Source organism: Vombatus ursinus, unplaced genomic scaffold (assembly GCF_900497805.2).
Source record: "Vombatus ursinus unplaced genomic scaffold, bare-nosed wombat genome assembly UNPS02009062.1, whole genome shotgun sequence".
NCBI classification, from domain to species: domain Eukaryota; kingdom Metazoa; phylum Chordata; class Mammalia; order Diprotodontia; family Vombatidae; genus Vombatus; species Vombatus ursinus.
In genome coordinates this window covers 6,433,059-6,577,237 of record NW_020948840.1, presented here as the reverse complement: position 1 = coordinate 6,577,237, position 144,179 = coordinate 6,433,059, and the positions used below count along the sequence as shown (strand labels likewise).

General features: G+C 37.1%; 2 protein-coding genes across 6 annotated transcripts in view; both read left to right on the top strand.

Moving 5' to 3' along the window:
• BCO1 (beta-carotene oxygenase 1) overlaps window positions 1-21,837 on the top strand; it is a 48,054-nt gene extending 26,217 nt beyond the window's left edge. For 2 of the 5 annotated variants that reach the window (XM_027850582.1, XM_027850585.1), the window contains 4 exons: window positions 3,715-3,820; window positions 8,324-8,418; window positions 14,575-14,686; window positions 17,874-19,825. In XM_027850582.1, the coding sequence (XP_027706383.1) occupies window positions 3,715-3,820; window positions 8,324-8,418; window positions 14,575-14,686; window positions 17,874-18,064 (504 nt within the window). In that variant the 3' untranslated portion in view covers window positions 18,065-19,825. Of the gene's footprint in view, window positions 1-3,714; window positions 3,821-8,323; window positions 8,419-12,577; window positions 12,911-14,574; window positions 14,687-17,873; window positions 19,826-20,554; window positions 21,727-21,777 lie in introns of those variants that run through there. The other 3 variants (XR_003568135.1, XR_003568136.1, XM_027850584.1) reach the window with 3 other exon arrangements.
• Window positions 21,838-47,538: 25,701 nt separating this feature from the next.
• GAN (gigaxonin) lies at window positions 47,539-116,658 on the top strand. The gene is made up of 11 exons (XM_027850468.1): window positions 47,539-47,705; window positions 89,618-89,732; window positions 92,248-92,598; window positions 98,576-98,793; window positions 99,011-99,132; window positions 105,109-105,221; window positions 107,905-108,054; window positions 108,773-108,909; window positions 110,569-110,697; window positions 115,452-115,561; window positions 115,646-116,658. The coding sequence occupies exons 1-11, from the start codon at window positions 47,539-47,541 to the stop codon at window positions 115,825-115,827; spliced, it is 1,794 nt and encodes a 597-aa protein (XP_027706269.1). The 3' UTR covers window positions 115,828-116,658.
• Window positions 116,659-144,179: the final 27,521 nt, after the last annotated feature.

Here is a 144,179-nt window from a genome sequence, read left to right as displayed (position 1 = left end):
GGGTAAATTATCTCACATAAAACAGACAAGAAAAGGGTTTTACAGTGGAGGGGAAACAGGGGAAGGTGAGAGGGAATGAGTGAATCTTACTCTCATCGGATTTGGCTTAAGGAGGGAATAACACACACACTCACTTGGGTATGGAAATCTATCTTCCCCATAGGAAAATAGGGGGAGAAGGGGACAAGGGAGCAGAGGGATGATAGAGGGGAAAGCAGATTGTGAGAGGGGTTAATCAGAAGCAAACTCTTCTAAGAAGGGACAGGGTCAAAAGAGAGAATAGAATAAATGGGGGGTGGGATAGGATTAAGGGAAATATACTTAGTTTTTCACAACATGACTACTATGGAAATGTTTTGCATGACCACACATCTATAACCTGAAAAAAAAGTAGCTTAAAAGTACACCAAGAATGAGGGACACAAACAAAGTAGATCAATCAACAAGCATTTATTAAGACATTATTATGTGGCAGCCTCTGTGCTAAGAATTGAGGATACAAAGAAACAATGAAAACATTCCCTATTTTCAAGGGAATTTACATTCTAATGGGGGAGACAACATGTACATGTATCAGTATATGCAACATATATACAAAGGAGATACAAGTGACTCTGGAGGAAAAGGCCTGCCTTGCTGAATGTTCCCTTGTGAAATGTAGGCTCCCTGAGGGCAGGGACTGTCTCACTTTTGTATTTGTATCTCCTAGCAGAGTGTCTGGTACCTAGTACGAACTTAATAAAGGTGACACTGGAGCTGAGTCTTGAAGGAAGCCAGAGATTATAAGAGGAAGAAATGAGGAAAGAGAATATTCCAGCATGGGGGACAACCAGTATAAAGGCATGGGGATGGGAGAACGGGTATTGTGTACAATGAATAGAAAGTCAGCCAGTGTGGCTAAATTGTAAAGTTCATGGAGGACAGTAATACATAAGAAGATTGAGAAGGTAGAAAGGGCAAAAAATAAAAATAAAAGAGAGAGAGAGTTTATATTTGACCCTAGAGATAACAGAGAGTACTTGAGTTTATTTGGGGGGGGGGGAGGCGCTGATGTAATCAGATCTGTGTTTTAGGAAAAAACATTTTGGCATATGGGTGGAGAGTAGTTTGAAATGGGGAGAGATTTGAAGCAAGGACAATACATGTAATTAGGAGTCTACTGAAATAGTTCAGGTAAGAAGTAATTAAGGGCTTGAACTAGAGTGGTGGCTGTGTGAGTGCAGAGAAGGGGATATGTGAAAGGGATGTTGTGAAGATAGAAATAATAAGATTAAATATATGGGGAAGTGGGGAGAGTGAGAAGTTGAAAATGGTACTAAGCTTGTGAATCTACATGACTAGTAGAACAGAGGTGCCTTTGACAATAGGGAAGTTTGAAAGAAGGGTGGGTTTTAGGGGAAAGATAATGAGTTCTCTTTGATCAGTTTGAAATGTCTGATTGGCAGTTGGTGATATGTTATTGGGACTTGAGAGAAAGACTAGGTCTGGACCTACTTATCTGGGAATCATCTGCAAAGAAATGATAGGATCTGATGAGATCACCAAGTGAGAGAGTATAGAAAGAAAAGAAAAGAGGGCCCTGGACAGAGCATTTGGGGTACACTCACAATTTAGAGAGTGATATGGATAATGATTCAGCAAAATAGGCTGAGAAGTGGTCAGACAGGTAGAAGGAAAACCAAGAGAGAGCAGTTAGGAAAATCCCAGAGAAGACAGAGTATCCAGGAGAAGATGACCAATAGTGTCAGATGCTCTGGAGAAGTCAAGAAAGAAGAGGGTTGAGTAAAGGCCATTAGATCGAGCAATTAAGAGATCAGTGGTAACTTTGGAGATAGTAGTTTCATCTTAGTAATGCAGATAGAAGACATTGCAGAGGACTAAGAAAAGAATACGAAGAAAGGAAATGGAGGTATTGAGTTCAGACTTTTTTTTCTTTAAAATTTTTTTTTTAATCCACAAGTTTAGGGGGTGGAGCCAAGATGGTGGAGTAAAAGCAGTGACTTGCTTGAGCTCTCCCCCAAACCTCTCCAAAAATCCAGAAGTTTAGCCAACATAATTTTTGAAATCTATTTTATTGATAATTTGTTTTTACATCCCCTATATTTCCCTTCGATATCTTACCTATCTTCTTCTATTTCATCCCCTTCCTCTTCCTAGACATACATCCCATATAACAAAAAAATTTGTAGACATTTTTTCGAGAATTTTAGCTAAGAAGGGAAGGAAGTAATTGAGATGTTAGCTAGTAGATGACAAATCCAAAAGCAAAATAGGCTTGTATATATACACAGAGAATGTTAGCACTAGGACCTTAGAGATCACCTAATTCTAATGGCAGAGACACCTGTCACATCAACTTCAGATCTCAATTCAACTGCCATAGTCCCTTCCCCTGCCTACCAAGTCCTCATCAACATTTTCTTGGTAACCCATGATTCCTGATGGGTGGCAGGATAACCTGCCCTAGCAGCCAAGAACTGCTGCAGAGCCAGCACCCAGAATGGATCCATAGAAGGCACCTACACAATATGCCTGCTTTGTCCCCTTTGCAAATGTTGGTCCTGCTCTGTTCTATTATCCTTTCCTACCTATGCTACTGTAATCATATATAAGTGGTCTGAAAGACTCCCTGAATATTTAGCCACCAGGGAGACATAAGTACGGTGAAAAATAAAAGAATTAGGCCAGTGATTTGCTTCTAGAAAAATAGCAACACCAGGTATAGCACTCTACAATTTATAAAACACTTTTGTACATAGTTATTTGCATCTTGTCTCCCTTATTAGACTGTGAGTTCCTTGACAGCAGGGACTGTTTTTTGCCTTTCTTTGCATCTCCAGAGCTTAGCCCAGTGCCTGACACATAGCAGGTTCTTAATAAATGTTTATTGACTGATTGGCTTTAAAACAGAAATTACTCCATTTGATCTCACAATATTCCTTCAGGGAGGTAAGACATGATTATCACCCCTATTTTATAAATAAGAAATTGAGGCTCACACAGATGGAGCACAGAGCCCTGGTATTCCTTCTCCTAAATGAGACCTTTCCTGTATGCCATGCTGCTTTAAAATGTGATGGAATTTCAAATGATTTAATGATAAATCTCTAAAAAGCTGGTGTTTATAACTAGGAGTGAAAGTATTTGGTAATACAGAGGGAAGATGGGGTCATGGAAAGGGCCAGAAACCCTGCTCCACTGCTAGTACCTGACTTCCCATTTACGTTGTATAGATTTTGTATGTACAGAGTAGTTTCTTTGTCATCTTCCCCATTAGAATATGAGCTCCCTGGGGGCAGGTACCATATTTTGGCCTTTCTTTGTATCCTCAGTGCTTAGATCAGTGCTTGGCACATAGTAGGCACTTAATAAATGCTTGTTAACTGACGACAAAATCAAGAAAGCTCGGTTTGAACTTAGGATCTGATCCCTACTAGCTGTATGACCACAGGCAAGTCAGGAAATCTGTCACTAACCAGTTTAAGACAGTTTTTTTTGTCTTCTCTGAACATCAGTGTTCCCATATGTAAAATGAAAGAGCTGGATTAAATGACCTAGCAATGAATTTCTATCATTCTAGATTTAACAACTACTAGACTTTAGCTGGATCACTTGTGATTTTTTTTAAAGGAAAACTGATTCTTATGCATGTAAATTTCATCTGAAAGAAACATTCTAATAGAAAAAATGGCTTGAAATATTAAACTCTTTTAGGATGCAGAAATGGGTGAGAATTTAGTCAAACTTGAATCAACAACAGCAACTGCTCTGAAGGAAAAAGATGACCAAGTCTACTGCCAATCAGAAGACCTATGTGAAGGTAAATGGATTTTCTCCACCCATATTTAGTGAGGGGGACAGATTTTTATAAAGTTTATGAAGCATCCTCACTTTGAACCTACATCCTATTTCAGCACAGTGTCATCACTCAGCTGGGCCACACTACCTTGAAGACATATATGGTTTGAAATGTGTGTTTCACAACACCTACAGTTCATTTAGCCCAAACCTGTCATTTTAGTGATGAGGAAACTGAGGCTCAGAGAGGGGAAGTGGCCTGCCCAAGGCTATAGAAGCAATAAGTGGCAGAGCCAGAATTTGAACACAAATCCTTGGACTACAAATCCAATTCCCTTGCCACTGTACCACACTGCCTCTCCCAGATAAGGACAAAGAGGAAAAAACTCAGGGCAGCTAGGTGGCACAGTAGATAGAGCACCGGCCCTGGAGTCAGGAGGACCTGAGTTCAAATCCAGCCTCAGACACTTGACACTAGCTATGTGACCCTGGGCAAGTCACTTAACTCTGATTGCCTTCCTCTCCCCCCTTCCCCCTTCCCCCAAAAAGGAAAAACTCCCATATATTAACTATAAAAGAATGAAAACAAAACATGCAGTTGGGAGACTAGGACTCATATCCTGCTTCAGACACCCACCTTACTAGCCATGGTTTCTTAAATATGTCACTTCCATTTCTCTCAACCTGTTTCCTCATCTGTAAAATATGGATAATAACACTTGCCCTATTCACCTCAAGGAATTGTTATGAGCAAAATTTTGTAAACTTTTAAACAATACAGAAATGGAAGTTGTTGTTACTCTGCTATTGAACAGTTTCAATAAGACTGGACTTTCCCATCACCTCAGAAAATCAGATTTACCTTTTTTTAATTTAGCAATTCTACATCTACTATATACTTTATATTAAAAAAAACCCTGAGGTTAGGATGGAGTCTATCCTCTGGCTAAATAAAGTACAGTCTTGTAAAGAGGGGTAGAAAATGATAGAGAAAAAGAGGATATGGATTGGTTCATCTCCTCTCCATGCTCAGCCGTTCCTTTCTGTACATACAGGGGAGAAAAGAGATAATGAAGTAATTAACCCTCAATTATCTGTGCTAATAAAAGGTAGCAATGGCATGAACAAACTACTCAAAAATTATTTCTAGTTTATTTGACTATGGAATATATGATGGGTTTGGGGGTCACAGTTTTCCCTTCATAATTATTCTTTGCTTAGACAAATATTAAAATTAATTTGTGATCCTTAAGAATATACTAATTAATAATGTCCCAGAACTATTCTGTAGAAGAAGGCTACCTATAATTAGAAATGTTGTAGATGATGAAAACTATGTAGCTAATAAAGAGTTTGTCTGAATAAAGTTTGAAGGGAGCCTAAGTTGGGAGGTTAAGATAGGTCTTTGAACCAGTCCCTGAACACCTCAACAACAACAACCAAAAAAAAAACCACTCAGTAATCAGAGATGTTTGTTTTCCCAGGTGTCAGATGGTTCCTGGCAAAAGGAAGTTTCAGTTCAGTTCTTAGGAATGAGCTGGGTCTGAGTTAGCTGCTGACATGACCTTCAATTCAATTGGACATTTATGCTATATGGAAAGCCCAGTGCTAGTCACTAGGGGACGCAAAAACAAAAATGAACAATCCCTGTCCTCATTACTTACATTCTACTGTACACAGAGAAATATTGTATAAGGTAGGGTGTGATGGTGGCAAAGAAGAGATCAGACAAAACGTCTGGGAAAATTATAGCAAGATCAATATGCTTCAAGCTGAAGGGATCAGGGCATATTAAATAAAGAAGGTAGCCCCTTAGCTAAGGCTGAGACAAGGATTCTAAAAGGTGGAAATAATAATAATAATTATAATAGAAGCTCATATTTATATAATACTTTAAGTACTTATTAAGTGTTTTACAAACATTGTCTTATTTGGTCTTCACAACAACCTTATGATGTAGGTGCCATGATTTTCTCCATTTTACAGATAAGGAAACTGAGGTTAAGAGAGTTAACTGCTCAGTATGTGAGACAGGATTTGAACCAAGGTCTTTCTGACACCAAAACTAGTGCTATGCCCCACTGACTCTCCTAATGGAGAAGGGAGTGCATTCCAGGCATGGTGGATTCTGCCTGCACAAATACACAGAGGCAAGAGATGGCATGCATTGAACAGCTGCTAGCCTAATTTGGTTGGAATGTAGACCAGAAATAATGTGAAATTATATTTGAGGCCTGGAGTTCTTAAGTCTTTAGCTGCATGATTAACGAAGCCACTATCAGTTTCTGTGACTAGGGAGCACCAGACACCCAGATCTGTGGGCAGGTGCAGGGCCACTCCCCAGGAAGACAGGAAGTCACTGAAAATAAGATGCTGTCACTAATGACCTCATACTTGGCAAAACATTTGAATTTGCCAATAAAAACAAACTCTCTTTGGGTAAAGTATAGCAATACCTGGGACAGTTTCTGTCAGACCCGGTTTTGGTATTCCTTAGAAAAATGAACTGATTTTACTCCATTTTTTTTTTTTTTGTGGTCTCAGGCCTACTTCATGATTAATGTCCTATCCTTCTCTCCTTGTGTTCCTGTCCCCTTAAATTCTTGTCCCCTGACATTTCATCTCTCTGAGTCTCAGTTCTTCTGTCCCATAAACCTCCTATTTCCTAGGTCCCTTCTCTGAGAGCCTTATTTCTGTTCTTGAAGGCATACGGACTATGAGTTCCATGGATTCTGATTACACTCTGAATCAGGAAATTATCTTTGACCTGTGCCGTAGCCAATGCTTATAAGAAGGTAGCAGCCTAGCAGGAGACTAGCCCAACAACATGTCAAGTTTCCTGGTTTGCTTCATGGAGATCATCTCAGTCTAAATACTCTCTATCAGAACCAAGATATTATCTCCTCACCCCAGGAGGCTTGAGAAACTCTTCCTAGGAGCTTCTCACCTTGGTATTTATCTAGCTATGTACATGAAAGAGTTCTTAATTACTAATTTATGGAGCAAGGCAACTCCTCCCCAGATCAATATCCCACTCCCACTGAAACCTTTCCTGCTACACCCAATAGTCTCGTGCACCCTTAAGTTCCTCTTTTGAAACGCAGGTGGAAAGATTATTCACCCTTTAAAGTTTCTTCTGAAAGATTTTCTGATTTTCTCTGACATCTTGCCTTCACTTGTATTTCTCCACATCTTATTAAAAATATTTCATAAAATGATTTATAGTTTAGTTCTAATGCCTAATGTTGATTTTATTTGTCAACTTATAAAAATATATTTAAACACAGGTACATAAAATGTGTATATGTGTGTGTAATCACAAGTATCTGAATTTCCTTTTTTTCTAAAGAGCTAAAAGAAGACAGTTGTGATTTCATAGTCATTGTGATTTCATAGTCATTAAACTATATTGGATTTGTCTTGTATAATTTTATACACTTAAAAGATATATATCTTTCTTAATTTATTAAATAGTTTTCAGTAGTCAAATCAATTAGCAGAGAGGGGTTTGTTTACCTTTGGATATCATATTTAAATGAATTACATTTTCCCTGGAGTTTATCCTGGCCAGCTATAAATCAGTCTTACAGGATGCTAGAGTCTAGGAGGAGTCTAGGATTGGGGTCAGAAGATCTGGTCTTGAATCTTAGCTCTGCCACTGACCTTTGGAAATTCAATTCCATCTTTCTGATCTTAATTTTCTCTTTTTTTAAGTTTTTAATTAATTTATTTTGAATTATTAACAATCACTTCCATGAGCTTTTGAGTTTTAAATTTTTCTCCCCCTCCCTCTCATCTCCTTTCCCAAGATGGCACGCAATCTGATACAGGCTATTCCTATTAAACATATTTTCACATTAGTGATATAGATAAGAATTAGAACAAATAGGAGGAACCACCAGAAAGAGGAAACAAAACACAACAGAAGAGAAAAAACAGCAAATAGTATGCTTCGATCTGCATTCAAACTCCATAGTTCTTTCTTCTTTGTGGATAGCATTTTCCATCATGAAGCCTTTGGAGACATCTTAGATTCTTATATTTGCTGAGAAGGGTTAAGTCTATCAATATTAGTCTGATCTTCATTTTCATCTTCAATGGGGATAATAATTTCTATTTCACAGGATTGTTGTGAAGCTCAAATTAACGTAGGTTTGCAGAGCTGGACACCACATTAGAGCTCTCTAACCCAATTCCATAATTTTATAAATGAGGAAATCAAGGCCCAGGAAGGAGAAATCACCTGCCCAAGGTTACAGTGCACATAAAGAGCAGAGCCAGGAATCAGAATGGTTCTTTGGACTCCAATGCCAGTGCCTTTCCACTTAATGTCCTGTTGCTTCTCTTGATATTAGGTATACAAAGTACCTTTTGCTTTAAAAAGACCCATTAAGACCCACATACATGTGAGCTATTATTATTATTAACAGAGACAAGGTTGGAGAATTTGACAATGAAAATGTGAACAGTCCTCTTCCTTTTGATGTCTCTTTGACGATATATTTGAATTCTTCACTTCTTTTAGGGATTGAGCTGCCCCGAATTAATTATGCTCACAATGGGAAAAAATACAGATACATTTATGCAGCAGAAGTGCAGTGGAATCCAATTCCAACAAAGGTAATATATTTAAAGGTCATTAAAATATCACACACTAGTTTCTGTGATGATGAATCAATTTGCTTTTAAGTGGGACACACCCAAATGGATGGAGACTGCTGGTGCCAGTAACAAAAATAGGCAAGCTGGAAAAGGGTGCCAGTTCAAAGGAGAAAGGGTGGTGATGTTTTGAATGTGCTGAATTTGAGGTGACAGGATATCCAAATATCAGGTAGAGTACTTGACTAAAGCTTAGGAGAGAGAGCAGGCCTAAAGGTAAAGATTTCCAAGTTATTAGCATACAGGCAATAGCTAAAATGAAAATGGTAGAACTCTCAATGGGAGATAGTGTTGAAAGGGAAGAGAAGCAGGTCAATATCAAGCCTTCAGAAATGTCCATACTGAAAGGATACTAAAGAAGAGAAGAAGCTAGTGAAGGATATAGAAGAGTAGTCAGAAAGGCAAGAGGAGAAATAGGATACTGTGTTACTGTTATTGTTCAGTGGTTTCAGTGCATGTCTGACTCTCTGTTACCCTATTTGGGGTTTTCTTGGCAAAGACACTAGAGTGGCTTACCATGTCCTTTTTAAGTTCATTTTACAGGTGAGGAAAATGAGGCAAACAGGGTTAAACGACTTGCCCAGGGTCACATAGCTAGTAAGTATCTGAGGCCACATTTGAACTCTGGTCTTCCTGACTCCAGGCCCAGCGCTCTATCCACTGAGCCTCCTAGCTGCCCCAAGAATACCGTAGTGTCAGGGGCAGCTAGGTGGCACAGTGTATAGAGCACCGGCCCTGAAGTCAGGAGGACCTGAGTTCAAATCCGGCCTCAGACCAAACACTTGACACTTACTGGCTGTGTGACCCTGGGCAAGTCACTTAACCCCAATCACCTCACCAAAAAAAAAAAAAAAAAAGAATATCGTAGTGTCACACATTAAGATAGAGTTGCAAGAAAGAGAAAGTGTCAAATGTGACAGAAATTTCAAAGAGCATGAGGACTGAGAAGAGGTTGTTAGACTTCCTTATTTCCTTTTTTGACAAAATTATTAAACTAATAGAATAGAGACATAATGTAGATATAATTTACAAGGTATTTGTAATAATAACAGTGATAGCTAGCATTTATAGAGTGGTATAAGGTTTACAAAGTGCTTTACATATGCAGTTTCATTTGGTCCTCACATCACTCCTGTGATATAGATAATATTATCATTCTCAATTTACAGATGAAGAAACTGAGCTTGAAAGAGGTTAAGTGGTTTGTCTAGGGTCATACAGGCATTAAGGATTTGAGATAGTATTTGAACTCAGGTTTTCCAAACTGCAGGTCCAAAACTATCTTGTAAAAGATGGAGAGATTTAGACAGGCTGATAAAACAATTGGATGGATTCATAACTGATTGAATGGCCTAACACAAAGAGTAGTCATTTAATGATTCAATGTCAACTTAAAAAAGTTTCTGGAGGACAGGCTCAAAAGAGAGAATAGAATAAACGGGGGGTGGGATGGGATTAAGGGAAATATACTTAGTTTTTCACAACATGACTACTATGGAAGTGTTTTGCATGGCACATGTATAACCTGTATCCAGTTGCTTGCCTTCTTAACAAGGATGGGTGGGGAGGGAGGAAGGGAGAAAATTTGGAACCCAGAGTTTTAAAAACAAATATTTTAAAAAAATTGTTTTCACATGCAACTGGGAAATAAGATATACAGGAAATGAGGTATAGAAATCTATCCTACCCTACAGGAAAATTAAAGGGGAAGGGGATAAGAGAAGGGGGGGAATAGAAGGAAAGGCAGATTAGGGGAAGGGGTATTCAGAATGCATGCCATCTTGGGGTGGGGGAGAGACAAAATGTGGAGAAAATTTGGAACTCAAAATCTTGTGGAAGTGAACATTGAAAACTAAAAATTAATTAATTAATTAAAAAAAAGAAGTCATGAGCAGGTGGATTTCAAAAAAATCTCAAACTACTTACATGAACTGATGCTAAGTGAAGTGAGCAGAAACAGGAGAACATTGTACACGGTAACAGCTACACTGTGAGATGATCAACCATGATAGACTTAGCTCTTCTCAGCAATACAATGATGTAAGACAATTTTAAAAGACTCGTGATGGAAAATGCTATCCACATCCAAAGAAAGAACTATGGAGTCTGAATGCAGATCAAAACATACTATTTTCACTTTTTTATTTCTTTACTGTGGTTTTTCCCTTTTGTTCAGATTTTTTTTCACAATATTACTAACATGGAAATATATTTAATATGATTGTACATGTATAGCTTATATCAGATTGTTTCCTATCTTGGGGAGGGAGGGAAGGAGGAAGAAAAATTTGATAATCAAAATCTTATAAAAGTGAATGTTGAAAACTATCTTTACATGTAATTGGAAAAAAATAAAATACTATTAAGTGCAGGGAAAAAAAAGGTTTCTGGGAGAGTGCCCCAAGGGATCTGTGCTTGACCCTGTTCTGTTTAAGATTTTTTTTTTATCACTATTTGAGTAAAGACAGAGATTGCCTGCTGTCAAATTTACAGATGACACAAGGCTGGGAAGGCTAACTAACAGGTTGGATGATAGAGCTGGGATTCAAAAGGATCTTGATGGGCTAAAACATTGGGCTGAATAAAAAAATAATTTCAATCAAGATACATATAAAGTATTACCATGGACTAAAAAAATAATTTCACAAGTGTAGGACTGAGGAAGAATAGTTAGCAGCTTATGTGAAGAAGATCTTCAGGTTGAGTGGACTATAAGCTCAAAAGGAGTCAGTAGTGTGATGTGGTAGCCATAAAAGGTAGGTATGGCTTCCAGGAACACAAAAGTGATATTCTCTGTATTCTGTCCTAGTCAGACTCTATCTGGAGACAGAGTATTCAGTTCTAGGCACCATAACTTTATTTTTTAAAAAATTTTAATATTTGATGTTTTCCAATTACACATAAAAAAATTTTAACCTTCTTTTTATATAATTTTGAGTTCCAAATTCTCTCCCTTCTCCCTCCCCTTTCCCCTCCTTCTAAAAGCAAGCAATTTGATAATGGTTATACATGTGCAGTCATGTAAAACATATTTCCATATTAGTCATGTTGTGAAAGAAAATACAGACAAATAAAAGAAAAAGAAAGAAAGTTTAAAAAACTCAAATGGTATGCTTCGATCTGCATTCATCAGTTCTTTCTCTGGAGGTAGATAATATTTTTCATCATAGGTTCTTCAGAATTGTCTTGGATCTTTGTGCTGCTGAGAATAACTAAGTCATTCACAGTTGATCATTGCACAATATTACTGTCATTGTATACAATGTTCTCCTGTTCTGCTCACTTCATTTTGCATCAGTTCATGTAACTCCTTCCAGGTTTTTCTGAAAGTTATCCTGTTCATCATTTCTTATAGCACAATGGTATTCCATCACAATCATAGAGTTCTTCTCAATTTTGAGTCTTTGCCACCACAAAATATTAATATTTTTGTTCATATAAGTAGGCACCATAACTTTTAAAGGACATCTATAAGCTGGAGAGTATCCAGAGGAGAGAAACCAAGATAATGAAGGACGTTGAGTCCTTTAAGGAAAAATTAACTGGGGAAGGGTTGGATTGGAGAGGGAGACAAATATAGAAAGAAACAAGATAAGTAAATGGAGCCAAGACTCCAAAACTTGATATCATATGAGGATTGGATAAAAGAAACTGGGTGTATTTAGTCTGAAAAAGAGAATACTCAGGAGGGAACATGAGAGTTTAAGTATTTGAAGGGGTGTTGTGGGAAAGGGATAAAACTTGTTCTGCTTCACTTCACAGGGCAAAATCAGGTACAATGAATACAAATTAGAAAGAAGCACATTCAGGCTTGATGTGATAATAAATTGAATTGGGCTGCCTTGGAAAGTGGCAGATTCCCTCTCATTGAAGGTCTTTGAGCAGTGGCTGGAAAACCACTATTGGTTATGTTGTATCTGTGATTTCTTTTGGGTGTAGTTTAGGCTAGATGGCCACTTCTAATACTAGATGCTATGATCCTTTGATTTGTCAATTATAAGGTTATTGGTGAACTTTAAGACAGTACTTTCAGTGCAGTGTTAGGGAAAGAAGCTAGATTGCAGGGTGTTTTCAATAAGGAATCATCTACTAAAGTCTTAACTCTAATTCTTCCTCACAGTGTGGAGTTGACTCTGGGCTTTTTGAAGGCTAAACCAGTAAAGTACAAGCTCTGGAAAGGTTTTGTGTGCTGGATTGGTTAGGGACAATATTGTCTGTCAACTGAAGACTCACCTAGCTACTACTTTGTGAAGAAACTCATCACCCAGTTGGTCACAGGGGATGAATGTCTTAGCCAATAGGACTCATAAAGACTCAGAAAAGTTTTGCTCTGCATCAATGGAGGAAAGACCCAAAATGACAAAATAATGGATCCCTGTTTGAAGAAATGAAAGCAGTACATAGAAACCACTCACAGGAGACAGCTTAGCAACAAAAGGAAAAAGAAAAATAGGTCAGTATCTAGAGTGGTCAGCAGAAAGTGAAAAAAGCTTAGAGTTGGAAGGAACCTCATCTAATCCAACCTGTATGTGATCAAAAATCTCTACATAATTTCCTTCAAGGGATTATTTAACTGACTGAATATCTCCACTGAAAGATATCCTACTAACTTGTGAACCAGCCCATTCTTTTGAATACTTCTAATTGTTAGGAAGGGTTTTATTCCATCACTCCCCCCTCAACCAATATCAAGCCTAAATCTGTCTCTCTGAAGCCTGTACCCATTGTCTTTAATTCTACCAGTGAAACCAAGAAGAACAAGTTTAATCTCTCTTCCACAACCACCCTTAAAACACTTTTAGAGAGCTATTAAGCTGTCCCTGAGTCTGTCTTATGTGCAAGCTAAAGAGTACAGAAAAATAATGAGTTTTTCAAAATCGAAGAGAACTAGGGATATTACAAAGCAGAGGGGAAGGAGTCAATGAAATATGGAAGATGAAAGAGGAAGCAAGGCCACTTGGAACTGGGACATGAAGTCTTCAAAACAGATCAGTATGTTGATGAGTGGATTCTTATTCAGGTATAAAACAGAGTAGATGACCTCTGAGGTTACTTTCAACTCTGAGATTCTGATTCTGAGTGATTCTGAGTCAAGAAGGTATAGGTTCTTGGCAGAGCCATAACCAGGGAGAGGCAAGAGAAGCATTTGCTTTAGCTACACAAAGTTGACAGGAGAAGAAAACATATGGAATATGCATCTACTCTCCCAAGTATGCCATACTTTTAGGATAGGTGACATAATTTCATATTCTTGCCTCAGCTGCAAAATTAACTGGTTCTTGGTACCATGGAGCAACTCAATTCAAAGAAAAGTAATACCTTTTTCTATGACACTCAGGAGAAGCTTGAGAAGATCATAATAAAGACAGATATGGTAAGGTGAAGAAGACATTAAATGAAGGAGAGAATACTCTTCTGAATTCATGCAAAGGAATTATAAACATATATAGAGAAAAACAATCTTCTAGAATTAATATGTCAGTGGAATAGGAAAATCTGCAACATAAGACAAAATGGCTTTTTCTTGGTGTCATGGAATGAGGGATGATGAAAAATGAATGAACAGCAACCTAATTATAAAGCCTGGTAGCTGAAATAAATACTGAGCCATAACTGAATGGAGGAACACCTGGGTCCATCAAAGCCAACAGTGTTCATGTGTCAGCTTGTCAATGATGATGGAGGACTGTGCATCAGCTCCCACCTGCCAGGTGTGGGGGCTAATCTAATTGGTTTCCTGGCCTACCTTCTCTATGGACATAACTGTAAATTAACATAGATTCTGAAAAAGCTAACCTCAAATTTTATTTGGAGAAGCAAGTAAAACCTTTTCAGGCTTTAGGATTTTATTTTCCTCATGAGACAGATTTCTACTGTAAAGCTCATAAGGAATAGAAGCTAGACCTGTGGCTCTCCTGTCAATATTATACAGATGCTCAAACCTTCCATAAACGTTTACTTTTAACGGTGAGAGTTGCTCGTATCCTATCATCCTCTCCACATACCTAGGTTTCAATGTGTTAGTTAGAAAGTTTGATTGCATGCATTGTACTCAGAAATAGAAAATACAATATCACAAAAATTTAGTCACTATTTGTCTTCCTTTTAAATACACAGATAACGAAATTTGATATTCTGACAAAGTCATCATTAAAATGGGGGGAGGAGCACTGTTGGCCTGCTGAACCTGTGTTTGTGCCTGCACCTAATGCACAACAAGAAGATGATGGTAAGAGCTTTTGGCCTAATGAATACTCTGCTCTGTTTTCATAGTAAGCAATGGAATCAGCTTCCAAAGCAACTGATTTGGCAGGGTCAGAAGATGTGATTGTTTCCCTGTCAAACCTATTCAACTCAATCCAGCATTGACTTACTAAGAGGCAGTGCATCCTAGTGGATAGAGAGCTGGTCTCTAAATCAGGAAGACCTGGTTTCAAGTTCCGCCTCTGACAGACTAGTCGTGTGACCCCAGGCAAATCACTTCAGCTCTCACTCTCTAGGCAATTCAGTAAGATTGTAAATGGCAGAGAAGGTGCCAACCTATATTGGTAGAGGGAGAATCCTCATCTAGGAGCTTCCTAAACCAATTTAATCACAGGTCCTGTCCCTATCTCTAAGCTTTTACTTAGCTATGTGTAAGGTTTTTGGCACTGGGGATAAATACAGAAATTAAAAATTAACACTGTCGCTGGCCTTGAGAAACTTACATTTTAGGAAGAGGAGGGAGAAAAAACACGTATACAGATATGTCAGGGGTATACACAGCATGCAGGCAGATGGAGGGAATCCATGAAAGGCAGCATGGTGAAATGCAGGGGTCATTAACTTTTTTTGCTTCATGAACCCCTATGACAGTCTAGAGGGGCCTATGGACCATTTCTTGGAATAGTTTCTAAATGAATAAAAGAAATATGTAGAATTGCAAAGGAGGTATATTATACTGAAATACAGTGATAGATAAGACAGACAGATAGATGATAGATGAATAAGTTCAAAGACCCCACCTCTGGACTTAAGAGTCCAGAAGCCTGAGTTTAAGGCCCAGTTGTGACATTTACTGTCTATGTAACCATAAGTGGATCCAGGTTGAAAAGATCATGACCATTCATAGGGATGAAGTCCCTTATGGATGTATATGTGTAGTGGTAGGGTGATGTTGGAGTGGGGGTAGGAAGCGGGGAGAGTAAGGTCTTCAACTTCTCATTATGTGAATATGGAATCATTTTTTCCATGATCTGTCTCTACCTTTCTACTGTGGCTCATTTGACCCTATGGTCCTACTTCATCACTTTCTTCCACACTCCTTAAAGATGTATAATATTAAGGGCTGGAGGCAGTTGTAGTTGGAGGCCAATTCTCATGGCTGCAGGAGCTGCCTCAGTCCCAAATTTCAGTGGAGATGCTACTCCTCCCACCCTACAAAAAAGATATAGGGGATTTATAGAAAGGAAGAAAGGAACTTTAAAATGTTTTCAAATATTTTGGTAATATTGAAACATCAGAGGGCTAGAAGTTAGGAGATCTGGGTTCTGGTCCAGTTCTGTGACTGTGTATCCTTTAGTAAGTCATTTAACTTCAGTGGGTCCTAGTTTCCTCATTCATGATTGGTCTCTAAGGGTTCTTTCAGCTTTACAAAAGAAAGCTCTGTTAACAATGGTCAGATTCATTGACATATGCATGCTACTAAAAAGACCTAAGAGAAGCAGATATTCCAGAAAATCGTATTCTGTACCCCAGATTTATAGCAGGAAGTATCTCACAGAACTTCTTCCACCTTTTGATGAAGTCATCCAGTTTCAGTCAAGATAAGAAGAAATGGTAGGGCACCCCATTAGATATCTACCCTAATCCTTTTGCTACCCAGAACCTTCTCATGCAGTTCATATAGCAACATAATAGTGGCAAAAGCATTGGTCTCAGGGTTACAGGATATAAAGCTGAGCCACAACTTACAGACTTACTGGCTATTTCACTTTGGCCAAGTAACTTCATTGCTCTGGGTCTCAATTTCCTCCATGCAAAATAGGGATAAGAATGCTCCTACTAGATAGCACACACAATGAGGAAAGCATTATAAAATCCTCATGGAGGTGCAGAAAGAAACTGAAGTTGTCATCACTGAAGATTCAGGCTTCGATTCTTGGCCTCTATGCTATTTCTCTAACATGCCAATATATTTATCTGAACAGTCTAGTCACTGACCTTCCTACCAGCTGGAGGTCAACCAGTCCAACCCCCTCATTTCACAAAAACAAATAAACCAAAAAAAAAAAAAAAACTGAGGACCAGAAATATTTGCTCCAAATCACAGTTAGGAAGATGCAGAGACAGGATTCAAATTCAGGTCCTCTAAATTGAAATCCAATGTTCTTTCCACCACATGACACTGGCAAGGAGAAAACATAAACAAGTGACATGAAGATTCAAAAAGTGAAATCTATTTCACTAAGAAGGGAATCAGCAAATTGTGACACACAACAGCTCCAGTGGCTCATCTTCCTAATCCATCAGGTTGGTCCATAGACCTACACAGCATACCACCCCTAATTCTTATTTCTTAGATTCAACTTTACTTCAGCATTAATATTAATAGTTGACATTTGTATATTAACATTCCTTATTTTAATCTCATTTGAGCCTTACAACAATCTTATGAGGTAGTCACTACAGATATTATCATTCCTATGTAACAGATGAGGAAACTGAGGCACACAGTAATTAAGGACTTTCCTATGATACACTAGTAAGGGTCAGAGGTAGGATTTGAACCTAGGTCTTCTTGACTCCAAGTCCAGTATACAATGCTAATACCTCCTCATTTACAAAAGTAAAACCACATCACAAACTTCCTTCTACCCAGTTAAACATACTTCCAAAACAGAAGCTAGGAAACATCCTCTAGGGAGCTCTGTCTTGGGCATTGGGCCTGAAGCATAGACCTCTATCCTTGGGCTTGCTTCTCCAACCATTTGTGTGGAACGCCTTAGATACTTTGTGTTTTTCTCCTAATGGGCAGACAATGAAGAAGCATATATGCTAGTAGCAATAGGAGTTTCAACACTGGCTCAAGGAAAATCACATTTGCAGCTATTCTGAGCCAATCACAATCAGACCTCCCAAAAGTATTCCAAAGTTACACTAGATAATATTGTTATGTCCCTGCCTCATATTAAAGAGGCAGCCTCCAAGATGGCTAAGCTAAAGGTTATTCTTCTGCTTTGAATGTTGAAAATCAGAATAGGAAAAACCCAAGTTTTGCCTACAAGCTTTCTTCTTTGGATTTAAGTCTTGGTTACCCAAACTACATTGTTTTTCTCAGGCTTAGATTTTCAGCATCAATGAAGATTCTTTTCATTTCAGAAATAGAAAAAAATACCCCTCCATTTTCCAAACTTGTTCATTTTTTTCTCTTAAAGGTATTATATTGTCAGTGATTGTCTCCACTGACCCCAAGAAACCACCTTTTCTACTCATACTGGATGCAAAACTATTTACAGAATTGGCTCGAGCATCAATTGATGCAGAGATACACCTGGATCTACATGGGCTATTCATTCCCTCTGTGGGTTCTCCTGAAGAGCCAGAGGACAATGTGCTTAGGAACTAATCTAATGGACTGGCCTAGAGTGATGCTACTTTGATATTTGGGAATAGACAAACTGAGTGGGATCTTATAGGACCATAAGCCTGGAAATTTTTTTCTTTATATGGTACAGTTTTATTTGATTTTTGTTCTTGGGATGGTACATTCAATGCCTTTCAATTCATTTCATTTAAATCATAATAACAATTAGAGGCGGCATGGTATAGTGTACAGAGGGTCAGCCTTGGAGTCAAAAAGGCTTGTAAAGTCTACTTCTGACACATAATGGTTAAGGAACAATGAGCAAGACACTTAAGTTTTAATGCCAGGGGAAACTCTTTAAGACTATAGTTCATGGGTGAATTGCTAACTGCACTGGTGCAGGGGGTTCCCAAATCAATAAGATTATAAGTCTAATTAAAAAATAGTAGTAATGCTAATAGCTGACATTTAGACAGTACTCTAAAATTTGTTAAGCACTTATGTACATTCTCTCATTTCATTACCATTATACTCCAAATGTGTGCCTACTCTTCTTAAAGATGTTGATGTATTTGTGGAACACTGGGCCCCAGGTTTCTGGAAGGAAATCTTCCTTCTGGAAGGAAGGAAATCTGGAAGGATCTTCATAACTACTCTGAGAAGTAGGTACTATTATTATCCCTATTTTACAGATGAGGAAACTAAGATTGCAGAGAGTAAGTTCAGTGACTTATCCATGGTCATGCAGGTAGTAGGTATCAGAGATAGGATTTGAACGCAGCTCTCTCCTGACACACAGTCCGATTCAATTCTCTTTCAAATATACCATACTGCCTATCTTTTGTCTTGATTTGATATTAATCAACAAATATTTATTGAGCAAATACTATGTACCTAGCACTGAAGAAAAAAGAAGACTTTTTATTCTGAGCAACCATTACACAAAAATTTTCACTAAAATAAATTATATACTCTATTAAAGCAATATTGCAATACTACTTATTATGGTAGGAGAGGGTTTACCCATTAGGAACATGCAAATATTTATCAGAAAGAAAATGTTTTAATTTGTTAAAGAAGTACTTGGCTAAATAGAGGTTCTCTCTTTCCTAAATCCTGGCCTGGTATTTTTAGTTAGGTTTATTTTTATAAAACTACATAATTAGGAAACTGATGCATGGTCACTTAAGAATTGCATTAGTAGAATTTCCAGGTACCTTCAGTCCTCAGTTTCAGTAAATGAGTCCCACAAACTCCATACACTGATAATGGTTTTTTGGTAGATATGCTCCTATTTGTTTAGTTATGATTGCATTTTAAAAGCCCTGTCTCAATTATATTTGTATCTCGCTTGTATTCACACCCAAACAATTTGTTAATTACTAAACCCCAGAACCTTCCACATTCACCTTGAGGCCTGGAGAAAGTGAAGAGAGATTCATAGTCGTTGGCTGTGGAATAGTGGGGTTGGACACTACTGAAAGTGTTTCTCTTCCTCCTCAGATTTTTCAAAAGTGGTTTGCTTAGATCTTCCCTTGTCCCTATTACTCTTTTCCCATGTATCACACTTATCTGCATACGCGTGCTTCCCTCATCTTTGAGGGCAGGAATTGTAATTTATCTCTATATCCCCAGTCCTGAAGCATTAGGCTTTGTACTTAGCAGGCATTTAATAAATGTTGGTTGGAATGAATTGAATTGACACAACAGAATTATTTGATATCTTCTGTTTAAAGTCAATTTGTTTTCCTTTAGATAAAGAAACATAAGATTTTGAAGTGGGACCTTAGAGATAAACTAGTTCAACACCCTCATTATAAGAGAGATTAAATGATTTGGTTACGGTCCAATAGCTATTAAATAACAGAACTAAAGTTTTTCTTATTTAAATATTAGTATTTTCATTGTAAGAGCAGAAATGGGTTCCTGACCAATGAATTTCCCCCATAGGATATAATCACAGATGATGAAGTATAAATTCATTAATAGTAATCCTTATAATGTCTTTATAAACTGTGAACATTTTCTCTAGTGAAATTAGTAAGCAAGTTTAGGATTGGCTGCATGAAAACTGGTCACAATCCTGGACACAATTCAGGCAGGAACCAGCAACTGAGAAAGAATTCAGACTCTAAGAGGATAATTGACCAGTAGGAAATACACATTCTCCAGACAGACACAGAAACAGAAAGGCAGTATTCAAACAGCTTTCAGGAGAGGGACCTCTGACAGCAAAGAGAACTGGTTATACATTTAAGAGAGAGTTAGCTTTAGCAATAAAGAATGAACTATGAAGAGGGGTAGATAATGGGAAGCCAGCTAAGTAACCCACCAGCAGAGACACTGTACCCAGAGGGAGCCTGCTGAAGAACTCCATGATGAGATAAAGGACATTAAGGTCTTTCAGTTCTTGAGATGTCAGTTGTTTTGGCCCCTATGTTCCCTACATTTGTATTTCATTACCATTATACTCCAAATGTGTGCCTACTCTTCTTAAAGATGTTGATGTATTTGTGGAACACTGGGCCCCAGGTTTCTGGAAGGAAATGTTTTACTTTTCTTACTATACCATTTTAGTCAATGGCTTGGCTTTGAGCTACTTGTGTCTACTGACTAACTATTAAAGCTAAGGATATAGGTGGAGGCTTGTGAACAAGGGTGTGCTGCAGTCAGTTCAAAATAGCTCAGAATTGTTAAAATTTCAGTATGAGTATTCACACCTCAAAAATCAGAAAACGGTACAAATCAGGACTTGATTTATTGTTTTGTTGATTGTCTAGTCTCAACACTGTGATGAGGAAAAAGTTCATATTGCAAATTAAATTTTAAAGGACTTCATGTGTACATTTTTTTGGAGTCAGTTATTAAACATTTACTAGCACACCCTACCTATGAACTAGTTTTAGTACTGCAGACATATAGGTTACCCCAGAACCTGAGGGTGTTAGCTGCCTTTTGGGCATCCAAATCATGCATATGACCACATATCGAAAGAGTGCTAAACCATAAACAAAATCGCCCCCTCCTGAAATGCATAATAATGCTTCTAAAACTGTGTCAAATTCTATTACTTCAATGGGTAATGATATCACTCAACTGAATTCAAATTTATATAGAAACAATAACCATATCAAGTTTATGTAGAAACCTCAGGTCATTCCTAATTTAGCTTATACTATAAGGTCAAATCTATTGGCTCAGAAGACAGAAAAAAATTGCTAGAACTGCTTCAGTCTTATAGTTTTTTAATAATACCTAATACCAGAAATAAAGTCTTTGGTCTATGGTTTTTTTATTGGAAGCATTAAACTTAAACATGAGCTTTAAGATTTTTTCTGTATTTTTTCAAATAATAAGAGTTTGTTTCCTTTCCTTTCCACCTCCTCCACCCCCCCACTTTGAAAACATTTAAAAAAAAAAACTCTTGTAACAAATATGCATAATTAAGTAAGACAAATCCTGCATAGGCCATATTAAAAAAGATACTTCAGTCTGCATCTGGAGTCCATTGCCTCTTTCTTAGAGTGTGTGTAGCATGCACCATTGGTCCTCTGGAGTTATGTTGGTCATTGCATTAATCAGAGTTCTTAAATCTTTAAAGGGTTGTCTTTTGGATGCTGCTTTTAGAATACACATTGTTCTCCTGGTTCTGCTTATTTCACTCTGCATTAGTTTCTACAAGTCTTCCTAGGTTACTCTGAATCTGGCTCTTTCATCATTTCTTATAACATAGTATACTCTTCTTCTTTTTGAAGAATTTTTGAATTATGTGACACGAGAGACACTGGCATAGGACTGCCCAGCATGACATGCCCTCATCAGAGAAGGTGCTGTGTTCTATGAGCAAAGCAGAACTGAAGTAGCTCAAAAGAAATGTGAGATGTGCAAATTTAGAGAATCCATCCCAAATGTTCACATGGACTATTTGTGCCCCGAGCTGTGGTAGAACATTCCAAGCTCATGTTGTTCTGATCAGCCACGTCAGACACACTGTAATTTGACTCTAACATTGCGATGTTATTTTGGTCCTCTTCGAGAACAAAGGACAACCACCACCAGTATTCCACTATGTAATATGCCATAATGTGTTCAGTCATTCCTCAATATGTACTATTTTTAAAAGTTAAAGGTTAGTTTAGAAGCTGGTTTGCAGTTTGAAAAATGTTCATTTTTCAGCTCTAAAATTTTAGTTCATAATAGACTCAAATAATTTTAAAGCTGGAAGGGACAACATTGATCTTCTAGTCCAACGCATGCCTGCAAGGTATCCACACTACAACACACTGGACAAATGGTCATTCAGCCTGGGCTTGAAGACCTCTAATAAGGAGGAGCCAACTCTCTCCCAAGATATTCCATTCCATTTTTGGACAGCTATAATTGTTAGAAAGTTGCTCTTTAACTCAAGTCTAAATTTGCCTCTTTACAACTTTCACCCACTGCTTCTGGTTCTGTCTAGGATGATCAAGCAGAATAAGTCTAATCTCTCTTCCATGTGACAGCCTTCAAATAACTGAAAACAATTACCATGTCCACTTCTCCCCTATTGCCTGTCTTGACCTTCTCTAAGATAAACATACCCGTATCATGTGATATGGTCTCAAGACTCTTCACTATGTTGTTTACCTTTCTCTAGAATGTCCAGTTTATCAATGTCGTTCTGTGGCACCCAGATTTGAACACAATTCCAGATGTGATTTGACCAGAGAAGGGTACAGAAAGACCTTTATCTCCTTATTCATTAATATAGCCCAAGATCAAATTATTTTTTAATGCTTCTTTATATTGCTGATTCATGTTGAAATTGGAATTTACTAAACTCAAGTATTTTTCAAACTGCTGTAGCATCTTATAATTCTAAAGTTAATTTTTTGAACTCAAATGTAAGACTTTACATTTATCTCTGCTGATTTTTACCTAGTTACATTTGACCCAATATTCTAGCTTCCAAAGATCTTTTTGGATCTTACCTTGGTCATCTGACACGTTAGCTATTCCTGCAGATTCAATATGCATGCTATCTATGTCTTTGTCCAGTCCAATACAATGAAATGTTTAAAAATGTTAAACAACACTGGGCAAAGAACAGATTCCTGCAGCACTCTACTACAGCCCTCCTGAGAAGGTGACAGGGAGCCATTAATGAAGTTTTTATGCCCTGTCAATCAACCAGTTTGGAATCCATCTAATTGTATTATCATCTAGTCTATATTTCTCCACCTTTTTTACATGAATAGTATGAAATATTTTATTAAATGTTTAGTTTTAAAACTCAGCAGACTATAACATTTCCCTCCACTACTAGTTTAGTAAACTTGTCAACAAAACAAATAAAATTAATTTGGCATGAACTTTTCTTGATGAAGTGATTTGGTTTCCTTATAATCACTATTTTCTTTTCTAGATGTTTATCAATCAATAAACATTTATTAAGTGCCTACTATGTGCCAGACAGTGTGCTAAGCTCTGAGGACACAAAAACAGACAAAAACAAGCCTCAGCCCTTAAGGAACTCACAATCTAATTGGGGAGGAGGATGATAAACTAACAAATACACACACACACACACACACACAGGTGTGTATACATATATATTTATACAAGCTACATACAGGATAAATAGGAAATAATAGAGGGAAGGCAGTAGAATTGAGAGACTGGAAACTGTTTCCTGTAGAAGCTGGGATTTTAGTAGGAATGCTCCATTCTAGAAATTATGCAGGAAATGCCACTATTAGGTCTGTACTCCTAAGAGATCAAAGAAAAAGAAAAGGAACCTACATGTACAAAAATATTTATAGCAGTACTTTTTGTAGTAGCAAAGAATAGGAAATTGAGGGGATGCTCATCAATTGGGGAATAGTTGAACAAATTGTGGCATATGATTGTAATGGTGTACTATTGTGCTCTAAGAAATGATGAGGAGGTAGTTTTAGAAAAACATGGCAAGACATATATGGACTGATACAAAGTGAAGCAAAAAGAACTGAGTGATCATTGTGCACAGTAAGAGCAATGTTGTAATGATGATCAATTGTGAAAGACTTGACTACTCTGATCAATACAATGATCCAAGACAGTTCTAAAGTATTCATGATGGAAAAATGCTATCCATTTCCAGAGAGAGAACTGATGAACTGAGTACAAAATAAAGTATAATTTTCTAACTTCTTTTATTTTTCTTGTTTTTCTTAAAAAAATATGGCTATTTCACATGCATAATTGGTATCACATTGCTTGCCTTCTCAGTGGGTATGGGAGCCAGTGGGATAGAGGCAGAGAATTTACAACTCAAAATTCAAAGAGAAAATAATGTTAAAAATAAATAAATAATATTTTTTAAAAAAAGGAATTTTGCAAGAAATTGAGGCCAAGCTTCCTCATCTATAATATGCCAATTGTATTATTTTTGCTTTCACGATGATTAGACAATATTTGCACTTTGCTTATCTGGGCCAGGTAACTTGAATTCATTAAGGTCAGTTAGGTGCTCTCTTATTATTATCTCTATATCTATCTTGGGTGTGAGTTCATTGTAAGTCATTTTTGTTTCATCATTTCCAGCGTGAGAGTCATTCTCCTTGTAAAGAAAACAAAAACAAAATAAAAACTAACAGCTCTGTCTTACCTGTGTTGTCAGTGATCATTATCTCATCCTCCCTGAGCTCAGTCCTGGCTTTTCTTTATCTTCCTCTTTTCCCCCACATAGCTAAAAAAATGTTAAAGAAGTGGTCGTCCTGTTCACTTCGACCAACCCTCGACTTGATCCTGTTTTCTCCCATATTCCCTCTCTCCAGTCGTCACTCTTTCCCTATATACTGACTCCTTCCCTGATGCCTACAAATACACCCAAATCTCCCTCATCCTAAAAATAAAAACAAAAAAACAAACAAACCCTTGCTAGATCCTACTATCTTCACTAGCTATTGTCCTATATTTCTCCTCCAGCCAAATTCCTTGAAAAAGCAGTCTCCTTCCAATGTCTCCATTTCCTCTCCTCTTCACTTCTTCTACACTAGCTCCCATCTGACTTCTGAACTCATTTGAAACTGCGCTCTCCAAAGCTGCCCTCAGTTGTCAAACTGCTCTCTCAAATGTTCTGAACTTCCAAATCTAAATTGGTCTTTTTTCAGTTATCATTCCTGTTGACTACCATCTACCCCTGAATACAGTTTCCTCTCTTAAGATTTCATGACAATTTTTTCTCCTGGTTTCTCCTCCTTCCTGTCTGACCACTCCAGTCTTCTTGGCTGGGTCATCAACTATGTCACTCACTCTAACTGTTATACTCCCACACTGTTCCGGAAACTTTTTCCTTTTTACTTCTCTATACTCACTTATTGATCTCAGTTCCCATGGATTCAATTATCATTGCTATTCAGATGACTCTCAGATCTATATATCCAGTCCTAACCAGTTTCCTGAGCTCTGGTATCATATCCTCAACTGCCATTTCAAACTGGATGTCCTGTAGGAATTTTAACTCAATAGGTCCAAAATAGAACTTTATTTCCCCAAAATGAAATTCTCTTCCAAATTACCCTATTATTATCACAGGCACCACTATCTTTCAAGTCACAGTTTCATAACCTATATTATCCTTGACTCTTCATTTTCACTCACCCCATAGCTCCAATCAGTTTACAGATTTTGTCATTTCTTTCTCTACAACATCCCTTTTATATATCCCCTTCTTTCTACCCCCCTGGAACCCTATTACCTCTCACATGGACTATTACAGTAACATTCCAATTGGTCTCTCTTCACACTGATCTAACCTCCACATTGCTGCCAAAATGATTTTCCTAAAGCACAGGTCTCCTAATTACCTCTAGGATCAAAAAGAAAGTCTGCATTTAATGTTCTTCAAAACCTGGTCCCAAGCTGCCTTTCCAGTCTTATTACATATTAATTCCTTCTTCTACAAACTGGTTCAGCCAAACTGGCTTTCTCACTGTTCCTCACACACAGTACTATTCCTCACACATCTGCTTTCTCTATGCTTTTGCACTGGCTATCCCCCCCCTGCCTGTAAAGTACTCTTGCCTTACCTCCATCTCTCAAAATCCCTGCTTTCTTTTAAAATTTAGGTAAAATCCCATCTTTTACATGAGGCCTTTCCTAGACTCTCCCCTACCTCCCCCTAGCTGCTGGCACCTCCTATCCCCCTTATAGTATATTTGCTTTGAAAGTGTTACATATATATGTATGTATATACATATATATACATACACATGCATGTATATACATATATATACATATATATGTATGTATACATACACATATACACACATATATGTATGTATACACACATATGTATATGTGTATGTATACATACATATATATGTGTATGTATACATACATATATATATACATATATATGTATATGCATTTTGTCTCCTTTGTACAATCCTTGAGGGACAACTTCACTTTTGTCTCTATTTCCATTGCTAACTTGGGCATAAGGTAGGTCTTAATAAACATATACTGACTGATTGGCTGATAGCTCTTCTTCTTAGTCTTAGGTCATTCTGATCTTTAGCACTTTTTGTTATTGTTTTTATAGGACTATGCTACACTCTTACATTCATCCTCTGCTGCCTGTCCTTGATTCTGTCTTCTGTATATAACAGTTAAAAATCTAAGTTGGTTTTGTGTACCCTATGTATCTTTATCAGTGCCTTCAGATAACTGCTGTTTTTGTTTCTTCACATTGAAATTGTTTCCATTAGTGTCTTCAGAATTTAATCCTTAAGATTTTCCCATCCCTCACAGGTTGCCTTCTCCTCTTTAATTTTCATCCATGGGATCCCACCTATCCTTTTCCTCAACTTTTTGAAATCTGCTTTCCCAAAATTTAGGCTACATATCAAACTAAGGCCATTATTTTCCCTTTAGACATAATTGCAATGAGTAGCATTTCATCACATCCTTGTTGATCTGGTAGACTTCTTGCAAAATTATTCATGATCACTTGCCCTATATTTGACTTAGTTATATAATTGCGCATTATCCTTATCCTATCATCAATCATACTTTGCCAAACCCCAATCTTGGATTACTCCCACCATCTGCCTTTGTTCCAATTCACATACTTCTGAACAGAGCTGGAGAAAATTTTTAAAAGTAATAACTAGATCTACCACAAATTTGTTATGTAATCTTAAATGGACCCTCACTACAGCAAGGAAATTCTTTTATATTTCCCTAATTGAGTCACTATTCCATTCACCATGGTAGCTATTCCAAGCCTTCTCATTCTTCCTTAGACTTCCCACAGCATCCTCTCTACTGCTCTCTCAGGGAAGAACCTTACCTCATACTTCGATGAAAAAACTGGGGCCATTCACCAAGAGCTTTCCCTTTTCCCTTCTTCCTCTTCTCACATAACTGAGACATTTTCCTTCACTATCTTTTCTTTTATCCGTCTTACATGAACAGGTGACCCTACTCCTTGCCAAGGCAAGCCCTTCTATATGCATCCTTCATTGCATCACCTCCCATCTTCTCCAGAAGATTGCTCCCACTATCATCCTAACCTCTCTTTAATGTTCCCTCTCTCCTTATCTATTGATTCCTTTTCTGCTGCCTACATATATGCCCATACCTCCTCCATCCTTAAAAAAAAAACTGTCATCTTATATTTCTCTCCCCTAACCCTGCCACCACCGCCCCCTTTCTTCACTAAACTCCTTAAAGAAATTTATTTACAGCAGGTGCTTCTACTTGGCCTTTTTCTCACTTTTCTCTAACCCCTCTGCAAACTGGTTTTTGATCTCATCACTCAACTGAAACTGCTGTCTCCAGAGTCACCAAAAACCTTTTAATTGCCAAATCTAATGGCCTTTTCTCAATCCTTATGCTTCTTGAACTTTCTGCAGTTTTTGATATTGATTCCCTTCACTGCTCCCTCCTGGTTCTTCCTCTGCCTCCCCGTCTGACTGCTCCTTCTCAGTATCCTTTACTGGATCTTCCTCCAGCTCATGCCCATTAACTGTGGATATCCCCCAAGTTTCCATCCCAGACCCTCTCCTGCCTTTATGCTATCTCATTTGGTGATCTTACCACTCCTAAGGGTTCAATTACCATCTCTATGAAGAGAGTTTCAGATCTATTTATCTTCTAGCCCTAATCTCTCCTAACCTTCATTCTCATATCACCCATTGCTTATTGGACATCTCAAACTCAACATGTGTAAAACAGAATTCATTTTCTTTCCTCCTAATCCCTTTTCCCTCTTCCTAGTTTCCCTATTACTGTTAGGTCCACCATTAGTTGAGACAGCTAGGTGGTGTAGTGATAGACTGCTGGGCCTGGAGTCAGGAATACTCATCTTCATGAGTTCAAATCTGGCCTCATGCACTTACTAATTACACAGCCCAGCTTTACCCTGGGCAAGTCATTTAAACTTATTTGCTTCAGTTCCTCATCTGTAAAATGACCTGGAGAAATGGCAAATGAACACAACTGAAATGACTGAACAACATACCATTAATACAGTTTAGGATTGCTGGGAACCCCAAAATGTCAGGGTACAGGGCAGCCTCCCCCTGGAATGAATCCACACACTCAAACCTTCCAGTCAAGGGGTAAATTTTATTGTAATGCCAATAGAAGCAGTCAGGGTTCCCAGTGAACCTTACTGGGGGTGAGACTGATGCTTATATACAAAAGGAACAGTGAAAGGATCTGGATGGGATTAAGGAGTGGTAAGTAGTCTGGAGTGGGAATTTCTTTTCTTTTCTTTTTTTTGGGGGGGTTAGGCAATAGGGTTAAGTGACTTGCCCAGGGTCACACAGCTAGTAAGTGTCAAGTGTTTGGTCTGAGACCAGATTTGAACTCAGGTCCTCCTGAATCTAGGGCTGGTGCTCTATCTACTGAGCCACCTAGCTGCCCCTGGAGTGGGAATTTCAAGTAAGCTAATTAGGTGATCAAGTAGTCAGGGGTGGGCCAGTGATCTAGGTTGTTGGAATGTATGGGAAAATTCAAGGCCTTTAGGGGTCCAGGTCTCATCATCCTATCACTTACTGGCCACCTAGGCTAGATACTTTCATGTCATCCTTGACTTTTCACTTGCACTTACTCTATATATCCAATCTGTTGCCAAATGCTGTCATTTTTTAATCAATTAGATTTATTAATTAATCTAATCAATTAGATTTAATCAATGCAGATAACAGCACTTTCATTCTAAATTTGCAGAACTCTCCAGCTAGTTGACAGGGGCTAGGCCAGCAGCTTTCTACTGAAACTAGACCTAGGGATGATTCTACAAGTGTGTTGCCAGGACTCAAATTAGGGTCTGAAACCTAGAAAGGCCAGAAGTGCAAATCACACTGTCCCCTTAATCAGACAACATAGGGGTATGGTGGGTGAAAGATGAAATGACTGAGGAAACAAAAGTTGGAACTTCCAAGCATATTGATTTATTAAGCAGTGTATGCCAATTGTATAACAAATTGGGACCAGTTGTCTTCCTCACCTTAGGGGGAGGAAAATACAGGGGGAGACAGATTTTTATATATTAAAAATAAAAACAAATTAATCAAATAAGACCAATTAATTAAAAGAAAATCACTAACCAGGATACATTAGGGAATCTAATTTCTTTTTTCTTTATTTTTCATATTAAACATTTATTAATTTATTTTTAGTTTTCAGCATTCACTTCCACAAGATTTTGAGTTCTAAATTTTCTTCCCAACTTGCCTCTCCCCCCACCCCAAGACAGCATGCATTCTGAATATCCCTTCCCCTAATCTGCCCTCCTTTCTATCATCTCACCCCCTTTTCTTATTCCCTTCCCCTTCTATTTTCCTGTAGGGCAGGATAGATTTCTATACCCCATTGCCTGTATATCTTATTTCCCAGGTGCATGTGAAAACAAGTTTTAACATTTGTTTTTAAAACTTTGGGTTCCAAGTTTTCTCCCTTCCTCCCTCCTCACCCACCCTCATTGACAAGGCAAGCAACTTGATACAGGTTATACATGTGTAGTCATGCAAAACACTTCCATAGTAGTCATGTTGTGAAAAACTAACTATATTTCCCTTCATCCTATCCTGCCCTCCGTTTATTCTCTTTTAACCCTGTCCCTCCTCAGAAATGTTTGCATCTAATTACCCCTTCCCCCAATATGCCCTCCCTTCTATCACTCTCCTCCCCTCCTTGTTCTCTTATCCCCTCCCCCCCTATTTTTCTGTAGGGTAAGATAAATTTCCATACCCAATAGAGTGTGTATGTTATTCCCTCCTTAAGCCAGTTTTCCTTGGTAATTTCTTGAAAGATGATATGTAGGCTCTTTTTTTTTGATCATGGCTTTCAGATAGTCCAATAATTTTAAAATTATCTCTCCTGGATCTATTGTCCAGGTCAGTTGCTTTTCCAATGAGATAGTTCACATTGTCTTCTATTTTTTTCATTCCTTTGATTTTGTTTTACAATGTCTTGATTTCTCACAAAGTCACTAGCTCCCCATTTGCTCCATTCTAATTTTTAAGGAAGTATTTTCTTCAGTGAGCTTTTGGACCTCCTTTTCCATTTGGTCAATTCTGCTTTTTAAGGCATTCTTCTCCTCATTGGCTTTTTGGACCTCTTTGTCATTTGGGTTATTTTTTAAGGTGTTATTTTCTTCAGTATTTTTTTGGGTCTCCTTTAGCAAACTGTTGACTTGTTTTTCATGATTCTCTTGCATCACTCTCATTTCTCTTCCCAGTTTTTCCTCTACTTCTCTTACTTGCTTTTCAAAATCCTTTTTGAGCTCTTCCATGGCCTGACACTGATTCATATTTTTCTTGGTGGCTTTGGATGTAGGAGCTTTGACTTTGTCTTCTTCTGGTTGTATGTTTTGATCTTCTTTGTCACCAAAGAAAGATTCTATGGCCTGACTTTTTTTTTGCACTGTTTGCTCATGATCCCAGCCAATTACTTGAGTTATAAACTCTTTGTTAAGGTAGGAGTCTGCTTCCAGTGTGAAGAATGTACTATCCCAAGCTTTGGGGGTTTTCTGCAGCTCTTTTCAGAGATACTTCTAGGGAACTGTAAGTTTTCAGTTATTCCAAGGTGGTACAATCAAGGGTGAGGTGTTTACTCCTTTCCTGGCCTGGGCTTTGGTCTATGAGTGACCACAAGACTCTCTTCTGCCCTGGAGCTGTGAGGAGGATTCAATTTCCAATGCCACTACAAGCTCCACCATGCCAGCACTCCTCCTCACCCCAGGACTGCTACCCAGAACTGTGACCTAGATCCAAGCACGGGCAAAGCAGGAGAATCCTGCCTCAGCACCAGCAAAGAGATCCCTGCAATCTCCCTCTGATCAGCCACTTGATTCCCCTCTCAGTTTGTGGGCCAAGAGCTCCAGAAGCAGCTGCCACCCTGGGGCTGTGCCAGGACTAGGGCCAGACTGAGCTCCTCTTTCACGAGGTCCAACAGACCTTTCTTATTGACCTTTTAACTTGTCTTTGGTGTTTTTGGGTTGAGAAGTCTGGAAACTGCCACAGTTGCCTGTGATTCAGTCCCCTGAGGCCTGTTTCAGGTTTATTGAGGCCCTGTCTTTTCCTACTCTGCCCATGCTGAACTGTGCTCCTCACCTAGCCTGGCACAACAGACCTTTCCAATCAACCATCCAGGTTGTCTTGGGCTGGAAATCTGTTTCACACTTTTTGTAGGTTCTGCTGCTCTAGAATTTGTTTAGGGCCATTTTTTACAGCTATTTGGAGGGGTTTGGGAGAGATCTCAAACAAGTTACTGCTTTTATTCCACCATCTTGGCTCCATCCCCGGTAATCTGATTTCTAATTGGAGGAAAGGGACTTTCTAAGTTGAGAGGGGAAGAGTGAACAGGTGTAACTCCTTAAAATCAGGAAAGAAGGCATCCCACTCCCCCTAAAGTGTCTGTATTCAATCAAAGGAACATGGAACAATAACTAACTGATCAGCATGGGGCCAGTTTTCAGACAAAACATAGAGGCTGCTTGAGATATTGTTGTTTGTCCTTTGTTTCCGAAGAGGACCAATGACATCATGGAATGATGTCTTGACTGAATTGGGTTTATGAGAGCCAGAGTTGCACAAAGTCATCAACCTCATTCTCTCTTTTAAAAAAAATATTTATTTTTAGTTTTCAACATTATTTTCCATAAGATTTTGAGTTCCAAATTTTCTCCCCATCTCTTCCCTCCCCCCACCCCAAGACAGCATGCAATCTGATATAGGCTCTACATATACATTTATATTGATCCTATTTTCACATTAGTCATGTTGTAAAGAAGAATTAGAACCAATGGGAGAAACCATGAGAAAGAAGAAACAAAAAAAAAGAAAGAAAGAAAAGAGAGATCAAATAATGTATTTTGATTTGCATTCAGACTCCATAGTTCTTTTTCTGGATGTGGACAGCATTTTCTATCATGAGTCCTTTAGAGCTGTCTTGGATCCTTGCATCGCTGAAAGGAGATGGGTCTGTCAAAGTCATCACACATTGTAGCTATTACTATATACAACATTTTCCTGGTTCTGCTCACTTCACTCAGCATCAGTTCATTTAAGTCTTTCCAAGTTTTTCTGAAGTCTGCCTGCTCATCATTTCTTATAGCATAATAGTATTCCATTACATTCATATACCCATTCTCTCTTCCAGAATCATCGAAGTCCAGTGGCAAGATAAAAGTCAAGATAACTGACAATGGCCCAGAATGCAGGAGATGAACTGGTGTCTTTGATATCTGACCAAGCACTAAGTATTCAACAGTGCCTACTTCAGCTGCCTTCATGGCCATTGCAACAAATTGTTATCACCTGCCCATTCTGCCAGAGAAGTCTTCACATACTTGGGGTAGACACCCCCTCCCCAACTCACCAATGTGTTTGAAGCCTGTCAGTTACCCTCAACCTGGTTTAGCCTGTCTGCCAAGATGGTTTACCAGAGTTTGGCCACTGCGCATGCTACATTTTCTTGGAGCCAAAGGTACACAACAAAGGTGGATAAGCAACTCTGAAAAGGGCTCAGCAAGCCTTTATACCAGAAGTGCCAATCTACCTTGAACATCCCATACACACTGTTTGCATTAAGATGTATAATTGTGAGAAAACTCCTTGAATCAATCTTTGGATCTGACCGAGTTTCTGGTCAGCATAACCCAGGTCTTTAGTTAAGAGTCTCTAAACAGCAGGTAAAAGTGGTCCAGCTTTCCAGTCATGCAGGACTAGGTTCAAACAATACATAAGGTTTTCTCCCAATTTCTACAACTGAATAAAGTTTTCTCACGAGACAGAAGTTGGACTATACCCATAATTAAATAGAAAGGGAACTGAGCTAGCTGCAGAACTGAGTCTTGAGATACAGTCAGTGTGGTTCACTCAATTTCCACAATTAACTACTTGCTGTCCTAATCCCCTCAATTCTCTCAATTTCTCCCTTTTGATTCATGGGGGAATGAGAAGCCCACTCCCTCCATGGATAGCTTATATATAAGCCAAATCTATGAGGTTTTTTCATATATTCATAATCAGAATGATGTAAGTCAGGTAACAGATTAAACCACTTAGAGGGCTCACAATGAAATAATTTTGAGAAGGGAGATTTACATGTCACAAAGGTAACCAAGAAAACAGCAGAAACATAAACACCACTTTTTAAAAAGCCAAAGCAATACAATAATGATCATCAATATTAACTAATATCAAGTCTCCTTGTATCCTAGTAACCCACTCCCAATGTCCATTTAATCAGCACATTTAGAATCCCAGATGTTTCATGTGAGTCATCTGGTCCCTGGATATCTTCTTTTGGACATTCTGGAATAGACTTCATTGTCAGGGCAACTCTGAAAGGGGTTTTGCTTTTTTGATTTTAAATCATTTGTAGAAGTTCCTAGATAATTCTGCTAAAATCTACCAGTAACAAGACTTAATACAATTTAGTACAATCTCTTAAATTTGGTTTTCCAAACCTGAAACTTCAGAGAATTTTACTTGTTATTTCTTTCTTTACCTAAACCCTGTACTTGATATAACAATCTTGAAAAAAAAATTTTTTTCACAAGGGTCTAACACTTGTAAAATGTAGTGTTCTGTCTTTTAAAATTATTAGATACTTTAAAAATGGGAAAATAATTTTGCTTTCTTTACAATTATCAATACAATTTTATATGTAAAATCCTTGATCTAATTTTGAGAACTTATTACTAAAACATAATCAAAGCCTGAATTTCCATGCTGGATTCCACCTTTGGAAGCCAGTCAAAACATAGGTATATGTTTCTTAGAGAAAATAATCTAATCCTGTTGCTTTCTCAAAATTTGCTATTCCACTTAATTAGAACTTTTATATTACATCTTTATCTTATTACTTTATCTAATTCCCCCTTTGGGAGGACATCATCCATATATTATAACTTGACAACAAATACAGATTAAAATTGTAGCATTTTTTATACTTGCATCCTATTATAGTAACTCAGAGATGTTCTAGTATCAATCAATTAATTAATAGATTTAGTATTATTCTTACAAAATTTCTATTTCTCACCTGCCCTAATTATAAACGTGCTATGAAAGAAAAAGGAGGAACAGAGTTATAACAATATCATATACCATAATGGGGGGAAAAAACCTTTTGCTCTGTTGGTTCCAGACATGAGTGACATCTGATAGCCAATCATGTAGTCACAAGGTATCAAAAGACAGGCTCAGGATTAATCAGGTGGGGAAATTTCCTGTTCAAAAAGGAAATATTATCATGGGGAAACTAAGACAAGAGGATCTTATCTTAGGCCATGCCAAGTTCATCCCCTCAACTTTTCCCAGGGACAGATATCCACTTATAGCAATTCTCAGACTGTAGCTCATGCCATTTTTCTTACTATTGGCTTCATAACAATTCAGACAACCATTCCTGTAATCAAAACTCAGAACAAAATTATACTCCCAAAAGTTCTTACCTTAAATAACACAATTTCACTAACCCTAGCTTAGGGCTTGAATATTATTAATTTCCTCATGCTTCCCTAACAGTTACATTTCATTTATCCTTTATTTATAAATTAAAACTAACCATATTCTGGGGCTTCAGATATATAGCAAATACCTGAGAGTTGACTCATATTAATGAAGTTACATCTTTAAACCACCCTTTATATTTTCACAATTTTATAAGTGATAGCCAAAAATTTTCAAATGAAAACTCACTCTATCATAGTAAAATTATCTGTTTTAAAATAAAATATACCCTATTAAATATTTTATATTTTAAAATATCTAAAAAATTTTATCACATTCTTTTAACAGATTGATTCATAATATAATTTCATCCAGATTTTTTAAAAAGTTGTTTTTTTCTAACATTTCTGATACAATTTACCAAATTTCATAATGTAAGAGAATTCAGAAATACAGTAATAACATGCACAATATCATGCATTTAAAACATGAAACAAAACTTATTAGCAATCAGATGACATCAATTCAGCTAAATGCTGGTCATTTCCAAATGACCTTATATAGAAATCATTACTTCTTATTACCTTTGGCATTTTATATTAATCACATCTAAAGCCCAGTATGCAATTACATTAAATTAAGTAAGTAATAATAACGTGGTCCACAGAAATTTTATAAATCCCTGGCCAAGGCACCCCATTTTGCTTGAAGAACATAGCATATGACACTTAGATGTATAGTGGCATAGTTAAGACAAGCTAAGTCCATACAAGGCCATGACAGTTCCATCAGAATTATGAATAACTTGACCCTAACACAAAGTCCTAATCTGGGAAGTAAGGCTAGAAGAATGAGTAAATTTAAAAAGGATAAAGAGCTATTATGATGTCAAGGATGATCAAGACTCAAACCCTAAAGAGGAAAATTATTCCAAAACACCTACAAGTAAATCCTCACAAGATAAATTAGAATTCCGAGAAGAAGTGAAGTCAGATTAAAAAAAGTTAAAAATAATATTTAAAATGAAATGAGAGTGCCAGAGGAAAGAATTGGAAAAGGAATGGCAACCATAAAGTAGACTTGAAAAGAGAATTAACAGTTTAGCACAAGAGGTACAAAACTTTATCCAAGAAATAGAATCCTTGAAAATTAAAATGAACCAAACAGAAATTAATGACTGTACAAGATAACCAAAAAACATTAAAACAAAATCAAGGATTGAAAAAAGAAAATAAATTATTTCTAAAGATTGTCACTAAGATGTAATCATATTAGGAACTTCTGATTCACTTTGGTCTAGCAAAACATTTCAACCAGCTGTGGACTTCTATGTAACTTATGCAGCCTTTTTGTTTATAATGTACTTCATAATCATCTTAATCTGGTTTCAAGGGCTGGGAAAGGTACAGAATGAAGGTCTGGTCTCCAAGTCTCTATAAGAAAACTGCCCAAAGGGAGGTAGTAAAATAAAGAGAAGTACACTACTCACAACATGTATTCATTCACCAGGCCTTAACGTGTACATGTATAAGGGTTGGTAGGGGGCACAAAGATGAATAAGTTTTTGTATCTGTCCTTAAGGAATTTATAATCCATAAGGTAATATATGTAATGATAAAAACGAACATTTATATAGTGCTTTTATAATATGAAATAATTTTATAATATGAAATGATATACATTATTTCACTTGACCTCCTAACAATCCTATGATGTAGATACTATAGTTATTATGTACAGATATAACTACAAAAATTATATGATGAGATAGAAATAAAATGTTATAGGAATTGAGAGGGAAAGATGAGTTCTATCTGGGTTGATCAGGGAAGACTTTGTTAGGACAGTACTATTTAATCTGAACCTTGAGAGAATTCCATAAATAGAATGAGGGAAGAAATGGCATTCCAAGTGGAGGGGACAGCATGAACAAAAAGACTGAAGCACAAAAGTACTAGTGTATTTGGGGAAGTATAAGGAAACCAGTATGGCTGGAAGATAGGATTTGTGTCAGGAAGTAATGGGAGATCAAGCTGGACAGGTAGGATGGAACCAAACTGTAGAAGGCTTTTAATGCCTGCCTGAGTTTGAACTTGGTAGATGGAGTGTGGTGCAGTGGGGAAAAAATACAGAGTATGTAACAGTCAAGTATCCAGGGATTTTTGAGTCTCAGTTTTGTTACTAATGAAGTGTATGACCATGTCACTTCCAAATCACTTCCCTTTTCTTGACTTCTACATTATCATCTGTAAAATTAAAGGACTGAAATCTCTAATTTTCCTTCTAATCTTAACAGAATATGAATGTATAACTTTATTCAGTAAGCAAGAGAGAATAACTGAAGGGTTTTGAGAAGGCAAGTAAAGTGACCAGATGTATGTAGCATCTGAACAAGGGTCTGAACTGAGGCTACAGTTAGGGGGCTCCCACAATAATCCAAGCAGGAAATAATGAGGGCCTAGACTAGGGTAATGACAATGGAAAAGGAAATGAGGACACTGAGCAATAAACATTTCTTTTCCTAATCCCCTGTCAGATTTAAGACTGAAGAAATTTCCTGAGGAAGGAAAGAAATGAAAACTTCCTCTCCAACCCCTAATTTTATTCAGGTGTGATAGCCCTTGCTTAGCAGATCTGAAAAGGAAGAGTTTTATTCAGAAAAACAAACATGTTTGGGGTTTATTTGCTGTGTTTAGGGTTACAAAGCAAATACTATACCTATGAGCCACCAGATTTGGTAGTTAAACATTATTCTTGACAGCCAAGGCTATTGAGGTCCACTCTACCTTAACTACTGATTACATTTCATATCATTCAATGTACAGATATAAGTGCTAAACTAAATATGAACCAAGAATAAGGAACACCACAATATATATGTGGCTTCTTCAAGAACAGTGTACTCCTTCTCCTTGGCTCATGTTCAGTTTTTTGTTCATTTCTCTACAGGATCTAAGATGAAATAAAGTCAGTAATTAAGGTAAATATACTGTTGTTCAAGGAGCCATAAACATTGTACAGCAGTGGAAGGGGGTTAGTACAAATAATTCTGAACTTGGAATCAAGAAAGATCTGAAATTGAATCCTTTTACAACATTTATAAGCTATGTGATCCTAGACAAATCACTTCATGTTTCTGAGCCTCCGTTCGCCCATCTGTAAAACAGCAGAAGTACTATTTTACATGGAGTGGTTGTGTGAAAGATACCTTGTAAATGTTAAAGCATTATGGAATCGGGAATTTTTATTATTACAGCAGTCTTATCTTCTCAAGAATGTAGGTGGCTTCCTTTAAACCTACTTTGTTATCGTACCACGTAGGTTCACTATGTGACAATGAAGTCATACAGGATAATAATTCAGTCTTTATGTTTACTTTAGTAATAAAGGCACTTAGACTTCACAAGCTCTAAGCTTTATGTCCAAGGTCTTTGCTAGTTTAATCTTTTGGAGGTTTTTCTTTGGATTCAAGAAATTCGGAAGAGTTCTTGTGTACAAAGTCATATATTCAAGCCATAAGCTAACTGCAAAATCATTCCATACTCAGTTGTCCAGGCAACTGACTATTCCATGTTACTGGAAAATACCTCCATTGTAGACTGTTGTCTACAACAGTGGACTGTAAGACTATTTAAAAGATGGTTTTTGGTAGTTTTAAAACTAGCACTAAACATCTTTTCTTTCCTTGACAAGTATGATATTCAAACTGGAAGTCATCACCAATGATATAACACATAAAACACATTTTGCAACCTTCAAGTGCTACGGAAATGTCAGTATAGTGTAGCAAAGACAGCCTCAGCCAGTAAGACCTGAGCTCAAGTCCTGCCTCTGACATACAATGGCTGTGTGACCCTGAACAAATCATTTAACCTCTCGGTGTTCTTCTCCAAGAGTCTAAGACTATAAGTTGCAGAGAAGGTACCAACCTACATTAGGAGAGGTAATTTCCTCATTTGGGAGTTCCCTATAATGAAATCACAGGTTCAGTACTCATCCCTATTATCATCATTACTCTCATTATCCTCCCCTCTACACACACATACAGCCATAAACTGTCTTTAGCACTATCAAAAATTAAATGGAAACCTCCATTGTCTTCCAGATTATATTCCAGGACAGGTGGCACTGACCAAGGCAAACACATGATGGTCATACTGCATATACTCCAATTTTAAAAGTACAGGGATATGACATTGAAATTATGTCCTAGAAAAAGAACAAAGTATGTTTAGCAGAATAGTGAATGAAAAGAGTTGTGGGAGTTGCATGCTTAGATTGGGTGGAGAAGGAAAGTAACTTTCTTCTGGTTAATCTGGAAAGGCAGAGTGGAAGAGGTAGTATTTCAGTGATGAAAGGAAATGAATTTGGCAAAGTAGGGGGAGGCTATGCCAAGGAGAGGGTGCATCTTAGAAGAACGTTTGGATTTGGGAATGAGTTGAATGAGCAAAAGAGTTGGATCAATTTGCTTGGAAGAAGTAATGGGGTTGGTCAGTGGTATGGAGGGAAAGAAAAGCAAATGAGGAAATTGAGGGGGAAAGATGAGTTGATTCCCTACTGAAATAGGACTGGAAGCCCAGGAGCAAGCCAAGTGGCAGAGATAAAGCTCAGCATAAATTCCAACAATCAAAAAAACCAGATGATACATTCATGAATAGTTGTATTAACTATATATTTGTGATAGTCGTTCATTGATTCATTGATCAAACTCTGTAGATTAGGCTTTCATCTTCCACGACTCCTTAGGAGTCTTCTGGCTGTCTTCTTTTATTTGGAAGAAGCCCACAGGGCACATCAATTTTCAGCACTTTTGTGGGGAGTCAAAAGCTTAATCTATAAACAAGGAAACCAAAATGGTTAAATTTCTAATTCAGTTGCCTTTTTCATCTACTTTCAGTCATGACATCAGCATTTTCTTTCTGCTTTCTTCTTTGGGCTCTTTGTTTGAATCAATGCTGTTTATTATCTTAGGCTGTCCCATTAATTTTATAGCGACCTTTTCTGAGTTTTATTAACAATTTACCTCTTAATAGGGACAATCCAGTGGTATAAATCCATGGGTGAGTTTTGGTTGCTTGTAAGCCTTCTTATAATTTGCTGGTTATCCTGATGTTTGTTCTGTCTTCAACACATCACTTGTTTTGAGTTATCTAGAGGTTCCTGGCCTGGTCACAGTTGTGGTATAACAGAATGAACACTGGCTTTGGAATCAGAAAACTTAGGTTTAAATCCCACTATCTCTATGGCATTCAGCACTTCCCCTGTCTGGACCTATTTCCTTTTCTGTAAATTTAAGGCATTGGACCAGAGTCTAAAATCTCTTCCAGCTCTTAATCCAATGAAGTGTCAACTAAGTAGCTCCAACTCTCTTCTGCTGTACTTGTTTTTTTAAACATTTCCCTGAGAGAAGAGGAGTTGGCTCACAGTTCCCATTTCCTCTCAATGTATTAAGGTCTTATTCCCCTACCTTTTTTTTCCTGTCCTATTCTAGTCATCTGATCTTCATGTATCAGTCTTGGTGTGTATTTGTCAGTCTATAGCTCTCTCACCCATTGGTCTATTCCTGGTTGCTCGGCCAGTTAACACCTGCCTTTGCCCATACTGTTCATATATTTTGATATCTTAACAATCTGAAGTTAAAAGACCTGAGTTTCCTCATGGGCAAGTACTTAACCTCTCTGAGCCTCAGTTTCTTCATCTGTAAAATCAGGTAATAATACTTGTACTTCTTACTTCACAAGGTTGCTGTGAAGGTTCTCTATAAAAATAAGCTATCTTTATTATTTGTATCCTTGTTCTCTTTTCTCCCTTCCTCTCTGCCTTTTCAAGACCAGACAGACAGGGAGATTATGACATTTGATCATAATATGATACCTGACCTTCAGGACCTCATAATCTGGTAAGGAGATAAGGCTAAACACATGTAATTCTAATGCAAAATTTTACCATTAAGTGCATTAAAAAAAAGTGCAAACATATTGCTATGTGAGGTCCACACAGAAAGTCATTACCAATCCCAAGGGACCAGGGTAGGGTTCATGGAAGAGAGTGCATAATATGATGTCATTAATCTTCTACTGTCACTTAACCAGCCCCCAACTTCCTTTTCAAAGGTACCACAGTCAATATCTTTGTGGCAATTTTGGTACTTACTATGTCATGATTTCAATGTAATGCATGTGGTTTTTAAAATCTTATTTGGTCATTCTCCTTACTCTGGTATATATTTCTCTCTTCATTAGAAAGAAAGGATTTCAGATGGCTAAGTTAATCATACATTGAGCCCCACCCCATTCTATCAACCTACATCCACATTGGTAATTTTGGTCTTTACAAAATATAGAGTATTACTATTCCCATTTTGATCAAGGCTCATGAAACACAGGTAGGTAAATAAATATTGTAAATAGCATCCCTACAGATTGTTTAGCAGGGGAAACATTAACAAGGTCACAAGCAGATATATTTTCCACATATAACCAGGCAGCCAATACTATCGTTAGGGAAAAGAAGATGCTGTATGAATAGTCCCAGTAGCCCCCTTCTTATAGTATAGCTGCTCTTACTTCTACTCCCTCCCCTGGGCAAATCAACTAAAAGTCGGGGATCAAAAATCAGAAAAAGATGTAGATCTTCACTGTTTACCTGTCAATTACTTTGGATCATTCCCCTTGGTCTGCAGTTGAGTTTGGGGTATTACTATAAGCAACTGCTAGGCATTTGGCAACTAAATGTTCACTCAGAGCTGTGAGCCATGGGAATTTGCATTAACGCTAGCTATCTTGGAATTTCTTTTATATCTATCCATTGTTGTGAATTCTCTGTTTCCCTGAGAGCATATGCCACTAGGTATAGACTCTTGGGCAGAATGTACTAAGTGTGTGTACTCTTAGACGGCAGAATCCCTTGGTGCAGTAGGGTTCACCTGTTCTGCACATCTGTGGATGAGGCTGAACTGTGGGGGGAGGGGAAGGGTAGGGGAGAGAGTCACCTCACTGAAGCTGACAATGGAATCTCACTATAAAATAAGTGTTAAGGCAATGCAAATGGTCAGAGAATCCACTAATAGACGGGCTGGGACTATTCCTGAGGCTTGTCTTGAGAGCTGAGCCGAGTAAGTGCACATTCCTTCACAATAAATTCCTTTGTCTCTAAAAATAACTTGAGGATTAATCTTTTAAAATTAAAAGTAGTATGATGGCAAATAACCTCTCATTGAAATTTTCTTTTATTGTAATGACTTATACTTTGTTTCCACTACTGTTTTTGCAGGAATCCATAATACCCCGTGCTAAATGTTTCAAGTGTTCAAAGATAAACAATAATGAATGTGTTGGCTTAAATCTGTGTTGGGCTCCAGTTTCCAAAATAAGCTAAGAGTGACTAGAAAAATTCACTCCTACTAGATAATCAGATTGTTGCTTAAAATAACCCTACCCCATATAATTTGATAACTCATCCAATTTCAGATTTTCTATATACAAGCTAATTAAATATAGGATTTGATGCAACCTTTGAAGAAATGATTCCCAAACTCAGATTCTGACCTAAGCTACACTAGGGTTAGATCAAGGAGGGAACTAAACACTACTGACCAATAGTCTTCGTGGTAAAAACAGATGTTCCCTGGACCATGTCAATGTCCTTAGTGATCCCTGTGTGGAGAGCACAGGTTGAGTCAGAGGACTCCCAGATGCTTCCCATACAGATCTAGGGTGACAAGAAAAGATTCTTGGTCATCTTTGGGTAAGACTAAATAGTATCAAAGTTCCTTTTAATTGAGATTATGTGAAATACTGCTAAAAATGTATAATCATCAAAGTATTTAACAAATGCTAAGGATCTACTATGTCAAAAGTTCTGTGCTAGATACCATGAGAGAACCCAGAACATACAAAATATAGGCCCTGCCTTCAAGGAACTCATTAAATGGGACAAATTTTTTAAAAAGTGACAACCTGTTCCTCTGGAAAGATTGCATTGTATCAATTACAGAGCACACCTTATATTCTCAACCTACAAATTACTGATGTTGAAACTGTCATTGTTTACTGTTCTGAGCAAGAGGGCAAGACAAAAACATAGCAATGTTATTATATGGGAGCTGGGTCTCAGTGCCTCCTGTAACCCTACCTAGGCAATTTCAAATTTAAAACTGGTTTATTGAAAAATTAAATTGGTCACTGGTTACCCACTCCTTTTTGACAAATTCCCCTGGTGGATCTAAGTACAATGTAGATATTGCCTGACAATGGCCCTGCCTCTCTAAATCCCCTAGAATCTCCCTCAATGTTAGATACCCATTTTTAATGTTCAGAACTTATATGGGAAATGACTGTTATAAAATATGCTTGCAGTTTAAACTCTAATATCCCAGAAGGAGATAGTACATTCCATATAAACCCTTAGAAGAGCTTAGTAGTTCTCATTTACATTGTACTTTGAGAATCTGAAGCAGTTTCATTTATATTTTATCATTTGATCTGTACAACAACCCCATGAGTTATGTAACAGTAGTATTATTGTCCCCATTTTACAGATGAGGTAATTAAGGTTTGCTTAAGCTCACAAAACTAGTAAGTAGTGGAAATGAAACTCAAACCTGGATCTTCCCACTCAAAATCCAACGTGCTACTGCTACATCATCAGTAAAATCGAAGGATAGTTTTTATATACACAAGTATACTGCAGAAAGGACTGCTGTCACACAAATCTGTCATACTTAGTGGTCTTTTCCATTCAGAAACGTTTAGTGCCTCCCCATTGTCAATATAAAACAAAAACTTCTTGGCTTGGTATTTGAGGCCCTTTATAATCAGGCTCCCAAAGAGATAAGTGGTATATGACAAACAGAAAAAAATATTGGATTGGGAATCAAAAGGCTGGAGGTTGAATCCTAATATCTCTGCCCCCTTACTACTTGTATAGCCTGCAGCAAATCTCTCAACCTCCCTAGAATTTAGTTTCCTCATCTGTCCTAGACTCTAGAGGAGGTTAAACTAAATGACCTTTGAGGTCTCTTCCAACATCATTTTTATAACTTCCTTTTCATTTTTACTTTGTTCTGCTCTTGTCTATGCACTCTGTTCTAGCCAAATTGTACTACTGAGTGTTTCTAGTTCTTTGTCTGCCCTCTTCAGCATTCAAGCAAAGTATTCTCAGTACCTGGGAACACACTCCTTCTATATCTCCATGCACTGAAATTCTCCTCTCATACAATCTTAACCTGATCTCTCAGCTGAAAACCACTTTCATCAACTTCAGATTTCATTTCCTCTAGACCTCTGTTCTGTTCCTTTCATCACATTCTTTCTAGTTGTTGTTGGTGTTATTTACCTACGTGTCTTATCCCCACTATTAGGCTATAACCTTCTTCAGGCCAATGACCAGGCTGTTTTTCATTTTTGTACATCCAGCACCTATAATAATGGACTACATATAGTATGTAATGTTTTTTTAGCTGAATTCCCTCACCAGCAACAACTTTCAATTCAGTTCAAGTACTTACAAGAATTGTGTCATTGTACTTATTGCTGCCTTCTCAAAAGCTTATGATAGTTCCCAAAAACTTTTAGAAATATATTTAAGTTTCTAATCACAGGCCTAAAGGCCCTGAACCACTGGATTCTGTTTTACCTAAATTGCCATCTTCAAATACTGCCTAATTGCTTTTGGGACCCAATTCATTCCTACCACACAAGGACAAAAAATAGAACAAAAAAAAGGACAAAAACTGATAGTATGTCACCACTATAAGGGACCTCTGACCTCTCATCCTACAGAGTATTAAACTAATGTGCAGGGATAAGAATGAAGCACTGTGATATAGGTGAGAGAGGATGGATTTGGAGTTAGATCTGAATTGAAACCCAGGCCTTTCACTTACTACTTGTGAGACTTTGGACTATTCACAACCTGTTAGGTTCCTTTCAGCCCAAAGTCTAAGATCTCATGCAATTATGATCCTAAGTGACTTGTCAAAATTTTGGGTCAAATAAAATGGCCATTTCACTCATGAATCATCCTCTATTACCCACTTCCCTAAATATTTTTTCTTTTCTATCAAAACACATTTCTTTCCCCAACTCCTTTAAAACAATACCCAAGATCCACCTTTACAAAGAAGCATACCTAATTCTCACATTTTACAGTCTTCCCAGTCACACTAGCAGCCCCTTTGTATGATTCATTATCACCTTCATCAAGTAACTAGATCTATGTTAGTGTTTCTGTTGTTTGAGCTTTAGTTTTCTGGGAGCTTTTGGTACAGAGTAATCATTCCTACCAAACAATAAGCATTTACGGACTGTTTACTACATGCTTAAGACTGACAGGAATACAAAGAAGTATAAGATATGGGTCTAACCTTCAAGAAGTCTATGGCTCATTTGGGAAGATTATAAAACCTTGTCAAAGGTTTCACTATAAAACAACACAAATACCCTCCTTTAAACAAGGAATTTACTACTGGAGTATAGTGGAGTGTGACTTGGTCTGGGATGAGGAAAACCTGCATACTAATTCTGGACTCTACCATTAACTCCTGTGTGACCTTAGACAAATCACTTCCCTTCTCTGGGCCTTAATTTCCTACTTGTAAAATAAGATGGTCTATGAAGACCTTTCTAGTTCTGACATAGGATTGCCCTTCCTCTTTATTAAGAGTGTGGAAAGCACTAGATTACATTTACAGAGCTGCAGCTAATACCTAGAAGGGACCAAAGGAGTGTTGCAAGTCATAGTGACCAGAGAGAGGTCTGCCTCGCTTCCATCATCCTTCTCCAATCTCTCTGCTCAGTATCACTTAGAAGAATACAAGTGGAGCCTGGCCCTTTACATGCTAGAGGATGTTGTGGAAAGGTTTCCTGCACCAATCCTGGAGGTGAAGGGACAACATATGACCTCTGAGTCCCATACTACCCTGAGATACTGTGCCTCATAACTCTTACCCCAGCATCACCTCCCTCTTCAGTAAGTAACAAGATCATGGATTTAAGGGAAGAAGCATTTATTAAGCACCTGCTATGTGCCAGGCACTGTGGTAAGTGCTTTAAAACTACTATCTCAGTCGATCCTAACAAGTCCTCTAGGTGCTATCCCATTTTACATCTGAGGAAAACTGAGACGGTCAGAGGTTGACTTGATTGTAAATATAGTAAATATATACAGCTTGTAAATGCCTGAGGCCATATTTACAGCTAGAATGGTCATCTCATCCACCTTTCACAGACAGAGAAACTGAGGCCCAGAGAGGTGAAGTGACTTGTCCAAACTCACATAGGCAATAAATAGCAGAGCTCACACTGGAATCCAGGTCCTCTGCTTCCAAACCTGGTGCTTTCTTTCCACTGCCCCTGTCTTCCACCCTCAGTGTTCAAGCTGTCCTCCCTCCGGCAGCCAGCCCAAGGCGGACCCAACCAGCCAATGGGGTGGTCATTGTCGCCTCGGTCAGTTGGTCAGACAGTGGGTAGGCTGGTCCACCATGCCTTCGTCACTAGGTCAGTCCTCAGCAAAGCCAGCGTGACCACCTCTAAGAGGTCGCCCTGCGCTCCCACGGCCCAGCAGGCCCGGGTTGCAGGCTCCCACGACAAGGAACAAGCCTCGGGAGGGGAGGAGGAAGCCAGTCCAACGGGGGTGGGGGGGGCAGGAGGGGTCGAGTCTCTCTGCAGGAGCAAACACCGACACCCCGCCCCGCCCCCACAGGTGAACGAGGCCCGAGCCCCGCCTCCTGCGAGGGAGGTGGGAGGGGCAAGCGTCTACCTCTAACGAGACAGGCCGGTCCTTCTAAAGAGGAGCGCCCCTCTAGCGAATTAGAGATAAGGTTCACTCCCGTTAATGAGGCCCACCGGCCCGCGTCCATCCTCAGCCCCGCTCAGTCCCGCTCACCCCCAGCGCAGAGCGCCCATCTTAAGTACGAAGGGAGACCTCCCGAACTCCCTTGAGGTTCAAGCCCAAGCTCCGCCCTCCGCAGTGCGAGTTGAGCAAGACTAAGACACCCCCTCCCGAGAATGAGGTGGGCAGGCCCAAGCTCCGCCCACTTCTCAAAGTGAGTTGGACAGCACCTCCCCTCTTCCGCGAAAGAGATGGACCTGCCCGAGCTCCGCCTTCTCCCAGGGGTGTGAAGGACTTGGGAGGACACCCCTTTCACCAACCCACCCAACCCGGGCCGCTTCGCTTCCTCCTGCTACTAGCTCGGGATACCCCGCTTAGTCTCAACTCCAGAGAGAAAAGGGCGGAGTTTTGGAGGAAGCCTGTGATACGCTGTCGGGCGCACGCGGAGGGCGGGGCAGTCGCGGAATGATGACACCCTGCTCTCGGATCCGTTAAAAGAGCCTGAGGGCGGGCTGGCCCCCACCTTACCTCCTCAACGCATTGCTAATGGCGCAGTCGGGCTATTACCTAGTTCGCCTCGCGCTCCTTCCGTTGTTTTCCTGCCCGTGAGCGAGAGAACGAAGGAGTGCGCGTGAAGAGTGACAGCCGGAGCGCCGCTGCAGGACGCGTTGGGGGGACACTGAGGCTGCGACGGCGGCGGCCCCCAGGAGACGGGGTAGAGAAGGGGCAGGCAACGCAGGCAGCAGGATGGCGGAGGGCAGCGCCGTGTCGGACCCTCAGCACGCCGCCCGGCTTCTCCGCGCCCTGAGCTCGTTCCGAGAGGAGGCCCGCTTCTGCGACGCGCACCTGGTGCTGGAGGGCGAGGAGATCCCAGTGCAGAAGAACATCCTGGCGGCCGCCTCTCCCTACATCCGGTGAGCCCGTCACCGTCCGTTCGAGCGTCTCCTCCATCGTCCTCGGGCAGTGCCGGGGCCTGGGTGGGGCGCAGCCCGAGGGGGGCCAAGACCTCCCCAGGGCAAGACGGTCCCAGACCTGGGCTTCCTTGGAAGCTGCCCTTGGACAGCACCCTCCTCCCCCCACGGGCCACCCCTTCTCGGCTTTAGGGGCCACTTGCTAGGGGTGCCCCCCCCTCCCCAGGGGTCGCAGTGCGGGGGAGAGGAGGGGAGGGCGGGGTCCCCTACTTAGAATCCACATACAAACTACTTCTTCGGGACTTAGAGGAAATGCACCTTTGAACTGTTCTCTCTAGTGTGTTACTGTGGGTGCAGACAAGCAGTTGGCCCCAACATTGCTTTTCTTCCCATCCCCTTTAGGAGATACTCAGATTTACTAGCGTTTGTGTTACGGAGACATACTAAAATAAGAGCTAATAAAGTAGAAAAGACTTGTTCTGTGTGCAGTTACAGTCCTCAGGAGCCATTACGCGCTGGTGACTAAGTGAACATTTTAAAACTCTTCCTTTAAATAAAGCTTAACCTGATTTACCAGCTCAACAAAACTGGCTAATTAAAGATAGATGTAACTGTTTACACAAGGTTTATACCGCCATCCCCCCCCCCTTATCTTTTCTTACATCAACTTTGCTGCCCTTACTCGGTTGTTTTGACAAACTAAAATGCTAGAAGCAGCATTTAGGAAAATAAATTGTCCAATAGGCCAATTAAATATTGGTTAATAGATGGAAATTTTCATTTTATAATGACAAAGCAGGAAAGCAAAATCATGTCCTGTCCTTATTGCACTGTCATACCACTATGTAATTTTTATAATCTTTAAACTAGAGAGTTTTTTGTTGACTAGCATCAAGCTATGTGACTAATGTTAACTTATTGGAACTTCGCTTAATTGTTTGCCTTGAGTAGAGTTTGTAAGCCAAGGATAGGTAAATAGCGTGACACAGGGTTGGAAAGGTAGGGCAACAATAGATTGTGTACGACCTTGAATGCCAGGAGACTTGATTTTACTGTTATGAAAGCTTCCTGAAGATGGATAGTTAAGCCTGAAATGCATATTTCAAATTTGAATGATTAAGGACTATTTAAATTCATATCTGTTGTTCCATGATAGTAAGGTATTAACCAACTGTATTTTTGTTTTATTATTGTTATCCTTCCCTAAGTGGTGAAAGATATATCTATCTTTTTGACACTAGAAAGAACTAAATATGATCTGGAACTACTTTAGCACAACTCTCGCGTGCTGGTATTACTTTGCTCGTAAGCTTAGAATGTAGCGAAGTAATCTATCCAGTTGATGTGGTTATATAACGATTATTTTCCAATTTGTTGGACAAACAACTTCTTAACTAAATCATCTATCTATAGTCATGACATCATTAATTTAGCGGCAGAAGGGACCTTGAATGCCATTCAGTACAGACCCTAATTTTACAGAGGTGAAATTCACCAAGAGCCAAAGGACAAGAAATAGAATCTGGATTCAAACTCATTTGCCGATTCCAAAACCAGGGTTCCTTCAACTCTCGTTTTGCTACCCTAATTAATTCTTAAAGCATTCACTTGAAAGTTTTTTGTTTGTTTGTTTTAAACCCCCTATATGGTTAGTACTTTTAGGTCTATAATAAAACATCTTTTCAGCATCAACTTTTTCTCCATGCTAGAATGTTCAAATATTTTTGGGTTGTTTCTTTTTTTAATCATCTTATAATTCAAAACTACTTTACCTAAAGCACTATTTTATCAGGTACCTTAAATAACAAAATATATGACTTCTTGAACATTCTTATGATTCTGAGTAACTAAATATCTTAATTTAAAAATTAAAGAACTTTTTCAGCTTTTTTTAAACAAATGTCAAATTCCATAAAGTTAGCATCATTCATGTCCTGGAAGTTGGTATAGCTGTATTATTTTTTTCTTTCTTGAATAAGGATTGTAGTGTGATATTTTTCTCAGTGATCTACAAATAGCTTAACTTCACATTTCAAGTTGAGCTAATTTTCATAACTGTCACAGGCTATCCAGACCTCTTCTGATAAAAGCAACATAGTGTGTATTATACTCAGCACTGCTATACAACATTTTTCGTACATGTCAATTTCTCATAGTGTCTGGTGGAACTGATTAACAGTGCTGTAGGCAAAGCTCCCATACAAGACAATTTAGGATTATAAATCTAAAGCTGGAAGGTAACTTAGAGATAGTCCAATTACACAAGATATCTAAAGATCACAGATCCAAAGCTCAAAAGGGACCTTGGGTCAACTAGGCTAGCCCCCTCATTTTGCAGGTGAGGAAACTGAAGCCAAAGAGATTAAGTGACTACCCAAGGTCAGAGAGTAAGTTACAGAATCCTGATTTAAACCTTGGACCTCTGACCCCACTCTGTGTGGTCTTGCCTTGACTCCCTATACCAGAGTGCTTTTTTTTTTTTTAAACCTTCATACAGGAAAGCTAGCAGGACTAGAGTGGTGAAAATGGGGCAGTTTGGTGACATCAGATAGACCACTGGCTTGGAGTCAGGAAGACCTGAGCTCAAATCTAGTCGCAGTGACCCTGGGCAAGTCACTTAACCTCTGTTTGCCTCAGTTTCTTCATTTGAAAAAAACAGGGATGAAAATAGCACCTACCTTCTAGGGTTGTGAGAATTAAATGAGATAATAATTGTAAAGCAATTAGTACAGTGCCTGACACATAACAGGCACTATATAAATGTTAACTATTATTAATTATTATTATATCAAAATTCTGTTATAGCGCTTTAACTTTCTTCATGATATTATCTTCAAATCTGTCATGAAAGAAAAATAAACAGAAAAAAAACCCAGAAAGACTAAATTTAACTTTAAAAAATGATTAGTATGCATTTGTGTGGCATTTCTACTTTTGTGGTTTAGACTAGTACATGTCATAAAGCCTTAAAATATAAAATGCAAGAAGGCAATAGACTATTTTGCAATCTAAATAGCATATTATGCATTCTCAGGAAATATGGCATACTAGTTTCAAAGTGATGTGTGTGTGTGTGTGTGTGTGTGTGTGTGTGTGTGTGTGTATAACTGGAGAAGGATGCTTTTTCTCCCAAGATGATGGATGGTAATAAAGATTTTCAGTTTTTATAGTGTTTGTCTTTGAACTCCAAGAGGGCTTTAACCTTACATTTTCATAATAAGTTTAAGCATAGCTGACATTTTAAGTTAATTATGAAATTACCTTCGATTGAATGGGCCACAGTGTTATTTCCCTAAATGATAAGACATTTTTCCTTTCCCATTAGGTCAGAAGAGTGCTTTACTGAGTCATTGTAGCCAGAGTGAGGCCTTGATTTCTGTTATATCTGTTTTTCTCTATCAAGGAGAATGATGCCAAGATTAAACCAGAGAGAACAGAATGGATCAAGAGAATTTAAAACCAATATAAGTATGACTACAAGTAAAAGAGTTCCTTGTTGTCCTAAATTCATTCATTTATCAGCGAATTTTAGCAACTTCTGTATGCTGAGCATTGTTCTGGGTGCTGGAGAAAATAAAAGAAAGTTAAGATAATATAGTGCACATGTACATTATATCTTCGAGTTTATACAGTATATTTGTGGCATAAAACACATGGATAAGTAATACCTAAGTATTTTAGAAGGGTGGGAAACAGTACTAGATGAGATTGAAGGGAAAGATGAGACCCAGGAGACCAGAAAAGGCTTATGGAATAGGTATAAGAAATGACATAAGCAAAGACAGAATAGCAAAAAATAGTCTGATTTGGATGAGTCATGTGGTGAACCAGAATAATTTGGGAAAAAGCTGGAAAGGTAGGTGGTGCTTGGAAAGGTAGAGTGCTTTGAATGATATGCAAAGGAATTTGAACTTCTATAACCAAAGGAGCCCCTAAAGATTTTTAATCAGAGGAGCAATAAAACCAGGTCTCTCCACGAAAAAGATCTTTCTGAAAGCATAAAAGACAGATTGGAGTAAGAAACAGAAGACCTATACTGGTTTGAATGCATGGGAATAACAAGAAGGCTATGGATATTTGAGATATTAGAAGTGAAATTAACAGGGTTTGGCCAACCCAGGCAAACTGGATTTGGGAACAGAGATCATGGGAGGACTGTGGTGCTACAAGAAAATATGGAAATTATAGTCAACTGAAGGGGAAAGTTTAGCTTGGTTTGGAGATTTTTTTTTTTTTTTTTTTTGCTAGGTGATGAGGTTAAGTAACTTGCCCAGAGTCACACTGTTAGTAAGTGTAATGTATCTGAGGCCTGATTTGAATTCAGGTCCTCCTGACTCCAGGGTCGGTGCTCTATCCACTGCGTCACCTAGCTGCCCCATGGTTTGGAGATTCTTAACCTTTTTGTGTGTCATCGACCCCTTTAGCAGTCTGTTGAAACCTGTGGACCTCTTCTTAGAATATCTTTAAGTGCATAAAATAAGCTATATTGGATTACAAAGGAAACCAATTATATTGAAATACAATTTTATACATATCTGTGTCTATATGTATATAGACACAGAGTTCATAGGCACTGGGTTAAAAACCCTATATGTAGGAGGATATGTGTGTGTGTGTGTGTGTGTGTGTGTGTATATATATACATACACATATATATACACACATATACATATACATTTGAAGCTCAAAAATGAGGACTAAAGATAAGGTTTGCGAGTCTTCATAGTGGTGTGGTGGCAGTTGAAATTGAATGAGCTTGTCTTTGCCCTCCCTTCTCCCATCTACAAGCTGGATAACCAACCACTTGTCTGTGATGTAAAGTGATTTATACTAAAAGTAAGGGTTGGACTATGTAGTATTTAGTATTTCTTCCAACTCAATTCTGTGACTAGATGATCAGAGAAAATGATAGCACAAAATTGACTAACAGAGTTGATATCCAAAATAAATAAGATATTAATGTACCCTTCCTACCTGCCCTTGATGAATTCCGGTCACCTAGCCTAGTTGAACTATACTCTCAGTTTCTGAAAAGCTGGCAGATATGATTAGTGAGCCATTGTGATAATTGAAAAATCATGGAAAATAGAGAATATTGGTGAAGAACAAATTTCTTGATTTTTTTTTTTAAATGAAGAGAAGAGAATCTACAAGTTCATCTAGACAGGTTGACTTAGATTCCTGGGAAAATTCTAGAATAAATCATTAAAGAGATAGTTCATGAACTCCTTAAAAAGGAAGTAGTGATTACAAAGTTCTACCTTGTGGTTGTCAAGGGCATGCCAGAGTAACCTCATTTCCTTTTTTGAAAGGGTTGCTAAACTAGTAAATGAGGGGAATGTGTGTACCTAACTTTCAGCAAAACTTTTGATAAAGAATCTGTTGTATTTCTTGTAGAGAAGATGGTGAGATATAGATTACACAACAATACAATCAGGTGGATCCAGAATTGGCTGAATGGCTTGACTGAAAGAGTAATTCTTTTTTTAAATTTTATTTATTTGTTTTTAGTTTTCAACATTCACTTCTATAAGATTCTGAGTTCTAAATTTTCCCTCTTCCTCTGTTCCCTTCTTCCCAAGACAGTGTGCAATCTGATACAGGCTACACATGTACAATCATATTAAACATTTCCACATTAGTCATGTTGTGAAAGAAGAATCATAACAAAAGGGAAAAACCACGAGAAAGAAGAAAAAAAAAGAGAGAGAGAGAGAGAAAATAGTATGCTTCAATCTGCATGCAGACTCCATAGTTCTTTCTCAGGATGTGGATAGCATTTTCCATCAGAAATCTTTTGGAATCGTCTTAGATCCTTGCATTACTTAGAAGAGTTAAGTCTGTCAAAGTTGGACATCGCACAATGTTGCTGTTACTGTGTACGATGTTCTCCTGGTTCTGCTCACTTCAGTCAACATTAGTTCATATAAGTCTTTCCAGGTTTTTCTGAAGTCTGCCAGCTCATCATTTCTTATAGAATAATAGTACTCCATTACATTCATAAACCACAACTTGTTCCGCCATTCCCCAGTTGATGGGCATCCCCTCAATTTCCAATTCTTGGCCACCACATAAAGAACTGCTATAAATATTTTTGTACATGTGGGTACTTTCCCCTTTTTTATGATCTCTTTGGGATACAGACCTAGAAGTGGTATTGCTGGGTCAAAGGGTACACAAAGTGTTATAGCCCTTTGGGCATAGTTCCAAATTGCTCTCCAGAATGGTTGGATCAGTTCACAACTCCACAAACAATGCATTAATGTTCCAATTTTCCCACATCTTCTCCAGCATGTTTGTCATGTTAGTCAATCTGATAGGTGTGATGTGGTACCTCAGAGTTGTCTTAATTTGCATTTCTCTATTCAGTAGTGATTTAGAGCATTTTTTCATATGACCGTAGATGTCTGAAGGAGTAGTTCCTAATGCTTCCTTGTCAACTTGGCAGGAGCCCACCAAAAAGAGTGCCACAGGGATCTGTGCTGTTTAACATTTTCATCAGTGGATCAATTGGATAAAGACATGATGTTATGCTCATCAAATTTGCAGGTGACAGAAAGCTGAGAGGAACAGAGTTGGGATCCAAAAGTATCTTGGCAAGCTGGAAGCAGCTGGGTATTCTAGAGTGCTGGACCTGAAGTGGGAAAGACCTAAATTCAAATGCTGGCTTAAGACACTAGCTGGTGACTCTGGACGAATAGCTACCTTGGGGTTTTTGTAAGAATCAAATACCACCTATAAAGTACTTTATAAAGAGTACTGTATAAATGTTAGCTGTTATTAATAGAAGAGAGGATCAGGAGCAGTTTGTGGAAGTTGCAAAGAGGCCAATTTAACCTTGATGCCAAGAGCAACTTCCTAACAATTAGAACTTTTCAAAAGTGCAAAGACTGAGTTCAACCTTCTTGAAGGTCTTACTGGGCAGATGATGGTGGGGATTCATTCTGTGATGTATGGATCAAGCTGACTGGATGTCTTGTAAGGTTCTTTCCAACTCTCAAATTCTGTGATTAAGGTCCATTTTATTTCTCACTGCTCCAGATCTGTTGCTGTTTCTCATACTTATATTGTAGTTTTAACATTTAAAGTATTCCTTTTGCCCAGCCTGTTTGTAGTTACCTGCAGTTAACTATCAAATAGCTGTTTTTTAAAAGTATCCTGATGTCCATACAAAGTATTTAATGCTGCTAAGCTGGTTTTATGTTCTAAGGCTTCGGTTGTGTTTTGCGAATCTTAAAGCACTATGTAAATGTTAGCTATCATTAATACTAACAAGCTTATTTTACCATTCAAATGATATTTGGCTCATAAGTGATTCTGGTGAAGTTACTTCTGGAAAGAGATTTCTGGAATGGGTTCAAATTCAGAAATATAGAGGAATTTGTCATTTGTCACTTGGTAGCTCTTACATTTGATCTTGTCACTGTAATTAATTAGTATTTGTTGAATACATTCTTTGTGCATAACATAGCTAGGTATGTATAAGTAAGATCAAACCAAATCAAGAAAGTCTTCTTGTCATTTTTTTTGTGTGTGTGACTTAATATGCTGGTACATAGGTAGGGATCACTGACTTTCAATTCTATGTTGCTATTAAAAGTTTTCCCTGGCTCAAACTGACTTCAGTTCATAGCATTTTACTGACTCTGAAGAGCCAATAATAATATTTTCATGTCTTTTGTATGTGCTTTGAGGATTCAGTCTTGGTTGTTCAGTCATGTCTGACTGCGACTCCTTGGACCACAGCATGCCAATAGTGTCCATGGGGTTTTCTTGGCAAAGATACTGGAGTTGTTTGCCATTTCCTTCTTCAGTGAATTTAGGCAAACAGGTTAAGTGACTCGCCCAGGGTCACACAACCAGTAAAGTGTCTTGAGTCTGGATTTGAGCTCAGGTCTTCCATACTAGCTACTCCTGAATAGTTGTCTTGAGGACTTTTAATAGTGCTGGTAGCCTATTGGGTTGAAAAGTTGCCAGAGAACCAATTAATAGTTCTACCCTCTGGTTCTAGGTCTATTGTTGAGACTACATAGTTACCTTCTTTTCTTTAAAAAGAAGTTTATAGTTACCTTCCTTCACTCTGTTGTGGACAAGGGAGTGGGTTGGTCCCAAAAGGGCTGTAACAGAACCTGGCCCAGTTTGGTTTTCTCCTAATATAGGCACTTATGGAAGTTCTTTTTTACTTCCTTCCTTTCTTCTTTCCTTCCCTCCTTTTTTTTAGTAGTATTTTGTTTTTTCTAATTATACATAAAGACAATTTAACATTCATTTTTACAAAATTTTTGAGTTTCCAATTTTTCCCTCTCCTTCCCTCTCTCCCCTCTTCCTAAAATGGTAAGCAATTTGATAGAGGTTATATATGTGCAGTCATGTAAAACATGTTTCCATATTAGTCATAGTTGTGAAAAAAGAAGCAGACCAAAAGGAAAAAACCACTAAAAAAATAAAGAAAGTGAAAACAGTGTGCTTCCATCTATGTTCAGAGTCCATCAGTTCTTTCTCTGGATATAGATGAAGCCATTTATTTCAATATGAAACTTATTTCAAATTTCCTGTTTTCAGATGCTTCAGAATGTATCATTGCTTTTTCAGTGGTTGAAATGATCTTCAATAGTTATAACTTTTTTTGTAGAGTTACATATTTTAACTTGAATTTGGAAACTACTCCTGTACTAAAGTGTATTTCAGAAATAAAAGACAGGGTGGAATCTGTGCTTCTAGGAAAACTACCATTAAAATGACTCGCACAAACCATTTCAAATTTAACACAAAGTATTTAATTGGCTTTTGCTTATTTCAGAGTAGAGATAGGGTTTTGATATTTGTGGATTTTTGGAAATTCACAGACTTTTGTCATGTTGAGATATTTATATTGCAATTGAAGGGAACTTATTCTGTATAAGATGTTGTTTTAGAACAAGGGTTAGCAACTATGACCCATAGGCCAAACCTGTGATCTAAGAATGGTTTGTAAAAACAATCAAATTGGGTATGATCCACGAGCTTAAGATTTACATTAACATTTTTGGTATAAAGGTAGTGCCCGTCAGTGGAAAGAGCACCATTATGGAATCTAGGTCTTTGGACTCCTAGACAACAAGTACTTATTGAGTGACTACTGTAGTATCTCTAACAAGTTGGTTTACTTTATAAAGGTCAGGAAGTTAGTGTACTGCAGGTTTTCCTAGTGTCTAAATAAATAGTGGAGAAGGCAAACCCCAAAGATAAGCCAATTTTGGCAATAACATATCATGGTAAATGCTGTATAAATGCAGAATTATATTTATACACTGGCATAAGAATTTATGGACATCTCCCCCAGACCAGTGAAATATACTTTTTTTTAAAGCTTAAGTTTAAATTAGATGCTTTAAATGGGACAGAAAGGTAGAGCCTAATTAAAACATCATCTTAAAGTTAGTAAAGCTTGTAAAAAAGATGTTTGGGAATTAAAGATTCTGCTAGACCCTGCATCCCCATCCTTTTTTCCAGATTTACCTCAGGTATAACCTGGGAAACCTTATTACATATTTATTTACTTATATCCCTCTGTAGATTTCAGTTCCCTGGACACTTAGGGACTGTGGCTTTTTGTCTTTGTAAGCCCAATACCTTGAATATAGAAGAAGCTTAATAAATGCTTGTGGAATTGAGAAAATGGTATCACAGAAATAATTCTTTTTTTTTTTTAGTCTGTTAGATATAGAAGGTAGTGGAGTGAAAAAAAAAAGTTTTATTTTTTAGGCAGTTGGGGTTAAGTGACTTGCCCAGGGTCACACAGCTAGTCAGTGGTCTGAGGCGGGATTTGAACTCAGGTCCTCCTGACTTCAGGAGCCGGTGCTTTTTCCACTGCACCACCTAGCTGCCCAAAAAAAGTCTTTTAAAAGTGGTTTTGAATATATTAAGCGAAAGTTTGCTTTAGGCATAAACTTTCATAACTAGATTTTCTCAACTCTGTAAAATAATACTGCCTTTTAATTACTTTGTAAACTATTTGTATTACATGTTGGTTGTAAACAGTTAAAACTAATCACATTTTATGTATATGATTCTGTGTGATTTACTAACATGATTGGATAATAGAAATACTTTAGAAATATTTAACAATTTTGTTATACAATTAACTTTTAAAAAGATATTTATACCTTTTGTTGTTTCATTGCCTTCATTTCCAAATAGAAGCCTCCCCATTCTTCTATACTCCCCAGTCATCTCTTGTAACAAAAAAAAAAAAAAAAGGAGGAGGAGTGATTCGGGAACTAACCAGCACATCAGTGGAGTCTGTCTTATATGCAACATTCCATAACCATAGTCCTTCTCCCTGTGCAAAAAAGAGAGTGATATATGCAATTAACTCTTGATTATCTTTGTATTGTACTCATTTCAGAACAACCAGATATTGTATGCCTCACTTCTAGGAAGAATCGGAGAGTCATGAGGCACTGATATTTTGGATCTAGAATTTCTTTATACCTGCTGTTGGCCCAGTTGGCCAGTGCCAAGATAGGAGTAGTAACTTTACTTCTTTTGGTCTGTTGGGAACCATTTTTTAGTGCCTTGGGGAATGAGTCCATGTCCTTGTCCCATTTAGCTTTTACCCTGGGATTCCTGTTGTCTACATTAGCAATTCTCAAAAGTGTGGTCTGAGCCATCCTGGAGGTCCCTGAGACCCTTTCAGGAAGTCTATAATGTTAAGACTATTTTAATAATAGTAAAAAACCATTATTTGCCTATTAAATTATCCCTCCCTTTTCCAACAATGTTAATGTGTGTGGCTGGATTTTCTTTTTATACTTCAGTAAAACAAATCACAACAAATTGAATACAGAAGCAGATATAAGAATCCAGGTGTCTTCTAAGCTAGACATTAAAGAGATTGCAAAAATATATATAAAACAATGCTACTCTTTTCACTTTTTTGGAAAATATAGTTACTTTTAATTTTAAAATGTTGCTAATGTTAATGTGTAATAGGCTTATTTTAAATGAATTAAATGCATATTTTTAAATTTTATGAATTTTAATTTTCAAAATGGTAAATATTATATTTAATTCACATAAGTCACTTAGAGTTCTTGCTTTGTTTACTTGAATTTGAGCCTTTTCTTTTGGGATAATAGCCAGTCTAATGTGAATTTCCTAGAAATCATAATGGTAATAGTTTCAGATATAAGACTTATTATACAGATAAGTGACTAGAAACAAATTAGTTTTGAGGAAAATGGGTGTTTGAATAAATAATTATGGCATTCATTCATTTTTAGACTTAAACATTTCCAAAGGAAAGTTGACTCTTTTTCTGCTCCTAGATAAAGTTATGGACTGAGATCATAGCATTCTACTTCATTTTAGGCTTGGTTGTGAACAGAATCCTTTGTAGACCTTGCAGTTCTCTGGTAGGAAATAAATAATGACTCTACTAGTTTTTTAGCCTCCCCCCCCCCAGACTCCAAAGCAGATACGAGGAATGTTCAACTTGAACATCAGAGATCTTTCTTATGTTGCCGTAGAATTTTGTCTTCTCACTCATCTTTGCTGCTCAAGGCCATGATCCCTAATGTCTGAAAGAAAAGTGAAATCATTTAGCATTGCTTCTACTGTTGGCTGCCTACCACCCATTACTGGCAGTTTTCTTTATAGTAAGGGTAGGTACTATGTGACAATAGTCTTGCAATACCACTCAGGTGATGGTGTCTGTATTAGAAATACAGCTGTGATGAAACAATGCCTTTGCTCTGTCTTCTTTTACTAACAGTGATTTGCATGAACTACAATGCAATATTTGATATATGGTCTAAAAGGTCTTAACTGTAACAGGTGCCTTTTTTCCCCCCATGGACTATTCATAATAGTGGGAACTTGCGCATCCAATTCTTTAGTAATTCTTTGGGTTGATTATTCAGGCCCTCTGGTCTAATTTACATAGTAGATATATTTTCTTTACCTCTATACCAGTTTGATGGAGAAAGCATAAACTAATGATTAAGAGTGTTTTTTGTTTTTTTTGTTTTTTAAGAGAGACATAACCAGGTAATAAAATACTGGTTCTTATGCCAGGCACTCAAAGCCCTTCATGGTTTAGCCCCAACCTACCTCTCATCTTATCTTACTACTACTTTGAGTTTCCCAATGCTCTGGTCAAGTGGAACTACTGCCTTTTTTTCCCCCCTAAAGGATCCTAAATTATCCCATCTTCGTATTTTTTCTTTCACTATTCCCACTACCTGGAATCTTTCCCTTCTTAATCATACCTCAGTCAAGCCTTCATGCTTTTTTTGCTTTGATTTTCTCTTTTCTCTATCCCCACTAAATAATCTGTAACAGTTTTGACTTCTGTTGTATGTTTTACCTTTATACTTGTATAGACTTCTGAACTTCAGAAAATCTGTTAGTATGTATATGAATACTCATGCAATATCTTAGTATTAATGACTTGATTGGGGAAAAAAAGTCATGTGGTGGCCTGCCTGATGATAGGCTTCTCTGGCCTCTAAACTCTAGGCTACGTTGCCCAATGGATAGAACACAGGTTCTAGAGTCAGGAAGATGAGTTCAGATATGACTTCAGACATTTAGTGGCTATGTGACCCTGGTCAAGTCACTTAACCTCTACCAACCTCAGTTCCCTCTACTGTAAAATGGGAATAATAGTAGCACCTACCTTTCAGGGTTGTTGTGAAGATGAAATGAGATAGCATTTGTGAAGTGCTATATAGATGCTAGTAGTTGTTGCCATATTTTGTGCTTCAGTGGCTTAGTCTTTGAGAAACCTTGGTTACCTCCACTTAGTGAAAAGAACTTTAATGGAAACACATTATGCTTTGTACTGTAGTTGTTCACATATATTTCTTAGCTTCTCTACTGTACTCTAATGGATAAGGGAGGCAATTTTATCAGCTTAAATTTTTGGTGCAAAAGAAGCCAGACACAAGGTACCACATCTTTTGTCTTAAGAATTGTAGTACAAGGTAGGAAGTTGCTGTTCCAACATGACTAGAACACTAATTGTGAAGTATTGACTCTCTTGGCAACATTGTGGAAGCCTTTTCAGCTTGCATTTGTTTGGAGAAGTCACAACAGATTTTAAATCTAGGCAGTGCCAAGAGCTTTTTAAAAGGCGGTATGGCATTGAGGTTGGTTGAAGCTGAAATGAAAGCTTATCATGGAGAAAACTCTTATTTGTTACAGGGGGTCAGAATTTTATTTATGAGGAGGAAGCTTCCCTTACCCCTTTAAAGTTTTTTTCTTTTAAAATAGTTTAGTAACTCAGACTGAAATATTTATGGTCTGAATCAAAAAGATAACATTTAAAACAAAATTCCTGAAAGGTTAAATACTATACTTTAAAATCTTCCTCCAGATATACTTCAATGGGCCTACTTTATCAGTCTTTGGAAAGCATAAAGTGTTCTTTATTTCTTTGGGTTAGAAAAGAGCAAGGGTGGGGAGTAATTTTCAGTTCTTTGAGGGCAAAAACTGTTAGAATAGTATGTCATACATAGTAGATACTTAAGCCATGGAGGCAGCACTATAGAGTACTTAGAGCCCTGAAGCCAGGAGCCAGGAGGCCTTAGGTAAAGTGTAATTCACAAGACTAATTGTGTGACCATGAGCAAGTCATTTAACTTGGTTGAACCTCAGCTTCCTCATCAGAAAAATTGAGATGATTCTTGAATTACTTACTCCAAAAAGTTGTAAGTAGGGCACTTGCTCCTTTTTAAACTGTAAAACTGTAAATTGGATATTCTCCTTTGTAAACACCACATGGCATAATTAGTAGAAAGAGTACTAGATTTTTAGTTTAAAAGACCTGGGTTTTAATCCTGTGTCTGCCTGTGTGTCTTTGGGCACTTGTCACTTTACCTATCTGGGCTCCAGTTCCCTAATCTGTAAAATGAGGAGGGTAGAGTAGATGATCTGTAAGGTTCTTGCCAACTCTAAAGTCTGTGATCTTATGAACTTTAAAGGTCTAAATATGTAAAAGGGGTTGTTGAATTAAATTTCCATAACCACAGCTGGAAAACATGGGAAATGTGATAATATTTGGTGCTGCTTGTCTACTGAAACAATTATTTTCTATAATAGTTAAGAACTTGATCAACCAGTTTTTAATTAAAGTAAGGAAAAACTTTTGACAGTGCCAAAAATAAAAATTGCTTGCTCTTATGATTTGTTAAAGCCTCTGCCCGAGGTTCCAAGGTTGTACAGGCAACCTCATTTAAAGAGCACCCAAGAAGCATCTCCATAGGCGGAGAAGCTGGAACTGTATGCAGGTTGTGGCATGAATGCTTAACTTTCATGTATATTTCCAAAAGGCCAGGGTGTGACCAGAAGGAATCAGACTTGTTTTTACTCTAGAATTCTTTGCTTCATAAACTGCTCCATCATGATTTTGTGGCTTTGATCCTGTCTTTTATGTCCTAAAATTTAGTTTACATTTTAAAATCCTGTCCATTATAGACTCAGAGACCCAGTTGTTTATATTGTATTTTATTGCATAATACTTTATATTGAATGTCAAAAGAGCAACTTATTAAAAAAAAAAAAGAACTAAGAGGCAGTGTGGCATAGTGGATGGAGGGGTGACCTTTGTAATAAGGAAGACTTGGGTTCTGACTGTGTGACCATGGGCAAGTCACTTAAACTATTTTCCAGGCATTTCTAAGACTGAAGAAGTGTTCACATTGGATAATTTCCCATCTTAATGAAATGACAGGTTCATGCATCCCACCACCAAACAAAAATAACTCCCCATGCCATCTAAAAGCCTAGAGTTGTTTTTTGGCTTTTTTTTTTGATGTTTCATATTAAAAACCTTCCATTAAAGCCCTTTTTAGTGCCTCGTCATGACATAAGAGTTGACCTGGGTCTTTGAAGGCTGTTGCAGCAGAGTGCAAGCTCTCTTGAGTCCTACTGATTTGGCAATTTCAGTATAAACTCCACAAAAAGACCAACCTAGCAGAGTTAGGAGAGACTTAACAAAATAAGTTTAGCCACCAGATGGCTTTTGTTTTGTTTTGTTTTGTTTTGTCTATGGATAACATATGAAACTATTTTATGGGCTTTGATCTGTATTGGTGATGAAAGCAGGAATCTTTTGAAGTGTTGATAAATCTCTTAACTACATATTCCTTATGTAAAATGAATGGTGTTGGACTATATGATTCCAAGACCTAGTTCTTTCCTATCTATTGTATGATTATTATTATTATTGTATGTTTTTTATCACATATATTTCTGCTTTAATTTAACTGGAGTCATTATGTCAGCACAATTTTAATTTAAGTTAATCTTTTTCTGTGTCATCTGTTAGAACTAGAAAAAACCTTCCCTCAACTTTGTCCTCAGACAATGCTTCTTTGACTTCTCTTTCACTGATAAACTGTTATAAAGAGTCATTTATATATCCCCCATCTGTACATGTTGCCTCCACTTTTTCTCAACTCATTCCCTTCTCAACCCATGAAATATAGCTTCTGACCCTACCACTCCAATTATTAAAAGATCACCTCCTTTGTTTTAAAAAACAAACTTTGTATTTGTTTAAAGAACAATAATTTTAATCCTTAAGCTCATGAAACATGAAAAGGCTGAGAATACATTGGCTCAAGTATTAGATCACACTCAATAAGGCTTTTTAACTAAGATTTCTTACAAATAAAAATAAAACCATCCTACAAATGTTACACACTTTAGGTATTAACTAATGTGTTTAGCCTTTAAAGAGGCAGAAAAATTAAGATGCCAAACTCAATAGACAGTTAAGTGACTTCTAGGGGAATAACAATCCTTCTTTTACTTTTCCCCTCGCTTCTTTCCCAGTATTGTGAGTATCTTCTCCAAGAATATTCTCAAGAGTTCATTCAAAACTGCTATTTGAACTTATTTCCCTGCCTTTTTAAATAGGTAAATAGAATGCTTGGTAATTTTTGATACCATAATGAATGAGAAAGCATGGAAGCAGCAGGTAAAATTATTTATAATACAGTGTGCCAAAGTGTATATCCTTAGAATGACATAAAAACAGAAATGCAAAAGGTGAATTTTGAACAGCAAAAGTCTTAAGCTTTTCAAAATAATTTGTTTAAAATTATCTAAAATAATATGTACCTATACATCCAATGTATAGCATTTCAGTTCTTAGCTTTTAGATTCCAGAATTATTAGGAGCTAGTTTCATTTAGGCTGATAGTCTGTGATAATAGATTTCTATCTGAAATCCTCAGAATTGTTACAGCTTTTTTCCAACACTGACCCCTATCTTTTTATTAGTTGTTTGACCAACTCACAAGTGATGAAAACATTAGTTAGAAAAATCAGTAATATTAATATCTTACATCCTACTTTTTGATAAGCTATTGAACTCAACTTGGTGACAGATGAGATGAGCTTCTGGACCTCAATGAAAACTTTAGCTACCATGTCTTGGTAAGCAGTGATTTTCCTTTTTAAGTATCAGCCTTTGATTTAAAAACAAAAACAAGCCTTGTGCTCTGGTAAACAACCATGTGCTTAGAAAGGATATAGCATCACTGAATCACTCCAGTTAAAGTCTACATTCCTTACTTAACAAACATCTTCATTTTAGGCTTGCTTTTACGTCTATACTTGTCTCTTTGTTTCAGAAATTCCATAATGAAAAAAAAATTTCTTTCTGTAAAAGTTCTTTTTTTGAGATTTTTGTACTTAGGTTTTTCTTTTCATTACATGTAAAAACAGTTTTTAACATTCCCTTTTTTAAAATTTTGAGTTCAAATTCTCTCCATTCCCCATCCTTGAAAAGGCAAGCAGTTTGATAAAGATTATACGTGTGTAGTCATGCAAAACATTTCCATGTTAGTTATGTTGCAAAAACAAAAAACACAGACCCCCAACCCCCCCCCCCCCCCCCAAAAAAAGTTTAAAAAGTGTATCTCAATCTGCATTCAGACTCTATCTGGAGAGAGAGCATTTTTTATCTTAAGCCCTTTGGAATTGTCTTGGATCATTGTATTGCTGAAAATAGCTAAGTCACTCACAGTTAATCGTTATACAGTGTTGCTGTTACTGTGTACAATGTTCTCCTGGTTCTGCTCACTTCACTTTGTATCAGTTCATTTAAGTCTTTCCAGGTTTTTCTGAAATCATACTGCTCATCATTTCTTATAGCACAATAGTATTCTATCACAATCATAACTACAACTTGTTCAGTCTTTTTCAAATTCTTAGCCACCACAAAAAGAACTGCTGTAAACATTTTTTGTAAATGTAGATTCTTTTCTTTTCTTTTTTTCTTTTTAAATCTCTTAGGGATACAGACCTAGTAGTGGAATTTAGGATCAAAAGGTATGTACACTTTTATAGGCCTTTGGGCATGGCTCTAAATTGCTCTCCAGAATGATTGGATCAGTTTACAACTCCACCAATAGTGCATTTGTGTCTCAATTTTTCTACATTCCCCTCCAACACGTGTCATTTCCCTTTTCTCTTACATTAGTAAATATGATAGGTGTGGGGTGGTACCTCAATGTTGTTTTAAATCTGCATTTCTCCGTAGTGAATTAGAGCATTTTTCATCACTGTAGATCGCTTTGATTTCTTCTTTTGAAAACTGCATATCGTTTGGCCACTTATCAGCTGGAGAATAACTTATGTTGTTATAAATTTGACTCAGTTCTCTATATATTTGAGAAATAAGACCTTTATCAGAGAAATTTGCTGTGAAAAATTTCCCCCAAATTTCTGCTTTCTTTCTGATCTTGACTGCATTGGATATGTTTGTGCAAAAACTTTAATGTAATCAAAATTATCCATTTTACATCTCATAATGCTCTGTTTCTTATTTGATCATAAATTCTTCCCTTCTCCATAGATCTGACAGGTGAACTATTGCTTGCTCCCCTAATTTGTTACCCTTTATGTGTACCCATTTTCACCTTATCTTGATATACAGTGATCTGTACCTAGTTTCCGACAAACTGCTTTCAAATTTTCCCAGCAAAGTTTGTCAGAATATCAAAGTCTTGCCCCAAAAGTTTGGATCTTTGCATTATCAAATGCTACATGAGTATGGTTATTTACTACTGTGTATTGTGTACCTAATCTATTCCATTGGTCCACCATTCTTATTTCTTAGTCTATACCAGATTGTTTTGATGATTACCACTTTTTAATACAGTTTGAGATCTGGTACTGCTACGTTACCTTTCTTCACATTTTTTTTCATTGATTCCTTTGGTGTTCTTGACCTTTTTGTTCTTTAAGGTGAATTTTATTTACTTATTTTTAGCTCTATAAAATACTTTTTTGGTAGTTTGGTATGTTCTCTTCCTCCCTCTCCTCTCACTCTGTCCATTCTCAAAAGTGTTTTGCTTCTGACTTATATTTCCCCCAGTCTATCTTCCCTTCTATCGGGCCTACCTCCTTGTCTTATCCCCTTCCCTTCCACTTTCCTGTATATTAAGATAGATTTTTACATCCTACTGAGTGTGTATGTTATTGCCTCTTTGATCCAATTCTTGTGAGATTAAGAGTCCCACACTCCCTTCCGCCTTTCCCCCATCTTCCCCTCCATTGTAAAATCTCTTTCACATCTCTTTTGTCAGATAATTTACCCCATTCTACCTCTCCTTTTCCCTTTTTCCCAGTACATTCTTCTTTCTCTTCCCTTATTTTTTAGATAATCATCCCATCATATTCAACTCACACCTATGCTTTTTGTCTATGTATAGTTCTTCTAACTGCCCTAATAATAAGAAAGTTTTTAGGAGTTACAAGTATCATTTTCCCATGTAGGAATGTAAACAGTTTGACCTTATTCAATCACTTAATACTTTCTCTTTCCTGTTTACCTTTTTATGCTTCTTTTGAATCTTGTATTTGAAAGTCATATTTTCTATTCAGCTCTGGTCTTTTCATCAAGCATGCTTGGAAGTCCTCTATTTCATTGAATATCCATTTTTCCCTCCAAAGGATTATACTTGGTTTTGCTGGGTAGGTGATTCTTGGTTGTAATTCTAGCTCTTTTGCCCTCTGGGTTATTACATTTCAAGCCCTCTGATCCTTTAATGTAGAAACTACTACATCTTGTGTTATTCTAATTCTGGCTCCATGATATTTGAATTGTTTCTTTTTGGCTGCTTAAAATATTTTCTCCTTGACTTGGGACCTCTGGAATTTGGCTATAATATTCCTGGAAGTTTTCATTTTGGCACCTTTTTCAGGAGGTAATTGGTATATTCTTTCCATTTCTATTTTACCCTCTGATTCTAGAATGTCAGGGCAGTTTTCCTTGATAATTTCTTGAAAGATGATGTCTAAGATTGGTTTTTGATCATGGCTTTCAGGTAGTCCAATAATTCTTAAATTATCTCTCCTCAATCTGTTTTCCACATCAGTTATTTTTCCAATGAAATATTTCCCATTTTCTTCTATTTTGTGTTCTTTTGGTTTTCTTTTATTGTTTCTTGATGTCTCATAAAGTCATTAGCTTCTAGTTGCCCAATTCTAATTTTTTAAAAAATCATTTTCTTCGGTGAGGTTTGTCTTCTTCTTTTTTATTTTCACTTTAATTCTGTTTTTCAGGGCATTCTTCTCTTCATTGTATTTTTGTTCCCCTTTCAACATTTGGCCTATTCTGTTGTTTTCTTTAGTATTGTGTGTGTGTGTGTGTGTGTGCCTCCTTTACCAAGATGTTGACTCTTTTTTCATGATTTTCTTTCATTACTCTCATTTCTCTTCCCAATTTTATTCTACTTCTCTTACTTGATTTTTAAAATCCTTTTTGAACTCTTCCATGGCCTGGGGCCAATTCATATTTTCTTTGAGACTTTGGCTGTAGGAGTTTTGACTTTGTTGTCTTCTTCTGAGTTTCTATTTTGATCTTCCCTGTCACCATAGTAACTTTCTATAGTCAGGATCTTTTTCTGGTTTGCTTATTTTCTAACCTATTTCTTGACTTTTAACTCTATGCTAAAGTGGGGTTCTCCTTCCAGAGTGGAGGGCATACTGTCCCAACCTTCAGGTATTTTGTACAACTGTTTTCAGAGGTAATTCTGGGGATCTGTAAGCTTTTGATTCTTCCAAGGTGGGTATGATTTAGGGAGAGGTGTGTTTGCTACTCTCCTGCACTGTGTATTGGTCTGTGAGCGACCACAAGCACTCTTTTCCACCCTGAAACTGTGACCAGGGTCCCTGCTTCCCAGCAGCAGCAAGCTCTGGTGTGCTAGTGCTCCCCCTTGTCCTGGGCCTGAGACCCAGGATTCTGACCCAGATCCAAGTATGGACAATACAACAGAGCCCTACTCCTGGTACTAGTAAAGGGCCCCCTATAATCTCCTTCTGACCAGTTGTCCAAGCCCCTTACTATTTGTGGGCTGAAATGTCTGGAAACCTCTACCGCTTCTACTGATTCAGTCATCCCCAAGGCTTGGTCCTAGTTTGCTGGGGCTGGGTCTGTATTGGTCTGACTCCACTCTCCCCCCAGTGTGACAGACCTTTCCTGCCAACTTCTGAATTGTCTTGGGCTAGAAAAATTATTTCACTCTGTCCTTTTGTGGATTCTGCCTCTCTAGAATTTGTTGTGAGGCATTATTTTAAGGTATTTGGAGGACTTGGGGGAGAGCTTAGGTGAGTCTTTTGTCTTTTGTCTGCCATCTTTGCTCCACTTCCCTTAATGGTTTCCTTACTTTCAATTATATTCATCTCTGTTTTAATTTTCAGGATTTCCAATTTGGTGTTTAATTGGGTATTTTTAATTTATCCTTTTTCTAATTTTGTTTTTTTTTTTAGTTGCATGCACGTACACTCATCATGCTTAGCTAGAAACCATTTAAAATAAACATGCAGTATGATATAGTGAAGACTGACACAATGTAAACAGGTTGAGCCACTTGTTACTGTTAAAACAACTACATGAAACTGTTAAGATAGATGAGCCTGAGCTTAAATGTTTCAAGCTTCCATAATAAAATAAGGTTGTATTAGAACATTTCTATCACTGGAAGGTTGACCTGCTATGTCAGAGTTCTCAAAATGCTCAGGTAAGCTTTGTGGCTATGGAAATTTGCAGTTTCAATGAAATCTTAATTCAGTCCTTTAAATCTAAATATTGCAGGTATCTAATTACTTTTATGTGTAGAAGATATGAGAATAAACAACCTAAAGTTTTGCTTAAATATATTCTACTTGGGACCCTTTGTTACTAGATAAAAGGCTAATTTTTTTTCCTTCAAAAATAAAATAAAATTTGACCAGAAGATTTTGAAATTCAGCTTTACATGCTAAATTGTAATGGCTCAAATCCCAGATTCCAATGTAGTCAACCTAATCTATTGAATTAACAGAGATAACGCATAGTGCTAAAGGAGTCATTACAAAACATGAATTACTCTCTATTTCCACCACATACTGGCAGTTAAACTTCTATGAAAACATCCAAAATCACTAGTCCAACTTTATGGGTTAATGACTTACAATTATGCTTATGTCTGAAAATTAATCTAGTCATTTTTAATTAGAGCTTAAAAACAAACCCACAAACTTTATTTACTCAATGAATTTTTTAAATAGCAAAATCAAACTTGGTAATAAACTTCCAATGCGAGAGATTTTATTCAGGGTTCAGGCCTGAGCACACCAACTTTTTATGGCTGTCTGCCTCCTGAGAATAGGAGTTTTTATTAGGGGAAAAAATGTTGCAAGAGCTTTTGCTACAAAGGCTATTATTAATGTTACTATAAAAATATTTGTAATTGCATCAACACTTAAGTATAAGAGAATGCTTAACTGTATTAGGCATGTAGTAGACACTTCCAGAAATAATACAAAACTGATGTCTTTAAAAAAATCTAAAACTGAGTATAACAAATTGGTAATAGACTCTTTCCTAGATTTGCTGTAATACCAGAAAAAGAAGAATGCTACACAATGCTTGGAGAACATTTTGACATTACAATACAGTAATCAATCAACCACCAGTCATTTATTAAGCATATTTCTCTTTTTTATTGATGTAAGCATTTAAAGATAGAAATTTTCCCCTAAGAAAATTGGGACACTAATGCATTGTTGGTGGAGTTGTGAACCGATCCAACCATTCTGGAGAGCAATTTGGAACTATGCCCAAAGGGCAATCAAACTATGCATACTCTTTGATTCAGCAATACCACTGCTAGATCTGTATCCCAAAGAGATCGTAAAAAAGAGGAAAGGATCTGCATGTACAAAAATATTTATAGGAGGTCTTTTTGTGGTGGCAAAGCATTGAAAATTGAGGGAATGCCCATCTAACAAGTTGTGGTATATTAATATAATGGAATACTACTGTGCTGTAAGAAATGATGAACAGGCAGATTTCAGAAAAACCTGGAAAAACTTACATGAACTGATGCTGAGTGAAGTAAACAGAACCAGGAGAACATTGTACATAGTAACAGCAGTGTTGTATGATCAACTACAATTGGCATAGCTCTTCTCAGCAATACAATGATCCAAGATAATTCCAAAAGACTCAGGATGGAAAATGCTATCTACATCTAGAGAAAGAACTCTGAAGTGTGAATGCAGATGTAAGCATACTATCTTCACTGTTTTTTGTTTTTTGTGGTTTTTCCCTTTTATTCTGTTTTTTCTTTCACAACATGACTAATATGAAAATAAGTTTAACATAATTGCACATGTATAACCTATATCAGATTGCTTTGCTGGCTTGGGGTAGGAGGGGAAAAAATTTGGAACTCAAAATCTCATTTTTAAAAAATGAATGTTACAGGAGCAGTGAGGTGGCGCAGTGGATAGAGCTCTGTCCTTGGAGTCAGGAGGACCTGAGTTCAAATCCAGCCTCAGACATTTGACACTCACTCACTAGCTTTGTGACCCTAGGCAAGTCACTTAACCCCGATTGCCTCACCAAAAAAAAAAAAAAAAAAAAGAATGTTGCAAACTATCTTTACGTGTAATTGGAAAAAATAAAATACTATTTACAAATAAATAAATGAAAATTTCCTCTAAGTACTGCTTTGGCTGCGTCCCATAAATTTTGGTATGTTGTCTCATTGTTGTCTTTCTCTTTAATAAAATTATTGTTTCTATGATTTGTTCTTTGATCCACTCATTCTTTAGGATTAGATTATTTATTTTCTAATTCATTTTAATTTATCTTTCTGTGGCCCTTTATTGAATGTGATTTTTATTGCATTATGATCTGAAAAGGATGCATTTAATATATCTGTTTTTGATTGAGGTTTTTATGCTGTAATTTTTGTGTTGGTGCCATGTACTGCTGTGAAAAAGGTACATTCCTTTCTAAATCTATTTTCTCCAGAGGTCTATCATATCTAATTTTTCTAAAATTCTATTTAACTCCTTAACTTTTTTCTTGTTCATTTTTTGGTTAGATTTATCTAGTTCTGAGAGAGAAAAGTTGAGGTCCCCCACCAGCATAGTTTTACTATTTTCTCCTGTGGCTCATCTAACTTTTCATTTAAAAATTTGGATGCTTTGCCATATGCATATATATGTTTAGTATTGATATTATTTCATTGTCTATGGTACTTTTTAGCAAGATATAGTTTCCTTCCTTATCCCTTTTAATGAGCTCTATTTTTGCTTTTACTTTATTTGAGATCATTACCACTCCTGTTATGTTTTTTTTTTACTTCAGCTGAAGCAAAGTCGATTCTTCTCTAGTCTTATAGCTTTACTCTGTGTGTCTTTTTGTGTCAAATGTGTTTCTTGTAAACAACATATTGTAGGATTTTGGTTTTTAATCCATTCTGCTATCCTCTTCTGTTTTATGAGTAAGTTCATCCCATTTACATTCACAGTTATGATTACCACCTGTGTATTTTCTCTCTTTCTTCCCTTCCTTCCTTTCCTCTCTCCCTCCCTCCATTCATCCTGTCCTTCTTCATAAATGTTTTACTTCCAATCACCACCTCCCCCAATCTGCCCTCCCTTCTGCCAGACCCCTCTTTCTCTTACCTCTCTCCCCTTCTACTTTTTCTGTAGGGTAAAATAGATTTCTTTCAATTCTAATGAAAGGTTCCCATCTTTCCCTCTACTGTAGTAGATCTTTCATGATTCTTCCTGTGGGATTATTTACCCCATGTACTTCTCCCTTCACCCTTCTCCTAGTGTATCCCTTTCTCACCCCTTAATTTATTTTTTCAAATTATCCCATCATAGTCAGCTCACACCCTTGCCTTCTATCTCTATACTCCTTCTAACTGTCCTAATAATGATAAAGTTCTTAGGAGTTATAAGTGTCATCTTGCCTTGTAGGAATGTAAACATTTTAACCTATTGAGACCCTTATAATTTTTCTTTCCTATTATCCTGCTACTCTTGAGTTTTATATTTGAAAGTCAGATTTTTTTATTCAGCTCTGGTCTTTTCATTAGGAATGCTTGAAAGTCCTCTATTTCATTGAATATTCATTTTTTTCTCCTCTGAAGGATTATACTCACTTTTGCTGAGAAGGTTATTCTTGGTTGTAATCCTAGCTCCTTTGACTTCCAGAATATCACATTTCGAGCTCTCTGATCCTTTAATGTGAAAGCTGCTAAATCTTGTGTTATCCTGACTGTGGGCTCCACAATATTTGAATTGTTTCTTTCTGGCTGCTTGTGATATTTTCTCCTTGACCTGGAAGGTCTGGGATTTGTCCATAATATTCCTAGGAATTTTCATTTTGGGACCTCTTTCAGGAGGTGATTGGTGGATTCTTTCCATTTCTATTTTATCCTTTGTTTCTAGGATATTAGGGCAGGTGGGTTTTTGTTGTTGTTGTTATTGTTTTTGTTTTTTTGGTAATTTATTGAGAAATAATGTCTAGGATTGTTTTGGGATCATAGCTTTCAGATAATCTATTGATTCTTAAATTTTCTCTCCTCAATCTATTTTCCACATCAGTTATTTTTCAAATGAGATATTTCACATTTTCTTCTACTTTTTTTTTCATTCTTTTGTTTTATTGTTTCTTGATATTTCATGCAGTCATTAGCTTCTAGTTACCCAATTCTAATTTTTAAGGAATTATTTTCATCAGTAAGCTTTTGTACCTCCTTTTCCATTTGGTTAATTCTACTTTTTAAAGGTTTCTTTTCTTCAGTGGATTTTTGTGCGTCTTTACAATTTGACCAATTCTGTTAAGGTGTTATTTTCTTCAATATTTTTTTTTTGACTCCTTTCCCAAACTGTTGACTCTTGGCAGCTAGGTGGTGCAGTGGATAGAGCAGTGCCCTAATGTTAGGAGGACCTGAGTTCAAATCCGGCCTCAGACCAAACACTTGACACTCACTAGCTGTGTGACCTTGGGCAAGTCACTTAACCCCAATTGCCTCATCAAAAAAAAACCAAAAAAACTGTTGACTCTTTTAATGATTTTCTTGCATCACTCTCATTTCTTTTCCCAATGTTTCTTCCATTTCTCTTATTTTATTTTTAAATCCTTTTTGAGCTCTTCCAGGAGTTCTTTTAGGACCTGTGACCAATTCACATTTTTCTTTGAATGTAGTTCTTTCAACTTCATTGACTTTTGAGTTTATGTCTTGATCTTCCCTGTCACCATGTTAACTTTGTATAGTCAGGTTCCTTCTTGTTTGCTTATTTTTCCAGTTTATTTGTTGACATAACTTTTATGTTTTAGTTGGGCTCTGCTCTCAGGGTAGAGGAGCCACTGTCCCAAGCTTCAGGCCTTTCTTCCTGCTGTCTTCAGAGCTAGCTTTGAGGGGTCAGTAGGTTTTTGGTTCTTTCAAGGTGGTATGATCTAAGGAGAGGTGTCGTCACTGCTTTCCTGGCCTGTACTCTGGTCTGTGAGTGACCACAAGCACAGTTCTCCACCCTGGAACTGGGACCAGAGCCCCTGCATCCCTGCATCCACAAGCACTAGTGAGCTAGTGCTCCTCTTAGCTTTGGGACTGCAACCCAGAACTGCTTGTAGGCAGTGCAGCAGAGACCTCCACCCAGTGCCAGCAAATGGTACGCTATAATTTTCTTCTGACCAGTTGTCTGATTCCCTTAGCATCTGTGGGTTGAGAGCTCCTAAAGTTGCTGCAGCCACTAGTGACCTGCCTCCAGGCCACCCTGACATGGCCTGCACTGTGAGGTCTGTGCTGGGCTCTAGGCCCAACTACCACTCTGCTGAGACAGACCTTTCCTGCTGACTTCCTAATTTTTGGGGGAACTGGGAAATTTCATCTTTTCTTGGTCCTGCCACTCCAAAATTCAATTTGAGGTGTTATGTTGTTTTGAGGGGAATTTGGGAGAGCTTAGGTGAGCCCCACCTTTATTCCACTATCTGGGTTACACTTTCTTCTGTAAATGTTCTTTAGAGACAGAGTGAAACATTGTAAGAAAACTGGTCTCAGAAATAGGAAAACTTCTAGTTCCACCTCTAACATGGTTATGTGACCCAAGGCAAGCCATTTAACTTCTCAATACTCTAAACAAGTCTCTAAGACTGAGTTACAGATAAGGTGCTGATCTGCATTGAGAGACAGTGCTTCCTTATTTGAGGGTTCCCTATATCAATGAAATCATAGGTCTATTCACTATCCTAAATATCCTTAACTTTTTTTTAAAGTAATAGTCTTTTATTGTTCTTTTTATTAATCATTTTAAAAATCATGACTAGACACATTTAAATCATCTTCAGAAATATCTTCATTTTCATTTCTACAAAATTATTTCTGAAATGAAGAGCTTTAAAAGGAAAAATTATAGGTACATTACACTTGGTCAGAGTCCACCAAAAAAACACTAAAAGCAGTTTGAATTGTAATCTACAGAGGTGGGCTTAATCCTAGTATGCTTTTCCTCATGGATACTTTTGTTTCCTTTCACTTTTGTGACACTGCTATCTCAAAGACTCTTTGACAAATGGCCTGTAATTCTTTGCTTTTCCAGATGTGTTTTCTATTAGGATGAAAAAGTTTCCCTTTCCTTGGCTTTTTGTTACCTTCTTTTCTTTGGTTATCTTTATCTCCTCCTATGGTTTGAATTAACATCTCTGTGTAGATTGCTCCCACATCAGTGCTACCATCTGAGTCCTCTCCAGACAAGGAAGTAACCATCAAGAATATCATTCTCCCCCTAACCTAAAACCTGCCCCCACACACCATGCCACTCAGAGCACTTATGAAGAGCAAAGTCCTGGTTTACTTGATCTTGTCTCAGTTCCGTACTTTGTTGCTCCCTGTTTTCATTGTCTCCACTGATCCTTGACTTTGGTTCTCTGTCATGATAATCTTTTTGTCACTCTGTTGATCTACAATAGCTGTTTCCAGGTCAATGCAGCATCATTTTCTTGGTTTAGCAACATCTTAGTGTTTGTACATTACTCTCTGTTTCTTTGACTCTCTTCTCCCTCTAACAGTATTACCACATAAATGGCAGAACACAAAAAGGATTGTATTAGCAACTCTGAATCTCCATTTACACTCTGTGTGTGTGTGTGTGTGTGTGTGTGTGTGTGTAGCTCTATAATAAAAAAAATTGTCCTGTTTGAGCTTTCTTTTGAACTTCCTTTTGTTCTTGGTACATTTCTTAAAGGTTTCAATTTTTGTGACACCATTTGCTAATCCCCTATTTCACCACCACCTCCAAAGTAAAAATAGAACAGAAAAGAAAAAAAAAATACAAACCCTGTAACAAATAAGCATGTGAAGCCAAACAAATCCCCACAGTGGCCAGGTCCACGAATGTATGTCTCTGCATCTTGAATCCATCACCTCAGTTTCAGGAAGTAGGTAACATGCTTCATCATAGGATCTCTAGGGTCCTGGTTGGTCATTGCTTTGATCAGATTACTTAATTCTTACAAAGTTGTTTTTCTTAATGACGTTTTCCTTGTGTAAATTTTCTAGGTTCTAATCACTTAACTCTGCATTAGTTCACACTGCACGGTATTCTTTTGTGACATTGTCTTTCATCCTTTCTTATGACTCAGTATTACACATTCACATGCCAGTTTGTTAAGCCACTTCCCAATTGATGAACACTCAGATTCCAGTTGTTTTTCTTTATTTTCCCCCCTTTTAATCCTCCCTTCAGGGTCAGAAAGATTTATTTTGCCCGTAATGGTTCTTTCCCTGGCATTATCCTTCTCATTAACCCTTCTCCCTGAATCCTCACCTGCTTTCCTATTGAGTTGGATGTATTTCTATACCCTACTTGGGGAGAGGGGGAAAAGTGTCTATATTCAGACCTGTATCTGGTTCAGGCAAGGATGAGGGTCATCTGATGCTTGCTTCTGCCATTCTCCATTGATGTTTGTGTATTCTTCCCAGGAGCTCCAGTAATGAAAGCCTGCAAGTTCTACCCTCATCTTCATTTCTAAACTAGTGTGTGTCTTTTATTCTTCCTTCTCCTTCCCCTCTTGAAATGCTCACAGTATAACCAGTCCATCTCTACATCCAGTTTTTATTGTTTAACTCCCACAGAACCCTTTGAAGACATTAGGATTCTGATGGGATAGTTGTTCTCCTGTTAGAAAGTTCATTATACAACCTCCTCCAGTTACTCAAATAAATTTACCTTTCTAGGTTTCATTGGACTCTTCTGTTTGCATTTCAAAGTTCTTCATCTTCTCTGATTTTTTTCAACAGGAATGCTTTAAAATCCTCTGTTCTATTACAAGTTCCTATAGAATTATACTCAATTTCACATCCATAATTTATTTTTTATTGTAAGCCCATATCTTTTTGCCTTTGGGAAAAATGGATTCTGAGATCTTTTCTCACTTACAACAAAAGCTGCTAGGTCTTGTGTGATCCTGACTATGAGTCCTTGGTATTTGAATTCCCTCTTTTTGGCTGCTTACGGTTTTTTGCTCCAGATTTTGATATTCTAGAGATTTCTCCCTTAGAAGTTTCTTTCAAGAGGTGATCAGTGGATTATTTCTATCTCCATTTTGCCTGTATCCTATCCTGATTCTAATAGACTTGGGAAATTTTCATATATATCTTAAAATGTAGTTTTACTGCCTTTTTGTAAGAACATAGTTTTCAGGGAATATAATAATTATTAAATTGTCTTCACCTGGTTTCCAGATCAGTTTTTTTTTTTATTTTGGATAGCCTTTGTTACCTTCTATTTTGTAAATATTTTGATTTTTATTCTAATATTTCTTGCTGTTTCATGGAGTCAGTAATTTCTGTTTATTCTAGTTTTAAGGGACTTTTAATTAATTGGTTTATCACTTTCTCTGCTGAGCTATTTATTCTTTTTCTAGTTCTTTCCCTCAGAGCTTTTATTTCATTTTTTTTGAAACCTCTTGCTTTATTTCTTCCAGATATTCATGTAAATATTTGTAGAAATTCATTTTTTCTTTTGAATCTTTGCTTGCAGCTGTTGTATAGCATCATTCTCTCTTTTTGGGTTGCCCCCCCCGCTTTTTGGCATCTGTGGAACTATAAAAATTCTTCATAGAATTTGGTATCTTCACTTTATTTGTCTCTCTCCAGCCTTAGTTCCACAGTTCCAGGACCTTGTACTAGGGTCAAACAGCACACTCTGCTACACTTTTACTTGGGATAGTCAGCTTTATTTGGTTTCCACCAGGGTCACCTTGGTTCTTGCATTGATTGCTACTTCTTGGGATTAGGTAATCCTAGATATTTAAGGGTAAAAGTCTTGGATTTTCAGGGCATGTCAAGACACTAAACTAGGGACTTCAGAGTCCTAGGTTGACCCAGTATGAGTGCTGCCACGTCCATATTGATGTTGTGTTACAGCTTAAAATTATGGAACATCATGATCTCAGAAAAACTGAAATTACAGGTGACTAAAAGGGCAATAAAAAGATGAATCATAGATTTAAGGTGGTGACACATTTTGATGACTTATGTGCAAGAAGTAGTTTGAAAATCATCCAAGGCATTTCTGACTAGAAAAGGACAATGGAGAAGTGCATAGTGGGCTTATTACCAATGATTACTTGTTCATAAGAAGAAGTAAAAATTATCAATAACATGTATTATTTGGACAAGTTGGTAGGAAAAGTTACTGAATTGTTCATATCCTTTGGCCCAGAGATCCTATTCCTGAGTAGGCGTATACCATAAAGAAGTAACATAACAATAAATACTTAACACTTTTTTAATATAAATAAATATTCTTATTTTCCTCCATGAGAAAAGAAAGTTCTTATATATAGCAAAAATCATCATAATATTTATGGTAGTGAAACATGGAAAACAAAATGGTTATCCAGTGATGGATACAATAAATTGTGATATGAATGTAGTGGAATATGTTTGTGCCATAAACAGCAGAAATTCAGATAAACTTGGAAATTTTTATATGAAGTGATACTGAATGAAGAAAGCAACACCAGGAAAAAAAAATAGGTATGTAGTGACAGCCATAATATAAATTAACATAATATTAAAAGACAGCAGAACTCAGATTAATTTATTCTGGGGTCTAGAGACTAGGTTGAAACACATTTCCTTTTTCTTGGTGTAGAGTAAGAAACTACAGGTACAGAATGCTGCAAATCCTGACATGTCTAGTTATAGTACTAGGTACTGTTTTATGTAATTTCAAGGAAGGATTCCACCGAGAGGGCTATATTGGAAAATGGCTATTCACAAAGCATAATTTAAAATGGAAATGAGCTTAATTAAAAGAGCAGGCAAGTGTCACAACTAAGGAAGAACAGTCAGACAGTTCAAGTGCTTCACTTATATCCACAAAATGTTAGAAGACCTGCAGGAAGGTAGGTCTTCAATGAATTGATTAGACTATGAAGCAGTTCAGTGGCACACAGTGAATTGAGCCCTAGACTTGAAATAAAGAAGATCTGAGGTCAAAGCCTATCTCAGACAACTAGTCGTGTGACTTTGGGCAGGTCACTTAACTTCTGTCTGCCTTATTTTCCTCATCTATAAAATGGAGAGAATAATAACATTTATATTATAGGGTGGTTGTGAGGATAAAATATGATGATATTTGTAAAGTACTTTGCAGACCATAAAGCACTCTGTAAATGCTAGCTATCATTATTATGCTCAAAGGAAGATATATGGAGGATTATGGACAAGAATCAACACAGAATGAGAAGCATGGTAAAGCTGTTGATACTGGTAGAAGGACCAAGGATCCTCTGAAGTTTTGGAGTATAGTAGTTAGCATTTCTATAGCACTTTCAGCAAAGTGTCTCATTTTATCCTTATAGTAATTCTGTAAGGTAGGTGCTTTTATCATTCCCATTTTACAGATAAAGGAAACTGTGGCAGACAAGTTGAGTGACTTGTCCAGGGTTACACAGTTAATGTACATTTGAAGCTGTATTCAAACTAGAGTCTTTCTGACCTCAGGTCTAGTGCTTTATCCATTATGCTGCCCAGCTGGCTTTATATAGTGTGATGTATGTATAATGTGATCATAGAAAACTAAAACAATATGGATATAAAATTTAGTTAATCCCTAAGTCTTTTAGTTGTTGAAGTTCCTCACCCTCACATATAGTTGGTAATGAGCAACCAAAAAGTATACAAGTAGCAAGAGAAGATGTACTTCATAATCTGCACATGAATATTTGCAGATCCCAGGTAATTTTTTGTTTGGAGTTTATGATCTAGGTCTACTTAAGGCTGTGTCTCTGAAATTATACTTCTGTTATTACAAGTGCTGCATTTTCAGAAGCTGTTTTAGAAGGGAAATAGAATTTTTATAACCAGAAGGGACTTTAGGTTTTGTAACTCAGTCTCATTTTGCACATGAAGAAATTCACTTGCCTGAGGTCACAGAATTAGTGGCATATTTGGGAAAACCCAGGTTTTCTGATTTTCTGGTTCAGTGTTCTTACTGTTATCATGTTGCTTCTCTAAAAGAAATGGGGAGGGGCAGCTGGGTGGCACAGTAGAGAGAGTACTGGCCCAGGAGTCAGGAGGACCTGAGTTCAATCCCAGCCTCAGAAACATGATAATCACTAGCTGTGTGACCCTGGGCATGTCACTTAACCCCGATTGCCTCGCCAAAAAAAAGAGAGAGAGAGAGAGAGAGAGAAAGAAAGAAGTGGGGGAGGGGGGAAGCCAAGATAGAGTAGAGGCAACAACGCAGCCAAGTTCTCCCAACATCTCCTTCCAATCAACTTTAAAATACACCTCCGAATTCTGGAATGGTAGAGCCAACAAAGATCAGAGTCAGACAATTTTCCAGAATAAGACAACTGATGTTGGCAAGAGAAATCTGTTACACCGGGGTGGGGACCAGCCCAGAGGAGAGGCAGCAGAGCAGCAACACCCACTGTGGACCATGGAGGCAACTGTGACATGTAGCATCAGTGTCCAGAGCTCTCAGGCCAGAGATGGTAAGGGGAATGGACAACTGGTCAGAAAGAGCTTCCAGGGGACCCTTTTCTGGAACTGGGCACAGGACCTGACTGTGTTTGGCAATTGTATTGCTTATATGCAGTTCTGGGTAGCAATTCCAAGGTGGAGAGGAGTACTTGTGGTCAGTCACAAGGAAGAAGGGGTTTGGTCAGTTGCAGAGCTAAGAGTAGCACTAGAACTTGCACTGCAAGGGAGCTAGAGCCCTTCCTGGATTAAAACTACAGCACAGACCAGGAGAACAGTGACCACACCTCTACCTGTATCACGTCATCTAGGAAGCACTGAAAACTTGCAAATTCCCAGAACTGCTCTTGAAACAGCAGCATGACAAAGGCTGAAGCTTGGGACAGGGCCCTTCCACATCCAGGTGAACAGAGCCCAAATTTAACATGAAGTTCAAAGCCAAGAAATAGGCTGGAAAAAATGAGCAAATAACAAAAAATTAATTTGAGTATTAAAAAATTACTATGGTGTTAGGTAAGACCAAGACACAAATTCAGAAGAAGAAAACAGTGTGAAAAGCTATAAGCAAAACCTCAAAAGAAAAAATGCAGTTTAAACACAAGTCCAACAAGAATTCCTAGAAGTTAAAGAAAGAGGTAAGAGTAGGGGAGGAAAAATTGGGAAAAGAAGTGAGAATGATTCAAGAAAATTATGAAAAGACAATGAATAGATTGGTGAAAGAGGCACAAAAAAATGAAGAAAATAACATCTTAAAAAGCTGGCCAAATGGAAAAGGAGTTAGAAAAATTCACTGAAGAAAAGAACTCCTTAAAAAGCAGAATTAGCCAAATGGGGGGAAAGGATATAAAAATTCATTGAAGAAAATAATTCCTTAGAAATTAGAATTGGATGGTTGGAAGCTAATGACTCCATGAGACATCGAGAAACAATGAAGCAAAGTCAAAAGAATGACAAAATAGAAGAAAATGTGATATGTCTCATCAGAAGAGCAAATGACCTGGAAAATAAATCCAGAAGAAATAATTTAAGAATTATTAGATTACCTGAAAGTCTTGATCAAAATAAAAAAGTCCAAACATTGTATTTCTGCCCTCACATCTTAAAACCAGAGGTTAAACTAGAAGTTGAAAGATTCTATTGATCACCTCCTGTAAGAGATCCCAAAATGAAAATTCTCAGGAATATTATAGCCAAATTCCATAACTCTCAAGTCAAGGAGAAAATATTTGAAGCATCTAGAAAGAAATAATTCAAATATTATGGAGCCACAGTCAACACAAAATTTAGCAGTTTTTGTCTTAAAGGAGCACAGGACTTAGAATATGATATTCCAAAAGGCAAAGGAGCTAGGATTACAACCTACCCAGCAAAATTGAATACAAAATAGTTGTCAATTTACATAAATTTGCATTACTTAAATTTGACTCCTGAGCAGGCTGCAGGACTCCATGCTGGCCCAGGTTCCAGCTTCTGGCAGGGGCACCAGCATTGCCAGTACAGCTCTGCACCAGGAGTTCTTTGCTTCAAGCAGTAAGGCCTTTCCAGCTGCAGGGACCCCAAACATTGAAACTGCTCTGGCTAGAGGGGATAAGCCATTCTCCAACTGATGGGCATCCCCTCAATTTCCAATTCTTTGCCACCACAAAAAGAGCTGCTATAAGTATTTTTGTACATATGCACAGCCCCATGAGGGGATAAGGATGTCTGCTGAATGGTCTACTTGACGTTAAGTGAGAACTGGCTGTATAATCCTTCAGAGGAAAAAAATGGATGTTTAATGAAATAGATTTTCAAGCATTCCTGATGAAAAGATTAGGGCTGAATAGAAAATTTGGTAGTTAAACACAGGACTTGAGAAGCATAAAAAAGTAAACACAAAAGAGAAATTAAAAGGGATTCAATAAGGTTAAACTGTTTGCATTCCTGTATAGGGAGATGATACACTTAACTCCCAAGAACTATCATTATTAGGATAGTTAGGTGTCTACATAGACACAGAGTACAGGTGTGGGTCAATTATGTTGGATGATCTCAAAAAAAAATGAAGGATTGAGAAAGAGGGATGCCCTGGGAGATGGGATAGAAAGAATGGGGAAAATCATCTCATGTAAAAAGAGGCATGCAAGGAAGAGCTTTTACAACAGAGGAGAAAATGGGACAGCAGTGGAGCATCTTACACCTCTCATCAGATTTGTTTCAAAGATGGAGATAATACTTACACATACATATATGTATACACACAGACATAAATATAAATACATATACTCACACTGAGTTGGGTATAGGAATCTATCTTACCCCACAGGGAAGTAGTAGGGGAAGAGGATTAGAGAAAGGGGTGGAGGAGATGACAAAAGGAAGGGCAAGTTAAGGGAGGGAGTGATTAGACTTTTGCAGAGGGACAGGGTGAAAAGAGAGAAAATGAGAAGTAATTCATTTGGACCTCTACTCTATTCCAATCAGTATCAATCAATTTGATATGATTCCATCGGGGCAGTGATTATAAGTTTTGTATGTTAGGTCTCAGAGCTATGAGCTACAGATTCTGAGTTCACTTGCTTAATCATTGGAAGTTAACTAGAGGTCCTCCATCCTTGTTTTTCCTTGTCACGGTGACCAAGTCCAGTGTGATGGAGGTGACTCAACTACATGGAAAGTCCTCCAATTTATTTTTGTACATCTGGACCATTCCTTTTTGTCTAACGAGCAGGTGACCATCTTATGATTACTTAATGGAGATGCCCCATGCTTTGCCCAACCTGTGGCCCTGCTGATATAGTTTTGCTTATTTTAGCCTATGTATCATATGTGAACTAATGGAATTATTCTGTATTTGGTGTAGCCATTCTTGGATGTCTAGATTTCTAGCCCTATAAAAATAGGAAGGAAGGGGGCGTCTCAGATCATGAGGGGACCATGGACCTTTTAATAAAGTGCCATTGGCTCAGAGCTCTGCCTCATTCTCTTTTATTGTAGGTTGGACAATTTTAATCCTCACAGTATCCCAAAGATATCAAAGAAAAGGAATAGGATCTATATGTACAAAAATACTTATAGCAACTCTTTTTGTGGTGGCAAAGAATTGGAAATTGAGGGGATGCCCATCAGTTGGAGAATGGCTAAACAAGTTGTGCTGTATGATTGTGATAGAATACTGTTATGCTCTATGAAATGAGGGGGATAGGTTCAGGAAAACCTGGGAAGACCTATGTGAACTGATGCAAAGTGAAGTGAGCGGAATCAGAAGATCATTGTATGTAGTAACAGCACTATTGTAATGATGATCAACTGTGACAGACAACTTCTATGATCAATACAATGATCCAAGACAATTGGAAAGGACTCATGCTGAAAAATGGTGTCTACCTTCAGAAAGACAACTGATGAACTCTGAGTGCAAATGGAAGTATGATTTTTTTTTTTACCTTTTAAATTTTTCTTGCTGTTTTTTTTTGGCAACATGGCTAATATGGAGATATGTTTTGAATGATTTCACATGTATAATTGCTTGCTTTCTCAGTGGATAGGGAAGGGACTGGAGAGAGGGAGAGAATTTGGAACTCACAATTTAAAAAAAGAAGGGGGGGAAGAGGACATCCCACTACTTCCAGAAACAACCCATTCTACTTTCAAGAAATTCTGTTTCAGAGTGGTGGATCAGTGGAATAGGTTAGGTACATAAGACACAGTCACAGGGGCAGCTAGGTGACTCAGTGGATAGAGCACCAGCCCTGGATTCAGGAGGACCTGAGTTCAAATCCGGCCTCAGACACATAACACTTACTAGCTGTGTGACCCTGGGCAAGTCACTTAACCCCATTGCCTAGCCCCCCCCCCAAAATAAGACAGTCATCAGTGACTATAGTAATCTACTGTTTGATAAACCCAAAGACTCAAGCTTCTGGGATAAGAACTCAATATTTAACAAAAACTACTGGGAAAACTGGAAAATAGTATGGCAGAAACTAGGCATAAATCAACATCTTACACCATATACCAAGATAAAGTCAAAATGGATACACAATTTAGATATAAAGGATGATACTCTAAGCAAATTAGGGGAACAAGGAATAGTTTCTGTCAGATTTATGGAGAATGGAAGAATTTATGACCAAACAAGAGATAAAGAACATTATGAAATGCAAAATGAATAATTTTGATTATATTAAATTGAAAGGTTTTAGCATGAACAAAGCCAATGCAACCTAGATTAGAAGTGAAGCAGAAAGCTGGGAAACAATTTTTACAGCCAGTGTCTCTGATAAAGGCCTTCTTTCTAAAATATATAGAGGACTGAGTCAAATTTGTAAGATTACAAGTCACTCCTAATGTGAAAATATATATAATGACTGTATAAGTGGAGCCTATATCAAATTGCATGCCATCTTGGGGAGGGAAGGGGAGAAAATTTAAAATCCAAAATCTTATGGAAGTGAATGTTGAAAACTAAGAATAAATTAATTATTTAAAAAAGAATACAAGTAATTCCCCAATTGATAAATGGTCAAAGGATATGAACAAGCAGTTTTCAGATGAAGAAATTAAAGCTGTATATAGTCATATGAAAAAATGCTTCAAATCACTTTTTATTAGAGAAATGCAAATCAAAACAACTCTGAGGTACCACATCACACCTATTAGATTGACTAACATGACAAAACAGGAAAATAATAAATGTTGGAGAAGATGTAGGAAAATTGGAACACTAATGCATTGTTGATGGAGTTGTGAATTGATCCAACCCTTCTGGAGAGCAATTTGAAACTATGCCTAAAGGTCTATAAAACTATACACACTCTTTGACCCAGCAATACTACTTCTAGGTCTATATCCAAAAGAGATCATAAAAATGGGAAAAGGACCCACATGTACAAAAATATTTATAGCAGTTCTTTTTGTGGTGGCCAAGAGCTGGAAGTTGAGCGGATGCCCATCAATTGGGGAATGGCTGAACAAGTTGTGGTATATGAATGTAATGGAATATTATTGTTCGATAAGAAATGATGAGAAGGGCAGCTAGGTGGCACAGTGGATAGAGCACCGACCCTGAAGTCAGGAGGACCTGAGTTCAAATCCAGCCTCACACCAAACACTTGACACTTATTAGCTGTGTGACCCTGGGCAAGTCACTTAACCCCAATTGCCTGAAAAAAAGAAAAAAGAAATGATGAGCAGGCAGACTTCAGAAAAACCTGGAAAGACTTACATGAACTGATACTGACTGAAGTGAGCAGAACCAGGAGAACATTGTACACAATAACAGCAACATTGTGCGATGACCAGCTTTGATAGACTTAACTCTTCTCAGCAATGCAAGGATCTAAGACAACTCCAAAGGATTCATGATGCAAAGTGCTATCCACATCCAGAAAAAGAGCAATGGAGTCTGAATGCAGATCGAAGCATACTATTTGCTCTCTTTTTTTTGTTTATTCTTTCTTGTGCTTTCTTCCATTGGTTCTAATTCTTCTTTGCAACATGACTAATGTGAAAATATGCTTTAAAAAAATAAATTCTATTTCTTGGAAAGTTTTCTTATATCCATTCAACATCTGCTTTTTTGCCGCTACCATACATTTCTCTGAAGTCCATTGGAGATAAGCAAAAAATTCCTCTTTTCCAATAACAGTCCTTCAAACACTTGGAAGATTGCTATTATGTACTCCTATTAACTCCTCTTCTTTTGGCTGAATATGACTAGTTGCTTCACCCAATCCTCATATGTCAGAATACACAATCCCCCTCACCATGCTTTCACCTTTCTCTGTATGCTCTCCAGTTTGGCCAGGGTTATTGTCAGTATAAGTGACCTGACTAAATGTGGTACCCAGAAGTGAGCACAACATTAAAGATGTGGTCCAACCAGGACATAGTATAGCATTGTACCCTTCTTTTCTCTTTCCTTCCAGGTACCATATCTCTCCTAATAAATCCCAAGAACACGTAAGTTGTCACTAAAAGAAAAAGGGGGGGGGATGTGAGGGGCCATGAGAAGGCTTTTGTGTACAGTCTAGATGTCAGATCAAGGTTCAACCTAACTAAATTCAGAAAGGTTCCTCATTAGAAGCTTGGCCATGGTGATTTTCCCCCCATAAAACCTGTCTACTAAGGCATGGAGAAGAGGTTGCCATCTGAATCAGTGAGAAGAGTACACATATGAATGAATTCACTGACCTTTAAAGTTGAAGTATGAGTGCTTTAGCCTTTTAAAGGTAGCAGTACTACACTGCTGTCCATTTTGGCCAGTATGGTTCTGACTGCAATTTTTCTTTTACCAATAGAACAAGGGAGGGCTTAACGGAACTTGTAGGTGATAGGGACAGGGTGTGTGTGTGTCTAGGAATATATATATATATATATAATTATATATATAATTAGTATAATATACTACATAATATAATATTATTGTATAATATATTTTATATATCTCTCTATATATATAGAGATATATAGATATATATATAGAGATTTATATATATGAAGCTGGAGACCTGAGACACCTGCCTGTCAGGGCCAGGGAAGGGATACAACCAAGGCATTCCATGATGCGATTGAAGGCCATGGTTTATGAGGTATAGGGGAAATCTTGATGGTCTAATTGGCCTTCCTTCTGTGATAGGACATTGGCAGTCATTTAACTTCTCTCTGCCCCAGTTTTTATCTTGTCAATAAGAGTAAAAAGTTGGATTAGGTCACTGAAGTCCTTTCTACCTCTAAATCTACTTACTATTCTATGATCCTGTTTCTTGCCATAAAAGAGGCTAAGCTTTAAATCCCAGAGAGGATTGTTTTGTTGTTGTTTTTATTTTTGCAGTCACACTGGCACACATTGAACTTATAGTCAACTAAGATCTTTTTCATGTGAATTTGTGTTAAACTAGGTTCCATCCAATTACAATTAATTTTTGGCCCTAAGGGCCAACCAAATGCCTTTTTTCCTAACTAAATTTAGTTTTAGTTTTGAATTCTGTCCATACATCTTTCTAATATGTTGGGGAGTTTTTAATTCAGAGTCTGTCTTCCAGCTTCAATTCTTTCTTAATATTATTATTTATAAATGTGATAAATGCCTTTTATCTTCATCCAAATTTATATAACAGAGGAACAGGTTCTATGGCAGACTTCCATCCTACTTAACATTAATCAGAGTTCTTTCAGTACAGTTATTCAATGAGCTTCCTCTTCCTTAGTACTATGCCTTTTGAAGTCATAGACTTAGGGAACACTTTTGTGTGTGTCTGCACTGACAGGTACTTGAGCAAAACATGTAGTAAGCTCCACAATATCAGTTATATGATTAAGCATTTATTAAGCCCTCACTGTGTACCTGGCATTCTGCTGAGTGCTACGAATACAAATTCAGCCTCTGCCCTTAAAGAACTGATATTTTAATACGGAAGTACAAATTAAATTTAGGGGAGTGGTGTCCAGGAAAGGGAGATTTGGGTCTGGGGAGTCACTGGGAGGGTGACTTGATGTTCAAGGTGGTCAACTGACACACCTATTCCATAAGAAACAATTATTGAGGGCAGAGGGGTGGTCAAGAGGAATTGAAATGGACAAATTTGCTGGGAAGTTAAAGAATGATCTGCTGCTAGCTGTATTTAGTGGGATGATTTATATTTAATCACCAATCAAGAAGACTGGGGGGCATCAAGATGAAGATAAAAGAATTACTTTCTCTGTGGGGAATGAATTCTGAAATTCCAAGATATAGAGGTCCTGTTGGGGAGTGGGCAACAACAACTAGTAAATGACAAGAGAGCTGGATGGTATGAAAAGATGAAGCCGAAGTGTGCCAAGTGGCATAATTTATTGGAGGGGGCAGTTGGTCAACCTGATACAGTCTCTTGTCATGCAGCATATGTTACATTTACAACATAATATAATTTAATAGAAGGAAGTGTATAATATATAGGGTTTGTTGTTTGTTTTTTAAAATTTTGCAGCTAGGTAGCGTAGTAGAGCGCTGAACTTGGAGTCAGAAAGATGTGAGTTCAAATCCAGCCTCAAACACTTAACTAGCTGTTCAACCCTGAACAAGTCACTTAACTTCTAATTGCTTCTTCATCTGTGAAATGGGATTAATAATAGCATCTATCTTACAGGGATCTTGTGAGTATAAAATGAGATAATTGTAAAGCACTTTGCAACCACGAAGCATTATATAAATGCTAGCTGTTGTTGTTTTTTAAAAAAAAAGAAACAATTTAAAGTTAAGACCTTTAACTCCTAGCTAATTAGAAGCTTCGATTTCTAGAGTATCCAATTGCTTGAGAGTTCAGGTAACAGGTTTTACTATGACATAAATTGGTAAATTTTACAATTGTGAATTATCCATTTCCACCATTTTATCCATGATTCCTTTTTTACCATCTACTGGTGACTCTAAAATAATTCTTTCCATTAAATTTTTTTTTCCTGGGTAGTCAGTTCCTGATTTAATTCATTCAGCCGTACATTTGGGTTGCCTCTCATTCAGATGTTATATTCCCAGGGGATATAGACTAATTTTTAATATTGGTCTGATTGAAGTCAGGAGGACCTGAGTTCAGATTTTGCCTCAGACACATAACACTCACTAGCTGTGTGACTCTGGGCAAGTCACTTAACCCCAATTGACTCACCCAAAAATATATATCTATATATCTATCTATCTATCTATATAGATATATATATGTGTGTGTGTGTGTGTGTGTGTGTGTGTATGTATGTATGTATGTATATATATGTATATATATGTATATGTATATATATATATAGGTCTGAGTTTGAAATATTATTAAAAAGACAATCTGTTCCCAAAAATTGTACCATATCTTTTAAAGCTAATTATAAATGACTTTGATTATCCATGCTTCAGTAATATTTCCTTCTTTTTATTGAGAGCTGTCAACTCATCCCATTTAATAAAAGTGCCAAGTGTGCCAAGGTATCTGGCACATAATAACTTAATAACTATATGACAAGCTTGCAGGTAAGTGCTGAAGATGATGACTGTGCCTACAAACTGGAGGTGTCTTTGTATCTACATAGTCAGAGGGATGCTGGCGTTACATCAGTCTTTTCCTTGACAACCTAAATTGTATAACTTTGGGGGGAAGTGGGAGAAAAAAAAAGAGGGAATAAGTTTTTATATAGCATCTGTTATGTGCCAAGTACTATGCTAAATGCTTTACAATTATCATCTCATTTGATCCTTTAAAATACAAAGAATGGCCTGTTTAAGAGGCTAATGGCTCTTAAATTTGGGTAGTTGTATTGGGGTTTAAGAACTGCAACATACAAGATGTTTCAAACCTAATACATGTGAACAGTGGCTTTGTTAAACCTGCTAGAAAGTGACCGTCTTAATTTGAACCCAGATAGTTCTTCCATACTTGAAACTGATTTTCTATGTGTTATATCACATATAGTATAGAAATTCTAAAACCAAAAAAAGTTTAACAAATAAAAAATTGGAAGTTTTATAAATGTTTTACAGATTTAAAGTTGTTAAATTGACTTTTTAAAAGGTAATAACTTTATTGACAAAATATATAATCTTGTGTATTTAGTACATAAAAATTAATTCACTGCTGTATTTTAACTTTTAGGTACTTCCGTAACAACTTTTTTTACTCCCTTTCCTAGAACAAAATTAAACTATAATCCTCCAAAAGACGATGGATCAACTTATAAAATTGAACTTGAAGGAATATCAGTAATGGTTATGAGAGAGATCCTGGATTACATCTTCAGTGGACAGGTATGATGAAAAACAGAAGGGAAAAAAGATTTAAAGACTTCTTAAGCCAAGGGAGAGGGTTTCCTTTCATCACTTATATAACAAAGCTTTGCACCTACTGTAATCTTAGTTTTAAGTTGTATATATGACTGACTGGTAGGTATCATTTGCTGGCTGACAGTCCTCCAGATGTATCCTTCCAGGGCTTTACTCAGCCTAAAATCCCTCCAACTATGTGGACCACAGCAATAGCATTGTAAACAGATGAAACCATCTTGTCCAAACAGTTCATTTTACTGATGCAGAAATTGAGGTCTAGGGAAGCTATGACTTTCCAATTTGCCATTCTGTTTCCTGCTCCCAGCATATTTCCAGGAATATAAGGAAAAGGGATACCTTGTTGCCCCTAGGTTTTCTTTTCTTTTTCTTTTTTTTTATTCCTTCAACCCCCCGGAAGTGTTAGAGTTCGCAATATTTCCATTGGCCTGGAAAACCTGTTATATATAAAAGCCAAAATCTTGGATTTTAGAAATAATTTTGTAGAACTAGTCCTCTGTGACCATTTCCCCCAAACTGTGGCTAGTATATATACCCTATACTTATCTCAGTCTCACTGATAATAACTTAAGACCACTGTCACAGGAGTAACTTTTTCTTGCCTTAATTTTTTTCTACTTTTATATGCCAATACTCTATATCTACACCCCTTCCCCTATGTCTCCTAAATCTCTGGAGTAAGGGAGAAAAAAGTGATTTGAAACTTGTTGTTTTTTTTTTTAACTCTTATTTTCCCTACTCCAAAATGTCATTTGGAAGATAACATGGAGGACACACTTTTCCCAAACAGTATAAGTTAGTATATTTTCATTCAATGAATGTTAAGGTCCTACTCTATATGCAAGGCCTTGGGTTAGGTTAGACACTAAGAGAGGTGTTACAATAAGATATTCAAAGGTCTTATAATCTAGGAAGGCAGACAAACCATACACAACTAACACAAGGTGGAATATTAGGGATTTACACATAAGGTGCTATGAATTCAAAGGAGGAATTACATTCAGCTACAGAGTTTCCTACTTTGGTTATGCTAGAATAGATTTGATCTATCTAATATATAGTAATAGTCTTTTCATCTCTATCCTTTATCTTTCCTTTATTTTACCACTCTTCCTCTTCTCTTTGATTCCCTTCCTTTTTACCTTTTTCTCCCTGTCCAGTCTGTCAGTTACAGGTTTGCATCCTGCCTGTAGTCAAGTAACGATCCCCAAACGTTATGAACTTTAGATTTGGTTTCATGACGTTCCTCCTGAATTTAAGTTAATTTTGTTTTGCTTTCCCATGAAAATACAGTTTTGTGCAATGATTGGAAGTTAGTTCATGTACAGCTTGTTTTGAATAAAGTCCATGAACAACATTTTAGCTTCCAGGTTGAATTTTAAAACCTTGTTTTAAACCTCTGTTTTATTCTCCCATTTAATTTAAAGTTGTAACTGTAATGTAATATGCATACAAAAGGTTCTGACAAGAGTTTTATTCAATGTGATACATTTTTGCTTTTTCAAGTATGTTTCTTGAGAAAACTTCACCTTACTGAGTACTGATATGGCTTGAGCAATATTCCAGTCCCTGTCATATGACAGACAAGTCCAGCAACTTTAGACTCCTGTCATCTAAGATTATTACAATTATATTTTGATTATACTGTGAGAAGCACACTAAAAATTGCTTTGATGATACTGTGGAATTATTTCTTTTCATTTCTGATTAAAGGTTAGCTACTTACTAACTCTTTGGGATGTTCTTAATAGTGGATAAGTGATTCTAGAAAGATTACAAAGGTCTTTTGACAAGTGGGGAGGTGGTAGGGGTCCTGAGGCTAGAATTGGAAGCCATTTGGGTGAAATATAAGAAAACAAGACCAAAAAAATTTCTTTCTGAGAAGCAACTTTTTGAGAGTTGTTCTAAAGATTAGTACAAATTCAAATCTATCTCTTATACTTTGTAGAGCTATGGTACTACATGATGCTTGATATTCAAAATAATGACTAAAATATTACAAGATCCTGACTTAAAATTTGTTCAATATACTGGCAAGAAAACAAACAAAATTTTCACCAGTAATGATGGTGACATTTTAAGAGATAATATGTTAACCAGAAAATTCAGTTAACCAGGACATGCCATTCTCAAGAATTAAAGACAATCTCTTACCTCAATAAGCATATATTTTAATGGAGGAGACTTGTACATATAGTGGTATAGAAGGATATATATATAGTGTAGCAGCAAGGGAATTATAGAAGGGAAAGTACTAGCAGCTTCTAGGACCAGAAAAAGCCTCCAACAGAAAGTTATTTGAGCTGAATGTTGATGGAAGCTGTCCACAAAAGGCATCCATTATCCATTCTTCTTTTCCCCCTTTTCTTGCTCAGGGTGCCTTCAACTTGTGCTTAAAAAAAAAAGTTGTCAGTACTTTTGGTTTCAAGTGTTTGGAATTTAGTTTTGAATACAAAATATGTATGTAAAATTCTTACAGATCAGGCTGAATGAAGACACAATCCAAGATGTTGTTCAAGCAGCAGACTTGTTGCTGTTGACAGATCTGAAAACTCTCTGCTGCGAATTTTTGGAAGGTTGCATTGCTGCTGAGAACTGCATTGGCATTAGAGACTTTGCACTGCATTATTGTTTGCATCATGTACATTATCTTGCTACGGAATACCTGGAGACTCATTTCCGAGATGTCAGCAGCACTGAAGAATTCTTAGAACTAAATCCTCAAAAGCTGAAAGAAGTGATTTCTCTTGAGAAGTTAAATGTTGGCAATGAAAGATATGTATTCGAAGCAGTTATTCGATGGATATCCCATGATTCAGAAATAAGAAAGGTACTGTAGAGACATTTGAAGTTGGTAATGCTTCTAATTTGTCTTTCGGAATATTTATTTTAGTTGTTTGTCTGTTTTGCTTTATCCTAAGAAACTTACAAATTGAATTTAATTCAACAAGCTAAGTAAGCACTGGAGGTACAAAGACAAAATGAAATAATCTGTGCCCTCAAGAAGCTTTCATTCTGTTGGAACAAGTAACTCAAGCAATGCTTAGATTAAGAATAATAACTGAACTGAATATAGTGCTTTGAGGTTTGCAAACACTTGATATACATTACTTCATTTGAGCCTCATAGCAACCCATGTGTAGTAAGTGTTAAAGATATTATTCCTATTTTATAGTTGATCAGTTTTTGGAATGCATCTTCTTAATAACAAGGGTTGTTTGGAACCCTTGAAATAGATAGAACACATAGAAATAGTGCTATATAAAATGTGAATAAATTCTCATGCCAATCCACGGAGGTCTATTTAAAATAAACTATTATTGTCTTCAAGTCCTAACTATACTATGGAATCCAATCATTCTTTGGTACATTTGTACTTAAGAGAACATTCGTTATAAATTTCAAGTGGGCTAACAGTAACACACCTACTCCAACCGTTTGAGGCTTCCCTCTTGCATTATTTAGCTTCTGCTGAGGTCCTCAGATAAGTGTGGTAGAGAGTAGAATAGAACTCAGAACTCAGAACTCATAGGCAGAGAAAGAAAAGATCAATTACATAACAAGAAGTAGAGACTTAAAAGGTTTCTGTTAGTGTTCTGACCAGAAGTCCTGTGGGTTTATTTTCTTTGTTTACTTTGGAGGAAGGGATTTTGATTAGAAGGGTTTTGTTTGACTCCTATGTGTGGGCAGTAGCAAAGACAGGAGAGTGGTTAGAAATCTAGTTCAGTTGTACACAGTAGCAGCAATATTGTAACGATGATTAACTATGAAAGATTTAGCTACTCTTATCAAAACAGTGATCCAAGACAAATTCCAAAGGATTCACGTTGAAAAATACTCTCCACCTTCAGAGAAAGAACTGATGGAGTCTGAGTGCAGATTGAAGCATAATTTTTTCACTTTCTTTTTCTTGCTTTTCTTTTTTGCAACATGACTAATATGGAAATATGTTTTGCGTATCACATTGCTTTCCTTCTTAATGGGGGGGGGGAGAGAGAATTTGGAACCCAAAAAAAATTTTAAATGGATGTTTAAAAAAAAATTTTTTTAGGGAGAAGCTAAATTTGTTCTTCTGGTTAGGCAGTGGGGTTAAGTGACTTGCCCCCAGCGTCACACAGCTAGTAAGTGTTATGTGTCTGAGGCCGGATTTGAACTCAGGTCCTCCTGAATCCAGGGCCGGTGCTCTATCCACTGTGCTGCCTAGCTGCCCCGAGAAGCTAAATTTTTAAAAAAATCTTGTTCAACAGTATGGAACCATAGACTGTCTAAGATGAAAGTTACTTTAGGTATCATCTAGTCCAGAGCTTCTTAACTTTTGTTTGTTTGTTTTTGACCCTTTTGGAAATCTGGTAAAGCCTGTGAACACTTTCTCATAATAGTGATTTTTTTTTGTTTGTTTGTTTTGTTTTTGTTTTTTAGGCAATTGGGGTTAAGTGACTTGCCCAGGGTCACACAGCTAGTAAGTGTCAGGTGTTTGGTCTGAGGCCGGATTTGAACTCAGGTCCTCCTGACCTCAGGGCCAGTGCTCTATCCACCGCGCCACCTAGCTGCCCCTCATAATAGTGTTTTTAAATGCATAAAATAAACTACATATGGTTACAAAGGAAGCCAATTACATTGAAATGCAGTTATCAAAATTAGAAAAGAAAAACTTTGTATAGCCCAGGTTAAGAATCTAGTCCAACATCCTCATGTAACATATAATGAAACAAACTGCAGCACAGAAAGAAGAGGTCACACAGTTCTAGGTCCAGTCAGAGTAACAGTGAATGTGATCTGTAGTAAAGGAACTTGAGGTATTTGATGGAGAGGCAGGGGAAGAGTGAGCCTTCATTTACTGTTCCCTTATGTAAGTTTTCTAAGTCAGACATTCTCATTATCAATAAGACACTACCTATGTTATTTTGAATTTTAGCTATCAAATTTGCTGATTTCTCTTAATACATTTTAGGATTGTGCTGCTAATTTTTCTTCATATATATGCATTTAAAATATTTGTTTTTACATTTATTGATAATTAAATATAGTAAACCCTCCTGGATGAATTATAAATGCATGCTTGTAGTCTTAATATACTTAACTTTTCCTTGGTATTTAGATTAATTACATGGAAGAGAGGATTATTTTTGTTGTTATGAGGAGCAGATGTCTGTGGTGAAAGAGTAAATAATCATTGTTCCCCCTTTGCCACTTCTAGACTCTGCCTCTACCATCATCACTTACTCTTCCCTGAGGTGTATTTGATCCAAATTTATCATCCAGTTAGGAGTCTCATAGTTATTATCTACTGACCCCTGAGATATTCCCTTCCTTAATGAATTCAGTGCCTGACTCACAAGTCTTTCTGTCTGCCCTCATACTAGTGCTCTTCAACAAAACTATTGAAACTCCTCCAGAACTCCCTAACTAAAAGAAAGTTTAAAATAAATAAATAATAAATTGAAGGGCAAAAAAGCTCCCTGACTTGCCAGTTCACCAAGCTATTCAATTCTAATGACCTAATCCTCCACCTCACTTTAGTTAACAAGCATTGACCTAGTTATCCACAAGTGTTCCACTTCCATGTTCATGAGCTCTGAAATTCCTTTATCTGATCATAATCTTTTATCATTTCCTCTATATTTCAACCCCTTTGTCTTTCACCCTCCATTTCTTTCTTTTTTAAAAAATATTTTATTTTTTCCCAATTACATGTAAAAACAACTTAACGTTCATTTTTAAAATGTTGAGTTCCAAATTCTCTATCTCTCTCCAGTTTGATATAGGTTATACATTTCATATTTTCATATTAGGTATGTTGTGAAAGAAAACAGACCAAAAAAAAAAAAACCATGAAAAAAACAAAGTAAAAATGGTATTCTTTGTTCTGCATTCAGACTCCGTCAGTTCTTTCTCTGGAGGGGAATAGCATTTTTTATCATGAGTCCTTTGGAATTGTCTAGTGTCATTGTATTGCTGAGAATAGCTAAGTCATTCACAATTCATCATACAAAATTGCTGTTATTGTGTACAATGTTCTCCTGGTGCTACTCACTTCACTTTGCATTATTCATGTAAGTCTTTCCAGGTTTTTCTGAAATCATTTTCTTCTCCCTAGGTTTCTATGACATGCTTCTTTCCTGATTTTCCTCCTACCTGACTTCTCCTTCTCAATCTCCTTTCCTTGATCTTCCTCCAGGCGCCCCCCAAAGGTCTGTCCTGGATCATTTTCTCTTCTCCCTCTGTATATCATTTGGTGATTTCATTAGCTCCAATTGATCATATCTATACAAATGATTCCTAGATTTACTTATTTATTTATAGCAAGGATGTGGCCTTCTAGGTCCTTGGGCATGGCCTTTTAACTGAGTTCAAGTTTTACAGAACAAATCCTTTTATTTAAGGGATTCTGTAAAGTTTGGATTCAGTCAAAGGGCCACACTTGAGGACCTAGAGGGCCACATACGGCCTTGAGGCCAAAGGTTTCCCCACCCCTGATAACATCTCTCCTGATCTCCATACTGCCATCACCACCTGCCTATCAGACATCTCTAACTATATGTCCTGGGGATGAAACTCAGCATGTTTGAAACAAAACTCATTAAATTTTCCCCAAAACCTATCTCCGTCCAAACTTCTCTACTTCTTTAGAGGACACCATCATCCCAGTCACTCTCAGTGTTATCCTCTACTTCTCACACTCAACCCCCCCCATATTTATTCTAGTGTCAGATCTTATTGTTTTTACCTTCATAGTATCTTATATATGTTCCCTTCTGTCATAAAGCCACCACCTTGAACAGGCAATAATCACTTCTCACCTGGACTATTACAGTAGCGATCTAATTACTTTCCCTATCTAAAGTCTCTCCCCATTCTAGTCTCATTCAATCCAATCTATTCCTCCAATCAGCTGCCAAAGTGATTTTCCTAAAGTACAGATTTGAACATGTTGTTCCCTCCCTACTCACCAAACTCCAGTGACTCCCTGTTACCTCCAGGATCAAATATAATATCCCGTTTGGATTTTAAAGCCCTTCATAATCTGGCCCATTCTTACCTTTCTAGGCTTCTGACACTTTATTCTCCTCCAAACATTCTATAATCCAGCGACACTGGCCTTGTTACTAAATCCTTGAACCTGATACTCCATCATCCAACTCTGCTGATGCTCTGTCATCCAACTCTGCCTTTTCACTGATTGTTTCCCATGACTAGAATGCTCTTGGTCCCCTTTGCTTCATCTTTGTGCCTGAGGTTGACTGGATGTTGAGGATATTGAAGACAGCTTTGTATTTCTTTGTTAATCTGTAAGCTAAGGCCTGGAATTGTATTTCCTTTGATTAAAAGGAACTCAGTGATGAGGAAACTATGTGTCTGCAGGTCAGTACCTTCTCTATAATTTAGAGTCTTAGAGAATTGTCTGGGCTACTTGAGAAGTTAAATGACTAACCTAAAGTCTCTTAATGGGGTGTGTTAGAGGTGGGATTTCCTGACTCTGAGGACAGCTCTCTACTGTACTATGCTGCCTCTTAGTTAATCTATAATGCTTATAAATGGTTCTAATATTTATTTTTCAGGATAAAAAAATTTTGAAATTGTATAAATTCAAGGATACGCCACAGAATATACCAATTAGTGAGCTATGAAAATATAAAAAATACCAAAATTAAGTCTCAAGTTCAATTAACAGTGATTACTTCAAAATTAACAATGTAAATCATTAAAAAAAACTATGTGCATATTTGTATATTACATATTTTTAGGTAAACAGTACTGCATTAAAGGTAAACAAAAGATTCATGTGTTCTGAGGATGTCTTTGAACTTTTAATTTCCTATGTTTCTTTATAAGGCTGACGTTAAAAGATGTAACTGACACTATTTTCTAGGCCAAGTAAACTATTTCTACGTATAATTTTTTTTTTCTTAGGGAGGATGGATATGTTCATTATAGTTTAGGTCAGTTGACCTCTTGTATGTCCATATATATGAAATATAAGCCATAGTATATAACAAAGTTTTCCTCTGAATGGTATTGAGGTAAAACTACTGGTTTTGGAATAAGGCCTATATTTGAATCCCAGCTCTGATTATCACTGTGTATGACTTTGAGCAAGTCACTTGGCTCTTCTTGGCCTCTATTTCCCTGTTTGTAAAATGAAAGGGTTGGACTAGATGACTTGTAAAAATTCTTCCAACTCCAAAATCCTATGTTCTGCTTTGGTATGTCGTGGGGTAGGGTGTGGGCGGGGGGGAGGGGATCCTAGAGTGCCAGCCCTAGTACATTTTACAGCGCTGGAGAGGCTTCATATGCGTCCCCATTACCTGCTATCTGAAGACTAACCTGAGACTCATCACCATCAAGTTAATCTGTATGACAAACTCTTTGGCCATAACTACCCTTGAAAAAACTAAAATACAAAATCGCCTTTAGTCTTATGCAACCTCCTTCTGCTTCTGAAGTGTGATAGTGGCAAGCCATTGAAAATAGAGCACAGGGTAACAAGAAACACAAATGAGGAGGAGTAGATGTGTTACAGAATGCACTAATAGAAGGAATAACACTAGCAAGGTAGGAAAAAACATATTTATGATTGTAGTTCAGTAACTTTGGGGGATGTATATCTAAGAATACAGTACTGGTGCTTAGTAAATACTAATAATCTGACTTAACTGTGAGTACATTTTAGATTTTGGGGAGGTGGGGAATTGAGCAGTGAGATAGTGAATTATAGAAAAATTATGTATTTTTAAAAATATTTATTTACTTTTTCCCTCCTTTTCTCCCACCTACATTTTCCCCAATTTCATATTCTTGTTCTTCAGGTCCACATGAAGGATGTTATGTCAGCTCTATGGGTTTCAGGGTTAGACTCCAGTTATTTACGGGAACAGATGTTGAGTGAACCATTAGTACGGGAGATCGTCAAAGAATGTAGCAATATACCACTCAGCCAACCACAACAAGGAGAAGCAATGCTAGCATCTTTCAAACCCAGGGGTTATTCTGAATGCATAGTAACTGTTGGTGGTGAAGAAAGAGTGTAAGTAATTGGTATCAGTTGCCTGAAAAATGACTTAAAGAATATTATTTCCTATGTAAAATAGAATGCAAAATGTTTATTTTTCTATATGAGTCTCTAAAATATGTAGTACTTACCAGTTTTTTAGTAATACTCTTTGAAGATATGAAATTTCGTTATAATACTATGGTCTAAAGGAAAAAATGCAAATGAATTAATTTCTATATGTGTTCTTTAGTTCAAGGAAACCAACAGCAGTGATGCGTTGTATGTGCCCTCTTTATGACCCTAATAGGCAGCTCTGGATTGAATTGGCCCCATTAAGTGTTCCAAGACTTAACCATGGAGTACTTTCAGCAGGTATCTATTTTCTATTAAAGGTTACTTTTTGGCACAAGATAAAATGGTGTACAGTTGCACCTGAATTGTTTAGTATGGTGCAACTTTATAAAATGTAATATTACTCAGTAAATATTAAGTGCCTATTATATGAACTATGCTAAGCACTGAAGATACAAGTAGAATGAATGAAACAATCTTTATTCTCAAGGAGCTGACATTCTTAGGGAGGAGACAACAAATACATATTAAGCAGGCAAAATTAAGATAAAGAGAATTACTCCAAGTAACTGTAAAGTAGTTAAGACAGGGTAGTTTGGGATGAAGGGCAAAAGCAGATATATTAAGAAAGGTTTCATGCAGAAGATGATGCTTGAGCTTCATCGTAAAAGAAGAGTTTGGAGATCAGGAAGGAGTACAGTCTAGGTATAGCGAATGGCCATTGGCAAAGGCACAAAAATGGGAAATGGGGTATCATGGGTGAGGATTAGAGAAAAAGTAAGTTTGACTAGATCAATGAGTGTGGACAGGAGGGGGAATGATGTCCATTGAGGTTGGAAAGACAGTTTGAAGCCAAGTTCTAAAGAGCATTAAAGCTAAACAGAGGACTTTTAACTTGACCCTTGAGGCAATAGGAAGCTACTAAGGTTGATTTAATTAGAGTAGTGACATGGTCAAATCTGTACTCAAGGAGAAAATCGTTTTGGCAGCTATGTGGAGTATGGGCCATTATGAGGAGAGGCTTGAGGCAGAGACCAATTAGAAAGCTGTTGTAATAAGATAAACAAGAGGGGATTGAAGAACTTAACTAGGGTGATGGCTAAATGAATACAGGGGAAGGGGCCAGATGCAAGAGCTGTTGTAAATTCAGAAAAGGTAAGATTGTCGGTTGATTGGCTCTATAGATAACACTAAGATTACAAAACTGAGATACTGTAAAAATAATGGTGCTTTCAACAGAAATAGGAAGCTTGGAAGAAGGGAACATTTGAGGGAACATTTTAAACGTTTTGAGTTTGAGATTTCTTCAGGATATCCCTTTTGAAGATGATTTTTGAAGTGAAGCTTAGGGAAGAGAACTGGCGCTGAATATATAGACCAGTGAGCCCTCTGCATAGAAATGATAATGAACTCATGGAAATTAGTTGATGAGATCACCAAAAAAAAAAAAAGAATAGAGAAGAGAACCATGGTTAGAGCCTTGGGGAGTATCCATAGTGAGGGACTGCCAAGAAAGGAGACTGGACACATAATTGAAAATATCCAGAAGAGAAGAGGGTGGTCAGTATTCAATGCAACAATTAGGTTGAGAAGGATTAGGACTGAGAAAGGATTATCAGATTCCTCAATTTAAGAGATTTTTGGTTACTATGGAGAGAACAGTTACAGTTGAGTAATGAGGTAGAGAGCCAGATTTCAAAGGTTTGAGAAATGAATGAGAAGAGAGGAAGCAGAGACAACAAGTACTAATGGCTTTTTTGTAGGAATTGGGTGAAGAAAGAGAAGAAAGATATAGGACTACAGATTGAGGGTATAGTAGAGTCAAGTAAAAGTTTTAAGAATGGGGGGACCTCACATGTATAATTGATATCAGTCTTCTCAAAGAGGAGGGAGAAAAGGGAGGGAGAGAATTTGGAATTCAGAATTTTTTAAAATGAGTGTTAAATTTTTTTAACAAGTAATTGGGAAATATTTAATAAAATGATAATAATAAGTTGAAGAAAAAAATAAAAATCTTTCCAGTAACTTTAATAAAGGATATAGCTTCTTCTCTATGTAAAGAAATAAAAAAAAAGAATAGGGGAGACTTGGTTATACTACATCTAAGAATACAATTCAGGCTTTTAAAATGAGGATAAGGAAATAAGGACCCAGTACTCAGTAAGTGTCATAGATAAAGCTGCGGAGGGGAGGGGACATCTCTTTGATCTGAAAGAATCCTTTCTATCATATCGCTGATGCTAGATTTTTCATTTATAATTGGGCATTTTCATCACTATCTGTATAATAAAATCTAAGTCATAAAACTTCTGTAGGATCTTTGATTTAGAGCCAGAAAGGACCTTAGTTGTTGTTTATAAATGAGGAAAGTGAAACCCGGAGATTTTAGGTTTAGCCAAGGTCACAGGTCACATAGCTAGTAAGTGACAGAGCTGGGGTTTGACTCCAAACCCAATACTCTTTGCATTGTACCACTCTGCCTCCTATTGTAGGGAGTTCCCTGGGAGGAACTTGCTCCACTGATGCAGATTGGTAGCTCTTCTGTAAGGTATATAGACTTAAAGAATTGCATGGGACACTGAGAGACTGGGACTTGCCTGGGCCTGTGTGTGCTAGAGATGGGACTTGGATCAAGGTCTTCCTGACACTGAGGACTGCTCTTTATCCACTGTACAGCGCTGCCTCTCAGGATCTTTGTCTGAAATCCTAAAATAACTTACAAAGTTTTTGTGAGGAAAAATGTGAAAGTATTTTAGAAATAAGTGTTCTTTAAATGGAAGACATTTTATATAGTTTTCTTTGAAATGAGATTCAAAATTAAAAGCAACTAAATGTTAAAGCATTAGAGCACAAATGGTATCTATTTCTTGGCTCATATGTTTATGAAAGTGATCCTATTGTACATATTATCCAGCCTTTTCTTATATATACTAATAGGAAAAGTTGATGCTACCACAGCTCAGCTGGTTGCCAGCTCTCTTTGTGGAAGTATGGTGAAGCCTATAGACTCCCCAGAATAATGATTTTGAATACATAAAATACAAAACATAGTATTACAAGGGAAAACAATTATATTTAACTATAGTTACCAAAACTTTAAAAAAAAAAAAAGGTCACAGACCTCCAGTTAACATTCTAAATTTATAATATTAAGATTGTGCATGCTATATGAATTTATATATAAGTTCACATGTTTTCATGATTGAAAAGTCTTTATCTCAAATACAAGCTCCTGAAGTTGAATTATGTTGAAATTCAATAGTGAAGGCCTGGAAACTTTGGAATAACAATAGCCAATAGAACTTGTTTCCTTGGTAGTTTTTTCCACACCAGCCTAATTTTTGAAACGCAGCTTATCTGTCTGGTGTATTTAACAGATGCTTATTGATTCAAATAGAAGGATCATAATGGTACATTCTCTCTCAAACTTGATATCTGTAACACTATCTTCCTATCCTGACAGAGGTCCCTGATATCATTCCTCTGTAAGTTAGAGACAGTTTCTTGGAGGAGTTGGTTTTGTAGGAACTATCTGAAAGATGGAAAAGGAGAGCAAGTTAGGACACGGCATCAGTTATAACTTAAAGATAAGAGTATAATATTTATAATTTGTAAAAAATGAAACATATTATTGCAAGGAATTTAGCACCATGAATAGAGATCATGGGAAGATACAAGTGAAATAATATTCTCTAGAACAGTAGTTCTCAAAATATGGTCCAGGGATCCCTGAGACCCTTTCAAGGGGTCCATGAGGTCAAAACTATTTTCATAATAACACTAAGACATTTTAATTTCTAATATGATAGATATTGGCAGATATAGGCCATATAAACAAAAGCTCTGATGGGTCCTGAATAATTTTTTAAGAATCTAAAGCAGTCCTGAGACAAAAGTTTGAGAACCACTGCTGGCTTAGTGTTGTGCATTTGAATCCTGGTTTGCATCTCTGGGCTTTGATTGCTACTGAAATGATCAGCAATTGGAGAAGGAAGTGGTAATATTGAAGACTTAGGGAGCTAGAGTGTAGAATATTGTTGATTGTCAGTCAGTAAGCATTTGTTAAGCACCTACTATGTGTCAGGCACAGTGCTGAATGTTAAGGTTATGAAAAGTAAAAGACAGTTCCTACTGTCAAGGAGCTAGCAATCTAATGAGGGGAGATAACATGCAAAAAAGTATGTCCGAGCAAGATATATGCAGGATAGATTGGAGATAATCAAAAGGGAAGACAGTAGAATTAGAGGAAATTAGAAAAAGCTTCCTGTAGAAGGTACTTGAAGTAAATGAGGAGGGGGAAAGCATTGCAGACATGGAGGACTGACAAAAAAAATTCCTGGAGTACAAAGATAGAGTGTCTTGTGCAAAGAGCAAGGAAGCCAGTTTTGCTGGAGTACTGGGGTGAGGCATATAAGATGTAAGAATACTGCAAAAGTGAGGGGAAGAGGTTATGAAGGGCTTTGAATGCCAAACAGGATTTTACATTCTATCCTGGAGGTGATAGAGAGACCCCAGATTTTATTGAATGGCGCAGTGCCTTGGGTTGGGGGAGGTGGTGTGTTATACTTTTTGGGTAGTGAAGATGGCAAGAAAGAACTGATTTCTAGGGGGTGAGCGAGAAATGGTCAGACTTGTGCTTTTAAACTTTGACAGCTGAATGGAGGATGAACTAGAATAGGGAGAGACTTGAAGTTGGCACACCAACCAGCAGGCTGTTATAATAACACAGATGTGAGGTGATGAGGGACTACACAAAGAGTGGTAGGAGTGTCAGAGGAGAGAAGGGGATATAGATAGGAGAGGTGTTACAAAGGTAAAATTGGCCAGACTTGGCAACAGATCGAATATGGGGAATTGAGGTTGATACCAGGGTTGCAAGTCTGAGTGACTAGAGGATGGAGAGGATGGTTGTGCCTTTGTTATTAATGGGAAATTTTGGAAGAGGGTAGAGTTTGGAAGAAAGATAAGTTTAGTTTTGAATGTGTTTGAGTTTAAGATGTCTACAGGATATCCAATTTGAGAAGTCCAATAGGCAGTTGGAGATGGGAGACCAGAGGTCAGCAGAAAGTTTAGAGCTAGATAAGTAGATTTGAGAATCATCAATCAGCATAGAGATGATAATCAAAATTATGGAAACTGATGAGATCACCAAGTGAAAAAGTATAGAGGGAAAAGAGAAGAGTGCCCAGGACAGAGCCCTGAGGAACACCCATCTTTAGTAGGCATGACCTGGAAGAAGATCCAGCAAAGGAGATTTAAAAAGAGCTTTTAGACAGGAGCAGAACCAAGATAGAGTAGGATCATGTTAACACAGAGAGAAGAGGAGATATCAAGGAGAAAAGGGTGATCAACATTGTCAAAGGCTGCAGAGTGGTCAAGAAGGGTGAGGATTGAGAAAAGGCATTATATTTGGCATTTAAAAGATCATCAGTAACTTTGAAGGGAACAGTGCTATCTAAATGATGAGACTGGAAGCCAGACTCTTAAAAGAGTTAAGACAGTATTACAAAACAAGGGAGAGGAAAAGAAGTGGAGACACATTCTAGACAGCCTTCTCAAGGAGTTTAGCCATAAAATGGAGAAGAAAGATAGGATGATAGCTATCAGGTGTAGATGAATCAAATGAGGGTTTTTTGAGGATAGGGCAACATGGGCGTGTTTGTAGACAGTAGGGAAGTAGCCAGTAGACAGGAAGAGATCAAAGATAGGTGAGAGTGGGGGTGATGGAGGGAACCTTTTAGAGAAGATGGGATTTACCTGTGCATGTAGAAGGTTTTGTCTTGGCAAGAAGTGCCACCTCTTCGTATGAGACGGGTAAAGGCATAGATAGTAGCAGAAGGTATCTGAGTGATGTGAGATGAGGAAAAGGGAGCTCTCAGCAAATGGTGGCCTCATTTTTTTCTCCAGTAAAATATGAGGCAGGGTTGTCAGCTGAGAGGGTGGGGATAGGGGAGACCTTGAGAGGTTTGAGGAAGGACAAAAAGATTGGGAAAAGCTGCTGTGGTGAGTGGGATAGTGAGTTAATTAGAGAGCTGTAAAAGGATTACCTTGCCATAGTGGGAGACCAGTCGAGGTTACATGACAAATTTGTAGTGGACCTAGTCAACCCCAGTTTTATGATTTTTCTCCAATTTCATTCAGCAATGCATGTGTGGAGGTGTGATTGTTCACATGAGAAATATATAGTTTGTGTTAAAAGTTCTGTTAGCTAGGACTAAAATCAGTTGCAGATTTTTATCAAACATAAATTTTGAGACTTCTGTTTTGGTTTTACAGAAGGATTTTTATTTGTATTTGGGGGCCAAGATGAAAATAAAAAGATCCTGAGCTCAGGTGAAAAATATGATCCAGATTCTAATTCATGGAGTGCATTACCACCAATGAATGAGGTAAAAAATAATAAATCACTATTTCTCAATGAATTTTTCCTAGATCTTTTCTTTCCCTTGGTTGAATTTATAATGCTTTTCCAGCAAATTACTGTACAGCAGTAATAAGCAAGCAAAAGCGTGGCCATTAAAGCCTCAGGGCTCATGCTACTACCAATTAATTCCCTGACCAATTCAATGGGAAATAATAGCTGACATTTATTTAACACTTAAAGATTAGCAAGCTACTCTTCATATGTTATTTCTTTTGAGCCTCATAACAACTCTGTTAGGTAGGTCCTGTAGGTATTTTCCCCATTTTACAGATGAGGAAACTGAGTAAAGAAAGGTTAAATGATTTATCCATAGTCACATACTAAGTGTCAAGAGAGTGGGACTGAACTGCAGATATTCCTGACTTCAAGTCCAGTGCTCTAGCCACAAGAGCCTGAGTGTGCCTTACTGGTACCTCTCTTAGGTCTGGACAGTACCTATGAACATAGCTCTTTCCAACCCAACAAAATCAGCCTTCAGAGTTTCCTTTACTAAGTTGGTAGTAATAATATCAAAACTTTTTCTAGCTGTAATCCTGCTTTTCTTCTGCCTCAGCTAGTGAACTCTCCAAGATTAATACTTAGTCATGTTTTCTTGAGAAACCTTTGCACTTGAATCCCCATCTGTCTTTAATAAATCATAGAATCATAGAACTGAAAAAGGATCATAACTTCCAACACATACCTGAAGTGTCAGTCTCTTCTACAACATCCCTAAGGAGTGATGATTCAATGTCCACTCAGCCTCCAGTGATAAGGCATTCCATTTTTGAACAGCTCTAATTTTTTTATTTTATTTCTCAAATAAAAATCTTTTTTCCTCCCTCATCCCAGTTGAAAAATTAAAAAAAATCAACCATGCATAGCCAAGCAAAACAAAATTTCACATTAGCCATGTGTAAAAATATGTGTTTCTTTCTGCATCTTGAGTCCATCACCCCTCTGGAGATGAGCAACATGCTTTACCATTCTTCTGGAATTGTGATTGATTATTACATTAATCAGAGTTCATAAGTATTTGAGTTATTTGTCTTCACAGTGTTGTTAGTATAATATAAATTGTTCTCCTGGTTCTGTTCATTTCACTCTTCACACAAGTCTTCCCAGGTTTCTCTGAAACTATCCTTTTCATCATTTCTTATAGTGCAATAGCATTCTGTTACATTCATATACTATAATTTGTTCAGCTGTTCCTAAATTGATGGGCAACCTCTTAATTTTCAGTTCTTTGCTACCACAAAAAGAACTACTATAAATATTTTTGTACATATGGATCTTCTTCCTCTTTTTTTGGTAGTAGTGTAGTGATATAGCTGGGTCAAGGGGTGTGCATAGTTTAGTAACTTTTGAGACATGTCAAAATTACTTTCCAGAAGGACCAGCTCTAATTGTTAAGAATTCTTTTCCTTAGATTGAAGTGAAATTTGACTCTCTAATTTCTCCCTCAGATAGCAGTTAAGACCAAGCAAGCAAATGTAATCCCTCTTCTACATGATAGACCTGCAGATGTTTTAATATAGCAAGATATTTAATACATAATATAACAATAATATTACCATTCCCCAGAGTTTTTTCTTCATATTAAACATTTCCAGGTCTTTTAATCGATTCTTATATGGAGCTTCAGTCCCTTCACCATCCTAGTTGACTCCCTATGGACAGTTTCCATTTGTCAAGGGCTTCCTGAAATGTGGCACCCAGAACTACGCATCATATTCCAGAAATAGTTTGGCCACAGCTAATTAACTGCAGTTACTATCAGGTTTTTTGTTTCCACACTCTTGAAATACAGATATAGATATAGATATTGATAGATAGATATTGATAGATATGTATGTAGTACTATACTACCACCTCTTAATCTGTAACCTTAAGAGAAGCAGATTTAGGTTAGGTATAAAGAAAAGTTTCAGATAAATCAAGAGCTGTCCAAAAATGGAATGAGCTGCTCTTGTTGGTGGTGGTAGTGGTGGATTTCACATCACTGGTGGTTTTCTGACAGAGGTCAGATGACTTCTTACTGGGATGGATGTCGTAGAGAAGATTTCTGTTTAAGTACAAATTGAATTAGATGAACCGTGAGGCTCTTTCTTCCCCTGAGATTGTTTGCTTCTATAAATCTATTCGTTTTCAATAAAATGGATCCTTAGATTCAAGGGAATTTGAAATAGTTTAGAGGATTCCCTAGAAGAAAATAGTAATAGAATATGAATTTTGACTTCTGACCCTGATACTCCCTGTGATAGAATGAAATTAAATTTTGAAATGATGTTACATTCAATATTGTGACTATTAAGTTTCATCATCAGTTTTCTGAGCTTATAACAATACCAGATGACTTTTATACAGTGCTTTTACATATATATAAAATTTCATTTTTCCAGGCCATAACTCTGAGGTAAGTTGTACGGGGATGTGTGTGTGTGTGCCCATTTTACATATGAGGAAACTGAGGTTTCAGAGAGGTTGTGGCTTGCCCATGGCCACACAGCTAGTAAGTATTTGGAGATGGGTTTCCACCCAACTCTTTTTTTTTTTTACATTAAGGCCAATCCATGTTCTTTTTTACATTATAATGCTTCTCTGAGTATATAGTTCACAATTATATGACTTATTTTGAAAATGAAATTATTTCTTTGGTGTCCTTTTAGGCAAGACAAAATTTTGGAATTGTGGAGATAGATGGAATGCTGTATGTTTTGGGTGGTGATGATGGTGACAAAGAGCTGATTTCCATGGAATGTTATGATATATATTCTAAAACCTGGACAAAACAGCCTGATTTGACCATGGTTAGAAAGGTAAAAACTGTACCTTGCACTAAGCACTATTGAACTATTTTCTCTGAAGTCTTTGCTTTTGTGACAAATTCATATTTCTTCATCTCCAGATAATTATTTTGACATTGCTTGTAGAGGAAGCCTTTTCCTATTGGAACCCAACCTTAGGATTTAATAGGTATAAACCAAAATAGAAGACTATTTCTTTCAGAGTTTTAGCCTAGTAAGATGTTAAAATTCACTCCATATACATTTAGTAACCAAATGTGGACATGGTTGTTTTCTTAGGGACAAAAGTACTGAAGGAAATGGTTTTTTTTATATCTAGAATGCCACAATTACACAGCAAGTATATTCTGAGTAAACTCAGTGACTCATTAGGAGTTCTTAATTTTTATATATGGTAATGTATGTCCATTGGTATTTCTTCACTTCTCCTTTGTCCTAAGATAATGGCTCTGTGTGTGTGTGTGTGTTAGATGAGACTGTTTTAGGCAAGTATTCAGATAAAATGGTCCGAACATTCGTTGAGGCTTATGCCATAACCTCTTCTCTCTCTGAGGATCAAAATTATACACGTTACTTTTTGAAACATATTTTCAAGTCATTGAATTTTAATGATGGCAACAGTATAGCTTTACTTTTTGAAACTACTACATTTCTGAAATGGCTCCTTGCTAATAGCCAATTTTAAATTGCCAAGTATTACATTTGATAAAGTTTCTTTCTTTCTTTTAAGATTGGCTGCTATGCAGCTATGAAAAAGAAAATCTATGCAATGGGGGGAGGATCATATGGAAAACTTTTTGAATCTGTGGAGTGTTATGATCCTAGGACCCAGCAATGGACTGCTATTTGTCCATTAAAAGAAAGCAGGTAAGCAAAAGGGTTTTTTTTTTAAACTTTGTTTAGTAAATAAAATTAAGTATCTCAGAGTTTGTTATATTAGTCATTTTAAAAGAATTCTTATCATCAAAGCATGTTTTTGTGTTAAGACTAGCTTGTTTAGCTTATGTTCCATTTCTCTAGATAGATTTTTTTGCTTCTGCTTTTTAAAAATAGGATTAAGATATTTCTTAGAGAATAAAATATGCCATTGATTGCATAAGAATTTGGAACCATTTCTTGCTTCCTTATTTTTATGAACTGTATATATAAAATAGTGAATGTAATAAGTGCATATGGCAGAAGGAAGGAAAAGTAAGGTACCCAGGGAAGAGACAAGGGGCTGATATGAATGGTTATTTTAATGAAAGTCTCATTTAACATGTGAGAATTGTGAAGTAATCATCTTTGAGTAAGTTTCTTAATGTAGCATTATATTTAATCTTAGTTTGTACATGTTAGAAAAAGTGGAAAGAATAGAAGATACAATAACCAAGACCATTTTAAAAAGAGAGAGAATTTAGAGACAAATGATACTGAAGACTTAACCGTTTTTAAGGATCTAGATTTCTTAAAAGATTTATGTGGGGGAAAAGTGATCAGTTGTTGTCAACATTCCCTGAGAAGAGAATTAGAAAAATTGTTTTTTAAGTTTTTAAAAACATAAATAAGTTAGGTTAGAAAAAAACTGAGTATCATTGCTACTAAAGCAAGTTACTAATAAGATTCTCCTTTATTAGGCATCCGTATAGGAAAGACCATTGCTTGTAATGTCTTAAATGATAAAAAGTTTTGTGCGTAGTAGATAACCTTTCTGTCTTTGCTAACCTTTTATGAAACTACAACACAATATGAGTAGTACTAGATAACCTGTTCTTACCTCATTTTACCTTTCACTTAAAATCAGGTAAACTTCTTTGTTATTCCTGTTGCCTTTATTCTCCTGCCCCCTTCTTAGTCTACTTCTTTCAACCTTTTCATAAGTTAAGCCTTAATCAAGTAATACTAATTCTACTCCATCTTTCACATCCTCAAATTCTTCTTGACTCTAGTTCTTTCAAATAATAATAATAGCTAATACTTATAGTGTTTAAGTTTTCCAAAGAACTTTATGTATATATCTTATTTGATCCAACTCAGATTTCACTTTAAAATGCTAACTGTGAACTGTCTCACACATTCCTTATAGATTTAGATAACCCTTGTTTTATGTTGTTAATTATATATTGTCTGAGTCTCAAGGAATTTACAAGTAACCAAAATAATGGAAACTGTGATATTATTAGTATAATGCTTTGCACACTGGGTATTTGATAAATAATAAATTAGTGGGACAGTAGGGATAATTTCTGACTTTCTGAATACTTCAGATAATAATTCTTCTAAACTCTTGAGTGTTTCCTGCACTTTTAGTCCATCCCATAAACTTTAGGTCACATTTTACACTTGAAAGCTGATGATTTGCTTTTCTATAATATTAGTCATGTGAATAGTATTCATTCAGTCCATAAGCAGAAAAAAAAAAAGGAAAACCACATGTTCATCAGAAAACTTAGCACTTTACAGAATTAAAGCAAGCTGAAGACTTAAGATAACTGTACAAACCAATATGTGTGTCTAGTATTTAACACTCTGTTCTTGGCTTATCAGATTTGGGGCTGTAGCTTGTGGGGTTGCCTTGGAACTCTATGTATTTGGTGGAGTCAGAACTCGTGAAGAAGGTCAAAACAATGAGATGGTGACATGCAAGTCAGAATTCTACCATGATGAATTCAAAAGGTAAATCACCTATTCATGGTTAGACTATATCCTTCATAAGAATTTTAAAGAGCAGTGCTACATTGGAAGTTGGAAGAACACCTTTGTCATTACTTGTGTGACACTGGACAGAACATTTACTTCTCTCAGCCCAGGTGTTCTTGTCTGTAAAATCTGGGGATTTGCCCAGATTATAATCTTAGAATGTTAATTATTCTGTGACTTTTTAAAAAATGAGTTGTTTTTTTTTTTGGTATTTTATTTTGAGAGAATGTATGTACCTGTACTTGCACTTAACAGGTCTCTAATATATAGAGGATGTATAGTATGTTTGTTTAAACTATCAATGACTATAAATATTCAGGGGCAGCTAGGTGGCACAGTGATTACAGTGCCAGGCCTAGAGTCAAGAAGACTCATCTTTTGGAGTATAAATGTGACCTTAGACATTTACTAGCTAGTATGACCCTGGGCAAGTCACTTAACCCTGTTTGCATCCATTTTGCTCAACTGTAAAATGAGCTGGAGAAAGAAATAGCAAACCATTCTAGTATCTTTGCCAAGAAAACCCCAAATGGCGTCACAGTCAGGTATGACTGAAACGACTGATCAACATTTTAATTTTGACTTTGATCTCGAAGTTTACCAGGAGGGGGTGCTATAGCACCGAGTTGAACTCCATATCCTTAGAAAGCGGTACAAAAGTTAAGTTATTGTGGTGGTTTCAGAACCATTCATTAAAGGTACAAAAGTCCTAATGAATTTGGGGGAGATTTCATTTTAATAGTTTTAAGTCATTTTTCTCTAGTATGACTATGAAGCTACATTGGAAGGGAAATGGACTACTATTTTAGTTAGAGAGGTTTATACATGTTTTAGGGGGTTTGCAAAGGGCACTGAAGTCTTTAACTCCTAGTATGCCTTAGACTCAGAGCATAATGTCTACTAGCCAAAGGTACAAAGTGATACTTGGATCATTTCCTGAATATTTCCAAGATAATTACAATAATGAACAATGGTAGATCAAGTTTTCATACCCTATTAAGTATGTAACATATCTAATATAGCAGTTTCTACATGGTCTTACAATAACATATCCATGCTATTGCTGACATGTACCTAGAACAATATCTTAAATTTTTTTAGTCATAGACCCTTCCAGCAATCTGGAAATCTTTGAAATATTTTTAAGTGCATAAAATAAAATCTATAGGATTAACAAGGAAACCAATCAAATTAAAATACAATAACAAAAAATGTTTTTAGAAACAAGTTCATAGAGCCCAGGATAAGACCCCTTGCCTGGATTCCTAGAGGTTCTACTTGTTGCAGCAAATTCTTGTCATTGCTTTTCATTCTTACACACATATTACTTCATCATATTTTTATCTTGTTGTTGACCAACTCCTACTACCCACAGTTAATTCCTCCTTGCCTCTCTCAATATTCCTCCATTATATTTTTTATTGTAATAGCCTTGTCTTCTAACAATAACAAAATACCCTAGTCATGTTGTTCCTGTTTGTAATGTGTTCTGGACCCCTTTTACATAGAATAATGTAAAGAAAGTTTGTGTTCCAAGTGTCAGCAAGGTATGTTCATATAAAAGAACTCAAATTTTACATTTCAGCTAATAGTAATTAGATAGTGAGTGGCTGTTATTCATGTAATAGGTATATGTGTGATCCATATCCGTCAATGACAGGGTTGCATCTGTACCACTTTGCTTTTAGAATCACCCATATGGCTTAGACTGGTTGGTCCTTCAAGGTGCTGAGTGTGTGCTGATTTATTCTTAATTTAATCAGTTTCATTAATATCTCTACTATAAATACTTATTTCCTGCCATTTATTGTGCTTTTCATTACTATTCTTAACTTCCATCCTTCCAAACTTTTAGCTTGTACCTTTATTTCATAGTTTAGTTCCATAAATAACATGCTATGTATTAGGGGAGATATAAAGATCAAATAAGGCATGGTCCTTTTACTCATGAGGCTTGCAAGACACTTTGCCATTTTCCTGCACCTTTATATATAAATGTAGCATATTGTTTCCATTTTTCACTTTTTATTCCACTTTTTTTCATTGTTCATTCAACAGTCAGAAAAGATGTAGCTTTCTGCCATCTTTTTAATTATTGACCTTTTTCATTAGAACTAGAATTTTAGAGTTGACACATAGTAAAAATATTTCTCACATTAGCCATTTCAAAAAAAAGTATGTCTATTTCTGCTTCTTGAGTCCATTACCTTTTTGTTGAGGTATCAATAGCATGTTTCATCATCATTCCTCTGAAATCTTGGTTGGTTATTGCATTGATCAAAGTTGTTTGTCTTTACATTGTTGTTAAAGTATAAATTATTCTGCTTGCTTAATGGCATCATTTTATAAATGTTCTCCTGTGTTTCTCTTAAACTATCCCTTACATCTTTCTTACAGCAACTAGGATTCCATTGCATTCATAATTATGTGTTCAGCCATTCCCCAGAACTGTTGGGAAAACTGGAAAGCAAAGTGAACAGAAATTAGATTTTATGACACCATATACTATATAATTTCCAAATCAGTACATGATTTAGGTATAAAAGATTGCAGGTTGAAGCATTTTTTTTTCATTTTCTTTATTTTTCTTGCTGTTTTTTGCAACATGACTAATATTGAAATATGCTTTGCATGGTTTCATGTGTGTAATTTATATCATATTCTCAATGAATGGGAGAGGAGTAGGAAGGAGAAAGAGAATCCATAACTTAAAAAAATTTTTAATGTATATTAAAAATAACACTTTTTAAGATATAAAAGGTCATTTAATAAACAAATCAGAGGAGCAAGGAAGAAATTTCCTCTTGGATCTAAGGATAGGGGAAGAGTTCATGACCAAAAAAGGGATGGAGAGGATCACAGAAGATAAAATGGCTAGTTTTGATTACATAATTTTTTTTTAAGTTTTAACAAACAAACCTAGTACAGATAGAAGGGAAACATTTGGGGAAAATCTTGGCAGCAGATTTCTCTGATGTCTCATTTCGAAGGAATCGAATTTATTGAAGTAATAGTCATTCTTCAGTTGATAAGTGGTTAAAGGAAATGAACAGCAATTTTCAAAGGAAGAAATCCAGCTTATCAACAGCAATATGAAAAAAATACTCTGAGTCACTAAAAGAGATACATACACTCGATCCACACTGCTTGATCCGTTATTCCCATTCCCCTGAACCCTCCAACACCCCACTCTAAAGCTACATACTCTTTCCACCCTGCTTTCTGGAATGTCTGCTTCATAGTCAACAAACTTGCTTTCATCTTAAATCTCTTCCTTTTCCACCCTTTTGTCTTCTGGCCCTCACTAAGACCTGGCTTCCTCCTGATGATACTACCTGTCTCGCTGTTCTTTCAAGCATTGTCACTCATTTCCTCCAACTCAGTGGTCAAGGTGGGGGAGTTGGAATGTTCCTTCCTCACCATTGTCACTTCTAAGGTTGTCCCTCTTTGTAGGCCCTCATCAGCTCGCGCCTGGGCTACTTCAGTAGTCTACTGGTTGGTCTTCCTGCTTCAAGTCTCTCACCCACTCCAGTCTATGCTCTACTCAACTGTCAGAATGTTCTTCTTAAAATGCAGCCTACTTCTTAAACTCCCTGTCATCTCAAGATGAACTATAAAATTCTGTTTGGCATTGAAAACCCTTTATAACTTTCCCCTCATCTTTTTTTTTTTTACACCTTACACCCTTTCTCATTGCCCATGTTCAATCCAGTGCACTGGTTTTCTTGCTGGTCCTCCACAAGTCACTCCATCTGTACTCTTGAGCATTTTCCTTGTCTGTCCCCCATATGGAATCCTCTTCTTCATCTGTGCTTCTTAGTTTCCCTAGCTTCCTTCAGTTCCCAGCTAAAATCCTACCTTCTACATGAAGCCTTTCCCAACCCCTCTTAATTAACAGAGGGAAGGCACTAGAATTATTTCCAGTTTATTCTCTATGTAACTAGATGTATATAGTTGTCTTCATCTTGTCTCCCCCATTAGACTCTGAGCTTGGACTGTTTTTTATGTTTCTTGGTATCCTCAAGTACTTAGCATAGTGCTTGTCACATAGGTACTAAACAAATATTGATTGATTGATTGACTAAATTCACAGAAGAGGTGAGAATTGAGCTTGGCTTTGGAGGATGGATAGCATTTAGGCAAGAAGAGAAAGAGGGACCAGGGCATTACAGACCAGGTAAATTCTTAGGTTGGGAAACGGGAAATAAACTTAAGTGATTTATTCATTGTAATGTGTAGAAGTTATATTTAAATTTTATTTTGAGTGGAATTATGACAAATGTGTTGTAGAGTTTTGAAGTTTTGAAAGTGAAGTTGGGTAGAAATATGCCTATTTTTCCTTTCCCATTACAATCCTTGAAATCTGGAGTTAGACTAGACCTGAGGTTGTCTAACCTGATCTGTTATCCAACATATTTTTTTGGAACGGCTTCAAGATGTAACCAATAATTTTTTGACAATGATTTGGGCAGATCTTGTGTGGACTTAGATTTTTCCAACACCTATCTGGCTGTCATGCCTCTTCTTTTGACTTTTTTTGTTTAGTTTCTGTTTTTTGCTAGGCAATGGGATTAAGTGACATGCCCAGGGTCACACAGCTAATAAGCCTCAAGTGTCTGAGGCCAGATTTAAACCCAGGTCCTCCTGACTCCAAGGCTGAAACTCTATCCACTGTGCCACCTAGCTGCCCGTCTTTTGACTTTTCTAAAAAGAAATGCATTTTCTTTCAGGTGGATTTATCTTACTGACCAAAATTTATGCATCCCAGCAAGTTCCTCCTTTGTTTATGGAGCTGTTCCTATTGGGGCCAGTATCTATGTGATTGGAGATCTTGATACAGGTTAGAATATTACAGTGCATTTTGTTGAAGCTATTCCTGAATGATTTTTAGAATGTTGATTTATATTTGTTCATTTGTATTTAGGTACCAATTATGACTATGTTCGTGAGTTTAAAAGAAGCACGGGCACTTGGCACCACACAAAACCACTCTTTCCATCAGACCTTCGCCGCACTGGCTGTGCTGCCTTGCGAATTGCAAATTGCAAGCTTTTCCGACTGCAGCTTCAGCAAGGACTGTTCCGCATCCGTGTTCCTTCTCCTTGAAGGCTCTCTTGGAAATGGGATAGAAGCAAGAACCTGACACAGTACACCAGAACCTAGCTTTAGATAAGGCAGAACAGAGAGGACAACTAAAACTTAACTCTCTACTCTGTGATTTGGTATGATAACTCTTGGGGTTTTGTAATGCTTAAAAGCTGGAGCTTTAGCTCTTACTGGGGGAGAAAGTAACTATTCCAAAACAACCTTAGGTGAATGAATGAACTTTTATAGTCAGAAGTTTGTGGACTGATGGAGAATCGTCAGTACCAGGAAACAGAAGGGAAATGGGGATTTATAGAATGTTAAAACTAAAACACTAAGGTGCATTTTCCCCAAAGGGAACTCCTTTTTACTAAGTCTGCTATATTAAAGTAGGTGGCTTTGGTATACAGAAAATCTGTATGTAAACCAATGTTTCTAAGCATACAATGAATGCTTTTCTACAGCAATCATGTCCAGCTGTGCCCAACAACTTAAGGTTTTTGCTTATACCTGAGAGGGTGAATGTGGACCCAGGTCTATTGGCTTAGTGCTCTGTCAGGAGACTCTAAATATATATTTAAACATATATATATATTATATATATATATTATGATCAGTTGCAACTAAGGTAATAATAGAATTCTATCTTTTTTAAGCACTCCATCTGAATAGTCTAAAGATTCAGCATATACATGATTCAGGAGGCAGCCCTCATGAATTTAAAGAAGCTGCTGACTTCTCTCTTATTCCAAGAGAAGACTTGAAATTATGCTCCGTTATCTTACTCTGAATATGAACCCAAATCTTCTCTATTTCCATAGTAGGTATCTATGGTTGGGTTCTTTCTCCTTTGCTTACTCATTTTTATTTATTTATTTTTGTTTTATTTTGTTTTTAGCAGCTATTAGTGTAATCAAGTTCTAGTCCCAAGGAATGAGGAATGATGCCCCAAGCCTCATGTCCTTCTTACTATTATTTTCATTCGTCTGTCTTAGGGCCCAGCCTTAGGCTCTCCTCTCCACTCTTAAACTACAACTAGGGCCATGCTGTCCCGAAACTGATCTTGCTTACTACGGTCTCTCCAATGGCTGCAAACTACAGTTGTCCTCTCTGCCTTGGAACTGAAATCAGGGACTCTGGTCTCCTGGAAGTGCCCACAGCCAGCAGGGTCCCTCTACCCTTCTGCTACTGTATTCACTGGGTGGATGCTAGCTCCTTCTCCCCCATACCAGCAGCCCAGCCCAGGAGATGTGTCTGGTCAGCACAGCCATGCTTGGAGTTCCTCGACAGTGGAGGGTCCTTCAGTCTTCTCCTACTCAACAGTCAGACGCCAACTGTCTGTAATATGAAAAGTTTCTAAGGCTGTGGCTGCCTCCCAATCCCAGCTGCCTCCCGGGCTTGTTATTTGATGATTCCACAGAGTTGGCCTGGAGGTGTTTGTACTTCACTCAGGCTGAACCTATGACCCTGGAGGTCGCATCTTTCCTGGGGGTCTCCTCAAGTTGTCAGGAGAACAACTTCTCTACTCTGACTTTTGTTTATTTCCGCTGCTCTACGTTTCCTCTGAGGCGATGTTCTGTCTTTTTTAGGGAGGAAATTTGGAGAGTCAAAAGTTTTCTGACCTACTCTGTCATCTTCCCAGAATCCTCTCAAAGACTTGAAATTATGAACATCTTTCATGTGATTTTTATTTCTGGGTTAGCATATTGGGAGTCATGAAGGATCTTAGGAAATACCCTTCTTTCATCATTAGTTGACCAAAACTTATTGGTTTGATAGGTCTGAGGATTTTAATAAGCAAGAAAAATATTGACAAAAAAGTTGTGTCAGAAAAACAAAATTTAAGGCTGCTAAGTTCTAAAGGAAATTGTCCAGGCAACATGTCTTGGGTTTAAGAACCATGTTTTTAAGGAAATATTTATTCTAAAGCACATGAAGTCTTGTTTACTACTGTTTGGTTTGTACACTATTTAGAATGCATTTTTGCCTAAGGAGTAGATTCTTCCCAGTATTGTTCACCAGTGAGACTTCTTAGTCAAACTATAGTGGTGTGAGTAAAGATTGGCTGGTAGAATAAACTACCTACCTCAACTTAATTTTATTCTGTTGATAATATAACAAATTGAGCTTACATATCATGGTTGGGGGGAAAAAACAAATCCTGTTCCATTTTCTTTACTCCTCTTCCACCTAAAAACTCCACCTCTTCCCTAGCAAAAAAGACCATTCAGTTTAGCAGAACCTTTATTTTAATACGTTCTTTTTTCCACTCTTAATTCTGACATCCTCTGTTTGAAATCATGGGCTTTATGATTGCTTCATAATCTGAACTTTATGCAATATCATACTTTCTGACTGACTTGATGTGTTTGGTTTCTATTTTTTTTTTTAACCATTTATTTCTCTTAGTATATGGTTGCAAATTCTGCTAGTGTCAGACCTAATTAGCAGGATCTATCTCAACATTTAATAAATGGTATACTTTGGTTATAAAATTAAAAGCAAGAGTTTCTTATAGAAACTTCTTGTGTGAAATATTTATATGCTGTCATCATGCATATAAAAATTTTTCCATCATGTTTGTCTACCAACTAGCAAAAAGTAAAAGGGTGATTGATGTGCTTTTTTCCCCCTCCTCCCATGCCTGTCAGAAGATAACATAGTTTTGCTGAAATGGATTCAGGTATATGTACTTTCTGACCAGGTGTGCACTATAAAGACTGTGCCAAAAGATTGCTGAAGAAGGCTGCATATAGCACAGTATCTTTCCCTTCTAGCCCTGAGATGTTTGTGTGTGAAGTTACCAGGTTTTGTATTTCACACTGGAAATTTATATGCTGCACTGAAGCCATTGGGCTGGCTTTGCTTGACAATAACGTTAGATAATTGTTTAAATTAAACCACGTTTTTTTTTTCCTTCTTGGTGTATCCCAACACCAGTTCTGTGCAAATTTTCATAATGATGTTATCTTTTAATCAAAACAAGTCAACAATGAAGACACATTTCAAGTAAAGTCAAGAAGATGCCACAGTGAAGGAATAGAAATTACTTTTAAAATTAAATACTAGTTACAGAAGAAAAAAAATTCTCCAAAGAATTCTCCAGGCTGCAATATCTCGTGCCAGGTGCTTTCTCAACTAGAAATGCAGTGTTTGGCAGGTGTTCAGAAATGGTAGTTGATATTTGTTTGAAAGGAGACTTTGGTATCTTTGTTAAAGCCACTATGTTTCTTTATTTTATGCATGCGTGTGATTTTCTCAAGATTTTGTAATGCTTCTCCAAACAGTGGTAGGAATAACAGTAGCAGCTCATATTTGAGGGGAAGAATCCCTTCAAAAGAGAAAATTCACAGGATTTTTTTTTTTTAGTTAATACATTCCTACTTGCAATATTTCTATATCTATGTAATTCGGTAAATCAATCTTAATAAAAATGATTTTTAAAAAATCAGTTTACAATGTAGCTACCCAAATTATGTAATGTTTGTGAAATAGACTTGCTACACGATCAAGTATGCAATAACCAACAAAACCTGCTAAGTGCCAAACTCTTATTTTAGCTGTATATACAAGTACTACAAATTCTTGTGTTGAAGTGCAGGCATGTACTTAATTTCATTATGTTCTAAAATAAACAGTGGGGAGGGGGATTAAAATTAGAGCTGCTTCAGTATTGAAAAATAATTTTTACTTGTTTTATGCAGGTTTGTGTTCAACCCTCCACTTATGCCTTGAAACATCATATTGTGATGGATAGATTTTTCAGACTCCATTTTCATTAGGACACTTGTCCCAGTCATGTATATAGTTATTGGCAGCTTATAATAGGTCTTAAAATTTTAAATATAAACACCTTCGGGTAAAAGTGCAATTCATTTTCACAATCTCACCTATAAAGAGTTATCTCAGGTTGTCAGAGCAAATGGAAGTACTAAACGATTCTCCCTTAGGCTGTGACATGGATCGATTTTATTTTTCCTATGGACACATGATCTGGGGGAGAGGTATTGTAGAAGATATTTGTGTTTTAGTGATGATAGTGAGGGAAAGGGATTGGACTTAGATGGCCTAAAATGATGATTCTCTGCAAGAATGGATTTTCAAAGGAAATTTAAAAATTAGGATGAAGATACTTTTTAGTTTTTGAGGATGCTTATATCCTGTGAAGGGTGAGTGTATGTATGTGTGTGTTTGTGTAGGTAGCTGTGTGCATGCTTATGTATTGTTTGGTATGTGTTTTAGCATGTATGTTAATATGTATTTGCTTTTTAAAATTTTCGTTTTGGTCTATATATGTTACCAACTTTTGGTGCTTCAGATTTACTCTAGAACCTACTGATCTTCAGTTTTAAACTGCTGTGTTAATGAATAATTGGGCAATAAAATCCATGTTAAGTATAAATGAGTTTGCTAGGTTTTTGTGTTTTCATTAGTCAAATTGTTTACCAAGTAACTGTTGATGGTATGTTTTGTGCTGTATAGAGACGTACTATTTAGGAAATGTCTAAGATTAATATTTAATTTAGTGGCAAACAGTCATGGAGAATTAGTAACTAGAAATAGACCTTATTCTCTAGGTTGCAACAAGGTAAAATTTTCTGACGTGTTGGAAATAAGGGAACTTTAAATATGTATTTTTAAGTATTTCATCATGTTACATTATAGCATTATCAGTGGTACTTTTTTGGTGATGTGTTTAACTTGAAAGTATCATTATCTTAATTTATAAATTGGGCTTGTCACCAAGGACAAATGCTGTGTTGGGTGAGGTGGAGGGGCAAAAATATACCCATCTGGAAGTAACAAAATCAACTTTGTTTGCCATTTGTGTGACACACAGAGAGGATTCTCTCCTCCCTAGTGCTCAAGAGATCTACTGTTAAGAGGTTAGGCACTTAGAGAATTCCATTAACTTTTTGTTTCATTAGAATATTTGGTATATTTCTGCTGCAGCATATAAAATCCATAATCCAAAACCATTTTCAAGAGGATGCTGAAAATGATTCTATTAACTCCTTTTAGTGTGTTGGTATCTGGGAGGGATGGGAACTTGCTTGTGGCCAATCCTCATGGATTGAAAGAAAGAAACTAACGCTTTGACCATTGAAAAGGAGCTGTCTCTATCAGAACCATAGGGCCCCTTGAAAATCACCCTGGAGTGAGAACTCTAGAACTAAGGAAGTCCTTTTCTCTTTAATTAGCTGCCTTTGAGCACTGGAGTTAACAGGCAGCCATTAAGTAGGTAGCTAAAGGTTCATGTGGCATCCAGAAAAGGCAAAGTCAGCAGACATCCTTGCCACTAAATCAACTAACTACTTATTGAGCACTTACTGCATGTGTTGTTCTGGGAGTTGTAGAGATTGTAAAGATAAAAGGCAAGTTTTTGTCTGCAGGAAACTTAAAGTCTAATTGATGGTTCCTAGAATATCCTGAAAGAAATATGTGTTTTTTACGAGTGAGTGACTCATGTTGCTGGGCCCTCGATAAGTGGTTTTGTTTTCTGTATGGAAGGACTACCCTACTCATGGAGGAAAAATAGTATAAAATAAAAATTTTGAAGTGCCTGTTGCATCTCAGTTACATCTCAATGGCATCCATTCTGTTAACATAGGATTTAAGATACATAATACATTAAATCTAAGAGTGTTGATCATAGATATCCTCATTGTCTCTGATGGGGATAAGGTTATCACCATTGTGCACATTTGAGAGGTCTTTCAGGCCCTAAAGAAATGACCTGCCAAAAATTACAAAAAGAAGTGAGTGTGAGTCTGGAGCAGAAAATAGGTCTTTAAATTTCCAGTTCACTGATCTGGTCAGAGAACCATAGCATTTTTTTTAAAATTTTTTCATTTTGGGCTAGGCAATGAGGTTAAGTGACTTGCCGAGGGTCACACAGCTAGTAGGTGTTATGTGTCTGTGGTTGGATTTGAACTCAGGTCCTCCTGAATCCAGGGTCAGTGCTCTATCCACTGTGCCACCTAGCTGCCCCAGAACCATAGCATTTTAGCACTGAAAGGGGCCTGAAAGCTCATCCAGTCCAACTCCCTTATTTTACTGATGAGGAAATGGAGATCCAGATCTTTAAAGATAAGCACATTTTGTTAAGAGCCAGGAATTGAACCCAGGTCTCCTGAATCTAAGTCCAGTGTTCTGTTTTGTTTTGTTTTGTTTTGTTTTATTATATCCAGGTTTGTTTTTTTTTTAATATGTAATTATAAGGTAAACATTTCTGTTGTAAAGAGTTTGGCTATTGTGTCTGTTGCCAAGTTTGGCTACTAATATGTCTGTTGCCAAGTTTCTCAGATGTTTACTAAAGATCTCTTTATATAATTTAGGAAATTTTAGAATTTACAAAGCAGAAATGTTTTTTGGTTATTATGGGGGGTGGGATGAGGGGAAGAGCAACATCTTCAATTGCTATGCTCCATAAGGGAAAGAAAATTCAATCTTCAATTAGGGAAACTATTTTGCATGTTTTCTAACATACTTTAAAAATGTCACAAATAAAAGGAGATTAAACCTTTACAGTGATGATAATAACTTAGTTTACTTAGTTTTATGTTGGTAGTGCGGAACGGTTAATAGGTTGTATTTAAGAAAGCTAAACTGAAGAGAGATATTTTGCATGGTATAAAGAGTCAACCAGAATAGGACTTAACCACGTCTACTATAGTTTTTTTAGCAACTCAACTATTCAAGGCATTTACATTTTATTTTTTTAAAGGAGATATACTTTCTAACATAATATCTCTATAAAGTACCCCTCTTGCTACAGTTTTGGGAGGTTTGGGGTTTTTTTTTTGTATTTTGGTTTATCATGGTTGTCAGTTTGTAAAGCTAGCATGCACTTTAGCATAATATGCTAGTTGTTGGATTCTTCTTAACAATTGAGGTTTTCTAAATTACCTAATTTTTTAAAATTTATTCTAATTATTTTATAAGATCATATATAAGCCAACAAATGAAACTTCATTGTAGAATCATTTAGTGTGTTCTATAAGCTTATTTTGAGGTTGAAATTTTGCTTTTTTTTTTCTTCTAAAATATGTAGTGCCAGCTAGAATTTGACCTCTAGCTTCCTTGTTGGTCGTAATCACTCATGGTCTGTTAGATTTTGAGCCTTCCTATTGCCATTTTTATTGTCACAGAATGAATTAAATATGTTGAGAAAATAGAGACTACAAAGGCTGTCCTTATGACATAAAGTAAAATGAAGATTTGGTAGCTAGACAGTTAATTGAATTAGTAGAAATGACTCAGGATAATTCATGCTTTCCCCCAAAAGATTGATTTGTGTCATAACATTATTTCTTTAATAAAATATTTTAGTAGGCATAATGGTCTTTTAAAAATATCTTATATTTCATTAGTCTTTTCCATCAAATGCAAATAATATGGAACTTAAAGCTTTGGGGTAAGTTTATTAAAGTCATCCTAGTTGCTTCATTTTCCTAAATAATTAGAGCTATAGATAGACATCTATATAGATAGAGAGAAAGAATGCTTTATCATCTTTCCTATTAAATCGGATGAGTCTTAGATGTATTCCCTTGTTTCTTTATTGGAAAATCTGTTCCTGTGTACCTCATTTTTTTTATTATATCTTACTTGATATTTTGTCAACTTAGACTTCTTTGACAGAAGTCTAGAACCAGTCAGTGAACAGATTTGACTGTTATTCTTTAAGACTTATTTTCTGTATTCTCCTTTTATTTCCTGTGAAGTGCTTTTTCTGTTGAGAAAAGCATTTTAAATAAATTTGTTTTCTCATTCATATTTACTTTGGATAGATATATCAAATTAGATTATTAAATATTTCCTCTTATTTAGATATCCATGAGTTTTTAAATGAAACCATTAATATATTCAGAATTATGTTGAAAATACCTCCCAAGACATTTGGATAGTTGTTTGTTTTAAATATCTCATACTGAAAACTGCTGAATTATCTAGTTTCTCTTTGTTTTAAAAATTATGCACTTAGCACCTGGCACATGGTAAGGTGCTTAAGAAAATGTTTATTGATTGATATATCTCTAAATATTCCCAATGATTTTCATGGCAATAGGACTAATTTACTATAAACATTTTTTATATTCTGAGGAAATTATCTGGGCTTCAATCTTCCCAGTGTCTGTCAATTTATCTTAATTATAAGTTTGGTGCTTAAGGAGATTTGTTAATTTCCCCTAGTGGCCTAGGAAAGTTTTCATGTAACTTGGACCAGTTATTTGGAATGTTAAAGATCCCTTAATGGTTGAAAAGAGTCAATGCCCTCTCCCCTCCCAAAGTACTTATCAGTCAAATAGCATTTATTAAGCACCTCCTTTGTACCAGGCCCTGGGCTGTGTTGAGGATAGGAATATAAAAGTGAAATACAGTAATTCCTGCATTCAAGTAGTTTGTGTTCAATAGAGAATACCAATATTAGGGAATATGGGTCCTAGAAGGGGGCAATGGTATAGACAATCACAGAGATTATGAGTTGGGCTATAGAGGCAAGGGTAAAAAGAGGGAAGGGAAGAAGTATTTATTAAAAGCTCACTTTTTGCCAGGCACTGTGCTTAAGTGCTTTATAAATTTGATCTCAAAGTCACACAGGTAGTACAGAGCTCTGATTTATATCCCAAGTTCTGTGACTCCAAACCACTATACCATAATTCCTCCCCACATAAAATGAATTTTTTAAATAACTAAACCTTTTCCTTTTGTTGCCAATACTTTATTTTTATTGGTTTTGATAGAAACTTTTCTAATCTTTTATATACTTCCCTAAATTCTTTGCTTGTTTTTGTTTTTGTAAAGACTAGGTCTTTGTATCCAGCAGAGGCTAAAAGGGCAGGGGCTAGTCACAAGCCCTATCCTTAGGCAACCTTTTGGCTGTCTCCCCTTTTCCTGGAATTCACAACATCAATACCAGACATAGTGTGGACATTCAGTCCCTTTTGCCCACTGCAGCTCAGAATTTCTGGAGATCAGCCTCGGCCTCCCCGAATCTGTGATTACAGACCTAAAATATCACCACTGGGTCCATCCCATTACTCTTAAACTGTTAACATGAACATAATTTAACCTGCTCTTAATCACCCAGTATTAGACCCTGGATAGTGATGACCTCACACTGTATTGGAGTTTTTAGAGCTATTTGTTATACTAAATTGCCCCTGGCTGCTGGGCTTTTTTAAGCTATTGTGTCTGCATTTTTCTGTCTCTTTTTCTCCAATGGCTTGTCAGTGCAGTTTTTGTGTTTCAAACTAGCCACCCTCATTCCTCTTCTAGTTTTATGCTTTTAATCTTCTCATAAAAAGTAAATTGTTTTTGTGTGAGCAGTTTTCCTGGGAGTAAGATGCATGAGCTTTAGATTATGGGCTTTGTGGTGTTAGTTTTGTCAGCCATGAGCTTTTCTTCATATTTTACAAGTGTTTGGGCAAGTAGTCACCTTGAAGATGACAGTTGTGAGATTTTCCCTTGGTTCTTTCTGTCCAAAAGTAAATTAATATCCAAGTGGAAAGGCAAGTGTGTCAGAGGACCTGGATTTGGATCCTAACTGCTGCTTTCTACCTGTGTTGCCTTAGCAAGTCACTTAAACTCACTGGGCTTCAATTTCTTCCTCTTTAAAATGAGTGGGTTGAATGCTTACACAAAAAATGACTGGTTTAATACTCTAAAAATATTATTTCTGAGAGTTTTATTGACCAGAAGTGCTAGCTTTTCCTGTAGCATGGAACTCATATAAGATTAAAGGTTAAAAATTAAAAGGTGATTTTTTTTTGGTTGCTGGGAAAAGGAGGCTGAATTATATCCAAAAAATTATTTGAAGACTAGAATGTTAAATATTTTGTTTCTGAAACTCTTACTGAGAAATTATTATTTACCTCAGAAGAGGCCAAAGGTTTATGAGTCTCTAAACAACAGTAAATCCATGATACCTCTAGTGTTTTGGTCATGTGATTGGCCTCATTGTACACACAAAGTTAGATTTCCTTTATTGTTATCCATGCCCACACAAAGAACCATTTATTAGATTTATGGAAAATATCAGGATTTAGAAATTTGGCAAAATGTTCAATCAGTATGATGCAGTGGAATAAGCAGTGGCTCTAAAGTCAGAGAACCCAGTTCAAATCCCAGATTTTACTGTCTGTGTGACCTTCCCTGGGGCTTAGTTTATAAAATGAGGGAATTGGACTGGATAGTCTCTGAGTTCCCCTTCATGTCCTATCTTTTGTTTTTACACCATCTAGAGTTACTTCCCCTATCTTCCAGAGAGCCATCCCTTGTAACAATTTTTTTAGGAAAAAAGAGGAAGAAAAAAATCAACAAAACCAACATGAACCATTTTTTTAGGAAAAGTATTTTGCAGGGGAGAGGTGGGAATGAAGAATGCTGTAATTAAGAACTTCATTTGCTGTTCAGAATTTGGATTATTCTCTGTGTAATTTTTCTTCTTGGTTTTACTAAACCAAGCAATCTTTAATCTTTAGTCTACAAAAGTGATTCTCAAAATGTTATTTCTAACTACCAAGCTTTTCAGCCAAATTCTGTCAGTTCTTCCTGACTTTTAAATGTCTATGAACATTGCATTTGGCTTCAGATGAGCCACATTTTTAGTCTCAAGTAGCTGAGATACTCAAAAACTTAGCTCCTTGGACAAGTTTATTCATCTGAGTTAGACTAAATGGTCTCTAAGTTCCTTTCCATATTTCAATCAAGTGATCCTAATGTTTGCTTACCAGAACTGATTAACAGCCGCAAGAGGATGATAGTTTTGATATTTGTTTTGAAGGCACCTTGAATAGTAATTTATGTTTGTATATTTTCTGATCTAATGCCTCACAGATTTGAACATTTGCAAATCTACTTATTTCTTTGGGGTCCTTAGGATTGATAAATGGATTGTAAATTATATCATCCTTTGACAATTTTTCTAGAATCTTTGGAGTAGTTTCTGTGATCCTGTGCCTTGTCTTTAATTTTTCATGATGAATCTCATTGTTCAATTTTAAGATTTTATAATTAAGGAGCTATATACAATTTTCTACTTAAGCCACTATCCTTGACAGGCTTTGCTAAGAACTTAGCGTGATCATGGAGATGGTAAATTCACTAATTTGGAAATATCACATTTATCTGGAGGTAGTTGTAACTTACTAGGCCTTACCTGCCCTTTTATTTATTTAGTGTGTTTTTCATTTGTCCACACTCATCTCTTGTTTGATCTGTTACTGATTTTTCTATTCAGGTTTCATTAACCAGAGCTATTCCTGGAGTGGTTCCCTTGGTGCCTTTTGAGGGAATTAGCCCTTCCCTCAAAAGACAGGTGCTTTTTTTTTTCCCTTAAAGTGTTTAAGGGGCCTTTTTTGAGGTGAAAAAGAATTCTCTTGGCCATTTTTCATGTTGGATTCATCTATTCCCCAAATTCCTGCCCCTATACTCTGATTCTATGTCATTGCTTGTCATGTATCAAAAAGGCACTCTTTTAAGACTGATGTGGCACATAAATGCCTTAGAGAGACACTTCTAATGACCGTAGTCAACTAGTCTTGGAGAAGCTGTTATGTATATACCTGGACACCAGATTAGGTTTTAAAAGCTGACACCTCACCCATATTCTTAAACCCCTTGAAAGCCCTATTTACCCAGACATCTTCTAGATGTCTTAGGCCTTTTGAGTTTATAATAGTCCTGCTCCCATACACCAAGTATAACCTGGGAAGCCTTTGCAGCTATTTTTGGGAGTGGGACAATAGGAGATAATCCAAACCTCACTACTGCCTTCTAATTAGGTAAGCATTCTTCCTGTCAGCCTATTGGCTAGTTACCTCAGTAAGAAGCCAAGTGGCCAGATCCCTGGAAGATCTAATGCTCCATGGGTACACTAAATTGTCGCCTGCTTAATGCATGAAAACTGTCTTTGATGTGTATTGACAACAGATGCTATATAGTATGCATTTACTTTTGCAGAAATACTGGCTGTAGGATAGAGAAGAGATTTATGGATTTTTATCACTATTTTAGCTAACATTTGTCTTAAGCAATCAGTTTCATTATTCACATTTAGTTCTGAAAAATAAACCTGAATCCAAACTTTGAATTGAGTAATTATAATCTCTTCTTTAAAACAATAAGAGATCACATTACAATATATATGAAAATAAGGGGATTTTTTGGTTGTTATTTTTTTGTTTTTGCTTCCAAAGCATTTCTAGACTATAGAATAACATGTGGAGGCTCTGTTTCTAGCACATAGATATACCCAGCCACTTACTGAAGTGTTTAAGTTTGGAAATGTGGTTAAGGTGTCCTAAATCTAAACTATTAAGTGACGTAAGTATATGCCACCTTTTAGACTATTAAATACCACAAAATTAAAAGTATAAGAGAATGAAACTTCATATTTAGATTTAGTTGCACTGAGAAGTGTTTAAGTGACCTTTGGTAGGGTTGAGCACAGAAGAGCACATTATAATTGCTTAGTTACTCAACAAGCATGTATTATACAACTAGTAGGTTTTATTGTTTGTTTTTTTAATCCATAGGGTCTCTCGGTTTTCTTTTTTCTTTTTAAACATTTTAACCCATTCTATTTATTTCAAATCATTCAGTCTGTCCCTTTCCTTACCCTTCTTTCTAGTTACCAACAAAAGTGACTCAGTATTTTTAAAAATCATGCTTTTGTGAGTTATGGTACAAGTATGTGTGTAGCTCAGTAGAACTGATAGCAGAAATGTTAGACTAGTTGCTGAGAAACTCATGTAGTATTTTGAATTGTGTTTGAGAAACAGAAGAGGTCATAATGTTCCCCAAACATTGTTCCCTCCCTACAGTGGAGTTGATTACTGTAGCACCTTTGGCAGATAGAAAGGCTTCCTTTCTTGCGGTACATTAATTGTGACCTGTGGAAACTATTGCAGTTTATGAATGTAAATGAGAACCACACATGAGACTTGAAATGTGTAAAGTGGCTTGTTATCCATGGCTGATGCATGATCTTTTCTAGAAATGAGACAACCTACTCTTGTCTTCTGAAACAGCTGTCAATCATTTTGACTCTAAGAATCAGTAACTTCTCAGACCTTTCTGTTCTGTAACCATACATTTCTTTCAATAATGCCATGAGGATGATATTTGCTAATAGAAATTTCTAACGGATTTCATTCTGTCAAGCACAAATAAGCCTTATTTAGTTTAATCTTAATGTGGATATTTTCTGATATGGGACAGCTGAGTGAATATTGGTTTTCTAAAGAGATTTGCAGCTTTCATAAACTAACAAAATTCTAAGTTATAAGGTATAGTTAAGCCTGTCTTCAGATGAAGTTACATTATGCATGATAAAAATAATATTTAAAGAAAATGTGCAATTCTAATGGTACTTTGTGACCTATTGAAAACTGATTTACAGCAGAAATAATTATAGTAAGGTTAGTTTTGAAACTTTTATATAGAGTTAAAAAGCTTAAAAAATAAAAGGTAATGGCTCAAGTGACAGTCTCCAAATTTAGTAGGATAGTTGTCTCAAGAATTTCTAATCTGTTGTTGGAACAATTGTGTTACTGGGCTTTAATTAAATGCCATGTTTCACATCTGAGGTCCAAATTAGTTTTATTCATGGAATAATTGTCTATTCCTTTACTAGTATAGAATTGATCAAAATCAGAAGCGTTTTTTATCTGTAATCTTTCTTAACAAATTGCTTTACGGTTTACAAGTAACACTGATGCAAAAAGGATATGTTCACTTTCTTGGATTATGTAGCATTTATTTTGTTTACATGTTCAGTATAAAGTTGGGTAACTAAGGGATAAGTTCCCTTAGTTAAGCACTTAAACTGTGCTTTGGGGACTTTATTGCCATTGTCATGTAATATTGTACCAAGAATTAGTGAAAGTGTTTTATCTTTTTTAATGTAGTTTGTACTGACTGGATTTTATAATTGTGAGAAATCAGAGTGTTGTATTTTGATCTGAAATTTGTGTATGGTAAAGTAATTTTCTTTTGAGTATTGGAGGTTCATTTAAAACTTGAAATATTTTTAGAAGGGTACAGACCAAAATGAATTGTCTTAAAGGTGTTTAATAAACTAACCAAATAAAACCATTTCATTGGAAAAGGTATTCTGTTGTTTCTGAGATTCATGTTGGCTCCTAAGCGAGGTAGGGGGCAAGTGATTTGACAGGCCCTTCACATTCAATAGCTCAAGTCTGGATTACATCAGAGGAGAAACAGACAGTTGTAAGAGTCAGACCAAGTGTTCCCTCTCACTAAGCCAGTTTTGAGCCAGCTCTTTTTGTTTTGTTAATTTATAGCATTTCATTTTTTAAAATTCTGAATTCCAATTTCTTTTTCTTTGAGTTCTGATTTCTCCCCCTGTCTCCATCCTCTCCTCCACCCATTGAGAAGACAAGCAGTGATACCTATCATACATATGAAGTCATGCAAAACATTTCCGTGTTACTTGTGTTTCCCAAAAAGGGGGACAAGGGCAAGAAAAATAAAGTGAAAAGCAATATGCTTCACCCTGCACTCAAAAATACATAGAATTGTGGTGTCCTGATTTTGATTTATACTATTGCTCATTTTGCCCATAATACAAGCTTAAAATATAGGAGAATCTGGGGGAACTCAACATAGAGCTTATCTCAGCATTTAAAAGAGAAGATAAACATTCTCATTTGATAGAAGGCTTAGAAGTAATTTTGAAATTTACCCAAGGCTTTCTGTCTGATAAAATGCAGGAAACATTTATTGAGGGCCTACTAGGTGCCGGGCACTATGCAAAGCACTGGAATACAAAGGAGAAAAAGACAGTACAATCAATCTAATGGAGGAAGACTATGAAAAAGGAAGTTGGGGGGTGAGGGGAGCATTGAAGTGGTGGACTATAAACCAGGCAAAACAGCTGGTGGCAAATGAAGAAATGGCTAGGATTTTGAGTCCTCTATAAAGGGAGACTATGGAAGGAGGGATTTTTTTGTTCCACCCTCCAATTAGAGTAGGGAGAAGCAACTGTGGGTACTGGTGAGGAGTAGCAAAACTGGAATAATCTCCATGTTGATAAGTTTTTTGGTGTTTAATTTATTCTGGGGTAGGGAAGGACTGTAGGGGGGAGTGACATGACATGCTAATGACAGAGTAAAAACCCAAGCAGAGCAGCTATTGGCAAATGGGTCAAACTTCCAGATGGCATAGCTACCTCATCACAAATTTTCTTTTAGTTTTATACTGCTTTTAAACCAAGACTTCCACTAAAGTTCTACTTTGACTCCTCATTGTAGCATGGAGATGACCTTGGGTTCTCGAAGGCTGTTAGATGAAGGCCTCTGGAAAATGGAAGACTCCAGATACAAGTTTTATTTGTTGAATTCCTATCTGTCTTCTAAGGCTTGGTTCAAGTACACTTCTAGGAAGCTTCCAGTGATTGCCCTCCCTAACTGACAATCTGACATGACCTTCACGTGGAGAAGTGTAAACAATGCTAATACAGTGAAAAAAAATTTTTTTTTGAATCAGGAAATATATGGGTATGCTCTGGCACTATTAGTCATGAGAATGAACCCCAAAATCTGAAATAGTTTTAGAAAGAAATGTACTTGGTAGAGGAAAAAAATTGAAAGAAGACTCCCTATCCAGTCTCTTCAAGGTTTACATTATATAGGGTTTCAGAGTATACCAGCATAGGAACCTCACTTGGTAATTAAGCAGTTTCGTTGAGAGGGCAGTTCCCTCTGGCAAGGTTTATTGAGATATATATCAGTAAGCACAAACATTCAAATTTGGGGAACCCAAACATAAGTATTGGGTGGACTCAAGACCTGGGTAGGATCCATGCATTCCCTGCAGCCATTCAGTTTCCCTGACAGCATCTCTGAGGTCAGCCTGACCTCTACAGTATGCTTTTGGGTCAGACAATTTCTAGCCACTTCAAGCTAGGTACAAATAAAATTAATACAATGATCCGAGACAATTCCAAATGACTAATGATAAAAAAATGCTATTCATCTCCAGAGAGAGAACTGATGAACTGTGCAAGAATTGAAAAATAATCACCTCACTTTTTTCTTGCTTTAAAAAAATATATGATGCATAGCCTATATCAGATTGTGCACCATCTTGGGAAGGAAGGGGGAGAAAAATTTAAAACTCAAAAGCTTATGGAAAGTGATTGTTGATAAACCAAAATAAATTAATAAAATGTCTAATATGGAAGTGTTTTGTGTGATTTTAGAGAAAATTTAGAACTTAGTTTAAAAAGAATGTTAAAAAATATTTTTGGAAAAATAATATTAATAAATGAGGTTTTTCAAACAATATAATAAAATATTTCCCTACCAGCCCATTACCAGACTGTAAGTGCTGTGAAGGCAGGAAACCATGTCTTTTCTAGTATTGTATAATTAAGAATTCCATCCACTCAAAATTATAGCTCACAAACCCAAACAGTATGTTTACTTTTCTGGAAAGCCAGAGGATATGATCTAAAACAGACATTTTATGAAATAGCATAGTAAAAATAATAGCAATAAAACTTCTCATAAACGTGGAGCACATGTTCCAACAAATACAAACACTATCAATAGAAGAAAAAAGTAGCTATCTTTAGATAACACACTAGGCTAGGGCACATTTATGGCAGGGCCCATGTGAAGGGGCACAGGGATGATGTGGTAACTTGTACCTCTGATACAACAGGGCTGCTGATGCTTCTTAGTAATGTCATCATACTGCTTTTGCTGGCCATTGCTTCCTGCTGGCCTCATATGGCCAACATTACTCTGTTGTCCCGTGATTTTTTGATAGGTATGGCTGACCTCTGGGCCTTGCCATCCATCCCACTATACATCCCTTAGGACTCCCAGACCTTTCCATTTTCCTCGAAGCTAAACTCCCTCTTGTTTTCTCTCCTAGTTAGAATGTGAGCTTCTTGAGGGAGAGGTCTTTCTCAATATTTCTATTTATATCCCTAGCTCTTTAACACAATACTTAACACAATGTCAATGATTGATAAATGTTTTTTTTAAATTAAAAAAAAAAGAATTCCATCCACTCCAATCCTCATTGTGTCCATGAGACTCACAGACATAAAGTGACTTGCTAGAGGCAATGAGTAGCAGAGTTAGGATTTACAAGTTCCAAATTCAGTGCTCTTACCACTACATTATACAAGATGAACTTTTTATTTTATTTTTTATTTATTTTAGCCACTGGCTACTCAAGTGCCCAAACTGATTAAAAAATTTATTTTGAAGTATCACATCTAAAACAAGGCTATTCTAGCATACAAGGAACTTAGTAAAGTTGTCTTTGACATTTTCCACCAATAAATAAAAGAGCAAATTGGTCTTAGCCCTAATGGGCAGAACTAGGACCAATGGATGGCAATTGTAGGGAGATAAGACTTTTGAGTTACAGGAGGAAACAGACAATAAAACTATAGTAGTGGGGGACCTCAACTTTCCTCTCAGAACTAGATAAATCTAACCAAAAAACAAAAAGTTAAAGAGGTGAGTAGAATTTTAGAAAGGTTAGATATGATAGACTTCTGGAGGAAACTGAATGAAAATAGAAAAGAATATAGTTTTTTCTCAGCAGTACATGACACCTACACAAAAACTGACCATGTATTAGGGCATAAAAACCTCACAACCAAATGCAGAAAAGCAGAAATATTAAATGCACCCTTTTCAGAGCATGATGCAATAAAAATTAATAAAGGGCCATGGAAAGATAGATTTAAAAGTAATTGGAAACTAAATAATTTAATCCTAAAGAATTAATGGATCTAAGAACAAACCATAGAAACAATTTCATTAAAGAGAATGACAACAATGAGACAACATACCAAAATTTACGAGATGCAGCCAAAAGCAGTGCTTAGGGGAGAATTTAAATCTCTAAATGCATTTGAGCTAGACCCTGAAGGAAGCTAAGGATTCTAAGACAGTGAAGTGGGATATGGGGAACTGAGATGAAAGAACTTAGATGAAAGAAAACCCCAAGAGACAATTTTTGGGTAATTAATAATCAATTTATTAATTATGTTTGCCATCAATCAATAAATTGATGTTCCATGGTTTCTCTCCGTAACCAAAGATGCCAAGGAGACCCCAAACACCTAAAATCCCTTCTGAAAGGGAACTCCCCCGACAGGTGAAACTCAATCCTAGTTGATGGACATTTAATGAGGAGGTGTGCTAAAAGTCTTCAGCTCCTCCTGCTGAGAATATGGTTTGATCATAAGACTCAGCAGCCTTAAGGCAACTGGGCAAAGGAAAGCCATCTCCATCCCAACTTCTCTAGCTAGTTTTCTCCTTCAGGAGCTGAGTCACCCTGAACTCTAATGGAGGGAATCGAAGACAAGGGGTTCCTCCTCCAGGCAAATCCTCACCCTGGCTAAATTGTGTTTATACTCTAACAGAATTTAAGACTCCCAGTTGGGTGGGAGTTAAGCCCCCCTAGTTAACAATCTCATCAGTCAGCTATGCCCTTCAGGGACTGATGGACCTTTTCAGGAGTTGGGTTTTAGCAGAAATAAAAGGGAAAAGGTAAATCACAAATTAACAATTAGCTATTAACATAATGGTATTATATTAATTTCTCTCAGAACAACACTTGCAAAATCATAGAGATGAGAAATGGAATGTCAGATATGGTGAATAGCAAATTAGCCAATTTGTCTGTAACCTGGAGTTTGTTAAAGAGAAGAATGTGCAATAAGCCTGGAAAAGTAATTTGGAGTCCGATGGAAAGGCTTCAATATGTTATGCCACTTTACTTCCTCCCCTTATCTAATATTGAATCTAAACTATTCCTTTTGAATAAGGTAGTCATCTTTCAGTCATGAATTCTATCTCACCAAGTCTCAGTAATTATCTGTGCAATCAAATTTGCTTCCTTGAATTAGGATCCTTAATCCTTCTAATACTCACATTTTGTGCACATGTATGTAGCCACCTAAGGACATGGATTTTATTTCTGGCTCTCTTCTTACATGTTATCGCCAATGAATTACTGGTCTGCTCTTCTGCTATTCTTCCTCCTAGATTTTGCCTGCTAATTCCTATGCCCACAGCCTATGTGGATTATTTTTCTCTTCCTCTTTTCAGTGTTAATCTCTTTTGATTAGATTTTCTAGTTTCCAAGCAAATATGTTTTTCTGGATCTTTTTAGGAGTGCTGTATCTCTGGTCAAGAGCCCACTGTTCCTATATTTTAAGTCATAGTACAGAAATCTAAATCCCAGTCTCAGGCATCATCATCTTAGCCAGCTTAGTTAGCTTCCTAAATTTGCTTTTCTGTTTTGAATCCCTTATCTTTCATCAGTATTGTTGAAAAATCATCTGTGCCCCTTCCACCCTCACCCCCACCAATGTCTTTGAGATTTTATATATGACCTAATAGTCCTTAGAAGTGCTTTCTAGGTTCATTCTGGTGATATAATTTGTCCCTGTATGAATGACCAGAAGTGGACAGTAGTCATCAAATTTGCCAGATCTTTGGTGGCCATCAAATCCCAAGTACATGTCCTGAAATATCTGTTCTGATTCTCCACTTGAGTCTCTATGTTAGAGAATCGTCACCATTCCTCTTCTCCCCACCATTGTTAAATGAGCTCTCTTTATAAATCCACATCATCTTTACTTGAAATACAAGAAGCTGCTGTATCCAGAGATGGTCTATGTCTGCCCTCTACAGGAAGAGCCTCAAAGCTATTCTATATCTCCAAATGTTCAACAGTCCTTTATTCCTCCCTTCTTTGGGTTTCCTCTGCCTTTTTATATCTGTTTTCTTCTTTGTTTCCTCCTTGAAGCACTTGTTTCGTTCTTTCAATTAACCCTTCCTTTTCCTCGATAACCTGGTGAGTAGATAATCATTCCTTTAAGAAAAAAAAATTATTGATGCCTATCTCTTTCTTGCATCATTGCCCTTTCCCAAAGAATCCTTTTCCCCCGGAACTCTTCCGTGTAACAAAGAAGTATGACCAGGCAAAATAACCAATACATTAACCAAACTGACCATGTTTGACAATAGAAGCCTCATTTTCCAGTTATAGTCTATAAGGAAGCATGTTTCGCTATCAGTTTTCGGAAGTCAATTGATCGCTGTATCGATGAGACTTTTGATCTCCTTCAGTGTTGTTTTCCTTACATTTGACAGCTAGGTAGCACAGTGAACAGAGTGCTAGATTTGGAATCAAGAAGACGTGGGTCAGATCCTCTCTCAGACACTTGCTAGTTGTTTGGCCTTGGGCAAGTCACTTAACATCTGCCTGCCCCAATTTCCTCATCTGTAAAATGAGAATGATAATAGAATCTGCCTCCCAAATAAGATAATATTTGTAAAGTGTTTTGCAAACCTTAAAGTGTTATATAAATGCTATCTATCATTGTGTTCATAATGTGGATTATTCTCTCTCCTACTTCTGCTTATTTCATTCTGCATCAGATCAAATAAGCCCACATTTCTTTAAATTCTTCATATAAGTCACTTCTTAGGACAAAAATAATATTTTACATGCATTTAAAATATGCATTGCTCTAGTTCTTTGACTCTCTATTATACTGTGGAGACCAGCTTGTACTTTATATATGCATAGTCATTAAAAGCCATGGAAAACCAACAGAGCCCATTTTCTGTAAGTCACCAAAGAACTCTTCTTGAATTCTCCTTGTTCTTTATACTTTCTTGAAGCAGAATCCATAGTCCTTTTTTGTCTTTGTGACTTGCAGCTAACTACTGTATGAGTGCCTATTTGCAAAACCTGGATCTATTGAGACCTATCTACCTCATTTCACCTGATTACTGATCTCCAGATTTTTTCCCTCTACTTTCCCCAAATGTCCCCACTTACAAGGGAAGCTTAATTCATTTAGCAGACAAGTGACAGGCACACAAGTCACAGGACAAAATCCAGTTATCTAATGAGAACAACCCACTTTGTTTCACCTTGCAGCTCTCCAGATATTTTTTTCTTCTTCCTTACTCTCCATTTCCTAGGCTCTCTTACCTTCTGAGCAATAAGGAGCTGGCTGTAGCTAGAAACAGAATCATTTAAGGTTAATGTCTTGTAGACAACAGAGCCAACCAAATTAACTTCTGGTGCTTAATCTGGAAGTTTGAGATTAGAAACTCATTGAGGGCAGGGACTGTCTTAACCCCTTTTTGTATCCCCAGAGTTTAGCACGGTGCCTGGCACATAATAGGCACTAAATAAATATTGATTGATTGCATAAACAATCATACTATATTGCTTACTTGGTGATAGAAGGCATCTTCCCCTGTAGTCTGTTCTTTCCCGAGTTTGCTCACTTTCCTATCCCCTCCTACTCACCCAGCCCACATGGAATCACTAGGAATATGTCTTTTCAGTTTTACATTTAATAAAAGCACCCTTCCTCAGCAAACTAAAAGAATGATATCAGGATTCTATGTTCCCTAGTCTTCTACGTAAACAGGGTTGGCCTCTCAGTCCAAAGTAACCAAAGTATGTACGGGTGAAAGCCATTATTGTTCCTGTTCTTCCCAAGTGCACTTCTTCAGACCTCCCTTGGTCCCCAGTTAGGGGCATTATAATAGGTCATTCTACCCTGACCGTACTATGAAGCCGGAATGGAAATCTGGCCTTGAACTAAGCAAGGTTTCTGAATGTGTGAGAAAAGGAAAGTGACTGTTTTAACTTATTGTCGGTTGATGAGGAAATATTTGGCAAGGGGGTGGTGAGATGGTTAGTCTGTTTGCTTAATGGGAGGGGAAAGAAAGGCAGGGGACAAATCACCACTGAGACAAGACAAGGCAATCACCACCAGTTTCTCACCTGGGTGCCGAGGGAGGAGGGTAATGGAGGCAGGATTTTGTTTTTCCACAGGGGTTGGGGAGGGGAAGAAACTGCTAGAAGCAATGATTTAAAAAAAAAAATACAAACATGAATAAAATGAAGAGAAAGATAGGAAGGATGGCTAGTGGAAAAAGCCCTGGATTTGGAGCTAGGGGACTGGATTCAATACCTGGCTTTGCTATTTCTTGCTTTTGTGATCTTAGGAAAGTTGTTTGACCTGAAGTGGCCTCAATTTCCTCTTTTTGTAAAATGGGGAAATTGCTGTTCCTAACACACAACACTCTATCTTCCATTTCTGTACCTCTGCTAAAGTTGACCCATATGCCAGAAATGACCTCCCTCCTCACCTCTGTCTCAAATTCCTTTATCTGATCAAAGCTTATCATTCTGTCTCACCCTATATCTTACCCCTCCTAAACATATCCTTCATTTTCACCAGAACCTCCAATCTCACCACTTCTTAGAACTTTCTCGGGCCAGTTAGAACCTCTGTTCTAACTTCAACTTCTTTCTCAATCTCCCTTCAGTTAACCAGTTAATCAGTTTAAATCTACATTGTCATCTGATGCTGAATCCAAATGCCAGATTGCAATACTGCGACCATCTATTTCCTCTGTTCCTATTCACATGAGTAAATGGTGATAGAGGAAGTCACAACCAAGTTGACTGAGTTCACTACAAATTTATGTTATCTAATCTCAAATGGGCATTCACTCCTACAAGGTAATCCTTTTACTCTTCCCTAATTCATTCTCTATCCTGCTTCCCAGAGAGGCTATTCCAAATTTAATATTTTCTCAAGTCTCCCACAGCATTCCCTCCCCTCATTCTTTCAACCAGGGACTTGGCCTCAAGCTTGACAGAGAAAGTAGAAGCAATTTGCCATGGGCTCTGCCTTCTTCCCTTTCCTACATCTCAAAACCTCTTGACACCATTCTTCTTTTGACACAGTGACCCTTATCCTCACCAATGCCAACCCCTCAAGATGTATCCTTGATCCCATCACTTCCCATCTTATCCTACAGTTTACCCATACATCATCTTCTATGTTCTAGTTTTCATTCTTTCCCTGTCCACTGGTTACTTTCCTGCTACCTACACATATGTCCAAGTCCCCTCCATCTTTAAAAAGCCCTCCCTGGACCCTACCATTCCCTCAAGCTATTATCCTATGTCTTTCCCATTCACAGCCAAACCCCTAGAAAAAGTTGCCCATATTTATTGACTCCAACTCCACTTACCTCACTAACTTATCAATTCTTTGAAAACTGCCTTCCAGTCTCATCACTCAACTAAAATTCCTTCCTACAAAGGTAACTTAATTGTCAAAAATGATGGTCTTAAATTTGATAGTCTTAGCTCTTTTCAGCAATATAGTGATCTAAGACAATTCGAAAGACTCATGATGAAAAAAGCTATCCACATCCAGAGTAAAAACTATGGATTCTGAATGCAAATTGAACCATACTATTTTCTCTCTCTCTCTCTCTCTCTCTCTCTCTCTCTCTCTCTCTCTCTCTCTCTCTCTCTCTCTCTCTTGTTTTTTTCTCGTGGTTTTCCTCTTTTGTTTCTGATTTCACAACATGACTAATGTGGAAATGTGTTTAATATGATTGTACATGTGTAACCTATATCAGATTGCTTGCTGTCTTGGGGAGGTGAGAGGAGAAAGAGGAAGGGAGGGAGAAAAAAATTGGAACTCAAAATCTTATAAAAGTGAATGTTAAAAAAAATATATAAAAACAAAAAAATGAAGAACATTTAAAAAAAATTTTCTCTTTTCTCAGGCCTCTCTTCCTGACCTCTCTGCAGCCTTTGAAACAATCACCCTTTTCTCCTTGATATTCTCTTCTCTCTAGATTTCTATGACATCTTCCTCCTCTGTGTTTGACCACTCAATCTCTTTTCATCAACCATATCATATCACCTAACTGCAAATATGTTCCAAGGCACTGCCCAGGGCCCTCTTCTCATCTCTTTTTGTCTCTTCGGAGATCTCATCAGCTCCTGTGATTTTAATTATCACCTCTATGCAAATGACTAACAGACCTATATATCTAGTCAGAGTCTCTACTAAATCCCAGTCCTATATCACCACCTAGCTATTAGGCATTTCAAACTGGATATCCTATAGGTTTATCTAACTCAATGCCCAAAACATAATTCATTATCTTTCCCCCCAAAAAAGATCTAGCCCTCTTCAAAACTTCCCTATTCCTATCAAAGTCACCATCAGTCTTCTAATAGCCTATGTTCATAATTCCACATTATCCTTGACACTTCATTGTCACTTTCCCTCACCCTACACTTCCACTCAGTTACCAAATCTTATCATTTGTACTTCCACATCTAACATCTGCCCCCTTTTCTCCATACCGTCACCCTAGTTCAGACTCTTGTCACCTCTCACTTGGAATATTTCAATAGCCTCCTAATTGGTCACGCTGCTTCAAGTTTCTCTTCTCTCCAATCCATCCTTCACACAGCTTTCTGTTATTTAAAGCCCTTCATAACCTCATCCCAACTTAACTTTTCATCCTTATTACATCTTACTCCCCTTCCCACACTCTGAAGTCCCCTCTGAAGTCCCAGCTGGTCACCCTGTTAATGTTTCTCACATGCAACAGTCCATCTTCTATGTCTTTGCCTCTTCACAAATTGTCATCTATGGCTAGAATGTACTCCCTCTTCACCTCTGCCTCTTAGCATCTCTTGCTTCCCTCAAAACTCAGCTTAAGCCACCTTCAACATAAAGGGGCTCCCGATCCTTCAAGTGCCTGCCCCTACAAAATTATCTTGTATGGTTTTAGGTATACCAATATATGTGTGAATACACTGTAAGAAAAAAATTTACTATATTGTTCAGAAAATTTATTATACTGTTTAAATCCAACCTTATGTGATTAAAGGCTTTCCACACCCAAAGTGTCATGTCACCTGACCCCAGTAACTCTCTTGGAATGTTGGAGATGGCTACAAGGTATTTTAGGTTCCCCCAGATCCTAGATCTACTCAAATCATTCTTGTTTTGGTTAACCACACCCTGGACTCGTGATGGGCACCCAAGTTTGTGTTTTGGCTTACTATGTTTCATCCTTGTGTAAATACTATATGATGTAAACCTGACCACGAGGGAGCTGCTTCTCCTTTCCAGCTCACCCTCCTCTACCAAATGACTTAAATTTCTTTCTAAAACTATTTCGGATTTTGGGGTCTGTTCTCATGAACAATCATACTTATACATGTAAGTAGCAGTGGTGGGGTAGGGTCATAACGAGGGCTGTTTAACCACTCCTGTTTTCCCTCCTCATCCTATTCATGGATTTTCCAGTATTAATTATCCTTCTCTAGTCTGCAAAGTTGTGTCAAAGAATCTGTCACGTATAGCTTTTAATCCTTCAAATATCACGATAGTTTTAATGTCACTTGGCCTTTGGAACAACCTGCAACCACATTAGTTTTCTCAAGCTGGTAATGCCAAGTTCAGTTGACTAATATGGTTACCCATCCCTGGCAAGCAGCATCTACTTTGGCATACCAGTCAGAATATAAATCAATGCATTGTTGTCAAGTTACACTTGCAACTTCAATCCATAAACATTATCTTTGAACTTCTCAGTGACAGCCCACCTCAAAGCCAAGAACTCCTGCTTGTGGGTGGGGTAACAAGTCTCATTGTTCAGCTCTCTATTGGCAAATGCAACTAGTCTCTGGTAACCACCACTATCCAAGCTTTACAGGCTGGCATCTGGAGGCAAGACAGAGACTAGTTCAAACTGCATAGACCAATACTAGTTCATGGGTGAGGCAATTTACCAAGCTTGAAAAGCTCATTCACATCTGTCTTGATGCCAATCCCCTTCCACGTATATAAAGCAATCAACAAGAATTTTAAATGTACCTACTATTGTCAGGTATTGTGCTAATCACTGGGGGATACAAGTACTAAAAATAAAACAATTACTCACAAGGAACTAACATTCCAATGGGGGGAAAAGAAGTGCATATAAAAGCATATACAGCATAAATATGAAGTGAATAAAAACAAATATGTACAAAGAAGTTTAGGAATGAGGCACTAGTAGTGGAGGGATTGAGATGAGTTTTAAGGGAAGAGAGAGAACCTACAAGGCAGAGGTAATGAGACAGTACATTCCAGTAATGTGGGGCAGCTAGTTTAAAGGCATGGAGATGAGGGTTATGTGTGAAGAACAGAGAGAAGGATAGTGTGACTGAATCAGAGAGTGGGGGTTAAGGGATTGGAAGGAGAATATCCAATGAAGCTGGAAAGATAGCCTGGGGCTAAGTTGTGTAAGGCTTTACAAGCTAAATAGAGAGGAGAATATATCTCATCTTAGAGGCATTGGTTAGACAAGGAATCACATGATCATATCTGTGCTTAAAGAACATTAATTACTTTGGCAACAGTGTGTAGGATGGATTAGAGCGGTGAGGGATTTGAGGCTGGGAGACTGAAAGATGGATGGATAGATGGATGGATAGACAGATAAATAGATGGATAGATAGATGATAAGAGCTGTGGTCCTTCATGTTCAAAGACGACCAAAATGACATCACTATGTTGGGGTCAAGGTGTGTCTGACTATGACTGATTAGTCAAACACAATATGAGTTCAGAAGGCTCTACCACAGGTTAGGCACAAGCAGTCCATATGAACATTTAGAGTAGAGATGTCTCTAAATTTGGGCATCTCGTGTTTCTTTTGAGTTACTGCAATTCTGCTTTACTCGTAGATACAGCACTTTCTTTGATTTGAGCATGCCATGCTGGGCAGTCCTGTGCCACTGTCTCCCATCTTTCACAATTAATTCCAGAATTCTTCAGAGAGACCTTGAGAATGTCCTTGTGCCACTTCTTCTGACCTCCACTTGAACATTTGCCTTGTGTGAGTTCTCTGTAAAGTAGTCTTTTAGGCAAATGCACATTTGGCATTCTAACAGCACGGTCAGCCCATTGAAGCTGCACTCTCTGCAGTAGAATTCGAATGCTTGTCAGTTCAGCTTGAGAAAGGACCTCAGTGTCCAGTACCTTATCTTGACAGGTGATCTTCAGAATCTTCCTAAGACAATTCAAATGGAAACCATTCAGTTTCCTGGCATGGTGCTGGAATATTGTCCAAGTTTCACAGGCGTATGATGAGGTCAGCACAACAGGTCTACAGATCTTCAGTTTAGTATGCAGTCTAATACCTCTTCTCTCTCACACTTTCCTTTGGAGTCTCTCAAACACTGAGCTGACTCTGGCAATGTGTGCATCAACCTCATCATCTATGTGTACATACCTGGAAAGTATACTGCCAAGGTAAGTAAACTTATTCACAGCATTCAAAATTTCTCCATTTGCTGTAACTGATGGTTCCATGTGTGGATAATATGGTGCTGACTGGTGGAGAACCTCTGTTTTCTTGATCTTAATTATCAGGTCAAAATTAACACAAGTGGCAGAGAATCTATCCATACTCTGTTGCATCTCATCCTCAAAGGCTGTATTGAGTGTACAATCATCTGTGAACAAAAAGTCATGCACCAACTCTCCCTCAACTTTAGTCTTGCCTTGTAACCTTTTCAAGTTCAATAATTTACCATCGGTGTGGTAGCTGACTTGATGCCATGTTTTGTCTTTGTTGAAGGCATCTAACAACGTTGCTGAAAATGTCATGCTAAAAAGCATGGGGGCAAACACACAGCCCTGCTTGACTCCATAGAGAGAGATTGACTTTAACCCGAGTTATATGGCCAGTGGCTTTAGCATTGTTGATGATGGACTATTGAGAACAGTATGCAAGTGTTCAGCCCATCTCTCCAAGATCATATCCTTATCACTAATCAATGTGACTCCATCAGCCTCAGTAGTTGAGATGTACCATACGTCTTTGGCCCATAAATGCCTTCAGGGCAACATAAAAGTTCTTTGAATTGCTCCTATTAGCATAAAACTGAATTTCATCTGTTTTCTTACTGAGCCAAGAATGCTGCATCTGTCTAAGCCTCACTTGCATTTTACTTTTGATAGAGTTAAATGTTTGTGAGTGTTCTAGCCCAGATAGGTAAATGTGGTGCTATACACCTAATCTCTGAAAACTGCCCACTCCTCTTCTGTTCCACTGTTGCCAACTGTGTATTGCCTCAACTTTCCCTCCAAGTTAGCAACAACTATTCATGCTCAGAGAAGAACTCTAATCTGTTGACATTAAGTCTTCTTGCCTTGAGGCCTCCACTTTTGTTGAATGTGAATGTTTAGCTTGGGAAGGATAAGTCTATGATTGGTCCAGCACTCCCTGTCACACATCACCGTCCTTACTCTTACATCCTCTCTGTCTCTTCTCCTTATGATGACATAGTCTATTAAATGCCAATGTTTGCTGCAAGGGTACATCCAAGAAGTTTTATTGTGTTTAGGTAATTGCAAGACAGTGTTGGTGATGAGGTTATGAGATGCACAAATCTTCAGTATTGTGACTGTTGGTTGCTATTGCTGTTTCCAACTCCATTCCTCCCAAGAACTCCCTGTCATG

Bases quoted from the DNA above. Each gene is read 5' to 3' on its own strand.
- GAN (XM_027850468.1), top strand. From the start codon at position 47,539: ATGGCGGAGGGCAGCGCCGTGTCGGACCCTCAGCACGCCGCCCGGCTT. The intron at 98,794-99,010 runs GTAAGTAATTGG...TGTGTTCTTTAG, and splicing joins GTTGGTGGTGAAGAAAGAGT to TTCAAGGAAACCAACAGCAG. The intron at 99,133-105,108 runs GTATCTATTTTC...TTGGTTTTACAG, and splicing joins CCATGGAGTACTTTCAGCAG to AAGGATTTTTATTTGTATTT.